Here is a 109,138-nt window from a genome sequence, read left to right as displayed (position 1 = left end):
AGGTGTTTATCCTTTATTTAACTATGCTTTCTACTCACCCCACAGCTGCAGCTATGTTGTCTTCCAAATTACCTTCTCTGACCTCATTAGCAAAAAAAGAAGAAAAAATGCAGTAGGATCCATCAGAACCAGTTCCAATTGGGTTTTTTTTTTGTTGTTGTTTTTTGTTTTTTTGTAAAATCCAAGAAATAGCTGCTGTAATATCATTTGTTCAAGGAACAGTTTAGTGTTCCTTTGGCAGTGGGGCATCAAGAAAGCTCAGTTGTCATAGCATAGGCTCTTAGGTAGCAAAGGCAATGGGGGTTTTCTTGATGTGGAAGGGTTCAGTGGGGGGGATTTTATCCATCCCCCACCCTTTGCTTGGTTTCTGTCCTGTTCCCCATCACCCAGGGATGGAGTAGTCTTTTTTGCTTCAACCATGCAGTGTTTGGCCTTTGCTGGTCTTGTCCAGTTTAATCTCATCCCCTTGCTGTGCACTAGGCTGAGCTGCTCAGGAGCCATCATTGCAAGATACTGAAGATAAGGTGGGGACTGAACACTACCTTTCTCCCATACAATCATCTTTGTCCCCTGAGTAAACATTTTCCCCCAAACAGCCAGTGATGCTATTTTGTTTATCTTACTGCAATGAATTTTCTCCCCTGTTTACAGCTGTGTCTGGTCAATGCAGTGCCTTAATCTCCTCTGGAAGCCAGCTGAAAGTAGGAAATTTTGTCCCAAAAGGCTTTCTCAGATGCCAAAAACAAGGAAGGAAGGTGAGGGGGTACTTTTGATACACTTACTCTGAGTAATCTGTTGGAAGAGGAAGAAAGAAGCAAACTCTGAGTTGGCATCCTTGCAGCAAAGCCTGCAGAGCAAACACACAGTGGTGCCCTGCTCCCTGTAGACTCCACACGTCCAAGTCAGGCATCTCGACTAACAAGGGACTTATAAGGAAGAAAAAGACACCAGCACCCCAGCACAGTTGGTGAGGAGGCATTCCCCACAGAACAGAGAATCACAGTTCCATGCCCTGATGATGAAAGACTATTTTTTCACTTCCTTAGGAAAGACTGCCAGAAAGAGGGATTAACAACAGCCTGAGACACACTTTGAGATCAGCTACCAGCTCAGCCCCCCACGCTGTCCTGTTGCTTGAGTTTCCTTTGAGCTGGACTGATCAGTGGTTTTCACCTTATCCTCATGCCATAATAGTCCTGTCTCCCTGAGAGCAGGTAGATTCAAAGAAGGCACGCAATAGATTACTTAAAGTATTTTTTAATATTAAAGTCATTGTACTTTGATTTAAAGATGACATGTAACAGAATTCCAGTGTATTTTGTTTTAAAACATACTTCGGAGAAGAGAGGCCAGGATGTTTTCAGAGCACTTTACCTTCCACTAAGCACCATCAAGGCAGTGACTGTGCTACGGGAACAGCTCACAGCTGATGCAGAAACTAAAGGGTCTGCTTGAGAAACATTCAAACTCTGTCCATTTTTTCACAATTTCCTACAGTGATGACTTTCTGAACATTAGTGAGTTCTGTCCTTTCCCCTTGGTTCCCCCATACACTGAGGTAAACTTGTTAAACTTGGACTAGAAAAGCGTGAGTTTGTTAGACCTGTCCTAGAGTTAGCTCCTCCTGCAGTTCCAAGGCCAGTTCACTAGGCTGTTCCTCCAGCCAGCATCTCTCTGGAAGAAAACATACCTGGTTTTCAGCTTTAATTGCTGATTGCAGTTTATTCAAGTTATTTTCTATCCCTCCTGCTATGAACAGTTAAAAGGCAGTCTCAGTCTCAGCTTATGTGGTTCGTTACTTGACGAGTCCTCTTCAGATGCCTTCTTCGGATTTTGATCATCCACTTAACACTCAACTTAGCAAAGTCTGCTGCCTTAAACAGGGCCAGAAAGATACCACAAAGAAGAGCAATCATGTTCCAGGGATTAGCTGTGATAATCTGAAAGAGATGACAAATAAATATTAGTCCCCTCATCTGATTCCACATAGGTAGAGAGGAGGGAGAGGTGTGGGAATAGGACTGGGCTCTAAAGGCCAAGGAGGTGCCTGGGTCCTGCTGGGACAGCAGAAGTGCAAAGGACCAACTCCTGTCCCACACAGTCTGCATTCACATTCTGGTTTTGGGCAAGAAAACACCAACACTCTAGATTATGCTGCTGCTGAACCTTGATTGTCAGGTAAATACAGTACCACATTTTATTCTAATGAATTTATTCTAATAATAGATTAAAAAATACACTAGGCTATTTTTATTATTTCAGCCTAGGTTCCCTGTCAATTAATAAAAATAGAAGTCAATAAATCAGATTATCCAGCAGACTTAAGCAAAATGTTCAGCCCTGCCCTGAAGCTGCCCTTTGCTAGAACACAGGGGGGACAGGTGCTTTTCTTAGCTATGTGGTACCTCTAGCTGCAAGCAGAATGCTGAGTGTCACCAGCCCAAGGAACAGCATCACATGGTCCTGACCATAGAATGCATTACTGGACATAAGGAAGTGACTACACTGAAATTTCAAAAGTATCCTCACTCTTCTCTGCATTTCTTCTTGGGGTGAGGTAACAGAGGCAAGTGCATGCACACACAAAGCATGAGCATGCACAGTCAGGCAGTGATTTGAGAGGGGACTGGTGGGTTACTCACGTCCTGAACAGTCTGTATGAAAGGATCTTTCCATTCAAACACCACAAAGAACAGCTGGTCACTCCTTGGATTAGTTCTCTGGTCAATGTAGTTAACCACACTGGTCTGGGGAGAGGGAAAGAAAAGTGCAGGTTACTTCAGTGGTACAACGAGTCTTTTGTGCAACAGAAAAAGGCCTGTAAGAAGGTGTAAATACCAGACTATTTAGGGACTTCCACCATAGCCTTTCTCTACCTAGAACAATGGGCTGCCAAAATACAGCAAGGGCAGTTTCCTCCCTCTGTCTCACATTCATACTGTTTTCCTATTTCTCACTCGGTATCACATTACAATACCATTCCTACATTGCCTCTTAAGAGGGGACAATTAATTTCCAAAATTAATTTACTTGCAGTAATACAACATTTGGAAAGTTCTCATGAATTAATGTTAAATTTGTTTTATTTGCCAGAGAACCACATAATAGTGGCAGGAAGATTCCTCCTTTTTGAAAAATGGGGTGTAGAATAAACTAGAACATTCCAGCAAGTGCAGAATGAACATGTAAGGAAAGAAGCTCGGGTATTAACAACCAAACCCAAACTTCCCGTACTGCCCATTAACTAGGTCACCACTTGAAACTAATGCTGCTTGAAACCAAGAGCTGTAACACAATTCCAACAGGGAACTGGGTTAGGATACCAGACTATGTTACAGCCACATGAAGCCAGAGTCTCAAGAACCACAACCAGGAAAATCTTAAGACATCAGGCCCCAGGAAAACACTTGTATTGTACCACCTGCCCCCAGCCTAGTGGGGAACTACACAGGGTTTGTACACAGGAAGTAACCAACACAGTTTGAACTGCCCCCTGCTTCTAGGACACAACACAAACTGCCCAAGAGCCACACAGGGACCTCAGGAAAGCACAGTGGTGGAAGGACTTCTCCCTTCTCCAAGCCTCGAAGGAGTGTTTACATCTTGGTGTGTGCAGAGGGGAGTACTGCTGCTCATCCTGTTTCATTCTGTACTGGAAGCAATGAATCCAGCAGCACTGTGACTTTCTATCAGGGTTGTGACAGAAAGATATGACAGATGATGGAAGAACATGCCTTTTCCATGTTCTGTGAGCCCAGTTTTCCAGGCAGAGTTGGAAGTCTCTAAGCGGACCATTCTCTTCATCTCCTTACAAGCCTTCTCATTGCATGAGGGATGACCTGCCACAAAAGCCTGCGATCTACCATGTTGCAGTCTCTTTACAAATACCTCAGGGTTCTTTCAGTCTTCTCCACAGTCCCAGCCCTGAACAGATTTTAGGCTGCAGGCAAGAAGAAGCAGGAGCTAGAACACTGTTCATGACCACTCAGAGCATATGGAGCTTCCTCAGCTCCTGGTTTCTGGTCAAACACCTTTGCTGCAGACTTATTTGTGAGGAATTTTCAATGGGTTAGAGACGGGACCTCTGAGTTGCTTTAGATGATGCAATTTATTTTTCTTATCTTCTGCATAGGCAGGAAGGGTCCGTTTGGCTCACATCTTTACCCCATGGCTCAGAAGGTCACAAGACCTCTGGTTACAAGACCTTTTAAGGATTTATTAACCAATAAAACACTGCCAACAAGGATATTTATGTTTTTCACCCAATCCTTAAATATTTCATCTCATGGACTCATACTACAGTGTAAGCTTTCTTAGCCAGTCATGTTATGACATACAAACCTACAGTACTGTACTCTAAAACGCTAAACTTTCCTCTACTTAGCTTAACATGTCTCTGCTTTAAACTATAAATCCACATTCTTGCTCTTAACACCTAAGTTTGGAAGCCTTTTCCAAGGTCTCAGATCAAATCCTGTGTTTAATTCTAAGCTTTGGCTTACAGGCCCAAAGTTCTGACAATTCCCTGCTTTACAGATTCCAACACTTGCCCCACACTTCCACAGCTGATTTCCTTATTGCAGGGTACCAGTGCCCCAACCACACTCAGCCAAGAAAACTGCACACCAGGAAACAAACAGTACACAAGGCAAAACGAAGGCAATGGGAAAGGAAGAAAATACAAATTAATGACTGCTGGGCTAGTTAGCTAGAGTGACTGTTCTGTTTGACCTAGTATTTGTATCCATCTTTTCAGTATGCCAGCTCCCAGGTTTGGATTTGAAAGGCTAATGGACTTCCTGGTGCAATTTGAGCAGATGTTGTACTGTCAAACAAAGCAAGTGCAAATTATGTCTGAGCTGTTTCAATTTCTGCTGTATTATTAATATGGATCTGATTCCTGGTTCCTAGGTTTTATTAAAAACAAACAAACAAACAAACCCACAAAGCAAAGAGAAAACCCAAACCGGCAACAGTGTTCACTTACTCAGATGATCAGTCCATAACTGCTGAACGAAATAGATGTTTATGGTCACAAAAAGCTCTTTTTTCCCTGAATTTGAGCCAGCCTTTTGTTTCCACTTTGAGACACGTTAGACTTGGGCACACAAAGGAAGACTTTCAAAAATCCTGTACTTGGTAAGCACCAAATGGCAAATGATACAGAGCTGTAGGTGATGAAGGACAGACAGACAGCTGCTGTCAGCGCTTACATGGCAGCAGCAGACTGATGCATTCTTTCCTCTCCTCCAAACCAAGATATTAACTTGGGACTTGCATGACTCTGGGATTTGCCTCCTGACCTTCTCCAGTGGAGTAGGAGTGTACCCCCCTCACAGTCACAGCTCTGGGCTTCTCTTAAGGCTGTGCCATGTAACACCTAACTGTGAGAACTAAGGATAGAACTGAATATTCTGCTTCATTTTGCTCTCTCCAGAACACTCTTTCCAAGAGTACCAAGGACCAAGAGAAAGTATAATCTCTGAAAGAGACAACCTCTAGAAAGGACAGTTCTTAAAATTTTAATTTCTCACCACTGGTGAGACAATTCATTTCCAACCAACAGTGGAAGCAAAACAAACTCAAAACAATTATTTTCCCTTTAATTAATCTGAACAGAACAAGAATGAAAGTCAGGCTCATTTTCTCTCCAGATAAGCTTGTATCTTCCACCTGCATATTTTCTAGTTTTAAATGACACAATAAGTTACTCCATGTTTCTAAGGACACTCAACAGCTAAAAATTCCAAACCCAAACAAAAAACAGACATAAGAATGCTACAACGGATACAAGGCTTACATTTACCTCTTCATCCTAACATCAGTGGCAACCTAAACAATACCTCTTTTCAACAGTAGCAGTTATTTAGACAATTCATTTGGCAATTGTTTTCCACCTTGAACTGTAGGTAGCTGTGTTAATATTTCTACGTCAGTCTCTTGGGACCCTTACCTCAGACTACAGGTGTCATAACCCATGTGAGGCCTGGATTTCTGGCCTCCTTGTTAGGAGATGTTTTCCTGAGCTCTGTCACAAGGCCATACCAACAGCTGAGCACATCAAGACATTTATACTTCTACAGAATCCCTCCTTCTTGAGAAACAGTGTGAGCAACTAGAGCCAAAACTGCCCAGTGCGAAGTGGCATCATGGATGCAATGAAACAAAACCAAATTCCCAAAACATTATCAGTACTTCTTTTTTTTTTTTTTTTTACCTCTTGTTTGAATTCAACAGTCTCACTACCATCTTCTTCTTTTGTTTTGACCAAGGACATCTTGACCCAAGTTCGGAAGCCTCCAGAAAACTTCCAGCTGGAGTATGAGCTTTCACAGTCCTTCATGAATTTTGCTTTTTCTGGACTAAAGGAAAAAAAAAAAAACCACATTACTTTATTTACCAAACCGAGCACTGTAGGCAGAAAGTCAGACCTAGGCACTTCAAACTATGTTCACAATTCCTTTTATTCTCCATCTGCTAAACTCAACATATCTAAAACATTGCGTGTAGTGATGTTTTCATTAATGGTAGCACTTCACTGGTGCATAACTGCACAGGATTTACCTGGTGCCCTACGACCCTGGAGGTGCCTGTAGGGATTGTTCTGCCTCACAGGGAGTTTAGCTCTGCTCATCTGTCACCTCTGGGACAGAAAGGAGCAGAGCCAGGACCTCAGGAAACAACTCATCACCATGTTAGGAAGCAAGAGACAGCAGGAAGAGCCTAGAGGAAGGACAGGGTGCTTCACCTCATTTCTGGTTGCCAAATAAACCAGTTGCAATGCATACATGCTTAAAATGCCTTGAAATAGACATTCAGTATAATCCTATTGTTTTGGAAGCACTGTAGCTTTGGTGTAAGGCTCTCACCTACAATAACTGTTATCCCAATATACAATCACAGCTATTTGCAGCCCCCAGAACAGTGGGGTTGCTTTGTGTGTTTTGGTTGGGGTTTTATTTTTTTAATGCTGTGACTATAAATCTTTAAGGCTTCCAACACTCCTCATGCTGCAAGTAGTAAAGGGGTAGCTTTAAGGCATATCTGGTCTCCATCTCTTCTCTACCAGCTGCACAGGACATAGTGAATTAACCATGCTATTTACTTGGAGCTCTTCAGTACTGTGATTTTAACCATTTTCATGTCATCCCTGTGAAATAAGCCCAGCCCTGCAGCTGCTTTCCCAATAAGGTTTAATTTGAGAAGAAGAGGTAAACCACTGTGAGAAGTCAGGCATCATTAAAGGCTATTTTTACTAGGATAAATTTCAGGTTGTAGAGATATGCCAGGGTATGTTGGTCCTTAAAAGAAGGGAGAAGGTTTTGATCCAGATTAAATCCATCTACCTAAGAGAAGGGAAAGTGTTCTTTGCTTTTATGGCAGAGGGTGTGCATAACCAGGTCTTTTAGGAGATGAAGGTGTTTCCATCTTTCAGGAGAAAAATGCAAAGAAGTAAGAAAAGCAGAAGTGAAGAAGCAAGCTCTTGTCCTAGAACAGGCCAATCAGGAAGATTTGTCTAGCACTGACAAGATTTGCACTTTTCCTGTCTTTTCTCTTAGTTTTTAAACTCAGGGCTTCTTTTCCTTCTACAAACCAAGGTGCCTTGTCTACAACGACCAAAAGGACTGCATTGATATAAATATCACATTGAGAGCTACTCTGTAGCACACCACTCGCTCAGGCTTAATAGACGAATACACATGTGTGCATGAGAGGGCACAACCCAGCAAAGCCATTCTCTCAAGTCAGGGCTTCAGGCAATGGACTCAAACACAGAATTCCACTGTGCACGTGCACAGAAAAGAGAAGGGTTTCTGGAAAGAAAAACTAACGTGCTTTGCTACCTATCAAGGCAGATGCTGTTCCCAGGGTGTCCTGGGAAGTTAGGAATATCTTTACTTTGACATGAGGTGCTTGTTTAGTGACTTCAACAGGATGGCACCTCTCTACCTCCCACAGGAAAGACGTGGGCAGAGCCTAAGGACAAAGCCCATGGTCTCCCTGCTCCTCACCAGAGCAAACCAGGGACACAGGAACACCTAATCCAGCAACTGCTTCCCCTCCTGGGATGTGGGCAGAGCAGCAGCTGAGGGGACAGCACAGGGGAGCACTGGAGTGCTTTGCCACTCAAGAGGAACATATATAATTAGTACTCTGCCAGCCAGTCATATGCCTAATGGTTGGCTAAATACAGCATCCCAGAAAAGCTTTCCAAGCCAACATGGAAAAATGAGGCAGGAAGTTATGACACAGAGCTGAACATTACAGCCACAGCTTCCATGGTAGGCAGACAGCAGCAGTATGCTTTCTTTGCCTTCGACAGCAATTGCAGGCTGGAAAAAGGAGGATTAATAATATCTTAGAAGAAGCTGTGGAGAAGTGATCTGAGAGGCATCTCCATAATCCAGACCACTGCCACAGAATGAGGGGAAAAAAAGGGGGGTGGACAGGAGGAGCACAGCACAGAGGCACAAGCTTTGCACAAATTATAGCAAAGGGCAAATAACACAGCTTTAAAACCACACACAACCAAGTGAACACAAGACAGGAAAGGGATTTTAAGCTGAAAAATAGTTCTCCAGACAGTTTCTTTTAATTCCCTCTTCACACCAAAGACAGACAACCCACACAGGCTACACCCATTTTTTTGGTTGCTGTTTGGGGTTTTTTTTCCTTTTTTTCTTTCTCTTTTATTTTTGATCTGTGGGAGTCACTAACCTATTTCTGGACTGGGCTGTAGTGCCGCAGTGGATCCTTTACCACCAGTGTCCATGGACCACCCCACAGGAGCCAGAGAAGTTCAGGACAGCCCACCAGCAGATTCCAATGCAACAGCAAGAGCCAAACCCACTGATGGTTCAAGTCCAATCTGTGTTTATTGCTTTTGTGTTTCCCCAGAGCAAGAAACTCTCAAACAGCCATGGCGTCTAATAAAGGCTGGTGTGGTACCAAAAGTGTCAATCCTTCTATGTTGTATTTCTCTGCATGCAGCAATCCAGATCAGAGACATGAAGATGGGGCTCTGTGTAGACCCTGAAATAATCTCTGATCTGTTCACACTGGTATCCATCATTTCACAGGACCATAAGTTATCTGACATGCTACACTAACAATAGTTTTGTAAGGAATATATTCAGAGAATTTTCTTCTAAGCCCCATGTATTATCCTCATGACAGTTCAGGAAAGGAACTTGTATTTCCAGCCACACACTTTGGGTAATTTGCAAGGGTTTCATTATTTCCCTCCCTCCAATTAATATGGTGCAGACAGCAGCTGCCACTACCTTAAAAAAAAGAAAAAGAAAAAGAAGCCAGCAGCATCTCCCTCCAGCTCAGAGACCAACAACAGCACACAGTGCAGCAGTGTTCTGTGGAGACCAGAACAAAACCAGTGAGCAGTGCCAGTTTCATGGAGTCTGATCCAATTTTAACAGCAGGGCTGCAGAGAATAAAGCCCTTGACAGAAACAACTGGACTTTGCTCGAGTCCTCAGCACTTACTACACCACAAAAAATCCCTTAAAGTTACAAGTCTTTAGATGCCATTTTTTATTGCTTGTGGCACCTCTGATAAGACTGTACATGAACTGCTAGGCACAGTGTTATTCTGGGCCCTTATAACCAGTGAGACACTTTGTCAGGAAAAGTAGTTAACAGAGGCTAGTAATTGAAGTTTTCAGAGGCTGTATGGAAGGACACACAAGAGTTTCTACAGATATCTTAAGCCAGACTTCCCATCAGCTAAATTTAGCATCTGCTGATGAACAAGAAATCATTTCTATTTTCTCTTCTGCTGGAAGCTGGACAGAATGAGTGCTCTCCACATACACCGTACAGTTTCACATGCACTTTCCATAGTCAGGAGAAATGTAAACTCCCAACCTGCCCTGAGCCCAGCCAGTTCATGCCAGGACAGCAAACACAGCACTGAGCAAGACAAGCCACACCATTTGTACTAAGTTTTGGAGGATGCTGCAGAAAAGACAACACTGGCCTCCTGCCCACAGCTGGTTCCCTTCCTGTATTCCATCTAGACATGCAGATCATCTATCACTAAGGCTTCATCCCCTTGCCAATGTTACCATTCACCTGGGTTAGTTCAAAACCAGTTTTAACTCCTACTCCTACTACCTGCCTCAAGCAAGCACAGAGGATGCATCCCCAAACAAACATCCCATTTCCCATGTGGCTTCCAAGACCTGAGGATGCACAGACTGAGCTGTCCATCCTGCCCCCAGCCAGGTGCAGCACCAGGGCTGGTCTCAGGCAGTGCTGGTGTCTGGCAGTACAGGAAGAGCTGAGCAAGTGGTCCACTGTAAGCATTTCTTACCAGAGCACAAGCCATAAAACCAGAAAAAAACAACATAAGGAACAAGTAGCACCTTCTACATCCCTACTCTTAACTGGTGCACTCTCACCCTAAAATATCAATGCCTAGAACACCCAGAACATCAGCATTTTATGAGGTGTTTCAGTGCAGTTACAGAAAACAGTTAAAGACTTAGGATGTCTTCAATGAAGCAGAAATGCTTTGTAAAAGGCAAATCCAGCTAACTAGACTTTGGCCACCCAGAGGTATCATCTCTGAACACTTCCAGTCTTTGATCCATCTGAAAAACATCAGTATGACCACGTCCAAGCCTCTGAGAAGGCCTTGCTACAATCAAATCTGTTCTCTTCCCTCCCTCACCTAATTTTGCTCTGCACAGGTTCTCTATTTCCTGTCCCTTTCTCACTGAGCATCTATTATCAAATTAAGGTTTTCTATCAGGTGTCACTATGACTAATATTTCTTGACTAACTTTTAATCTGGATCTCAGAGAGAAGAACAGAACTTGAATTTAAATTAAAGCAAAAATTAAACCGTTAAGTATGAAATTTATTCTCAAAAGGTGGAAAAAGAGTGGGTCTTTCAAGGAAGTTCAAGACAAGATTAGTTCCATTCTTGATAAAATTAGAAGGTTGATTAGATACTCCAATGATACCAATGTCAAACCAATAAAAAGCAATTTCGAAAATTAATTTACATCATTCTGCAGAATCTTAAATATAGCCAGTAATACAAAGAAACAGAGTTGATCTTTCAATGAAAACACAACAAAGCAATCTAGGGATCTGACCTTTACAGCAATTGCTTTAAAACCCCCCGAATGGTACAGAAATATTTGTGTTCTTGGTGCACTTCCTGACACACTACCCAGGACAGCACACTTCCTGAGCACCCACAGCAGCAGACAGCAGGAAGCCAGCACAAACTCCAAGCTTTTAGAAAGTGCAGCAACAAATGGTTTAAGCACAGCTGAAGAACAGTTTTTGTCACTGAAAAAGCCCTCAATACATTTTTAAAGGTCAGATTAGTAAACAAAGACATTAAAGAGCATCAACATGCTCCAAACATTTTTTAAAAATCATAAAAGCCTGCCTGGATTTTTCTGGAAAAGCCCTGATTTCACAAGTATTGTGACAGCAAGTTCAATGCAGCCACAGGCTCATCCCCACTTCACATACCTGCTGACGAACTCTTGGAAGGAAGAAAACAGCAGGTAGTCAATGGCACTAAAATCTTGGTCTGTTTCATTTAAATGGAACTGCAAAAACACCAGTTCCCTTTTCTTCACATCACGAGGGCCTTGAACAACCAAAGCATACTTCTGTAAGCAAACAGAGATGGTGAGAGGAGCAAAGGAATCCTCATTTTCTGTTCATTAATTTGCCATCTGGCACTAATACTCTGTAGAAATCTAACACACACACAGAGTTTAGGCTGCTACAGAGAGTTAGGCTGCTAGTAAGTACACATCTATTAAAATACCTAACAAGAATGCCACTTCAGTCCCTCCTTTTAGTTTAAAAAGGAGGTCTTTACATCAAGATTCAGTGTTTAAATATTAATATTTAAGTATTAGATATGGTCATTTGTGCGTTTTGGACATTTGTTTACACAGAAGCAAGCTTTCCTGCACTTCTAAGGCAGTTTAAGACAGACTATCAACTCCTCAGTGTACCCACCTTGCTGGCTCAAAGCATTCCAGTGTAATGAAACACTTGGTGCCCATTTAAGATTCTTCCAAGTGTGACAAACATGGTATGTAATTCCCAGCAGGAATTCATGTATGAATTCCCAGCAAACATAAAAAGAGAGATTAATTATCCTCCTTTAATGGATACTGATACTGCTTTCAATCAAAGCTAGGTTTACAATATCAAGGAAAATTCTTCCCAGTTCATTTAGGAGAAGAATGAAGTGAGAACTTCACTGTAAAAAATTCCTTAATTTATCCCATTAAGGATTTTGTGCTGCACACACCCACAGGAGGGCTGATCTTCCCTAACACATATATACACTGACTGGGGTCTTCTACATTTGAGAAAACAAAATGACATATGGCTTACAAAAAATCCAAACCAGAAGCAAGGATGTTTTTAGAGCACGTAGTACATACTTTTACTTTCCAACAAGATTATGAGCAGAAACCCCACACTGAATGAGCTTTGTTTTATTATATTGTTATTACCATAGTTTGATTAGTAAAAGGATCTGTGTAGTTGATCCTCTGAGTGGTGCATTCAATGTCTCCTGGCTGACCTGGATTTATCAGAGGTGGAATGTGATCGTAGTAATGATGTTTGCAGCTAAGCAGCTGAGCCTTGCCTGGGTAAAAGGCAATACCTGTATGGGGAGAAAAAACATTGGAGAGCACTGATTTCCTTCCTGAGGACATAGACTTTCATTCTGGAATTTAATCCCACTGGATACTGAGCTATCTTTAAGATGCCACAAAACAACCAAATTAAACCATGCACTTCCACATTTTTCTGGAGCAGGACAAAACCCCCATGATGCATTGAAAAAAATCAGGGTTCATATTCTGTTACAACAGTTCAAGGTTCATAGAAGCTACCAAGTTTCCCTAGTTTTCCCACAAACCAGCAGCTAATCCATCAGTCCCTCTCAACCCCAGATGAATCTGTAAAATATGTTAGGGGTCATCAAATGGGACATGTAGTGCTTTAGTTTTCAGATATTAACATTTAACACATCAAGTGATAATTGGAAAAAATGTACATACAATACACGACAGATCAAAGATCACTGGCTGAGCTAATAGAACTGAAAAGATGCTCTTCAGAATACAGCATCTTCTGTTAACTGAATGTGACATCATCATAAAAATCAAAGCCATCAAATATGCACTAACTGCTACCATCCCTTATTATTTACAGCACTGGGTAGGGCAGGCAACTACTCCACCTGGATGGAAACCCACATATGCCATAAACCTCCCGTTTCAGTCCAACAGCACATTCAAGCAACCTCAGCTACCTCAGCTTTGGAAGGCTAGCAAAATACAAGAGCCAAACATCAAAATCCTTTTACACCACCTATGCCATATTCATTATTTGAAACAAGTTTGCTGGAAGATAATCTAGTCCAACTTAAAAAAAAAAAAAAAAGAGTATGATTGATTAGATATAATTAACTCACAACTGAGATGATCTGCCCACCAAAATGTGAGATGTCAAAGCACTCAGCATATATCAAATGCTTTACTCCTTCCTTCAGAGCTCCATGCTTGCAACTTGCTATCTCATAATTTTAATAGAGCAATAAAATAAAGGACTACATTGATTTAGGTTCTCTGATATCCAGGGATTCCCAACAATACTTTTGGATTTATATGTATGCTGCTCTGCTTATTTAAAATCTGCTTATTTTCTTCCTGTTGCTGGATGAAAAGTTCACATGAGAAAAAAAAAAAAAAAAGAAAAAAAGAGGAAAAGCTTGAGTTTGCTTTCTCCTTAAGTCAGATTCATATGGTCCAAACATAAGGCACTACTTCCAAAGCTGGGCTAACTGGCCATAGAGAAAAACAACTACAGTAATATGGCAACAACTCAAACACCTTTCAGCCACAACTACTGAAGTGGGTATTTGGAAAATGTGGTAACACTTCAAACAGAAGTGTTATTGTTAAACTGGAAACTCACTGATGACTGACTGAACTGCATTTGCTACCATGGCTCTACTTATGAATGGCTACTAGACAATTAAAAAGAATAATAACAACAGAACTCACTATTCAAAAATGCTCCTGTGGAGCAATTCCTCCTGCAAACTGCAACAGTTTCTGCTGCCACGCTGCATTTTTGTGCCAACATTGCTCCCTGCAGTCACATCATATTTTCATTGCCTACTGATGTAATACCATGTTGTAAACAAGGCAGGGTGGAAGTAGAAAGTGGCATTGTGGTTATTTTGTGGTTGGTTTGAGAAATTCACCTTCTTTACTGTGAATGGCATCTCAGTGCCCAGTGCAGCACTGAGCTCCTGATACACATGCCATGTGTTACTCTGTTTGAATGATACAGTTTGGGGAATATCTCCAAAAGGAATTATCTTTCTCCCTTAAAAGAGGACTCATTTTAGAGCCTGAAAACACTTCTTATCTATGAAATGTTGCGTAATCCTCCACAGCTTCTGCCATTCATGTTATTGGCACAAGAGCTCCCAAAAATCTCCTGTAAAATGTTAACATTTCTGTGCAAAGTCAATACAACTTTTTAACCTAAAGTGAGGAAATGAAAGACCTGGGTCAAGTATTATATGCACTCTGGACTCTGAAGAATGAACACCAAAAATTTAAAACAATCCAAGAAAAACATGAACAAGAATTTAACCCATTTTACTTGTTAGTGCTCTTACCAGGTGCATCATACAAGGACACTTCCTTGTAAGTGACAGACATTACTGGGTGCTTGAGCTTCTCCCTGAAGTCACTGATGGTTTGGTAGACAAGGAACACAGCTACAGCCATGAGCAGCAGATAAATAAACAGGAGTATTACTGAAAAAACATTCTTTAGGCAGGTCTTGCTGAAACGCAAAGAAGGGGTAGTGGTACCCAGTTCACCATCTGGAACCAAACAGAATATGGATTGGGACTTTAACATACAGATACTTTTGCTGAATTTTCATTTAAAGATCAATCATGTGAGAGGAAAGTAAGCCTCAAACTCAGCTTGATTTTAAAAACCACAGCTAATTCTAGCCAGGCAGATACTTCCTTCTCAAGTATGAGGTGTAATCAACCTAAGATTGTGCCTCCTTTTCACATGCCAGAATTTGGCACTCTGCTTAAGGCCACTGCAGGCAGGAAAACAAGGTTTATTTTCAAGGACAACTGAGAAACAAAATTTAAAGTTCACAAGATAAGTCTGCTCATGGTCAATCTTTGCTTCTGGAAAAAAACAACTCCTTTTCCCCCCATTCCCAGTCTGAAGTGATTCTTAAACACACTCAGCACATACACCAGTGGAGTGACTTAATATTCTAATGCTCATGCCCAGCTCTAATGCACTGCATCTCCACCATGGTAGAAGTTACTAGATATTTGTTACCCTCTAGTTCATAATTCCTTGTGCATGTTAAAAACTGTCAGAGAAGGATTCTTCCAATTACAGCTAGAAAGAGATTGACCCAATTCTCCCAGAGTCTCCTTTCCTTCAAATCTTGTTCTCTTTAGATCGCCACAGCAGTCTCACCCACACACAAACACTGCTTTACCCATACCCCTTGCATTCGCCATTTCTTTTGGTAATATTTCTAAGGAAAAGGTTCCTGTACTCTTGAGTTGTACATCATGTTTTGTCATGAACAATATCCAGCTGATCACACAAAATTTTATGTTAAAACTCAATGCAAGAAAGGAGATAAGCAGTCATGCTTCCTGCTGGCTGTTCTTGTGGTGTCATTAAATGAGTCAGCCCCTCTCAGGCCATGCTACATACTGCTCTCCAACTCTATGGTTTGGTGTTTGTGCCTTCCTACAGCAAACAGGAGTCTTTTGGTGAACCCTGCTGCACACATAACCACTTATAAATGTCCATGGGCAAGTTACATGCCAGGAGATGGCAGCCAAGGCAATTAGGACATTGATATTCATTAAATTGCACTGCTGGAACAAATATGTCTTGGACAGTTGCGAGGCATTTAGGCCATACTCCTTTCAGTCTGGCTAACCTCAGTGCCCACACCTGAGCTGCAATAAGCCCCTTTAACACTGCTCCACGCCCTCCAAAAGCAACCTGAACCAGGATCTATTCTAACTAAGGATCTAATTAAGGACCTATTCAATATTGCATCTTTCTCATATAAATCTGGCACAGACTCTGCCTGCAACCCACTGCCACACAGGTGAGACACAACATAAAGGAAGATGACATGCTAAGCTATGACAAAGTCAGATGTGCTGAACCTGTTTTGATTGAGCACAGCTCCTGACAAAGAAATACTCTCCTTTCAGTCCTTGGATAACCTCCTTGGTTTTCCATCAGTACTGATTCACATAAAATAAGTAAGGGAAATTAGTGAAGTAAGGGAATAAGTAGTGAAATTAGCGTTTTGTTTACTTTCAGAAGTGCAATAAAATAGCAAAACCAAAATAACCAAAACCACACAGAGTAGCAGCTAACAGGCCCTAAAAATCAGCAATTTTTGGGTCAGTAGTTCTTACCTGGTAAAATAACAGAGCTGGAATCTTCATGAACTTCCATATCTCCTTCTCTCTCTTCTGTCGGATTTTCAGATACTCGCTCCACATCTTCACTCAGCTGTGTAGTTAAAACAGTGGTTCAATTTCCAAACATGCTCTCAACTTGCAATTGTTGGAATTTCTATGGTACAAATAAAAGAGGCTCCAACTAACCAAACACACAAAAACACACCCCCAGTCCAAGAGCACCCAACATCTGTTCCACTTGTTCACAAGACAAAAGCCACATTTTTGTGGACTTAGAGCCACAAATTAAGTGACTTGCATGCTACAAATTTAACCTACTTCTACCCTGCTGCTTCAACAATAACATCACCTTCCCATTCAAGTTCAAAGTAATTGTTTCCCCAGCAGCTCCAACACACTTTAACCCCACAATTAGGACAGTGATCTCTGACAAGCAGGAACTTCATTCTGTCACTGAAGAATATATTTTTAGGCATAAAGAAACCACAGCACATACTAGCAAACAGAGCATTAGCACTTCTTAATAAAGAGGTACAAAAAGCACGAGATGCATTTTGACAGGTGTTAAGGCAAGGCACTGAAATACAGTCTCAGCCACAGCTGGCTGGGTCATTATGAGACAACAGTCAAGCATCTCTGTATTTCTGCTCCTTATTTGATCTCACTGTGCAGATTATTATATATTAGTGGTTATGCAACTAATTAGACTTCCAGTGTTTCTGAAACACCAACAGACCAGATGTTTTCTTGTTTTGCTATTCAGAGCTCTGGGCTCAAACTGCCAGGCACTTCCCTCAGAGTCAGAAGCTTGTCACAGCAGCTATGCATCACACAGCATTGTGAAGCACTATAGATTTTATACATTATAAATATAAAGTATCTTTTGTAAATGTTTTCCAAGATTTCTTTCGTGGTGGGAACTGACACAGAGATTACAACAATGCAAGCCAAGATGTGAGCTTGCAGCACATCACATTAGCCTTGTTCCTGTTTCAAGGAAAACGGGGGCACAGTTAATGCTGCAGCTGCACTGAATGCTATTAAACACTACACCCCTAACTTACACAACAGAAACGTGCATGTATCCATAAGGGAGTGCTTTTATTTCACCCAACTTTAATTCAGTAATGAAACCATCATTATGCCATTACTAAATCATCACTAGCACCTATTAGGAAAGAGTCCACTCATTTTATGTCTTCAAAGTCCGACATAAAGTCTCCTTCACCTCCTGCTGTATTTCTGTATTCATTTCCATCACACAAAGCAAGATGAAAGCAGTTACCCAGCTGTTTTTAAATGCTTAGTACATAAATAAAGCATGATTTCCCATAGCATGAGGCAAGAAGTGAAGAGGTAACTTGTAGGCTAAATGTGCAAGACTCTCACTGGGGTCCAACTGAAGATACCTTTTTCAATTATCACCATAAAATAAGGGAAAATTAAAATTAAAATAAATCTCCTTGTTGCAGAAAAATGCTACCCAAAATAGCAAAATGTTGTAGAAACATGCAACCCAAAATAAGCTACTCTGACCCAAGAAAAGTGCTCACTGAACCTCTTGTACTAGTTACACTAAATCAGCTAAGACAGCAGCTCCAATCATACTCGTGCAAATTGCTGATACCAGAGCTGATCCAACAAATGTCAAGTAAGTGACAAAGTCACTGCAGTTCCTCAGCTGACTCCCACACCTCTCTGATTCCCCAGCTACAGGCACCTCACTGACTGAGGTTATTGGGAGGGTGAATTCTATTCCTGATGGCAAGGAGACCCCAACACAAGTCTAAAAAAGAACAAAATAATCAACATTTCCTGTCCTCTCGAGAGGACCTACAGCAATTTTTTTCAACAAGTGGAAGAAAAATTATCTTAGACGTAATTCCCAATCTAAATGATTCTGTGGTAAACTCAGAAAACACAACCTTTCAGCACTCCTTAGAAACAAACCAAAAAAATCCCAAACAATATGCAACTATGTTTTCTTATCTCTGTTCACAATGTTTCACAAGCTTTTCACAGACCAAGCCAGAGAAGGACAGCCAGGCAAGAGCGGGACTACTAACATTTCCTCAGATGCAGTAAGCAGGTTGAGCTGATGTGCAAGACCTGCTCCCTAAAAATAACTTTATTTTACTGCACATCCTGAACACCTGAACTGAGATCACCAAGATCCCAGCGCTGTGCATGACCCAGCCACTGCGTTCTGAGCAGCACACAGCACCCTAACTCTACAAGGCAGGGCAGCACAGACCTACAAACCCAACACCTCACACACACACCCTGCTACAGCCTCCCAGTGACTGGGAAGCCAGCACAGGACACTGCAGGACAGCTGATTCCAGTTCACACTTGCCACTCCCCTTGGATTCAGGGGTTCTGCCAACAGCGAACCTGGAGCATGCCAACCAGGTTCCTCCTCACAAGCCAGCCCTTCCCATGCGGTATTTTTGATACAGGGTGAAGCATGGTGCCAATCAGAAGCAGCACAGATTGCAGGGTCGTTGAGATTGCAGTAGGATGCAGAGACAGGACAGGATGTCAAGGGCAGGAAGGGCATGAAGCAGAACTTCACTCAGCATTCCTCTGGGTTCAGCACAAACAGCTGCAGGAGAAACAACTGCAGGAACTTGCCCATGTCCCAGCAGCTCTTTTTCAGTCCTACACACAGAAAAGCACTGGACAAAAAGAAGCTCAGAAAAGGCAATTCCAGCGATTTGAGCATTCCTGCCAGGGGCAGAAGCAACAGAATGCTGCAGGTGCTGGAGAAGGAATGGACACACAGGTTCTGCACTTACACTATCTTGATTCCTGCCACAGTTTGGCAGGAATAACCCAAACATATGGAGCACTGTCAGTGGTGGCTGATACTTAAGGTGGAAACATAACATGCATATTCCATGTCCACACTTCAGTCATCAATGCAGATTCATTAACTCTCACAAGTACCTTCCCTAGGTACAACCACACAAGTCAACCCCATCCCGATAGTCATGGGCTAAAACCTTCCTACTGGATAAAACTCCCTTAAATAAAAGGAGAACTTGTTCATACAGGCCTTTTGCTGATCCGCTGATTCATCACCTTCCAATGCCTTCTAGCCTGGCAAGAAAACCAGAAGCTGAAACTAAACAGACTGTACCACACTAAATTAGAATGTATTAAAACTGAGCCTCAAACTACCCGTCACGTGTAGAGGAAGGAAAATATCTACATTCCTTTTGCCTGCAAGATACAAACACAAGTGCTCTGCCATAACTCCCTACCGCTGCTGAACTTGGCACAAATTGCTTGTGGGTCTACCAGGAGAGATAGGAACGAGCAAGGAAGCCGGGCTGCTGAGCCTCTACATTGATATGCAAACCAGGCGCTGCCTCGGGCTTTTGGCAGTGTGATAAAGCGTCCTTCAGTTTCGGATGTGGCAGCTCTGCTACCCAAATTGCTTCTCACACCCGGCAGACCATCCCCTCGTTACCAAACAGAGTCCAGCCGTACCCACCTCACACACCTGAAACAGCCGCTGCCCACTAATCTAACCCCGTTCAAAGGTAAAACACGGAACCGTGCGCACCCGGTGCTTTCTGCAGGCTGCAGCTGCCGCCTGACGCCCCAGGTACCCAGCGCCGAGCCGAGCTCACGGCGACAGCGCCGGCTGTCCCCGCTCGCCAAGCGGCGAGCGCCGGGTCGGGCACCAGCGCCCGGCGAGCCCCCCCAGCCCTGCCCGGCCCCCGGTACCTCCTGGTAGGATGCGGACACCTCTGGCTTTGGCATAGCATCGGCGGGAGCAGCGCCGCGGGGCTGGGCAGCGCCCGCCGGCACCGCTCGGCGCGGGGCAGCCAGGGGTCGAGTCGAGCCGGGCCGGGCCGAGCCGAGCCGAGCCGCCCCGCCCGGGCCGGGCCACGCAGGCGCCGCCGGGACCCCCGAGCCGCCCGGTCCGGCCCTTCCCGTCCCCGGCCGGTGCCCGCCCCTTGCCGGGGCTGCCGGGAGGCGTAGTCCGGGCGGGGCGCTGCGGTCCGGCTGCTCGGCACACGCGTAAGGGGCTCCTGGGGAGGTTTGCAGGAGCATCTCTCCCTCCTGAGAGGTGCTGACGGGCCGATGAGACTCTTCTGCTTCACAACGCAAACTCTGCTAACACAGGCATGAGCCAGACTTGGAAAGCCGGCCTCCCCCCGAGCTGCACAAAATACTACCCTTTTAATTTTTTTTAAATTTTAATTTTTATTTTCTTTTGCTCAAGGCTGTTACCAGAACACCAGTACACCAGGCGTGCTTGACCAGCACACAGAACTCCTGCAGGACTCCTGGGGTGACCCAGCCGCGCTGTGCCCGCAGCAATGGGGCACTGCAGGAAAATAAAAGCCAAAACCACGTAAGGGCTGATTCACGAGCCACGTGGCCACAAATACCTACACAGCTATTTATTTTTTTTCCTTCCCCAGCGTGGAAGGAAAATTAATTGTTAATGTTGCATCATCAAGAAAAAGCATGTGCAACATTTTTTTGCATTGAGATGCAACACTGTAAGGGAGTCTCTGCTGAGTAGATGATTCCCGTCTGCCTAAGGCCCACGCCTAGTAAGTTAATAACCAAGATTTGAAGTCCATTGACAATAACAATCCTATTATACATTTGAATTACAGCACTGTAGTCAGGAAGAGTGGATGCTGCAGGAACAAACATCCAGGCTTTAAATCCTTCAGATTCTCACTTGTCAGCACTGCAGCGAGGGATGTGATATATGTATCTGAACTGCAAAAAAATTCTAATATTCTTAATTCTATATAGAATGATAAACACCAAACTTATTCTTCTGCTAGTCCTGAATATTCCCCCGTGCCATATTTATAGCATAGGGAAAACTGTAATCTGAAAATTTCCTGTTTATTCAGTCTGTTCCTAGGCTAAAAATGTCTGGGTTTTTTTGTCACAAAGATGAAGCCTGCACTATGTGCGCTGATTTTGTGAAAAACCATTGAAAACAGGTAGCAGAGAAACTTCAAGAAGAGAAGAAGGAGGGAATTTGAGAAATCTTATTAGGTGTCTCTTATGGTGCCAAGTCCATCTCTTTAGCACGTCCTTAGGCGCCACATCCACGTTTTTTTTAAATACCTCCAGCGATGGTGACTCCACCACTGCCTGGGGCAGCCTGTTCCAGTGCCTTTCTGTGGAGAAGTTTTCCTTAATATCCAATCTAAACCTCCCTGGCACAACCTGAGGCTATTTCCCTTCGTCCTATCGATTGTTACCCGTGAGCAGCGGCAGACCCGCACTTGCCTGCAGCCTCCTTCCAGGCAGTCGTGCAGAGCCATAAGCTCTCCCCAAGGCTCCTTTTCCCCAGCCTAAGCCCTGCCATGCCCCTCAGCGCAGTGCCAGCGTCCGCGGCTGTTCCTGCGAGCCCTCTCCACGGCGCTCCCTTCACTCCGGTCCCACCCCGCTCCCTTCCCGGGCCGCAGGCCGGGGGCGGTGCGCGCTCCGCGGCATGGCGGGCGCTGCGGCCCGGGGCCCGCTCCCGCTGCCCTGCCTGCTGCTCCTGCTGCTGCCGGCCGCCAGCGCCGAGCCCGAGCTGCGCTTCAGGCCGCCGGCCGAGGCCCCCGTGCGGCTCTTCACCGAGTCCGAGCTGGCCAGATACGACGGGCACCAGGTAGGGCCGGGCCGCCGCTCTGCGCCGAGGCCGGGCCGGGCCCGCACAGCCCCGGCGCTGCCGCCTTCCCTGGCGCTCCAGCCCTGGAGCCGCCGCGAAGCTCGGGTTTCTCGTGCTCTGCTGCTGTGCCGCCCCGCCATCCTTCTCGCCCTGTCGTTCTGGGCATCTCTTGCTTCTCGGGCAGCGGTTTGTGGGAGGTTTGCAGGCAGCCGTGTGCTCCAGCCTCTCCCCGCGGTTCGGCTGGCAGCTGCCGGGGCTGATGCTGCCATTAGATAATTGGGTGCCATGTGCCCATTCTGGTCGCTCCCTGCTTGGCAAGGTGCTCCTGCCAAAGAATTTCAGATTACCACAAGTTGGAGCCAAAGTTAATTTTCTCTCAGTAATTCATTAAACCATGTACTTAGACTTAAAAAAAAAAAAAAAAAATCCCAAACCAAACCAACAAAAACCCACCAAGATTATCAAAATAACAAGACAGTGTAAACTTAGGAGTGTTTAGCTTCCTGTGATTCAGAAGGCTCAGCAGAACTCCAGATTCAAAATTATATATAAACTCCTGAATCCATACACATCTGTTTTTCTTTCAAATCACTTGCTGTCTGGCCTTCTCAGGGTCTTCTCTAGATACTTTGAAGAGACTAACCAATGTCTGACTAAAATTACATCTTACGTGTAAAACACAAAGTAGAAGCACTGGCTTATTTAGTAAAACAGATGTCAGCAGATCAGATTTACATGTGTTTATGTATTTATCTTTGTTTCTTAATCAAATAATGCTATTGGCCACACACCCTTTTATTTTGGGCAATATCCATCTGCATTAGGAATAGAAAGATGCAGTTGACAATCTACAAGCAGACTAGTGTGCAGACAAGAGGTGACTTGCAAAAGGGATATGTCTTCTATGGTTGTGCTGTTCAAAGTAAAAAGATTCTCTCACTGCTTGTGGTTGAACACTCAATATTAGGGGCAGTTTAAAGCACAAGCAAGAAATGTTGAGGAAGAACGTGTACGGTGGCATAACAAGAGCAAACATACAACAAAGAATTTGTGACCAAAGAGCTTGTGGATTTCACAGCTGAAACAAACTGCTTTTTGTCTGAGCTTAAGTGCTGAGGATGTATTGATGGCTTTCCCTCCAGGAAGGACAGCCCATCTACCTGGCGGTGAAGGGAGTAGTGTTTGATGTCAGCTCTGGAAAAGGTTAGTGTGCTTCCCCTCTGCTGTCGACTTTGCTATCTTGTTATTATTCAGACGTTTGTTTTTAAATATTCCCAGTGTATTAGAAGCTTGCAGTTCAATTGCAACAAAAAGATATGCTTTTTCCTTTTCTAAAAAACTTGATTTTCCTCCTCTGACAGCTCCCCTACTAAGGTTTTGTCTAGAACCTACACTGGTCTGAGATCACAACATGTAGACAGACAAGCCAGCACTGTCCAGGTAGCTTGGGCACAGCTAGTGAAAACTGGAAGAACGTCCCAGATCCCTGAGTCCTTGCCAGATGTGGGGTCAGGCCACATGGAAGCTACAGCATTTTACTGCCCTGGGTGCATGAGCTGAGCAGATCAACGCTAATGTGGACATACCCACTGCACAATATCAACACTGCTGCAGCTGCATCTTTTCCTTCTGTGCTGGTGTTCACACCCCTTGCTGTTTGTGCCTTCCCTGAGAACTACAAATGTTTTAATTTGAGCTCCTGCTACTTAATCCAGATTTGCTATAAAAAGTTTGAAGGGACCATGAGGGTCTTAGACACTTGCCTTGATGTCATCATAAGTAAACTAATGGCTTGTTACTGTGTTTGTACTAACCTTGTCTGGGCATACACATTGGCTGATCTTAAAATCCTAAATTAGACAAAGCTTGCAAATTCTGGGGTCTGCAAACATCTAATGAGAATGTAAAGCACAACTCCCTAAATAATAGGTAAATTTTAAGAATGCAGTATAGGAAGTTCAAAAGCTGTATAACCCCAAAAAGTAGGAAATCCAAAGTCTTCTTCTGGAAAGAAGGCTCTTAGACTTGAATTGATGCTTTTAGTTCACTGGCATTCAGGTCACAGTCTGGTGAAGGGTAGAGGCTGAACATACCCTGTACATTGTCAGTTCATCACTGGATTTTATTTATTTATTTTTTAATCTGACAGAGTTTTATGGAAAAGGAGCCCCATACAATGCTTTGGTTGGAAAAGACTCGACAAGAGGAGTTGCAAAGATGTCTCTGGATCCAGCAGATCTTACACATGACACAGTAAGAAAATGGGCCATCAGTTTAATTCCACTTTGCAAGTTTTTATTATTATGCAAGATGATGAGTGATGATTTTAAATTGTTCGTATTTATATAAGTTGACTCACATATTTAAAATCAAAATGCATTAGTTCTCTTTAGATACATAAAACATATTTACTGGTCATGAAAGGTGTTAACAGCCTTCAAGAGGAAAGTTTTTCATATGTGGTATCAATACAACTTCTGTAAGCATATAAAAGGGAAATTAGCTGCTGTTTAAAAAGATGCTCACAAACATAGTAAATCCCTTTCTTTTGCTTTGGTGTATCCTGACATGGCAGTGAATGCTAGCTCTGGTGGTGGGTTGTTACTTGTTTGACCTGAATACCTTAAAGTTTTGTCAAGACTGACTTTGAATGGAAAGAATATAACTACAGGCTGTACTATCAATTTTGTTCATCATGCTCTGCCGTGCAAACCCAAAAGCTGACCCTAAGGTTTACATTAATCATTAAAAAAAAAAACCCAAACAAGTAAATATATCTATTTTTATTTCTTTGAGACAGGACTTTCATTTCCCTGTTTCTTTTAGACAGGACTCACAGAGGAGGAACTGAAGTCCCTGGATGACATCTTCAATAATGTATATAAAGCCAAATATCCAATTGTTGGCTATACTTCTCGGCGAATTCTGAATGAGGATGGCAGCCCCAATCTGGACTTTAAACCTGAAGATCAGCCACATTTCAGCATTAAAGATGAGTTTTGAGGAACATTTTTGTACCCAAAGAATGCCTGGGCAGAGTCACAGCAGAATATTAAATTAATTCCCTGTGTTGTGGAGTTCATTACTACAATTAGCTACCATAAGTCAGTTCTCTGCTCAGAAAATAACTGTGTGTGTACACACATGGCATAAAGGAAACAAATAGATCTGTAGTAGTGTACACCTGGGCTGTTTGCTGGGAATTACAGGAATTATTTAACCTGCACGTTCTTTCTGCCAGGATTTCTCTGTTAAGAAGTGTATAATGTAAAATTACATTCCTTAGAAGAAAGAAGAAAGCTTTTAATAACTGAAATATGACTGGTCTTTTTGTAAATCCCAAGTTGTTTCTCACTCCTTGGAAAAGTGTAAATTAATTATTTGGACAAACTAACATCAATTCTCTGTGCTTCATGTGAATGTAGGTAGCACGAGTACAGACAGGTGCAATACATTATATGCAGGCTTACATTTTCAAAAGCATTATGGAGTTTAATATTTGATGGGTTTGAGAATACTGGATATAAAGCCACTCAGTCTCCTCAAATGCAGTTACTGTGGAGTATTTCTGCAGAGCCTACAGCTGTAAACTGAGAAAAATAAATTTATTTTTCCCCCATGAGGACTACTGTGACATTTTAAATAAGACTGTTATGTTAGGTTTGGATAAATGACACTTTACTTTTTAAAAATAATTATCAAAGATGTCATCTATATTAGATTATGATGGTTTTCTTCTGTCTTCCTCCAATCTTTCTCTGGCAAAAAGAGAAAATCATAGCCCACTGTTTGCCACATACTCTTACAGCACAAGTTTATGATAGCAGCTTAGTGTCCTGTGGACATTGTTAGCATTTTTATATTAACAATTTCAGCTCTCATTTTTTATGTCTCTTAGATTTCCTTTGTTCTTACCCTTGTTCATTAAAACTTCCTGCTGTTTTAATGAAGTGTGCAGTGCCACATTCCTCTTCCTCTTAATCTGACACAAAACTGCAGATCCTGCAGTGTGAAAGCAGACCTCCTTGGTGGTGTTTCCCTGGCAGTCTTCCAGCAACAAGAGGACTGTAAAAGCCTGAGCTGTATAAATTGCTGCTAACCCCTGACTTTAACTAAGTAGAAAGCAAATTGTCCCATATGTGGATTTATCTGTCACTGTCACCATTTTGATAGATATGGGAAAAACAAAGCAGCTGCTCCCAATTCTGCATTAATAATACAGATATAATAAAAATATGATTCTGTATTGTTGTTCTATTTCTTAAGCATTTGGTAACTTTCTATGAAGGGAAGATTTTATTAGATGATTCTCCACCTTCTAGTTTGCAGGGGACAGCTGCCTGTCAGTTGAATAACTAGAAAAGCTGTTTCTATGTGTTTGCCAATTTTTTCCCAATGTTACAGATTTTATTCTAGATTTGTTTTGTGTCTCACCATTAGACCACTTCATTTGCAGGAGGGACTCCATGGGCCCTCCCACTGTTGGATGGTGCTCTGAATAGAAAAAATAAATCATCATCTAAGAAATTACTATTGCTTCTGATACTGCTGCCCTTTTGATTAGAGACCAACAGCAGCTGGGAGTTTGCTCCATGATGATAACCTGTTGTCTTTGTGGGAATGCATGTGGGTTTGGTTGGTTTTGGTGGTTGGTTGGTTGCCAACATTTCACAAATAATTTCTCAGTGCCTACTAGTTTTTTTGCCCTTCTTTTGCCCTTGCATGCTTCCTGATGGGGCAGCTTCAGTAGTAGTGCTGCTGTGGTTACTGTAGAAGTCCTTGCTTCATCTGGGATCAAGATATCCAGCTGCATTTCAAAAAAAACCCGTTTTAGCTCAATTGCAGCTCATCACCACTGAGTGGCTCAGTGTTCCTGTTCTCTCCCTGTTTTTTTCTGTTCTCCCTATGAAATCACCTTTGCTGATGTCAAAGCAGGTAACTCAGCTTCTGCTTGTACTAAATTTCAGGTTCTTTTCAATGAGGAAGTGGTCCTGTTGCAACAGGAAATTGTGATATAAAACCCCCTCTTGTATTGCAAGATCCTCACAAATTCAACCTGCTCTCACCCTTGTCTTTGAGAGAGATGCTTTAGTCCTTCCTTTCTGTTATTAAAGACAAGGTTATCACAACTGAGTGCACTTTAGAAAGAAAAACATTTCCTTTTTTGGTTTAATTTCCATTTGGAAACGGAAGGTTTCACATCTAATCACTTCCTAGGCTATTTCACTTGGGGTTTCCACTCAATAGAAGTGTTACAACAATAAGGCTTTAAGGGGACACATCCTTGATACGTTTTCACTGACTGCTTTTTAAAAATGCAGAGTACCACAGTAGTTCTTTTAGTGTTAATTCAACAACACTATTTTATGTCTAAGGTTGTTTTACTTGCCAATGGCCTGAAATTGATTTTGCTTAAAAGCGAACTGTCAGCTTTGTTCAGGCAGCTGCATTTCCCTGACCTCTGTATTATTCCAGTAAAACAGGTGCCCTCATGATCTATAAATTGCACTCAAAACAAGCAAGCTGTGAAAAGCCCTGTTGCAGCCCTCCTACTCCACACCTCTTTTGGAGAGTCTAGAATTTCTTTTCATTTTGCTTGCTGCTTCCAGATAACATTGCAAATGTCAATTTGCTTCCAACATCCATCTTGCTAACTTAGGTCTAAGGTTTTAATGAATTGCTGCACCAAGAATTGCCTTCCTTTAGTACTTAATAATAGTTTACTCTTCAGAATATTAAGAATTATCAGAATGTTAAGAATTATCACTTACCTAGGTGCATAATCAGAGTTGGTGTTTTCCAGCTGGCACTCTTTTCCATAGTCCCTCACTTTGACACTAACACATTTGTGACAGGATAAATTCTATCATCCCTGCTTCAAGAAGGACTTCTCTTATTAACGACTGAAGCATTAGGACTGCAAGTGTAAGCCACAAAAATTCAGTAAAGGGTTTATGAAATGCAAATCAAAGTACTCCCTTTACTTTTTTGCAGTTGTAGAGAGTGCAGTGAAGAGAAATCCTCCTAAAAACATGTTATTAGTTATTGTATCCTAATCTAAACAAGACCACCTGCTGGAATGCAGGGGCTCTGAATCCTGCAGATAGAGCAGCTGAGATGTTTCCAAGAATTTAGGATAAGACAAAGTCATTTCTATCCATATTATGTATATGGACACCACTTTTTTTGTAGCCCTTTGCTAAAATACGAGTCATTGACTGAAATCAGGTTTTGTATTAGTTTTCTTTTGCAGAAAAGGCCTTGTGATCCTTTGAAAACTGCAGCTTAGGCTACTAACTTTGTGGTCTGATGGTACCACTGGCTGTGAATTCATCACAACATCAGTGTAGGAATCACAGTGGGATCACAGTTCAGACAGCACTTGTCAGACCTGCCAGCCTTCCATGTTTCGGTAAAAATTAAAAGAGGATGCTTACCTGTTTAAGGATTGTGCTCTGGAATGGAGGAAGTCTCAAAAGAGTTTGTAAATCACCTCCTTTTACTGTTGCTTCAAAACCACTATCAGGCAATACATTCAACAAATGATAGTTTGGAAAGGTATTAAATTGTTGTAGTTTTCCCTTGTAAGACTCCCAAAAACCTGTAGAACAAGACAAAATGGTTTAGATTACTTTCACATATGTATTCTGTCTCTTATAGATGAATATATTTATCTGAAATGGGCTCAATGTAATTTGCATTTGCTCAAGAGAAAATGGAAGAGATGTGGAAGGATGCACTTAGTAAACCCAATGCTAATTTTTCAGCTCATCTGGTTGAACTGAAAGGAAAAAAAGTAAAAAAAAAAAAATCTGCCTGCTTCAGTGAGTGAAAAAGCTGCCATTCAGAAGCATTCAGCTGCACACCAGAAAGATGTGCTAAGCAGCTCTGATTAGTATTTGCATATTTTCAGATGAACACTGGATATCTTGAAATCCCAGAACTGACGTAAGTGATGACAATCACACACTTTGTTACCCATCATCCATTTATTCCTTTGCCTAATGTTTTCCTCTCCATAGAAGAAAAAATATACAAACCATGCAATTTATATGACAAATCTGTGTCCCATAAGTAATATTCACAAAAAAGCACATTAATGTATAACCTGAGAGCTATTTAAATGGTATACAGAATAGCAGTTTTCAAACAAACTAGTACTTGTCTGTGAATGCTTTGAAAGAAACAAAAAATCACTAAACTTTTAGATTTGTAGCACTTCATTCAGAGCTCTGTGAGTGCCACTTCAGACAATTATAATGTACAACATATCTGTCTGCTTTGGTAGAAAAGTGCTACATTTGGTAGACAGTGCTATATCGAAAGGTGATTTTTTCCCCCTCTGTAGTCAAAGACCTGCATGTATGATAGCTGGGCATCACTGCTAGAAGTACTCTGATAGGCATGATTTTGACCTTGGCATGTCCAAAATAACCCTAACCCAGAAAAGAAAATAGGTGGGAAATGAGAATTTATCTTAGTGTGCTTCTGGGACAATTGATACTGGCAAGGTAGATCTGGCAGAGCAGGTCTGATAGCAGTACTTCCTATTTTTGCTTCTGTCAAATATGGCCAATGATAACAATGCAAACTTGCACCCTTATCCATCTGTTGGGCTTTACAGAACACCTTCTAGTTTAGCTTTTTTCTTTCTGTTCAGTAGAATGTGTGAGTCCTGATTTACTTGTTTACAAAACTTACACTTAAATCTTGGCTTGGGTAATCTGTTGATGAGAAATCCAAACCAAAAGAAACAGAGATGAATGTTCTGTGAAAAATAGAGCTTGTGCACCTGGATGAACTACAGAGCCACAGGAAGTACTCTTGAATAAACAATTTCTTTTAATGTTTCCTGTAAGTTATTTGTAGCTGCTGCCATCAGAAATTTTCTACTGTTGATGAATGTTCAGCTTACCATGTTCTGCAGTACTCCTTGACATGAGTCTTTATCATTCTGACATGAGATATTATCCTTCTGAGAAGTGAAAAGTGTAGAAGAAACTGGGTGCAGGCCATCTTGGAGATAAGCCAGCCAAGAGAAATCAAAAAATGACCTAATTTTCCCCCTAGTTAAAGAAACCTCTCTGAAAAAGGAAAAGAAATCACTGTCCCAGGATCTATATTTTACCTTCAGATTTTGCTGAAAGTTTTCCCATACTGTGCAAAGGCAGCAGATAAAGTCTTGAAAAAGACTTGAATCTAAACCCTTGCATTGTGAAAATTTTAATTCACTTCTCCCGGGGCTTTAAAGATTACAACAACTCAGATAGTGGCATACAAAGTGTCAAACACATGAACTGAATCAAGCCAGGCCTAAGCTAGTAGGAGTATCTGAAGGTAGAGCAGAAGCTTAGAGCTTTCACCCTTCTTTCGTAGAGAACAAAAGCTTTGAATGGAAAAAGAAAAATCCTTAAAGGTAGCACTTGTTTCAGCCAGTTTGGGCAGACAGAACTAGATGATAACTGAAAACTTCCTCGTGCCATGTTTCTGTGCTGCTTTGCAGGGATTCTAAAATCATTTATGTTGGATACACAGAACTTAGTTACCAAGCAATTCACTGCCTGAAGGGTAACTTTTTAGATTAAACTGATAACTGGTTCAAAATAGCCATGGCAGATCAAGAGTATCCTAGGACAGTTATTTGCCTCACTGGGGGTTGTGGCTCCGTAGCCCTTATTTTACACTGCAGATAAAACTCCAGGTAAACTCAAAATTATTCATTCCATTCATCCCTTTATTAATTGTTAAGTTTGAGCAAAACTCAAAAAAACTTTACTAATAAGAAAAAATATCATTCCACAAAAATCCAAAATGTTTATTCTGAACTGTGCAGCACACCTAAGTAGACTTAAGGCAGAAGTGGTAATCAAAGGGATTACATGTTTAAATTGAGATTACATGTCTTGGAAGTGCCTCAGGCATTTCAAGGATTTTTCCTTATTTATTGTTTCACCATGCTCTGTACTTTAAAATAGATGCAAGACATTTTAAGAATAGGGCAGTAGGACTTTCAAGGCATTTCTGAAGTATTTTCATGTTACACAAAGACAAACGTACATGTTTGTCCTGATATACACAACAGACAGATCCAGCAATTTAGACAAAGGCAGCAGCAGTCTTACAGTCTTTTAAACCATGTTGTATTCCATGTATTCATTAAACTGACCAGGTCACAAATAACACCCTGACACAACAAAAATGATAGGCAGAAATGAGCTTGTAGGGATAGCTGAAAAACTATCAGTATTAATGTGTGTAAAGACCAACCTATCAATTTTAGTGAACTTGAAAGGATTTTAGGAACATGAGCTTAGCAGAGATGTTTGGTATGTGTTGAGACTCTGTGATTCTACACATTAAATATTATTATTATTGTCCCTAAATTCCTTCCCATTCCTCTGAGTGGTCTCCTTTGAGCTTAGCGTGTCTTGCAGCTGGAAGAAAATAGGCTGCTGAAAGGTTCATATGTGAAGCAGCAGTGTACCAGTGCAATATAATGATGTGAAGCAGAGCAAAGGAAGGAGAATGAAACTCTACTTACAAGAAGCAGCAGGAGATTATAAATAAATCACAGGAGAGTACTCTTTCAGAAGAGGTGAAACTTGCTGATGCTCTCAGAGATAAGGTTGAACTTGAGAACAGAAAAGTGTGACATCCTTCTTGGATACAGTTGTGGGGAAATTAGCACAATTAAACAGCTCATACTGCTGGCTCCTTGCTTGACAACCCCAGTCTCATTTTCCAAAAATATGATGCCTTTGGCCTTGATACCTTGCAGGTGCCTGGATTCATGAAAAATCACACTGCTCTGTTCAGTCCATAACTTATATTTTTTTTCCATTTTGTCCTTAAACGATGCCCACTGCAGTTTAAGAAAGGAGGCTGGAGTTTAGCCGGTGAAGAGGTGACCTGGGACACAGAAATGAGGGTGCAGTTCTCAGCTTCACTACAGCTTTGCCATCCTTAATGGCTTCCCAGCTGTTAAATAAGCTGGTGTTTTCTTTGAATTCCTTGTGACTTTTATCCCTGCTGTGACTTCCAGCCTCTTGAGGAAGGTAATGTTGGCTGGACATTTGGGCTGGTGGGACCCCAAGATGCCTATAGTATGAAGAATGCTACTTTATGGAGCTCTAACTTCACTTTCCTCACTCCAAAGAAGTATCACTTTGTGGTGCTTCATCTTTCAGTTGAAGTGAGTGAGGTTTACCCATGTTGATCCAAGTAATATGTATTTATGGGAAGCTTTAATGCAAAGGAAAATAGTTACAAACCATTATTGTACAATACTGTAGCTCTATTGCAAGGCCTGTCAGAGGCAGTGTATGTAAATTCCTCATGGTACTGTGAAAACATGAACATAAGCTAGCCTAAGTCTTTGAAATGTATCTGGTTTATGTAACCCTTTTAAAAAAACCTCCACTAGACTGTTTGCTTTAAGAACAACAGAAATAAATCAGGGGTTCTCCTGGTACTAGCTGAAAAATCATCTCACTGAATGTGTTTTCTTCACAGCTGGGAATCTGCTGGCCACTTGTATTTTTCATTGTGCACACTGCTGGTAGTCACATAATAATCATTGGAATACCTGCATTAATTATTTACATAAATACTTTTAAAAATCTACTTTAAATATATATATATATATATATAAGAATTCTGTTTTTGATGAAATTGAACTAAAAGTAGACAGCTAGACCTGAGAGGTCTCCATGAGCTACTGGAAAGCACTTCTTGATTTATAGACAGAGTTTGGAAAGCCAAATGAATTTTGTAGAATGTTTATATAAAAGCATTACTCTCCATAACTTCCTCTAACTGGACTGTCCTTTCATTTTTATCTTTTTCCATCAACTCATTTAGACTGACTCATTGCACCTAAAATAGTTTAGATTTACTTTATCTTTTTATACTCAGAATAACACCACAAAATGGATCATGCCAATGTGCAGTTATCTGAGGAAACCTACTCTGTTATTTCAGCTCATTCCTTTTGGAGTATGGAGATCACTGAACCACATATTAAGTTGGTATAAATTTAAATAACCATGAAAGTCAAGGAAGGTATGTGTAAGGATTTGATCCCCACTTAAAAATGTAACAAAGATTACTGTCTAGGCCCTGGAGAATGTCTCACCTTTAGATATCCTTTTAGAAGCATGACTGCAGTGCTTTTAATGGAATCATCCCAGATCTCTACTGGTGTTACTTCAAATAAATCCAGGCTTCTTGAATTTTAATTCTTTTGCAAATTTTTCCATGTAGCAGGAGGTACAGGTAGCTTTACACCACAGGAGCCAAAGGAGGAACTCCGTGAATAGCAAGTTCTTACCCTGTCTGGGACAAATCACAAAACAGAAACTCAAATGTAGTTCATTATTCTGTGCCCTGAATTTTGGTGGGTTTTTTTTTGAGAGAAAAAACCCAACCCAAAAGAAAAAAACCAAATCAAAACAAAAAAGGAATTAGAGGAACTTCAGAGGGAAAAATGGGGCTATACCTGCACACCAGAGCTGGTATGAACTCTAACAGTAAAGCTGGTACACATTTGTTTACACATTCTCAGACAGCACAAAACTCAAAAAATATTATAAAGCACTTAATCCAAGGGAGAACAGCATAGATATAATTTACCTGTTATTTATCTACTTCAGAAAACAGATTTTTGCCTAAATCTGTAAATCATTAAGGCCTCTAACTTTCAACCAGTGCATCACAAATTGGCTTTCCGGTTTATAAAAATCATCTTAATACTCCTCGGCACTGTTTTCTTTCAAGAGAGCCTACAGAGAGCCAGCTGTCTGAGCTGCTTGTGCTGCTATGTAAGATTTGTGCATAAGTGTCTCTCTGGGAGTTTTGTTTTGGTTCTGTCATTTAATATTCATGACAATCACCATTAACCTGCCAGCTGAGCTGCCTTAGCATCCTGCCTCCAAAGTCAAAAGTTTACTCTTAGCCCACACAGCTCCTGGCAGCCTACATTTCTACATTACTGGCTATTTTGACTTGCATTTCTTACATTTAAACTAACGGGATAAATAAAAAAACAAACCAGAAGAACTGCTAGGGAAAAGATAAAGCAAGAGCATGTTCAGTACTCCTAGTTAGCGATGACATGGTTAAGCAATTAGTCTGATCATTCCAGCCAATACACCAAGGTTTTGGGAAAGCTGACAATTCAAATGTGTCCATGACTAATAAAATGTGATGGGGTAAAAGGGGAGGGGGGAAATCCTTGCTTTTAAGCAGCATGGAATAAACTGTACCACCGTAAAATTAGTCATAGCCCACTGCATATCTGTCAAAACAATATATAAATATTGGGAGTAGTAAATCATTTCTGTGTCACTAAGAAATATATTCATGCTAAAAGCATATTCTATAATTACATTATTATTTTAATGTACATATTTTTGCATCAAGAATGTCAGAATAATCCAATGATAATTAACACTCTAGACAATTCAATTACACACAGCAGCTTGGAGAAGTCCAAGGGTTGCTAAGTTTCAGCTTCCCCAATCAGGCAGAACAAAATAAACAGTAGGACTCCATCCTGCCAGTGTGTGGCAAGCTCTTGGAGAATCAAGAAAACAAAAGAGTGACAGGAGGAGGAGGGAGAAATCAGTGATAAAAAGAGAGTAAGAGGAGAGAAGGACCCCCAGAATGAAGGGAGAGAGAGGTAATAGAAATTTTGATATTGACAGCCACAGCAGAGTAAGAAAAGTCCAGAGCCAGCAGGAATTATTTCAGACTAGTGAAGTAGGGAAAGAAGAAATATATGCTTTATAATGAGCTGGGGAATTAAGTATTATTTTATACTGTACATAGTGATTAGAAGAAATAGATATTGGATTATATTTCTCCCCTTAAGTTCCTGTGATGTTTTTTGTTCAGCTGCAGCTGGATGGACAGAAGGAGGGAAAGAGAGGCTTACTTGTTACCTGAAGGAGGAAAAATGTTTTCCCTTATTTTACTCTACACCCTGCAACAGAGAATCAGGGACAGATTTGCTGAAAAAACAGAGGTTGAGGGAATTAAGAGCTCATTCTTCAATCAAGCCTACAACATCATCTTTGCTAGGGAAGCATACATTTATCTTCTAGAGGGAGACAGTCCCCCAGGGGTGCTAATAGCAACAATGTACTTCCAGAGCTAGCTTTCAAAAATAAAGGCTTGTATAAAAGGTCCTACATAAAACTTCAGATAACAGACTTCTGAAACTTGCCACAACTTTACGAATGTTTCTGCCCCACCAACAAAGTCTTTAGAAAATGTGAGGAATATGAAATACAAATATCTATATGATGAACAGCTGTCTGGATATAAAATGAAATTACCAGAACATGGAACAGTAAAGAAGAATAGAGCAAGGCCCTCTTCATATGTATCTAATGGGTATCCCAAGTGTGGATGCAATATTGTGAATCACAATTCATCAGCCCTTCCTGGCTGGAAGCAGGTCAGCCCTCAGGGGGACAGCCCCAGCAGTTTTCATCAGCCTCCTCCCGTGCAATAACCAGCCCTGCTCAGTCTTGTTTCAGCCTCCTGCTGCCCTCTGTAAAACCAACTCTGCTGCCTTCAGGCTGCTTTAAGGCTCTACCAGCCCACCAGGACTCAAAGGCTGATGAAAACCCAACAGGGAGAGCCAATTTTCTAGTATGTCTTGTCTCACTGCACGTCCTTTCCTAAGCATGATTTTGTGAACTGTGTAATAATGATGAGGTTTTCCTGCACCTTTAAGGAGAGGAAAAAACTCTTATTCCAAATAAGACCATTGTGAGGCATATACATATTATCCTGTTTATGCAGAAAACAATGATTTTACATTTTTAGTAAAAGTTATCAATTAAGTGCCTTAACATCGAGAGGGATGGAAAAGCAGCAAAAATAAAGAAGCATCTCCTACTGCATACCAAATAGCAACTCAATACATGAAAAAAAAAATATTTCTCAGACTTCTTTCTGGAAGCCACTTTTTGAAAGATTTTCTCTTCTTCAAATCCAGCCCTAACTATGGCTTTATGACAATGTGGCATAGCTGTTTCATTTTCAAAAAGTCAGTGTGTTCCCATTAGACTGCTTCAGATCTGCCTATAGCCACAAGCTGCACTTAACATTGTATATTTTCTGTAATTTGTGAGATAGTGTTTCACCCTCAAGTACATTTCATATAAGTATTGCTCTACCCACACTGTTGATTCAAAACAGCTAAAGGAAGTAGGAAAGGACAGCACAGTAATAGGCAACAGGCCTGGAGAGAAAGTTTAGAGAAGATTGCAGTTCAGAGAAGAGCTGTTTCTGTATAAGTAGAAATCACCTACAGGCAATTTTCCTTGCTTCTAGGAGCCTATTAACTTTGGTATTTATGAAACTTTTAAGCTGCTCCTTTGGAAACAATCATAGCAAATGCTGCTCTAGGTGGTTATGAAGCATTTCTTTTTTTTTTCTTTAGAAGTAATGAAAAAAAAATTAAGAAATTTATTCTTGTAAATATACCATCAAGGCAGCTAAAAGAGCATTGACAGTTTGCTTCACATTTCAGTCCACATTTTTCAGGAACTCCTTACTAGGAAACTTTATTAAACGCAATAGTAAATTTAATTTAGAAAGAGTGCTGTTCTCACTGTATTTTTCTCCCCCAAATGTTTTCCTAGATGGATGCTTTCATAGCAGTACTTTTTCTTTGTTTGCTTGCTTTGTTTCTATGCAACTTGAAATCATAAACCAATTTTCAACTAGTGTACATCAATAGAAACACAGAGCTCCAACTGAACTATGCTGAATTTCACTATTTTGGAATCCAGTCCCCCCTCTTTTCCCTAAACCACAGTAACCTCCTATATTATCAACTTTCATGTTTTCTATGCTGCTCAAAAACCTACATATTTTACATTATTTAAAGCACCAAAAAAGTACCTCTCTGATTACGAACACAATTACATAGCCACTTTTTTTCCATAATTCTAGATTTAAATGGACATTTGCTTTTGGTTAAAAAAAAACTTTGGAACTTCAGAGCTCTGTACTTCACTGTACACCTGTGTACATTATTATCCCTTTCCTTCATTTTTCCCTTTGAAGAATATTAAGACATCCACACTACTGTGAGTTTTGACAAATATTGTTGCAAGATACAGGTGAGATAAGTACTTATGAACCTGAAGCAACTGCTAAATCTAGCTAAAAGCTATAGAAACAAACCATGTTTTGATGGTGCTTATTCTTGGTTTTGCAGGGGAAGAAAAACAAACATCCTCCCCAAAATTCAAAGTAAACATAATTTTCTAATTTCATGCTAATTTACATAATTAAATAGTTCTCCAGGGGTTTCACTGACAGTCTAAGATAACAGCCATCCATTTTGGCTCTTGCACAGAATAACCACTTCTGATTATTGTTTTTATACATAGTCAGAATTAGGCAAACATCTTTCTCAATACAACCGTGGAAAAGCTAAAATCCAGAAGGACTAAGGGCTTTTAAATATTCAGTATAGCAAAATGCAAATTTGTCTTCCACAGACTTTAGGAACATGGCAATGAGCACCTCCCCTGTTTAATGCTTCCTTTAGACAGTTAAAGAACACTTCTGACATTCCTTCCATTTCACTGTCTGAGATAAGAGAGACCCAAACTTATTTTCCTGCCTGTTTTCCTGAATGGCCTCAGAGAAACCCAGCAGAAAATGGAGTGGAATTACATCAGTTTGTAGTCCTAGAGAAGCAAATGGGTTTGAAATATAACTGAAGATGCAGACAAATAAGTATTTGCCCCGCAAGCAACAGCCACAAGACAAGCAAATAAAAAAACCACCTGAGCCATGTGGATGGAAACACAAAAGTGTGTGTATGTAATTTTAGCAAAATTGTGTGGCCCAGTCAGGAATGTTACAAATGTAGGTAAGAAAACACCCCAAACCAGTGAAGCACTTTGTAGAATGATCCTGAATTACCACAAAGAGAGAAAAAAAGGGAGCAAGGATTTTCTGAGTGCAGCCCTGATTGAAGAGAGAGGCTTGGGCTACTGCCAAAAGAGCTGTTTCCTATTGTCTTTTTTTCCTGCTACATTTAGGAAAACAGGACCTCAGTTTAATCCTACTTTGATTACAAAGAATGTACACAAAGATACATCACTTTGTATAAACATTTCTGACATAAATAAACTAGAGGAGATCAAATACTGGCCAACAACTAAAGTCAAAAGTTATGTAACTCCTTTCATATATACTGAGAAAAAAATACACAGGGAAAAAAAATCCAGCAAAATCCTGAAATATATCAGACTTTTAGCATTCAGAATTTATAAGCTGTTTTCTAACTGAAAGAATTAAAGATATAATATGAATATAAGGAAACATACTATTTTACAATACACAGATGAAACTTTCTGAAAATAGTGTGGAGACTTGAGGATAGGAAAAAATGATCTAGTCATCACATTAACCTTGAAACTCTGAGCTCTCTATTACATTCCAACCTAACCCCAAATACCCATATTAGCCTAGCTAGGTCCCTGAAACAGAAATTCCCTGCACTCACCTTCACGGGTCCTTCTGAAAGCACTGCCTGAGGCACCACTCCATTCTCCCCTGTGTTCCCCATCCCTGAGAGCTCTGTGCTGGGCAGAAGTACAGAACTCTGATTCTACACAAGTCAGACACATTGAGGTTCTCAAGCTCCACAGAGCTTCTGAAGAGTTTTGCTGCTTTTGTGTATTTTTGATGCCTCAGACAAACAAGGGCTGACAATGTGCCTGCAGAAAGATTTCCACTGCCTTTCCAATGCAGCAGCTGGGCAAGACAAAGAGCCTGGTCCTGCATCCTTGATTCACACAGGTAACCAAAATTCTATCCTAATGCCCACTTTTTCAGAGCAGGATTTCATTGGAAGTTCTGAAGGTATGTCTCTCTCAATTCTGTTTCAAAACAAAGGAAGCAGAGAGTGCAGACTCTTCCAGAAAGGGGAAATCTAATTCTTGTTTATATTAAGTTGCTCCCAGCTTAACTGATCTGTGCCAGAAATCCCTGGCATGAAAAAAGAACATTTACCTGGTGCATTTCGTCTATCCAGCCTAAGAGAATACTTGCTTACATATGGTAACTATTGAGAAAGGCATTAGAAATTGTAATTTGTTTTTTCAAATAGTCTTCAGTTATTGGTACACCAGGTTTAGTACAGTGGCACAGAGCACAACTGAGAAGAAAGGGGTGGGGGAAAAAGTGTTCTTGTAATAGAAGAAAAATGAATTTCTCATCTGTCAGTCTTGCTGATACCTCACCATCTCTTGTGCTGAGAGTTGTGTCACATCATGGCAGTCAGCTGGGCAGCAGCGAGCAGCTGGCCTCCCACACTGACCCGTTTGTCTTTCCCAGCTGTAGGCTCGTCCCCCTGGAAGGCTGGTCCTTGTCCGTGAAAGCGGAGCAGGAGAGACATCCAGCGGCTGCGCCATCTAAGCGCACTGCTAAACAGAGCTGGGGACAAAGTCCGCTACCGCCTTAACTCGGCCGTGACCCTGCGTGTATAAGAAAACATTTATGAGCCAGCTACCAGACATACAGACACAGAGAAAAAAATATTCCAGTGGCTGAAGCACTACTTTAATCTCTCCCGTCCATTTTTCATGCAACCTACAGACTTCCTCACTGCGTTCCCAAAGTCCCACCCCTGGTTCTCCCTTTTCCTGTGAAGCTTAACTTGACTTTTGTAGATCCTTTTGCCCACAAGCATTTACGAATCTTGGGTGCTTCCTTAATCTCAAGGGTGGGAGATCACAACCACACAGGTGGGGCACCACATGTGTGTTGAAATGTAAGCAACTCTTCAGTGACTCAAACCCCTGGTGCCGATTTTCGGCTTCTTTTTTCTACCTCTGTTGAGGTCGGGATTGAAGGCACTTGAGACGGAATTTCATGTTCAGGCTTAGATGTTTATTATTTCTTATCTATATTACAGGTAGTAGTTCTACAGCATTCTACTGACAAGCTACAAAATGGCTATCTCTTATTACTAAAGCTAAACTATGCAATTAAGAAATGACACCTAAATTATTTTCACTTTTAACCCAATAACTGATCTCTCGTAGTCTGCAATGCGGACTTTTCTGTCCAATTACAAAATACTACCCAAACCCATGAAGAAGAAGGTGAAGAAGATCAACCAGCCACTGCCCTAAAACCTCCATCTTGCCCCATATATATTCCTGTATTCTAAAACCTTAAACTCTAATTTTCTACCCTATGACATTACACACTTCTAATCAAACGACATACCCATAATCCCAGTGCTATTAATAAATTTTGGAAGCCCTTTCCACAGCCTCAGGTCCAATGCAGTGCTCTCCTGGGAGTCAGAGTCTGTCAGCACAGAAAGTCTAAAATTCTCAGCATCCAGAACTCCAACACCCTGGATGTCAGGGAGCTGTCACACCCCAAGCAAGCCAGCCCTGCAAGCAGCTGTTTGCTACGGGCACAGGCACAGAAGGATGTGCTTTGTCTGAGCAGTCGCAGCCATTGCATTCCTGCCGCTTCCTCCACAGCAAATCCAGCATGGATGATTTTATAGCAACACTTTGCAACACCCTGACCTCCGGCCCACTTAGCATAAATCTGCCACCCCTCAAATTAGCTTTGATCAGTGCTGAATTTGCTGCCCAGTTGATACACTCAAATGACCTAAGGTTATCCATCTGCTGAGTCCTGAACTGTGCCTCTGAAAAGAGAGACAAAACCAGAGCCACCTCTTCATCTGTCTTTACTCATGAAAATCATTACATTTTCTAGAATTGCTGTACTCTGGCGATATAAAGTCCCTCAGATTACTGCTCTGTTGCAGAAAAAAGTGACACTGGCTGAAGACAATACTCATTTCTTATGAACTTCTTTATTTCTATATGTACTTCTTCGGAGGAGTGCAGAAAAAAAGCATATTTTCTTCCATTAGAAGAGTTATTAATTATCAGGATGGTACTTGGTAGAATTCTCATCTGTACATCACTACAGGTGGATGGACACCAGACAGTAATGAAATTATTACTTTCTAGTTATTACAAAAGATTTTTTTAATGTTAAGGTTAAATCAACGATTGATTAATAATCAATTATTTAATCACTTAGGTCTAAACATATTGAAAAACATATGCTTATATGCCTACATGAAAAGTAAATATTTTTCCTTAGTTTTCTTTTGCTTTCCAGTAAGAATTTACCAAAAAAAACTTTAAAATGGTGATCTATATTTGGCATGAGGTCACCCTGATTTTGTTCAGCCCTTTAAAAAATACAACTCCTAAGACAGGATTCTCTGAAAGAATTGGGTCCTATTCTATTGGGAAATGTCCTACTGGTTTTTACACCACATAATCTTTGCACTGAGGACCTTGTTTCAATCAACCCCCAAACACTGTCATAAAGTAGCTGCTATTGTCACTCCATTCTCCATACAGAAAATGGCAGGAAAAAAGCTACATTCAAAGTTTCATCAACACTTTACAGTTGAAACAGAGCAATAACGCAGATCTCTTGACCTAATGGACTGTACTTTTCCAACAAATTTTCCTCCATTTGAGTTCAAGGAACAACAAAACGATTGCTGAGACAGCAAAATAACTCTGAAACAGAATTATTTTAGCAAAGCCCCAGTATTTGTTTATCACAACTAAACCTGAAACAGAATTATTTTAGCAAAGTCCCAGTTCAAATCAGCTTTGTTACAAAGTTCCTCTGTTAAGAACTTACCCTAGAATCATAAAGTGGTTTGGGATGGGACCTTACAGAAAATCTAGTACCAAATCCCCTGTCACAGGCCACATGCCACCCACTATCCCAGGTTGCTCGGAGCCCCATCCAGCCTGGCTTTGAACACTTCCAGGGATGGAGCACCCACAGCTTCTCTGGGCAACCTGTGCCAGTGCCTCACTAAAGAATTCTATCCTAATATCTTATCTAAGTCCCTCCTCTGTCAGTATAAAATTGTTCATCCTTGCCCTATCACTGTCTGCCCGAGTAAAAAGTTGCTCTCCCCGTTTTTCATCGGCTCCCTCTAAGCTCCGGAGGGCATAATGGGGCTTCCCTGGAGCCTTCTCTTCCCCAGGCTGAACTGCCGCATCTCTCTCAGCCTCTCTGCACGGGAACGGCGCTCCTCTGAGCATCTTTGCGGCTCTCCTCAAGACTTTCTTCCTAAATGTTTTTGTTACTTTTAGCAACATTTCCAGAGCCGGAACAGCAGCACTGCCCTTCAGGCACGGCGTTAAGGCGTGAGCAGCGCAGAGGGCAGTACCTGGAGCGCAGGAGCGCAGGCTGCAGGCAGAAGGGCGGCCGCGAGAAGGCGGCAGAACACAGCCTCGGGAAACGCTGCCCTGCCGGCCGGGACACCCCGGCGTGCAGCCCGCTTTAGGAATCCGGCAAGCTCCAGAGAAAGGCTTCCTGAAGTCGGGTGAGGAGCAGAGAAGCACGGCACATTGCTGGTTTCTGGACGGGCGCATCCACATAAAGCACAGCCCAGATAATCCTTGGCTGTGAGGGCGAGGGCCGGGCAGAACTGGTGGGCTGGATTTGCTGCTTTGTCAGCCTGGGGCTTACAGAGGAGTCCTAGAGGCTCCTGACACTGCTGCCTGGCACAGACTCTGAAATGCTCTCTCCTGGTCCTCTTCTCAGGCCAAATCGTATCAACTTAGATGGGAAAACTGCCCACCTGAGAACTGAATAAAATCTAGAGAAAGGCTTCTGACAATTGACCAGTTAACAGATCATACATAGAACTGAAGGGATCAAGGAGGTTTTATAATAAAATTGCAACAGCAGGGCATAGTTATTGTTCTTTATTCTTTAATATCATTAGCTTCTCATTGTGTTACACAACACCACCCTGATCCCACTTAGGTTTCTGAATCATAACACTGAACATTCCTCTTGATTTCTGACTCTGAGATGAGCCTGTTTCCTGAGATCCCAGGTGAAGGGAGCTCCACAGCATCACAGGGGCTGAGCAGATATCCATCTACATTGCATAGGGACAGCACTGTGTACTCGGGCAGCAACAGCACAGGAAGAACTTGGGACTGGAAAAATAAAAGTGATATGGGTGAGTGTGGTCTCAGGTATGCAATGCAAGATGCCTGCAGGCATACAGCAGGATTTGGTTGGATTCACATACCACAGAAACATGATATATAAACACAAATAAGCAAAATAAGCTGCCAAAAGGAATGGTTAAATGCAGATTACTTGAGCAGTGGCATTAATCCAGGACAGCTATTTAACTATTCCAGACCCTGATGAGAGCAGGCTGTGATTGTATTCCACTGCTACCATCACCTATATCTATTTTTCTGTTTAAGAAATGAGGAGGTGCACATGTAGTTGGGAGAACTCTTTGTAGAAAGTACTGGATAAAGTGTAAAATCTTACTATGCTATACCTGGAAAAAGGAAGGCAAGGAACCTCTGTACCAGAGGGAACTAAAGTTCAGGGAAAGTTGTGAGGTACCCAGGCAAGGAGTGCACGGACTGTGCAGTGAAGAAGACAGTCCAGGAGGGTTGATTTACAGCACAAAGAGAGGCAGATTTGAGGCCAGTGCCTGGAAGGGACACACATCTGTGCAGCACCACAGGCCACTGGCACCCTCTCCTGTGGCAGCAGTGCCCAGTGGAGGAAAGGACATGAGATGACTGCACCAAAGATCAACAGTAACATACAGAAAAATTCAGGTTCGTTAGGTTTTTTTTTTCTCTTTACCAGTGAATAAACTCACATCCATTCCATTCTAGCACAGCCTGCTCTTTCAGAATTTAAAAGGAAGGTGATTCCTGTTCAGTCTGTTACAGAAAAAGAGATCTGAATAGGGATCTGCAGGCATTCCAAGCTAAGTCTCTGCTCTGAGCAAAATAACCACATATAACCCAGAAATTCCCAGAAAAGTTGGTTACATCCTCTTTCCTGCTGCTCTGTACAAAAACAAGGTGTATTTTCACAAACCTTTCAGTAACAGTGCTGGCATTAACAACTTGGTCCCTCCAATTTACTCTCACCTTACACCACAACCTTACCTGTGCCAGGACAACTGCTGGTACAGGCACATGTTGAACTGTATTGAAGAAAATTAACTTCTCCTACCCCTTCTCCTCCACCCAGGAAAGGTTTTTAGAAAGAATTAATTAGCTTCCCAATCTAACTCACAGTGCAGTCACATCAGCTGTTGCACTGGCACAAGTGAATACGTAGGTGATGGTGGCAGCAGGCTGGAATGAGTGACATGCAGAGCACACTACTGTGAGAAAGAAGGGCTTGTGAAACCACATTCTCATGGAGGCTGAGCCTGATCATTAATCACTGAGGAAACACATTTAACTTTGGCACCAGACAAACTACTCAGCTGTTAACATTTTAACCTGAGCGCCTCACCAAAACTCAGGTGGTTTTTCCGGTTGGAAGATACTGGTATAGAATTTAACTCCAAAATAGTGCTGCTTTAATTAACTTCACAAATAATAATTTGTTTTAACTGTTAGTCCTAATAACTGGTATTAATTTTTAATTTCAAAGCCTTCCACTTCGCTCACTGGGCTTTTCAGCCCATCACTCACAGCACAGCTGCAAAGGTTGCTGGATCACCCTTTGCCACAGAGGAGGAATGGGAAGGAGTGGGACTCTATTGTAGTAGCTCTGCTGCTGAAAGCACAGAGACTTTCCTCAGTGCCAGACTGTTCTCAGGAGATGTCTGACACTGTTTCCAGGCTGTGCTTCACGTCACAGTTTCAGCATCTCAGCTGTGCCAGCTCCAGGTACTCAGCCTCCTTGAGTACTTGCACTCCAGTTGAAGGGTGAGGAACCTCACACACAGAGAAGGCAGAAACAACAACTGACTTTACTCTTTGCTTGTTTTTTTAGCCCCCTCCCAATTTATTTATCAGCTCTACTTTCAAGATAAAACTAACAAGCCCTTTTACAGGGTCAGATCTTTCCCAGCTGTGCAAGAATCAAACCGACAGCTGAATGTGCCCCCAGCGGGTGAAACAGGATGCTGCTCTGAGAGCTCTTGCTCAGCTTTTCTTTACTCTTACCCAAGATAAGCTTCCTACTCACTCTGTGGTTTTTCTGTTTAAGTTCCCAAACCCAGGTCCATCTGCATACGTGCCTCCCCTGGCAAGATGACTTAATATTGCCCGTAGTATACTTTGTTCAAGTATTCAAGTAGCTTCTGCTAATTTTTCCCGGAACTGATGACATACTTAAGCATCTTTTAAAACACAGTACCATTTCTTTAATATACAATTACAAGAAATAAAGGGCAGCAGTAAAACCTCACTAATTAATAATGGAATATTTAAGCACAGACAAACACATCTCTTTAGCCCAGCTGCTTCTTTCCCTTGCATACAGTCACACATGAAACAGCTTAAAATGGTCATAGGAAAGGAGATTTTAAACAAATAATTCTTGGGGAGAATCAGCAGTTCTAGTTTTCCCCCTTGCATGTTATACATTTTGATCTCAAAACAATATAAGCTCCATGCCTAGAGGATAAAGAGGGGATAAAACATTTATGATCCTATATTGCATAATGCCTGCACATTTGAAGGTAAATAGTTACAGATATTTTACAGAGACATTCTCTCTCTTCACAGTTTTGTCAGTTCATATTTCAAATCAGGTTTTAAAGCCTTCATTTAACTGCAGAAAACACAGTGGCTGCTAGAATGAAGCAATACTCAATACATGTTGTAAAGTAATTCCAAAGATGTGCATTGTAAAACTTAAAAAATTTTGCTCAGTACCACATAAATTAATTCTATATTACCTGAAGAGACTTTAAAATACATTTATTTAGACTTATTTCTATTAAAAAAAAATCAATCTTCAGGGTGGCATTAGACAAATGAAGTCATACTGAACTCTCATGTGCCACAGTGCTTCTGCTTACTCTGCTCAGTGTTTATTTTCATTTCTGAGTGCATCAGACTGGCATTCCACTTGTAGGTGTAGTAAGAGAAAACCAAACTCAAACTCCCTTTGTACAATGTACAACTTGCAAGCCTGGATGCCTACATAAAGCCAACTAAAGGTCAGAGCAGAGGAGCTGGAATTAAAGTTGTCATTTAGAAGAAACTCAGGCCTCACTCCAGAAATGTATCAATGAAATTGGTTAGCTTTCAATTGCTTGAGTCCTATACAGAAGGTCAGCAGTACTTTCCTAGATAGGATCCTAAATGTGGATTGGGATTCCAAGTAGTTTACAGCAGATTCACCTGCCTTTCTAGCAGGACTGTGTCTCCCTTCACTTCACTCCATGCAGCAGTACTCAGCCATGGGTTGCTTAATGCCCATTCAGCCCCTTGCCCATACCATAGCTGCACCTGCAGCTGTAATAGGCAGTTTTAAAGCTTTGTACTACATGATTTGTGAGAATTATAGTTGTTGCCTCAAGTAAAAGGTAGTACCTCTAGCAGATGGGCCTTCACATTTCCACCAGTATTAATAAGATGAACTCTCAAATTATAGGGAATTCTCCAGTTTTAAAGTTTTGCCAGGCTTGGCAAGAAGCTGTAGTAACAAAGGCCAAACACCTAAGCTGCCCTGATGTGCTTTTTCAGCCTTAAAGGTTGTTTTTCCATGTGGGAATGAGGCTGCTGTGCCATCAGGACAAGGGAAGCGTGCAGTGTCGCGGCATGCACGGGATCAGCACGCGGTGTGACCATGTGTGCGTGGTGCCTGCTCAGGGAACAGCGTGTCACTTCCCAGAACTGCCAGCACAGCACCTTCCCACAAGCATGAAATTGTCTCTCTTGGAGGGGGAATAAAGAAAGAAAGACAAGATTCCCTGATTATCATATTATGTTCCTCATCCTGTCAAGTGACCCACCAGGCTGTGGCGAAGCACGTGAGGCTGCCTCCATCCCACCACGTTATATAATTTGGTGGTTACAAAAGTAGGCACATTTGCCAAATGACTGAGCAGATGTGGCATTTAAAAATGTGTCAACTTTGCCCCTGGACAATCTTAGAGAAAAAGCCAACAAAACCCTTCCATCATCCTGATTACAATCTTCGGTGAATATTTTTCTCCAAATTTATGTCTGCAGTGTGATTTTTCCCTTTCTGTCTTTGTCCGACCTCAGCTGTGGGAATTTTCCCATCTCCAATGCCAGTGATGGGAAATCAAGAGCAAAACTGCTGTTCTGGGTCACACGATCTGTCACAGACACCCTGACCCCAACCCCAACTGGGGTTTTTTAGTGTGAATATGGGGAGGCAACACATGTTTAAGCTACAGCCCTTGCATATGATCACAAAAGTCTGAAGCGAACACATTCTCCGTCTCATGACCAAAGCATGACTGGGCATCCTACTTCTGCCTAGTAAATACCTGCTCATCTAACTTTTATCTCAAATATTCATGGGAGGATGCAGCCTAAATTTGTACCGAGTGTGTGATTTAAATGAACTATGCAATTTCCTGTTCAAGTCCATCAAGTTATATTGCAACACCATTTCTGTTTAAGTGATTTGCAGCCCTCTTCATCTCTAGTAATTTAGGTTTCCACAGAACAGATGGCAAACTAATAGAGGAATGCACAGTCACAAATACATGGAGCATTCACTGCCTGTACACAGTGACTCAGTAAATGATTCACCCACTTTCATGAAACAGTTGTGACCTTTCATCTGACTACTTCCTCAAACAAAACACAGAGGAATATTAATAACATATGGAAACCAGGAACCAACAAATTGGGGGAATAAGAATAGCTCATCTCATGATTTTCTTGCTATTATGCTAATCCTTACTCCATGCTCTGCATTTCTCAAATGTTTCTGTCATCTCTTGCTACCCTTTGACTACTTAACCAGATCCACTAAAGCAGAGGTTGCTCTTTGTTGTGAAAGAAGTGAAGGCAGAGAATACCTGAAAGCCTCGCAAAGGGATAAGTTTTTTGAAAAATATTATAAAATTAAACAATACCATACGAATAATATACCAATCTGCAAATAATCTTGTTCTATATATTAAAAGTAACAACACATATATGTACAACTTTCCTTTCTGCCCCTTACAGTGTAAAGCTAATAACAAGCAACCCTGAGTGCCAAAATCAAACTTTATCAACAAACACAACTTATACTGAGAATTAGAGAAGGCAAAGTTAATGTGCTACAGTATTGCACCACAGATGTTTTTGCCACCACATGTGAAAGATTTCAGGCATAAAATTAAACATGAGCAAAATCCTTTCAGGAAGCTACTGGCAATATCTCACTCTATTAGGTATTTTGAAATAATTCATTAAATAACAGAGAAAAAGCCCTTACCTGGTCTCTAGAAACATGAGGTGATGCACACCAAGAGGAAAATGTATTTTAAATGTTATGCAAAACTTTGGCAGAAAGATTAAAGTGGCACCATCCTCCAACCCCCAAACCAGCAGAGTTGAGATAGAGGAGAAATATCAAAGCTCCACTGGATTCTGCCTGGACATCACACATGTGAAAGAAATATGTGGTAAATCTGAGAAGCAAAGGCTAAATGTATTTTCAAGGGACACCATCCTGAAAATATTCTGCAAATGGTGGAAAAAATGTGCATTTTTCTCACAGTATGTAAGACTTTGTTACCTGCTTCACTGATTTTTTAATTTTTTTTTCTCCTAAATCAGATCAGTTATTTCTTAGTAGCTTGCTCTGGTCAGGGATCACAGTGTTCTAGGGACCACATAATTGATACCCCAGGCTCCAGAAGAGGTGGTTCCTTGCTGGTTGCTACCAGGCTCTGCTATGAGTTCCCCTCTGGGAGAGACAGTGGAACCCATGGAGTGTTAGGAAATCTCCAGGGAGGTGGAAGAAGTGTGGAAATGGCTGACTCCTTATCAGGTGAAGTCACCACAGGGATAGTTTGCAGTGGTTAATGATCCAAATTTCCAAGGAAGTAGCTAGAAGCCTGTCTTGCAAGCCTCTGAGGGTCACTTCAGAGCCACAGTGCAGCTTCTCCCTTTTCCCGTGGGAATGTGGTGGCAGTTTGCACCACACAGTGCCACAACACAGTGGGTCAAAACAAGTCAACCAGGGAACCAATAGTGGATATTGCATTTGTATTACAAAAAGTCTTCTGAACCCCATAAAGAATTGTGTCTCTTTATCCTTGGCACTGTACCAATAAGTAACAAAGAGCTCCCATCCCAAAAAACACACCACATCCACTGCTGACAAGCTGCCACAGGAGGATGAAACACAGGAACAAGATGGGGATGGATAAGCACAAAAATAGCTTGAAGAAAAGCAGAAGTCCAGAAGTTCCCCTTTTCCTAACGGTTGATTTATTTCTTCTGGCAGTGTGGCACAAATGCAGATGACTGAAAGAAACTGTGTTCACCCTTAATAAGAAATCTGCCTTTGCCTCACTTGGGACTCTATTTCCCCATTGCTTTATCAACACAAGATTAGCACAGTTCAAGCAGCTTAGATGCTCAAACCCTGATGCAAATTCTGAAAGACAAGGAATGTTTGGCAGCTATTGGAATGCTGCAACAGGCAAGTAAAAGATGCAATGTGGTGAAATACTCAGGCCTGCAGTGAAGTTTAACCACACTATCAAACACAGCTGTACCAGTCACATGCTGGGGATTTCCCAGCTGCAGACTCCCAAAGCACACGAGTTTCAAACAATTCAGTCACTATGTAATCAGCAACCATGTGACAATTTCATTTTCTCTTTCCAAAACATCCAAACAAGTCTGGATTCAGAAAGACTCTGTGGTTCAGTCTCTTTGCGCCTCAGTACTTTTTCTGCATTTATCATGTCAAACCTAACACTGCTACTACAGTAGGACTGTTCTGGTTTATCACAGAAAGTCCTTCCATGACCTTCATTCAGAAGGAAGTCAGTGTCCTTATATACTGACGAGACCCTAAAGATTTCCTCAGCAACGTGATCTGGATAGATCACATCAAGGTCACAGGTTAAACATGTGACACTCAGGACAAGTTTTTTGTCTCTATCACTGGAGAACATGAGATTAAGTATGTGTGAGATGATCACTTTAACAGAGTATAAAATAGATAATAATTAGAAAAATAAAAGCCTGCATTTAAAAGCCTTTGTACATCCTAATTCTGCTTGGTTATTGTTTCTCTCCTCCCTTAGCTAGAAACCAGACTGAAAGCCCTTGAAAAAAGAAGTACAGTTCAATTTTGCCACCTGTCTTTTCCTCTGCTCATTATCTGTGAGTATTCTGGATAGGAAAATATACTGAAAGAAGTAATTATTTACTTCTAGTTTCCTCCTAGTCTGTGCTAATTGGCAGGTTTAATCAGGAATATTTCTAAAATAATTATTACTAAGATGATGTTTAGGAGGTTTAATTGCAATGTGTGTGATTAAGGAAACAGTTTTTCCTGGGAGTACAGGAGACAGAAGAACCTACAGTGATTATTATATTTCAGGAAAGAAAGAGAAAGTCAGAGGGAGAACTGTGCTAAGGGCCCTGCCCTGGGAAAGCATTTGATTTAAAATACTAAAGTAAGGAGGCATGCCCAAGCCACATTTTTGCTTTATCACCTCTGAACAGCTATTGTTTCAGAATGCTGACTAAACGTGAATTCTCACTGTAAAACATGCAGTGTGCTCAACTCCTGGGAGCAGCCTTTAACATCACTTACAAACCAGCTGGATGCTATAGCTCCCTCAACACCCTTTATATCACCCCTTTTAATTTAGAACACACTATTCTAAAAGAAGAAGAATATTACACTGGTATGGAACAAAATACTGACACATCCTCCAGATATGTGGGACTCTGAGCCACAGAGACAAAATGCACAAGACTAAAATGAGGGTCTGCTGTACAAGACTTAAAGGAAAAGAAAAAGAATTAGTTTTGCCTTCTGCTGGTAGAATCACAGATTCTACATTCATGGTATACTACTGTGGGAGACATGCTGGCACAAATTTTGCATAGAGAACATAATGCTATGATGAAATGTATCTGAAATCTCACTTTTGCAGCATCACTTCTGGAACAGACAACATTATCCTCAGAGTAAATATGATCATATGGACAACAGACAAATAAGTGCATGTCTTGGGAAAACCTCTTTAACAGGGCTTTGATGAAAATACATTCCCTGTGGTAACTTCACCTCTTAGAAAAACTCAAAAATTGGACAGTGCAAGTGTTTACCTCTGTTTGATTGGAGATAAGTTGGAGTAGGCAGGAGGATGTTACAGCAGGAAGGATGTTACACCTGAAGAAGTTGGCAAGAAAGCAAACCCAGAACGTGCTCAGTCTCTGACAAATTGGAACTAGCATGACAGAGTGTTAAAATATGACTTTTTCAGTCCTTTACATACTGAAATTGGAAGAGGTAATGAACCAGAGATCATGAAATTACCATCAGTGCAAGAGAATGATGCCATTATTATTAGTGAACACTGCACAATGATGTAAAATGTGACTTAAATGCTAAAATGTGATTTAAGTGCTAAAAAATCCAACAAACCACACTAACAATGTATAATGAGTAGATGAGATAAGGGAGATGCTTTTGCATAAAGACATGAGTGTGATATATGTGCTGCAGTTGTCAGTAACCTGCAACTTCAGAATCCTATCACAGTAATCAAAATTATGGTTGAAATTGAATTAAAGTCAGAAGTGAGAAGTTTTTTAAAAGAGTCTTAGGATGGTCATGAATTTGTAATTCCACAGTCGAGGGAAGGATAATTTTGCCTAAAAATGCTGTTTCCTTTTACAATTCAAGTGCAAGTAGAAATTCATAATAAAAAGCGCTATAATAATTAAGATAAACAGTAATAATCCCTATGAGTTAGAAGTTAGAAAGGGAAAAGTATCAATAAGTTAGAAACATCAGCAGAAAGTCCACAGCTGACATCAACAATGTAACATGAAGAATTAAAAAACCCTCAAATTTATCAAGACTAAAATACCCTAGCAGCTATAGAAACCCTTTGCCAGATGGAAATGATAAAACTTTTAATAGTGATGCAGAAGAGACAGAAATATTTAGAAATATTTTTATTCCAAATTTGGACAGCTGTTCTTATGTCACATGATGAAACTGAACTATTTTCCAATCCCCTGGTAACCAATCAGGATGTTATACAACATGCATTAGAAATCAACATTTTAAAGTCAGCCAATTCATCTACCTCACACCTAAGAAGTAAGACAGAGAAGACTTGAGAGCTAATCATGTTTATTTTACTAAATTAAGGCATTCCAGGGAAATCCCATTTGACTGAAAAAGTGCTAATGTTGTGCCAATAACAGAGGCCAGCAGGATGACTCAGAACTAATGGACACTGAGTCTGACCTTCCTTCCAGGTAATAAAGCTGTTACAAATTTAATGAAGAATATAAGTGATGGAATATAATTAATATCATCCCAGTGAACCCAGTTTTGTGGCAAACAGATCTTGTAAAACAAGTCTTTGCATTGTTTGATGAGACGAGTATTTGGATGATGAAAGTAATTGTATATTTGCAATATATCTGTGGAGAGCACTTGACTTAATAGTGTATGACATTCTCATTATGAACACTGGCACAAAACTATCAGTAAAATATATTGAACTGAAAACTGAAAGATCTAACAAAGTAATACTGAATGGAGACTTGCAACATAAACTTTAGGGCTTTCACAAGAAGAAAATAAATACATGCGTCCATGATAACAAAGTTTGTGAGATCAATAAGACTGAGGATGAAAGATGAAGATATTAATGCAGACCAATTTGAAGCACTTCATAAACTAAGCCAGTTCTAATTAAGCATGTCTTAATACAGCAAACTGCAAGGGGAGTAGAAATAAAAGCTCCACCACTAGCCAAGTCCTCTCCCTGGAAAACACATGGTCTGAAAATACCAAGAATTAGAGGTGACAAACAGCTAAAAAATCCAAACTAAAAATCAGTCTTAAAACATTCCTTGGGTATATAGACAAAAAGCAATACCAGCTTTTTCACTGGTGAAATGTGCTGTGAATCACCACATCAAGTTGCACAATTTAGAAAGAAAGAATGCTTTCAAAATTAAATTTAAATATAAAAACAAACATTAAAAAAGCAGACAAAATTATTTGAAGAGGAAATACAGTGACATATTAGAAGAAAACACTCATGTGTTAACATTATTAACTAGCTCGACTTAATAGAACAGAAAATGCTGGTTCCTAATGGTTACTTAGTGTAAACACAAAGCTCATGTAGAAACATGGCTTATTAAACAACAAGTTATTTATAGCTGAAATTACCATGGGAAATCTCAATGGCCTCTTCAGTTCAAGGCTGGATAAGTTTTTGGGTGTTGTAGGTCAGCGTGTATTTGCCTGCTTACCACCACAGTTGAACATAAAATAATCTATACAGAGGTAACTGGGTAATAATGACCTGTGACACAGACAGCAAACTGAGCTAGTAGTTTCTTCCAGCTTTTTTTCCCCATGCAGATACTGTAAATATGTTTTTCTCTCCTTGTTTGACGAATTGAGTAGATACTAACATACCACTTCACTGATTTTGGAATAGTCTATGTTGAGATCTGCCACAATTCACTAAAGATTATCAGATCCTCAGGTTTCTTTCAGAACAAATATTTCCTGGAAAGGTAAGGGTTTTGTTAAAAGGGTGCAGGTAGAGGGAAGTGGAAATCCTAAGCCTGATCCCGTTTACATTAATATGTGATTTACCATCGATTTGCAGCGGCAAGATCTGGAGCAGAGTGTTCACAACCCTATGGAAATGGTTCTAATTTTGGGGGTTTTAATTCCACACACAATTTCTTCAGGAGCAACTGCTTGGCTCTGTGCATGGTATAATAACAGTCAGACCTTCCGCTATTCCAGAAATAACCATGTCATAGGCTGCTGCTTCCTTGTTTTATGTATTTACAGATATCAAGAAGCCTATATAAAGCCTCTCCATGATTTGTTCATATACAGTAGCCTTCCTTTTGATATATTTTTAGATCAATTGCACTTAAACAACACTTCCTCAACTTGCTGAACTTTGCTCTGAGATGACGATCAAGGGAAATGCAAACATTGTGCTGTTTAAAGGATGACAGCCAACATTTTCCACAGCACTCCTTGAAAAGTTAGGGTAGTACGAAGGACAAAGAGTTTAGCATGACTCCAAAGTGCTGCAGCACCCAATTCATGCTCACAAACTCTGCACCTTTCTTTGGGCAGCCTCCAGAATAAGACAGGTGTGAATTTATCAATGTGCAAGAAGCAGCAACTTACATGACCTTTCACATGACGTATATGCACAAGACAATACATGACCTTTCAGTTTTCTAATAGACAGTGCCACTTTGAAGAAAACAAGAGCTTCAATCCTCTTTGCAAATAATTTTATCAAAGGGAGAATTGTAATAAATAAGATGATTCATCAAGGAAAAGCTGTGTCTGTGCACTCCTTTCCTTTTTTGCTACAAGGTTTGATAAAGCTGGAAAACACCTGGAGAGGCAATTTTCCTATGGCAAAGTTGTGTGCCTTCAAGCATATCACCTTAGAATCTCAGGAATGCCAAAACTACCCTTTTCTGAATTTTCCAGTGTAGAGGATATAAACCAGTGTAGAGGCCCAAAATCTGGATATTCCAGTACAGAAACCTTTCTATCAGATTCTACCATTTCCCCCAGAGTAAGAGGTATGGTTAAGTACAGCCCTACCTGTAAGATTTTTCATGGTTTGTAAAGCCTGACTGCTAAAGCAGCAGACTGGACAAGAGTAAAAAAAAAAAAAAAAAAAAAGTGCAGGATCACTGGTTAAAGTACAAACTAAATCAGTCCAAGTTACAGTACTGAGCACTGTTGCAAGAAGATTTCCCCTCACAGGGTGTAAAGTACACCAAGAAAAATTCATTGTGGTTTTGAAAAACAATTTTCAGCTCCCTTGTGTGCAGTGAAAACTCTCCTGTTCTGATCCCATGTAGCCAATGCATGTCTTTTACTGTACAGAGCACTGGTGTAGGGAGAGAACCTGCTAGCATGTCCTAATCAATAATTCTTTATGAGCAAATGTTGTTTTAACATATCAATCACACAACAAACAATCAGAATAATGATGGGAAAAGCACTTGTGACTACTATGTAGCACCTGTTGCTACATATCAGTAAGAAAAAAATGCTACAATTTCATCAGACCCCACTAAACAAAATCTTTACAATGTTGAAAAAAACATTACAATGTTAATTTGCATGCTCTCTAAGTGGAAATTGTTGAGCTATTGCTATGGATCAAGTGAGAGCTTTAGACAATCCCTGCCTTAGGTTCAGATTTTTGGCAGCAGCTTTACAGATCCAGAATAACCATGGAGACAACAGAGAAAGCCAAATCCCACACATCAGTACAAGACATAATCAAGTTATGTCTGCTTTGTAGGAACAAGACATCCTTGTAGAACTGATTGGTTTGCAACTCTTGTCCTGCTGGCAGAAGTAAAGATACTTGCAGGTGGAACATTCTGCAGCTGGAAGTCCAAAGAAACTGAAAATGGAGAAAAGACACAAATGGACTTTGAGACAGTGAGTGGTACACCATGTGAAATGAGACAGAAAATGATGACACAGAGACAGCAGGACAGGGACCTAAACAGTATGAGAGAAGGCATGGAAGCCTGAAAATGGAAGAAGCACATGACTACATCATGTGTAACTGAAGTCAGGAAGAGCTGACTCAAACTGGCAAAAAGTGAAAGATATACATAGAGGTAAAAGCATGGTGATGCACAGGTTGTGTGTTGATGCAGATTTGACAAGAATCTGAAGCTAAGAAAGTTGAGGCTTACGGTCTGAATTTGGAAGGGGAAATGCTGGTACAGACAACTTTTTTCAGCTGTTAAACCTGTGTTAGGTGAAATTCCCTTACAATTGAAACGAATGCCTATTGTGAATACCTGAAGCCACCACAAATTGTCTTTCAGGATCCTGCAGAGCCCTGCCTTACATGTGGTCTGGATTTTAAAATAAATAATTTGAAGAGGGTTATGTCCCGTGAAAGTCTAGCAATTAACAGAGGAAAAAAACCTCTGGGAGTTTCTGCAGGAAAAATGGCCATTCCCCAGTTGTTCTCTATTCTGACTGCCCCTTCAGAACCTTTGCAAATTGATAGGGCAGTTTTTCTAGTCACTCACAAGGAAGAGGTCCCATCCATGTCAGCCTGCTGGGCACCAGTAACATGGTTTGCATGAGTTAGGATCACAGAATCAAGCCTACACAGACTAGCTGGGCTGTTCCTATCCACAAACCTAAAACCATTTGCTGGCCTCTAGACTAATATTTTATGTTCTTTCCTGACCAGGTTACCTTTCAGTCCTGGATCCCACTGAATCTCAATCCACCCCTCTGTGCTCTGGGCCACTGCTGAGCCTTCTCTCTCTCATCACAGTGCCATGCTTTAAGAAAAATGAAGAATGCAGCCTTTGTGGCAGCACTGAGTGGACACCACTTGTAAGGAAAATATCCCAAATGTCATTAAAAAGAGATAAAGCCATCTGGTTCCTAAGACAGTCAGTTTGAAAAAAACCCCACAAAACTATTCTGAAACCAATTTACGAAGAGAAAGAGATAGGAAAACAACTTTGCTGCCAACAAACGTTGTAGCCCTTGTCATCTATTACCACATGAACAAAGCACTCAATGACTGCCTCCAGTACCATTGCCAATTATTATGACAACATACAGTATAACCATATTATGTTTACAATATAATACATGTGAGTATTCAATAGAGCCTGGCAGGACTTCAGTCACTGCCTCTTTTATGCTTTAAAAATCAAATTTTTAAACTGAGTTTGCTGTATAACATGTTCCCTAATTACATAGTTTACTGTATAGAGAACAAGAAAGGAGATCGAAAGTGATTTCAGGCAAACCTCTGAACATTTAGTGAGATAAACCCTTTTTATTCATACACATTGTACCACTAACAGCCAACATAATGCCTTTATTCTATAAACATGCCCCATCTCATTCCCACTGACATCAGAGACAAATTTTCCAAAAGTTTCAGCTTCAACTGAAACTCAAGAACAAAATGTTCAGGGACTAGTTTAAAAGGGGTTCCTTCTTCACCTTTTACACTACAGTTAAGGTAAACAGGATCATTTAAAGATCTGCTTCATTTGTGAATGACATCAGAAAAACAGTTTGCCAAATGATTTGATTTATATTTCCCAAATCATGTGCCAAATAGAAGCAGGAGGTTGCCTTGGGAAATATAAACTAAAGTTGTGCTCACACTCAAATATCCACTTACTAAAAGGCCCCACTGTCAGTCCATAGCCAATAACTTGGCCAAATTTCTGGGTGGGCTACCTATTTTACATATAAGTCAGGGTGAGGGGCACAGATAAATGTGCCCCTAAAATAACAATGTGCATGCTAGCTTAAGTACATCAGGCCCAAACAACAACACAGCAAAACAATTATAATGATTCTCAGGCAAGCCTGAGTTCAGAATGAACATGGTTCACCAGCCAAGCTTTGGAGCAGGTTGTCCAAAGAGGTTGCATATGCTTCATCCTTGGCAGTACTCCTGACTAGACAAAGGTCAGAGTGCATATGGATGTCATAGCCTGAACTTCAGTTAAAAACACTGGCTTGTTCAGCCACTGAAAGGTGCTTAAAAACACATGCCAGCCCTGGCAGCTTCAAATCACAGCCCTGGTTACACAGGAGACAGACTGGAAGCAAGAAGCAACTGCAGAGATGCTTTCTTAAATGTGATGCTTGGCTTGGAAATCTTTGTGCTGGCACAATTGACTGAGTGGAGCTGTTTTGCAAACACCCGATGAACATCTAGAACTTCTCTGAGACTTCTCTGATTACTGCAGGGCAATCCATTTTTATGCTTCAGTATGGTTTATAAAATCTAAGATCTATGCATATACTTAATAGGAAAATTTGGAATATATGCACTTATATTTCTACACTGTGGTTAAAGAGAAAGCCTTTCAAACAATTCCAATATCAGACTAGAGAGAAGCTGTAAGGGTAATTCCTCAAGTAGCTGCCTTGAGACATATTTAATATTTTCCCTTGTGATCTTGGCAGAGAAACTAGCTTTGTGATAAGCTCTTAGTACAAAGAAAGACTGTATTCACACCAAGGGGGAGCAGAGAACGCTGCAATGACAGAAACAGAATAGATGAAGTGCATGGTCATTCATATAGGAGTAAGAATTCCTGTGACAAGCTGAAATTACAAGTGAGGAGAAAGAGAGGGCATATTTACTGCATCAGAGGATGACTGTGAGCAATCACTGTGATGTTGCACAAAGAACAGTGGGATATTCTGGGTGAGATGTTGCCAGGAAAGGCAGTGTCAGTATACAAAGTACTAATCAGAATGAAACAATGCAAGATCTTGCCACTCATATTCAAGAAAAATGAAGTAAAACCAATGCAATTACAGAGAATTTTGACACAGTAATAAAAATAAGATAAACACTAAGGATATAGATAAATCTACTCTAATAAGAGAAGTCAGATCTAACTATTAACAAGCCGACAAAATTCAATACTTTGAATATTTCTTTTACAATATCCTTCATGTGGAAATTATTACAATTTAAAATGAACAACATTATGTACTGCTTTGTTTCTCTAGACATCAGTTTTTGCATATTTTTCTTCTGGATATTGTTATTTTCCATCTTCTGTTCCAGAACTATGGATAGCAACAAGTTTGAAATTCATTTCAATACAAATCCTCACAAAGACAGACAAACTTATATTTTTCTCTAAGACTGACAGGAAATTTTAGAAAAAATACCAGTTACCAAGGTGAAACAGAAATTACTCTTTATTCCCTGAAGTATGTGGAACTATGAATTTGTATGGCTGGAGTCAAGAATCTTATTGTCATTCTACAGGCAAGATCACTCAAAAAACCCAAACCCAACAATTGCACCCACTAACATCACAGACTTTGTTTTCAAGACTGGCACTGGAAATGTACACTGATTGTTAAAGTCAGACAATGTTAAGCATTACACAGCACTTTGTCTGCTCAATTAATCCTCATGGCTCTCCTGGCAGGTATTTTAAAGACCTGCCTAAGGCCACAAAAGAAAATAAGCTGGGATAAAAACACAGCAGGGTCCGGCTCTCAGGTTGTTAACCATTAGACCATGCTCCTCTTGTAAGAAGGGATCCTGGCAAATTCCAGGGTTTATGGGAAAGAGGCTCTATTTAAACATTTAAAACTTCAAAGCACTTACTGGAATAGAAAAAAAGGAAATGGGAATAGAAAATATGAGAAATCCAAGTTAATCCAAGAAACATGATGGCAATTGATCATGGTGCAGTCTGGAAAGAAAATGTAATCGATACAGAGGGCAAGAAATCAAATAAAACAGATACAGCTCCAGTGACTGAGGCACAGATGCTCAGATTGCAGCTAGAGGCGACTAATTTGTGTTGTATGATGAAAACTAGAAAGCTAAACATTAAGAAATGCCATCTAATATCAAATATATATATATTTCTTACAACTGTGTAAGAGTGGCAAAATGCAAGTCTGAAATTGCTATTAGAATTGCTCTTCAGGTCTTAGGAGGTGCCTTACTCACCAAACACTGCTTAGTCACTGCAAGGGAGTGTTTCGGTGCATCTGTGCTCCTGGGAAATGATGTTAGCATGAAAATTCTATTTACATTTAATGCACTTTCCAGTACTGATATTTTGATGACAAATTGATATTTTTGGTTACAATTTCAATTTGTTCCAGGTATTAGGAATGTAACATTGATAATGATAATAATGCTAATACTTAAAAAGCTTATATTACCAAGCTAGAATGAAAAAAACACACAGGCAAGTATCCTAAGTACTAAGCAAGAACTATTTTCATCTAGGAAATAAATTACCATGATTTTTTAGAATATTGTTTTGTACCTAAGAAGTAAATGAAGCCACCTCAGTATGGTCCTGTTCATACCTAAAGGACTGCAATTCTACTTTGCTGTGAAAATCAGAATATTTCATTAGAGCATTTAAGTTTTGTTGCTTTGGGTTTTTTTTTTTTTTGCTTTTTTGGGGTTTTTTTGTTTGTTTTTGTTTGTTTTTGTTTTTGCTTAAGATGGGTAGGGAGTTCCCACTCTGCATCTTGGAAAGCTGAAGTATCATAATCAAAAGCTCAAAAGTCAAGGTCCCTTATTCATATTTTATAGTATCTTACTTCTGGGATTAATATAGCTGGTATAATCTTTAAAAAAGTACTCAGTAGGTTACATCTGTATTTATCTGGCCCTGAAGAAGAATGATATTCCTATTTCTTTCCTTTTCTCCTCAGATGGGGCAATGTGACATAGAGGGGACTTGACCTCCTGCCTTTCACAGGCAAGTGAGTCACTCTAAGGATTAAGAATACACACACAAATGTACATCTGATCTTTAAACACCAAGGTCAAATCAAACTCTCTTCTCTTTCAGATACTATTAACTTTGAGAATATGAGATATTTTTCTTTCCAACTTAGGTTTCATTGAGTTTTAATTCTAATTTATTTTTAATATAAAGGATTCCGTTCTTGAGTTCTATTTTTTAATAAAAGATTTCTTAACATTTCCCCCCAGAATTTAAACTCTCCTTTCTTCCCAAGGTTTAGATGATGTTATAAAAGGAATGCTGTTTCTTTAAAGCTGACACAGTGAGAAGGAGCAGGCCGTCTTAGATTGCAGGCCATTTCATTTCTCATAAGCATGCTATCATTAGCTACCTTTAGGAGAATGAACTGTATTGATTGGTTCAAATCAAACCTGCGACCTGGTGGCAGTATTAGATGTTTGTTACAGAGCATTATCTCATCATTAATCTTTCATTAGGCAGCATGATCCGAGAAGCAGCAGCAGTCACACCACGCTTACTCTCTCCAGTGATGCCACCACAGAGCTCTCCCTTATTGGATCACAGCAATTACTGGCCTTACAACACAGATCCTGAAAGCCTTATCAAATTTCCTCCCAGGGATGGCAAGCTTACAAATAATCACGCGCTGGTTCTTGGGTGAGGACATCACAAAATTACACCAGAATGCAGTAAAGCCAAGTCATTTGCAATTAAACATGTGACCCTCGTTTCTGAGATGATACATCTTCATTTACAGTATACAAAGTCTTTTACAGAAATCCCAAATACATCAAATTAAGGTGTCTTAAAAAGGTCCAATCAAAGAATAGGTAGGTAAGTGCCAAATGACATTTCTACCTGGGAGAAATGAAGCAGAGCCTCTGGTATCTAGATTGCTGGCATCTCAGTGCTATGATTTAAAGAGCTGGAAAGAACTCCAGGCAAACAGCAGGAGAAAGATGTGTCTGTTCCCAAGGACCTAAGCACTGCTGGAACAGAGCCCAAGAGGGAATATCAGCTCTTATTTTCAGCTCAACAGCACATCATAACAAGGTTGGGAGGGGCAGAAGTTGGAAATTGTGCACCTCTAAAAATACATGCAAATATTGAAAAGATTAAAATTTTAGTGCCTCTGAGTGAAGAGCCTTTACATACTGCAACTGGCCTCTAAGTCCACAGATCCTGTACTTCCTTAGGTTTACAAGTATAAAGGTTGTGTGTCTAAGCTATTTTCTGCAGCCATATAAAAGCAGCATTAAAATCTGAACACAAGACTCATTAACCTCAGCAACCATTAAAATAAAAATGCCTAGCAAAGGGCAAAATAACTCCCTATTTGAAGAGAACTTAAAGACCCATACTGCAGAAAGGTTCTTACTCATGCAGTTTAAAAATTATTCTGGCTAAATCACATTGATTTGATCAGGGATATGGAAAAGTGGCATGCACAGCACATCTGGACATAATGCAACCACCTCTCTATTGCCTCAGGCAAGGTGGTGAACCCCTTCTTGTCCCACAGATGTTACACGTCCGACAAACGTCACCCATTGCCACACCCCTGGCAAGCCCAAGAGCTGCCCACCATCAGTATGGCTGTGAAAGGACTGGCAGCCTACACAGCGTATCAAAATTAAGATTAACATATTTTCGCACATGAAAAAGACACGTCCAAGATAGGGAGATTCAGGTAAAATACAGGACAGGTAGGTGTGGCCAAATACTCTAAGTTGTGGGTTCATCTCCTCATGGGCACTACAAAATGCCAGTGTCTCACTTACTACACAAATTCCAGTGGTTCAGAGTTTAGAATTTGCTCCTGAAAGGTAATTTGAGCTTTAGGAAACTGAAGTGCCTCCATTTTTATTATGCTGTTGACTTGGGCACTTAGTTTTTATCTCCTCTTGTGTTCAGCAGGGAACATCTATCAGTGCTCTCTCAAGTCCCTCCAGCCAAGCACACAATTAGCAGAACCAAAATAACACTACCCTAATTCATATGACATGCTCCATAAGATTTTGCATAATAAAAATCAGTCCCTAGTCTCATACACCTGGGTTGTGATAACAGCAAACACTGGCAAAGTGAGCTGACACAGATTTTTGTAAGAGGCAGATTCACTGTACAAATCTGGACTTGGTATTTATCATCAAAAAATCAGCCTTCACTAACCTCAAAATATTTCATCGTGTTGAGGTTCTTCAGTGAGGAACATGAACCTTGGAAAGAGCTGAACTGAATGGGCTATTTTAGTTCATGCACTCCTCTTCTCTGGAGCTACCAGACACATTTTGGTAAGATACAAGTACTATGAATGAAAAAAAAAAAGGAAGCGCTGCTGAAAAACTTGTCAAATGTGAACATGCCATTCCAATGGAAAAATTAAGACTCCTATGAGAGGAGGAAAATACATGAGCACTTCCAAGAGACAATGAAAAAAGACAAGATCTGATTATATAGCTTTAGCTGCACATAACACATACAAATTTTTAAAAATACTGAAATTTGTTTTTTTCTAATAGAAAAGGATGCATCTTTCATAGCCTTCCTGTGCATTTACATTACAGAATTTAACATTTTAGCAACAATAGTTGATTATAACAAATTCTCCAAATTCTAGCAATATAACTGTCAGGCTAACATGCCTTAGGCAAAACTGCAAGCCAACAGATAAGACTTCCTGGGTGATAGTCCTGTGTCTTGACAAAATGCAGTAATCATAACATTAATAAGCCTAAAAGCCTAATTAATATTGAAATACATGTGTATGAAGAATTTTAACCAGTGCAGCTCTCTTAGAAGTTAGCCAGAGGTTACCTCAGCCCTAACATGGTGAGCATCCATGGGGCAAATGGTAACTGCTGTGTCACACAAGTGTTTTGGTTGGGGAACATATTCCAACTGGAACTGCAGAAATCCTTTAGGCAGCTATGTAAACACAATTCAGGGATACAGAGGTTAACAACCTTGAAAAGAATCTTTGCTGACCACAAATGGCTTCTTTCCAAGATACCTCTGTATCACAGCTTTCCACTGCACCTTCCCCAAAGTGTAAACCCCAAATACTGGATTTCTAGCACCAATTCCTAAAATACAGACATGGTCAGTGGATGCTTCCAATCCAAGTTTTAATTGAATGTTGTTTAGTGAATGTTGATATTTAAACCCAGAAGCTTCCTGCACAAGGAGGTCTTGAAAATAAACACATAATAGCTGCACTTTTGTAAATGAAATAACTGTCTACCTCCATACTTCCCTCAGGCTCTTGCTTGCTTGGCTGGAAAACAAAAGTAAATGGAACAGCTCATCTGCTTTGCAACAAGATGACAAGAATTCTTTTCATTCTAAGAAAACATTTTATATTTGAAATATCATGTTTTCTGACATCAAAAAATCCTACCAGAATCCTCATTTCACCAATTCTAATTTCATCAATTTCAACAACTGTTACTTCTCTTGTCTTTCATGATTCCTTACCCTCAAATCACAAATCTCTGTCTTTCTGTTTTACATGGTGGCTTCTAACTTTCTTTGCTTGACCACCCTGAAATGCTCCTAGGAGCTAAGGAAAATAAAATAAAATAAAATAAAATAAAATAAAATAAAATAAAATAAAATAAAATAAAATAAAATAAAATAAAATAAAATAAAATAAAATAAAATAAAATAAAATAAAATCTGTCATATATAAGACAATCAGTTGAAAAATTCTAAATTATACTGAAGATATTCTTTGAAGTTTTGGAATAAACAGTGTGGCTTCATTAAAATATTAAGACACTGTAGTCAGAAATGCTCCTGTGTTGAATGTTAGACCTTACTTTGCTCAGAGAGTCTCACTGATATTATTCTGTTGAATTAATAAATATAACTGAATATATTTCCTGAATTTTGTCAGAAGCCTAGCAGCAAGTTCATTGCAAAAAGGAAATCTTTTGGAAAGCCTGTGTAATGATACCCTCCCCAATATATAATCTGGGCAGAAAACAAAATGTGTGACAAAAAGCCCACTGGATTTCAGCTCAGAGAAAGACACGATCTATGCTTATATATGGATGACAGATTATCACATGAAGGAGACTGTAAGTTATTTCTCATTTGATAGAGTGAATTTAATCTCACAACTGTAACACAAAACCTCAAAAAGTAGTCCAATAACATTTTTGTATTTGATTCTGTTCAGAACTCTTTAATTACAGACTTTGTTCCTGCCTTCTTCATGTTTATCAGAGAACAACCAGTTTCCATTTCTTTCCAGAAAATTCTAAACTCTCAAAGGCTCAAACCAGAAATGAAACAAGGAGGAAAAATTAACTTGACTGAGAGAACTTCCATTAACTCACAGTTCTCATCAGATCAATACAGAAATTGGGTTCCTAGATTTATCCATCCTGGCCACTGGCTTTTTAAATCTTGTATGGGTGATGCAATACTTAAGTGTTGTAAAGGATTAAATTGTTAAGGACTGACAGAGCAGAGCATTTAAGCAAGTAAGCCTGATGAAGTAAGCAACTAAATATGAGATGTGACTTCCATGAAGAAAGTCACCCTAGGGGAAGTTTAGCAGAGGTTTCTACAGCCAACTTTCAGACCTACAGGATTAGAGGAGGAGGAATAACCCAGAGAAGACAAAAATATATTTAATGTGTTATGCAATTAGGTAAAGCAGGGTATAAAAACCTAAAAACTATTTAGTACATTAACCTATGAAAACCTGAAAACAGTTCTGTCAAGAGCAGTAGCAACTTTATATGCTATTAACAGAGCAAAGCCTGATTTTAAATTCCCACATTGTATCTTATAAGATGAAGTACTGTGCTGCAGCCAGAGTTACTGAGGGTAACAGGACCTGATCAATTCATAGACAGACCATTTTTCCACAGGCAGCCCAGAGTTGAACAGAGGAAATAATTCACCAGTACTAAAGGATGATAAAGCAGATGTTTGGACTGTAGACATCAGCATTCATTTGGAGTCTGGACTGTGTAGTTTAGAACACATGGTATATGGATGATTGGTAGTGAGAGGAAATACTGTGAACAAGTTTACATAGGTCTCTTTCCAAAAGCAGACTTCCTGCTTCGTGAAACTTCAACTTTAATGCCAAAACCCACCAAAATAATTCACAACCCTGCATCTGAATAATTACATTTATGGTAGCCTTGCCAAAAAATTATGAAAATTCATTAACTATACTATTTCAACAACAGAAATACATAGTCTGCATGTTTGTATATGTTAGTTAGCACACATTTCCCAGACATCCACATCAGCAATTACAGTGACATCCTCTTAAAAGATTTGCAAGCATGGATAAGCATTGCTCACATACAGAGTGCATAACAAAACATGAAACTAAATGTATTTTGTGGGGGTTTTGGATTTTACCAAGAGCTTCTGGCACAGCATAACTCCATTCTGTGCTGTCATGCTAGATCACAGATTTGAGAAAAACAAAACATGCTCTCATTTACATTTCAGTCTGTGGTACACCATACCTAGGATGGAATTTCTTCACTCAGGAAGAGCATTATTTACTAATCAAGTGTTTGGGAATGCATTAAGCAATTCCTATACAATCAACAGTGTACTTTCCAAGGACCGTAGAATGTATATTCTTCAGAGATTAAGAATTACCTACCACAGTGAGTCACACAAAATCCCAATACTTGTTCTCTTTTCAAACAGACTTACTAGAACACAAGACTGAAAACTAAATATTTACGGTAAATTACTGTTGTTTTTCTAATATGCTTTGCCTTTCTGTAAATCAATCATTTATAAAAAATGTTTCCTATGCATGTGACAATATGGGGCAACACCCACTACAAGGAAATAAATCCATTATCTGTACCAGGTAGTTATTAATAATTTCCCTGCATTCTTTTTCTTCATGATAGAACTTTTGATTAGAAAGTCATATAGAAAATGTTAAACTGGAAAATAAATCTAATTTACAATCAATAGGAAATATCAAATCCTTTGGAATAGCAGTAAGTTATAGTAAAAAATGATATTTTTACATGTATTCATCCATATGCATAAAATAACTTATTACTAAACTGCATGATTGGTACTCATCTAGAGCACCAGCCTGCTAAAGAACGGATATCAATATAGTGGTTGTTAAAAAACCCAAATAACTTGTCAAGCAAAATACAGTGATTTTGACAATAGTTTGTGAAAAACCTGGCAGAAGAGAAAAGGATTTAGATTAGTATAGGCACACAAGGTGCATTACTGGATGGTTACTCTCAGCAGTTCTGTATATATTTTGAGACGTATTTGACTCAGTAGTTATACTTTATAATTATGAATAATGTATAATGTAGTTATACTTTATAATTATTAATAATGTGTTAATAAAAATATTTAAATCCTGAACTGATATCATCAGTGGACAGAACTGCCTGATTTCATGTGAAAAATTAACATTGTCAGCTAAAAGAGGTGGCTATTTGAACAGTAAGTAAAAGGACAAGTGCAGAACTATAGAAGGAAGATTTATCTGGGCAGGATTAATATTTGAAGAAAATGTCTGTTCAGCTTTCAGAGCAATAAAAGAAGTGGCACTGTACATCCAGCACAGGGAACAAAAAGAATCCATGAATCTGGTTTTTCCCAGGGCATAGTTATACTCATGCCAACAGGACCTCCCAGAGCATGGAGCCAAGAGGTAAAATAAGATTCTCGAGGATGGCCATGGATATAGATACTCAGTAATGAAGGGAAGAGAGAGACCACTTTCACATGGGAAACTCTGCACTTCATTAGCTCACAGAAGAGCATTCTCATGAAGCCAAACTGCTGTGTGCATTTGACTTTTTTTGAGCCATTGATAGGTATATTTAGATTAAATGATACCTAGACTAGAAAACTTCAGGTCACTTTGTATTCTAACAAATAAGCCTCTTTTTTCTACTATAAATAGTGATGTTCAAATTTTTACCTGTTGAGAATAAGTGAATTTAAGAGTGTAACTAAATCCCTTATGAATTTAAGTCAAACACTAAAGATTAATTCAATATGGCCCATTTCTGTTTTACATCCTATCCTGCTTGGTATGTCACTTCCCTACCAAAAAACATGTACAGAGCTATCTAAAGTTGACCCACACATGACAAAATCTGAGTATGTGCAAAAAAAATTCTGTAATTAGAATGTCCAGAATTACACAAGATGTATGCATCATAAGGTCCATCTAAAAGTTACTTTACAACCTCTTGTGTACATCATTGTTTAGAATTTTAAAAGTGTAGATTGCAACTAACTTACTTTCTGGTTTCATGTAAGATGTGTTCATACTGGCATATCTTCTTTTTTCATAAGAAAAAACTTTTATACTCCTTTAGCCTGAGTGGCTTTTATCTTACACCAACAGAAACAATAAAATCAAAGAGAAACAGAAGTTTCTCCAAGAGCTGTCCTCATAAAGGAAAGAATTATGTTAACTCACAGTAATTATAAATGCAGTCATAACACTGGCTGCAATATAATTGAGACATGCCTGTTCTAGCTTTGGAATAATTTCCTGGGATACTTGCAGAGATCTAGGTGGGGCAGCACAGAGCTCAGAGATGACTGGCAAAATGGTCCGTTTCGGGCAGTCGGAAGCTCAATGGAATTGAAAGCTTTACAGCAACAGTACTTTACAACAAAAATACAATTTGAATCCTTACATAAGATTAACAAATCAAATGTACAACTACACTTCCTCTTAGTCTTCAACATGCTTGGATGATCAGTGCCCTCACTTCCCTAGGTTTTGCCTTTATGTTTACTGGAATTAATATTTTCATTCTTCAAAAGGCCCATACATGGATGAGACTGGAATTTCCAATCAACCATTACTATTTGATCTAAGATACACACTTCAGGCTCCTTTGAAATGCAGTATTAGATTTGCTTTTGTTGTAATCTTAGCTCAAGTTGCAAGTTAAATATTGACATTCATTTAACTTCTATATATGCATTAAAAAAAAACCCAACAACGTAGCTTGATATGACGCTGGAAAATTAAAGGACAAGTAAAGATCAATTTACACAACTCGTCATTTGCTCACACCACTAATTCCTAGTGTGGCTACCTGCTTACAACACTCGTATGCTATTAGAGTTTTACAGATATTCACAATTACTTGTACCTCTCCAGAATAAACAATCCTCTAATAATTCTAAGAATCCACTAAAAATAACTAAGACAGCAGCAAAATCCACTGTAATAAAAAGAATCAGGAAATGTGCACCTGAGTTCACCCTGCCACACAAAAATGAGTGGATTTCTTGTACGGACACATTATTTCACCACCACCTTGCATTGTGGTGACACTTTGGGCTAATGGGAGGACATGAGTTACACAGCAGAAAAAAGCCCCAGCACCATGCTCTGGAGTCACAGTGCTTTCTCTTACTTACTGTGTGATTTCTCTCAAAACCCACCAACTGCCCACACCAACCCAGATCCACTGCTCTTCCATGCCAGCAGTGGTAGAGCAATGTAAGGGAAGTGGCCTGTGCCTCCCTCAGAGAGGGTCAGGGTCACGTACAACCAGCAGCACAACTCAGGGCAGTCCTCCAAATTCCCCGATACTGCTCCTGATGCAGTCCTTATAAATTATTCCAGGAGAGCTGGCTGTCTGCACATAGAAGCATTCTGACTGCTCAAATGACTCCTGTGCTCAGGCCATGTACAGGGGCCAGGAATGCAGAGATGCTGTAGTGGCTATGGAGACGGAGGAACAGTGCACAGGGAGGAAGACAAAACCTTTTTGCTCTATTGCCTCATATGCAATTGCATATGAGGACAGGGGACAAAGCAGACAAAAAAAACCACTCCTAAACATAGAATCAGTAAAGGATTATGCTTCCATGTTAATAAAAACAAACAAAAAGCCTAAAGAAACAAACAAAACAAAACATTTTCCCCTCTGTTACAGTTATTACCTATTTATTTTTTTCCTCGGGTAGGAAATGAGACTGAAAATTTTCTTTCTAAAAACTTAATCTGTGAGCAGAAACATCAATACAATATTCTAATATACTTTGTTATCTAATTGCCTCTTATAAAGAATTAAAGTGACATTACTGCACAGAACAAAAATGCACTCTACAATCTACTTTCATACATTTCTTTTCCTAGGCTTAAAGACAACAGCAACATTAATCAAAGAGATAATAAGTAATTCTGCTACAGAAAAAGTAGCCCATCCTCCCTAAGAGATATAATGGTTCCTTTTACCGGCTTTTATGTGTATACCATTCTGACCTGTTTTCTATTCCATCATGCGAAATTACTGAGGGATGCACATGGTGAAATTAAGAAAAGGCAGAAGGCACCTCAGAGGGAGAAACTCTAAAAAGGAAAAAATGGTACTCTGATCATGTTCATAATTCTTCTTTATATAACTTTCAAAACATACTTCATCTGTCCTGAGAATCACAGACTATTTAGGAGGTACAAACATTACCAAACCTGCACCAACCCTCAAAGTGACAGTGCTTTGCAATGATACAAGTGGGTGACCAAGTAATTAGTTTGCTGACTATATTGTGCATGTTACTAATAAATTTTAAGGTAGTTTAGGTAACATATTAGTAAGGTAGCCTAAAAACACATGACAAGCTGACACTTTATCTCCTCAGTAAGACAATACTGTCCAGCAAATATATTAGAAGTTTTCAACTTTGTCCAATGTTATATGACATTTATATACAAGAAGTGATAGACATTTCACTCCTAAAATAAGAAGTAACACTGTAGCATGGGTACTTCCCCCAAATTTCACAACTAAGAAAGGAATAGGTTACCGCTTTGCTACAGTTCACTATTTCTAGTAGGTTTTGAAGGTGTTCTTTGAACAGGCAGTGCTGTCTTACAGCAGTGCTGTACAGCACTTCCTGATAAGCAGGAAGAAGCAGAAGTGAAATGAGCGTTACTTTCTGCAAAAACGGAGTCACAGTTACAAACCTTTACGCAATAAAGGCCCCGCCCTTTGTGCCCTCCCGCTTACAGGCTGCAGCAACTTTCAGCAGGCTGCAAGTCGAAAGTCATGTTGAGAAAACAAACAATGAAATCAGCAACTTTTGTAACAAGTCACATGAACTTGTGACCATGACTTTGAGAAAGTTCTAAATTTAGCAAACGTTGCATCTACTATTCTAATAATGTGACAAGGAGGTCTTGTTTACGGGGTTTATTTATAACACTGCGTAGGATTGGGAGGTTCAGCCTGAAAATAAAAATGAGGTATTACAGGGAACTGACTAACAGTGACAATGGCCACTAATGGTTCTCCATTATTATGTGTGGGCTCATAGTAGGAACAGCAGGGAATTAATCAACACAGGCTTGTTATGTGACCAACTAATCCAAGTCAATGGAGAGATTTGTGCTGCTTGGATCAAACAAGCCACAATGCAAAAACAACCCAACCTCAAAACAATTGATATCAAACACTTGGGTGCGTGTTAAATGAGTACAACTGAAGTTCCCAAACTGACACATCGTCTGCGAACAGCCAGATACCCAGACTTATGACCACTATAGTGCTCACTATACTAGCAATTAACAATAGAGTTAATTGCCAGTAAATCTGGCAGCTGTTTCAGCTTTATGTAGGTCAGAGTTTATAGAGCCAGGCTTTGCAAACAGTGCTAGAAACCCTTGTCACTGTTAGAGACCTGTTCGTGCATCTGCTAACACCTACGCTCTATTCACCCAACAAACTGATGATGTTTAACACACTCTTGCCTTTCTGCAAAGGGTTAACACCACGAAATAGAGGGGAAAAAATGTATGAACAAACCTAAACAAGAAGCAGCCTGAACCCTTTGCTAAATGAACACACCCTCTGTGCAGCTGAACTGCACTGACAAAGCTATACAAGCACCTAAATGCCTTTTGGTGCATTTTGAACTACTATATCTCTAGTTCAGTGTACAGGATCAAGCTATAATTACATTTTTATGATCAGTTTATATTCTTACCAAATTTAGCTAAATGGAATAGGGTGAGACTATTGTACATGTTTAGAAAGTGTTGGAGGCAAAGAACCAGCACTTGCCAGTTTCAAAAATGTTTATATTTATACAATGCAACATGACCTTTTATACTGTCTGTATATTCCAACTGTGCCTCAAGGACCCTAACTAGACACACTGTCATGACATATGGCTACCATGAACTTATTTATAACTTTGGGATCTCTCCATGTGCACAATGACATGGAATAGGCATCCACAGCGTACTTCAGAAAAGGACTGATTGGATTTCCAGTGTCAGATGTAATAAGGGCTCTTCATAAACCACAAAGTTTTTGAGAAAACTATCTAAAGATACCCAAAAAGGCTACGGGTGGCTTTCAACATGTTCTCTGAATATTGTTTCATACAATGAAAACAAAAGGAGACCTGAAGAAGGGGTAGAAAGTATTTCTCCCTCAGTGTGACTTCTTTTATTTACCTCAATTCTGAGAGAAATGCTCTTTGATGAATCTAAGTATTTAGCGAAACCAGGCAAAGACCACGCGAGTCATCCGCCCAATCCTATAAACACCAAAACTCCTGTGACTGAATGATTCAAGAGTTAATGATACAACACATTAAAGGGACAGTTTACAGGAATTAACTGTCCAAATTGTAGGTCTTACTAAGAATATCATCATAATAAAATATTAGTTACAAAATGCTAGAGAACGCAATTAACCAGAAAGTGCCAAGCCCATCTTTGAGAAACACTGATTCTGTGTGTGTGTCTGTGCCTGTGTGTGTGTCTGAAATAAAAAAGTAAAAACAACTCCAAATAACATTCCTTGCTGCTGTTATTAGAAATTATATAAATCTACACTTATGGCATTTAACACATTCCAATACCATTATGTTCCACCTTTGCCCTGGCCTTGTGTAGCACGTTCACAAGGGGAGAAGAGACTGTAAGACTGGGGACACAGGTTATCTCCACTTGGAGGGTTTGCAGGAAGAAATTAATGGGACAGTGAAAGTTTTATAACATTAAGGTACTCCTGAATCAATGCAAAAAGTGCGGAACACTTCCACAACAATAATGTGTTTTTCAGTCCTAGAATCACTGTTACATGTCACCAGCTACTTGCTGACAGCCTCTTGGGTACTCAATGACAGTGGATATGGAAATCAAGATTTAAAACGATTGCTGAAAATAATTTTAAAAGAGTCCTTATTTGTGTTAAAGATCTAAATCAAACATGATTTACTTTTATACACAGAGTCATTCTATTCTGTATCTAGATTTTCATTGAAGCACTTAATGCTGTTCAAGATCGCAGATTCTTGTCCACTTAGAAGTAATAAAATAACACTTAGAACACACATTTCCTCAATGCACAATCAAGAATACTGATTAAAAAAATGTGTCACCTCGTTTTATGGTTCAAATGTACTATAAAAATGTTCCCAAGAAACATCTGGTTTGTATTCACACCAGTTTGGTTTAAATACATATGTCAACAGATAATCCTCATATTCCAAGTCAAGTAAAAACAGACCTTTTCAGCAAATTCAGCTTCACCCAAATTCATTCTTAAATAAGTTATAATTTCTACTTTATTTGGTGCAGAAAATTATCCACTAGTGCTAAAACTCTCAATGAACTTCAAAATCTTACCTTGAATAATCAATTCTTACTTCATCCTGTTATCACTGATCTCAACGACACAGGAATATATGCTAAGAGATCATTAAGTAAACAAGCCTGCGCCTTTTTAGATTTGAAAGTGTATTTTTCAGAGAACTGACAACAAGTATAAAAATTAATCATAATAACCCTTATTACAGATGCACTCTTACTTTCAACAGTTGAAAACTGTTTCTTCTCAGTGCAAAATAACTTAGCATTTAAACAGAACAGCAATCATGAAACAACAAAACTCTGCTGCAGTTCTCAAGAAGCAAAAGAATAAAACCTGGCTTTCTTCATCTGCATTTTCAAGCCCTTACAAAGATTGCAGTAAAGACAGCCTAACTACCCAGGAGGTAGGAAGAGTACTACACTGTAACCACAGCTATTTAAAAGCAATCTGAATCAGACAAGTTAAAGCAAAATCAGGGTTAGTTTTAAGTATTCTGTTTAGTGTACTAGAAAGGTTAAAAAAATCAGTTTTTTCCAGATTACAAAGGGCTTTTAGGATATAAGCTACCACAACAAATTATTGTAATTAATCTTTCTAAAATGCTAATAAAACTATAGATTATATGAAAATTAAATCAAAGGAAGTTTTTTGTAGAGTTTTGAGCAACATTCAAGCAGTATGCAACTCAATCCTTAAAAATAATTTCGTTTTTTTAACACAAATCAAATTCAAAAGCCTAAAAAAATCAACTTATAATTAGGCATGTGGCAGTATTGAAATGCTTTTTCAAAAGTAATTTAGTGATGTTACTGGGATGAGGGAATAACCAAGCTTTTGTAGGAAATCTCTCAGCTCCAGAAAGCATGCCAAATTAGACAGAAGCTAATTAGAAAGCCTTAGAACACCCTGTTTTTAGAACAACACAGACATAACAATCAATCTGTGTGAAGAAATGAAACCAAGAAGGAACAAACTCTGCCACCCAAAAAACTCCACACCCAGTCGTGCATCACTTCAGTTAGCAAGAAATGTCACTGAGCTCCACAGGGACAGGGTCATGCCCAGCTTGCAAAACAACTTTACCTTACCTTCATTGCTTCTAAATGTAGGGCAGAAAGATGATACCATCTCAGAATCATTCAATTTAAAAAATATTTTAAGATCTAAACATGCAGAAAAGTCAACAAAATTGAAGATTAAATTTTCATAGGGCAACTTCTGATAACATTAAAGTTTATTGCCACGACACGTTTGGTTTTGTCTCTGCTGTGCTTTCAACTGAATGAGCAACAGATTTAGGAATTCTACTAAGCACTGTGTTCACTAGAGAAATGTTCCACAGTGCCCCGTTGTTTATGGAAGTTTCAAAATGGTAGTCATGATCTACTGAGTTCATCTTCAACATCTCATGTTTAGTTAGGCATTCCAAGGCAAAAGACAAATTCCAAAGAATTTACTAGCCTAAACAGTTACAAAAACAGGAACCTTTGGGGAAAACAATGAGGTTTTTGATTGTTTTAAACATCTTTACACAACTGTGCCTGCTTTGCAAAATGCATTTCTTATTGTGATTTACAGTATACCACAGATGTTTCTTTGTGAACTTAATAAAGTTATCCACATTTTTTAAATAACAGCTGAACACCAGAGTTCCAGTCCACTGACAGTCCTAGAAAAAGGCAAGTAACACCGCAGAGCAAAAGGAAAAAAAAAAAAAAAAAGACCCAGTGGATACAGAGGAAGCAACAAGAAGTTTTGGAAGAAACAAACAGAAGAGAACAAAAGTTTCAAAGAGATTGAGCTGCGTCAAGGAGATTTACGTGAAACATTTTGACTTTACCCTCTTGGAAACTTTGATCTAAGGGTGGAGAGTAAGGTGGGTGAGGACAGGAAGGATTAGAAGGGAGAACAGAGAAAGAGGGCTATTTCTGAATTTTGAAAGCCATATTTAATGTAAGTTTTCAAGTTGCACTGTTGGTACGCAGCAGTGGCAACAACAAAAAGTTCATAAATTCTGTAATTTGTCCTGTCATTACAAACACTACCAGATAACAATCCTGCACTGACCTTGAGCATGGGCTAGATCAAGTGACAAAAAGTCAATTAGAAATTAACAGACTTTTGAAATCATTTCATATTACATAAAAAGCTACTATGGCCTTATTATATGAATTAAACTTTGATTAACTTGAACTTGAATTATACCAAGAATTGAGAAAGAAATAAAAAAGGCACCTTTTTTTGCTAAGTTATACAAATTTTCAATCATGTAACAAATGCCACAAACAGAATAAATACATTTGTGAGGCTATTAGACCACAGAAGAATCTGTGAAAAGCTACGTTGTTTCCGTTCATAAAGATGCTGCAGTGGCTGCTCTGCAGAAAGTAGGCAATGGTCAAAATAAGCAGGTAACACCTTTAATGTGCAATTTCTAATTCTCTCAGGTACTTACATGATTAACAGCCTTGACATTACGCTCACCACATTGCCCTCGTGGGCATGATACACTTCCTTGTCTTTGTCAGAAAGCATTGAACAACTTACCCAAAACATCCCATGGTAGACTGCACATATCCTAAATTTCTTGCTTATATCTTTACTCCTCTTTTCTACCTGAAAAGAGAAGTCATCATCATCACTGACAATTCTTCTTTCCTCACAGAAAGGAAGTTATCATCCAAGGAATGAGATAATTTCCTTTATTTCTCAAAAAGCCATGAATTCTTTACTTCAGTGCTGCTAGAAACACAGGAGGCTGCCATGAAGAAAGTGACAGGATACTGACTTAGTGCCCATGCCTGATCAAGGGCTGTTCATAAGTAACAGCAGAACTGCACACACTTTTTAAAATCTTTTTTTAAACATCAATGTTCTCATATACCTTCACCATCCAGATTATCCCCACGTCTACAAAAACTTCTGTCATGTCCCTTCTTGACTCCCATCTTCCCTCATTAGCTCCAGAGGCACGAGTGTAATAAATAGCTCTAAGGGTAACTGCCATTCCCCACCTTGCATAACGTAACCATCTAATGAGAAAATGGGATCTCAAACACATTTCAAATGCATCGCGTTTTCTCCAGAAGGAAAAAGCCAGACTGCAAGAACTGACTTGACGTTCAACCCTGGATCATACCACAAGGAAATCCTTAGGACTGTGAAGGAGAGTAGCATGTTCAAGTCACAGAAGAAACTCCCAATTAACTTTCTGGAGAACTCCCACAAATCAGGAGTGCAACACTGCCAAATCTCCTCTACAGCCACAGGAAAGGTACAATTATCATTTAGCAACAAAACAGCAACTCCTCCAGGCAGAACTAAATCACAAACATCATACTGAAAAACAGAAATCACTCCTCCTTTCCCTCTGCCCTCAGGCTTATAATTAAAGGAAACTCAAAAGAGATCCTCTTTATTTCTATTCCTTGAAAACAAAGAGCCCTGTTGAGTCAGGGAATCCAGCTTCCACCAGAAACTTCTTCTAGTCTGCCCTGAAAAATGGTTTCCAGACATAGAAAGCAACAGAAAATATATGGTACCTTTTTTTTAAAATAAGATCAACAGATCTGTTAAATGTATGTGGACCTTCATAAGTCTCATAAGAATTAGAATGCCTTGATTATGCTGAAAAGCTAGATGTTTTCAGATAAAAGGGTAACTGATACTTAGAAGTGAAGAGGGGCCATCATGGAACTTGAACAGCTGTTAATTATTACCTGTAAGAAAGCAAAGGGCTGACAGGAGGACAAAATTAGGTGCCAAATTTATGTTTCTGCTGAAACCACAGTTTTTAAGTGTCCACCTGGTTTAAAAAAGTTAAGCTCTGAGCTTATGTTTTAAAAGTACTCTATTGGTCCACTTGGACTGCTTTGTGAAAATATTCTCCAGCTGCTAACAGGCCATTTCTCTCCTTCAATCTGTGGGAGCCATCCCATGCCTGGTTGCTGTTTGGGTTCATCCCAATAACTTCCACGAGGACACTCAGTACATTGAGCAAATAGCTCACATTCTGGGATGAGAATGAGTAGAATCCACAGCTCTGCAGTCGAGGGCATTTATTATGCAAGACTCACACGCAGACTGATACTGCTCAGTGCTCACAGACTTCCTGGAAGGTTGCTTCTGATAGGAGGCACCACCTCAAAGCCATGAAGGGCACGTGGAAAATTCCAGGAAAGCTTCACTTCAAATCACAGGACTTTTTTTTTTTTTCTATGTTAAGAAGATTATTTAACTATTTTTCAGGGAGGTTCTAGCATAGGCTAGTGCGCTACTGTAGAGATGTACACTCAGTACAGGGTTTCTCTTCAGGTTACAGTAAGCTTTGCAATGATATTCTGGTGCCTCACCCAGAAGCCTGTTTTATTGTCAGCACACAGTCATCCAGGTGACTAAATAGTGAAGTAAGCATTGCAAATTCCCTCTTCAGAGGAGATGCAGTGTAATCTCCAGACAACATAACCCAGGGCTGCTTTGCTGCACTTTAAGCAGTCATCTGTGCAACTACACATTTATGGGTCCAAACACAGGTCTGTTTGACAGGTGTGTCCCTAGCAGCATGTAACCAGGAACACCTTAGTGGAAAACTAGCAGCTATTACATTTCTAGAAGCTAATGAGTAATCCAGATTTTTGATGGAGAGCACTATTTTAAGAACAGTACAAATTTACTGATACGGTTTTCCAGAATTTCTTTTTTAAGGCAGCTGAAGGAGAAAGGTTTGTGCTCCTGAAAGCTTGCCCACTTCTCTCCTCTCTTCCTCTGTATGACTCAATCTAATAAAAGACACAGCCACTCTCTAATAACCACACCATCCTCCCTTGGAATGCTCTGGGACAGCACAATTCGGCTCAGGTTTGCAATGCACCACGACATCACTACACTGCACAACAAAGCCCTCCAAATGCCACATTCAACCTTCACAGATGCCACTGTATCACAAAGAAAGGCTGAAAAAGGAGGACTACTACCATTGAACAGTGCACTGACACACAAAAAGAGCTGAACCTCTACTTCCTTCAATTTTCCAGTCAAGACTTTGGCTAAGCCTACTCAAAACCACTTGGGAACAATCCCAAATTAACTATTTGGTTAAGCTCTGGAATGAAAACATCCTTGGTTTAGATTTAGTTCAGATTAGTTTAGTCTATATTTAGTTCAACACTTATCTTTCAAATTAAAAAAAACCTCAAACTTAAGGGTGAGAGCACACTGATGCAGACACATCAGCCCTATGGGGACAGAACTTGGAGCACTCAGTTTTGTCTTCTGGAAATTTCAACTGACTTTACAGCTCCTCTACAAGGACCTTTTATTTGGCTTATTGTGTAACTCTTAGTGAACTTTTTCTAGATCTTTCACAGCTCACAGTGACTAGTGTACCAGAAGTCACTTGTTGATGATATAGTTCTTTGTTTCCCGTGGTCCACCATATTTTCTTTGAACATAAAGTCTGGGAAGATGCCATCTCAAATTAAAGATCTATTTGCTGTCTAGTCTGCCTAGAGAAAGCAACAGCTTTGGGAGACAGACAGACAGTCACTGACTTTTATGAACAATTTCACAAAAAAACCCCAAACAAACCAACCAACCAACCAACCACAAACCACTACCCCTCCACCCCTATTCAGAAGGGATCAAAGAGGACCCAGCAGCTTTTCAATACCCAGTAGTGAAATACAAAGAGTTACAGTAAGGAATGTGTAAGCCTTGTCTACCAAATACTACTATTAAAAGCTTACACGTGTGGCCCAGTACCCTTTCACATTATCTGATTCTCAGAAAAATGACAAGGTCAGCTCCAGCAGAGGACTGTAAACAATCCCAGGCTCCAGCCTTTCACAGAGTGCGTGACCACAAAGGCTATGGAACATCCTCGGGCTGCTCTTGAGAGGCGGACTTGGCAAGTGGAACAGAAATTAACCTGCATCCTTTTAAGATTCTACATAGAAGTTACTGCTGTCATTGCCGTAGTTGAGAGAGCCACCGTAATATCAATGGCATCCTTGACACGGCACTTATGTAATAATTAATTGTGGGGAATGTCGTGTTCCAGCGGGCGTAGAAACCCTCCCCCGGGGTAACGCATTGCTTTTCTGTACAGGGAGAGAGCACAGCACGGACAAGAGCAGCACGCGTCGCCGTTTGCCCTCGCTCGCAGCCCGACACAGAGTTATCCTTTCACTCAGCACCCCGCAAAGGGAGCTCCGGCAGCGGCTCCCCGGCTCGTGCCAAGCGAGGCAGAGAACGCGCCCGCTGTTCCAAGAGCCATCAGTGGCCGGGCGCACCGGCAGGGATCGGGGTCCCGCTCCTCGTCCCCGCCATCCTGAGGGGGACGCGAGCCTCGCACGCGACGTGACGTCACCGCGCCCGGCTCCCACCAGCGGCGCCTATAAATAACTGCGCGGGGCCGCGCAGGCGCGCGTCCGCGCCGTGACGTCACCGCCGACGCGGGCGCGGCCCCGCCCGGCGGGCACGGCGCTCCCCGCGCTCGCTCACCTTCTATTTTTATCCCGCCTTTGTTCCCCGGGCCCGCCCCGCCGCCGCGGGACGGACAGCGGCACCGAGCGAGCGAGCGAGCGAGGGAGGGAGGGAGGGATGGCGGGGTGACGCCACCCGCTTCCCGGAACGGTGACGCGGCCGCTGGAATGCGCGCGGGGCTGCGCTGCCTTAAAGGGGCAGCGCTCGGCGGCCCCCTCGGGGGCGGCGCTGACGGACGGGCGCAGCTGCGGCGCCGGGGGGGCGCGGGGCGGCCGCGCTGTGCCCCGCACCGCGCCCCGCACCGCCCGGGGCTGCCGGGGAAAGGGACCCCCGGGCCGGTGCCCAGCGTCCCGGCGTGCGGCCCGAGCGCGGTCCGGGCTGTGCCCGCCGCGGTGGCCCCGGGTGATGCTCCCCGCGTGTGCTCCAGAGCGGTTCCCTCCATCACCGCTCCCGGCTCTGTCGCTGCGCTTCCCCCGGAGCGCGGGAGCGTGGCGAGCACAGGGAGGAGGGAAACGCCGGGTCCTGCCCCGGGGCAGCAGCAGCAGCGCACGGACAGCGTCTGGCCGCCTCCTTGGGGCAAACCACAAACGGGCATGGCTAATAAAACGATGCTAATTTACAAACAAATAACGCCTTAGTGTATTTCTTGTACGTTCCCACGCGAAACACGAGAGAACTAAATACTACGAGTAAAGGCTTTCTGCTGATGTGTTAGGCGTGAATTGTTTTACATAATAAAATACAATTTTAACTCGGCCAGGAGCTTAGGGCTTCAAACTGCAGGTGTTGTCCATAGTAGGCTATCTCTGGGTCGGGGATGTGCTCTGAAATAAAGCCCCTCACTCATTATAAGGTCGAGATGATGCTGTACCTTCATATTTAGATCATGGCTCGTAGGGAAATCTGGGGGCTACTTAGTCACCTATGGCATGACCTTGTATTCCCACTCAATTTAGTAACAACAGTTGGTTTCTTATAGGACATGTGAGATTTAATTTATTAACAGTTTCTGGGATAAGTGGAGGGAACTCAGAAAAGGCATGAGATGAGAAGTCAGCAGATGAAGGGGAAATGCTCAGAGGGATGGAGCTCCCAGAGAAATGTAAGTCTTGTCTCCCTCTCAAATAGAACATAAATGGAAATGCAGTCACTTATCAATAAGAGATATTTATTCCATTGCCCTAGGTGATATTTTTTTCTGACTAAAATTATATGGTTATGATTTTCAATTCAGCTTTTGCCTTATGCTTACTTTTGAGCCTTTTTATTGAATAGCACAGTGAAATCTGTCATAATGCTTAAACTCTTGTGTTCTGAGAATGATGCTTCAGCCATCTGGGGAAAAAAAGTTTCCCTTTACATTCAAATGGTACTTCCTATTCATCAGGATGGCAAGTGTGAATATTGATATATGTTTGAGCCTGTAAAATCCTGGTAGGCAAATACCAGAGGATGTATGTTTGTATGTTCCAGAAAAAAATAAGTGCTGCAGCTTAGCCCTGAGATAGCCAGTGTGTCACAGATGTTTGTTCCCTTTGTCTTTAAACTCTGGAACAAATTCTGCTCTCGTTGGCCATTTGTCTGCTTTAAGCTGGGACAAGATATGTTACAAGAAATTTTAGCTTGTTGAAGGACTTCTGGCTTTTTGCATTATGATCCAAACGTGAGCTGAAAGGGTGCTTTTGTTGTTGTTGTTGTTTTTTTTTTCCTAGCTGATCACTAGCATTAAATAAACCAAGAAAGAGGTAAAAATAATAAAATATCAGAGGAGGTCGGCTCTGAAATGCAATCTAATTGAGATGCCAATTTAAATAAATCACTTACTGCTATTGAAACTAAATAATGAATGTGAAAAGCTGTTTATGTATGAAAGAGATCTGAAGTTTTCTTGAAAAAGTAATTGTTTAAAAATTCAGAATTTTTTATTCTTGCTCTTATAAATAATCAGGCAGGCTATTCTCTTACCAATTTTATGTTTCAGTGAATCTAAGTTTGATTGTCTCTTAAGCTTCCTTGTGAGTAATTATTATCATCGTTTCATGTCACTCATTAAATGCAAGTTGTTTTTTCCCCTAAATCCCCTAACCTACTTCTGTCATGCCAACAGGAGCATTCAGAAACTGGCACTGAGGTGCAGCTCTGATAAAAGTTTTCTGTTTCCCTGTGACTCATTTGACATTAACATAATTATGCTACAGGAGTCAAAGTGATTTTCCAACTATGAGTAATGCACAGCACTAGACCGAATGTTTACAGGACACCGAGGCATATCAGCCAGCTGAAGTAACCAGCTGCTGATAACAGCTGAAGTAAGTTGGGGAATTAAAAAGTCTTATAACACAATTACCCTTCTTTGGCACTCGGTGTCACACACGGCTGGGAGGTGTCGTGTGCCCTGCGGGGAAGGATCCAGAAGCAGGGCTGTAACGAGGAGGAGAGCAAGCCTGTGGGCAGTTCACACAACAAGTTCTTCATAGTTTTCTTCCCGCTTGCATATTTATGGCAGAGTCGTGCTCAAAGGGGAGCAGTGATCTTTTCAAGAAGCGGCTGTATTTACCAGAGTTCATTTCAAAACACAAGTGACACACATCCTGCCAGCCAGGAAAACAAGATCAAAATGAAACAACAACAAAAAAATGAGATCATCTCACAAGTGCTTTGAACCATGTGTATGGGAATAGCACAAAAGAAGAAAACCAGTAAGGATAAGGCAAAACTGATGGCTGTTACCACAATGAGATATCTTTTCTCTGTAATTAAAGTATCTGTGCAGGTTAGTGATAAAAAGTACAGAGAAGAATTATAATGAATACGTTCTGGATAAATAGCAGAAAAAGTAACTACAGAATGTATTAGCTATATGAAAAAAACTAAAAATAAAATCTTAGTGGTCAGGACTTGTTTCAAGTGTTTCCTGAAACTTTTAAACATTACTGACTTCTCAGGGTTTTTAAAAGTAATTTGAGAAATAGGTTATTTTTTTTCTGACTTGGTTTGTTTGTTTGTGTACAAGTAGATTCTTGACTGAAACTGGGTCACTTTGTATTTATATGTTTGTCAACTTTGGCTGCATATCATTCTGATGATGCCTAATTCAGTAATGTGGTGAGCACCCAGAACATCACTGGTTAAATACATCCCACAAGGATTAGTTGTGAAGGTAGAAAGCTAATTTTGAAATACCAACTCAAACCCACTACGATTTGCTAGAGTACTAGAGTGGAAAATAACCCATTAACAAATTCCTTATAAAATACCTCAGCAATACAAGCAGGGGAGAGGGTCAAATGCAGAAAACAGGGCTGATAGCAGAACTGTTAGTAGAAAGAATGTGTTCCAGGAGACATATCTGAAGAATTCAGAAGAAAATTGCACGTCACACTGCGTTCTTTATTTCACAAGAAAATCTGCTGAGGTCAGATGCTTGGCATGCTCTGATTATTGTCACTGACTCTCAGAGCTGGATGAGGACCAGAAATGGGAAAACTTTTTTCATGGCTGAGGAAGGCTGGAGGAGGAAAGGTTTGCCACAGTACCTTGTACTTGCAACATTCCCCATTTGCCAGGAGAGTCAGGACTTGGAGGTTCTCTGTTTTCTCTGCTATGGTTTTCATGCTGCATGACAATGGGCAAACTTTAAATCTGTTTCATTCAGTTTGACCACCTCTTACTTACTAAGGGATGGCTTGGTGGAGATGGCTTTGCATTCCAGCTGCTACTACAGTGACCAGCATGAATGTATTTAACAGTATTGATAAAATCAGCCAGCAGAACCCAAACAAAACAAACTGAACAATCCATGCCCTATCAACAGAAATAAATCCTCACAGCAAAATTTAGCAGTCTTAAATTTAAGCTGATTTGCTATAAGCTCATCCAGGACTGCAGTTTTATAACTACAAGCATCCACCTCCGTAGCATGCAGTGCCACTGGATTTTCATCTGGTTTTGCTGATTTTAATTACCAATATCCCTAACTACCAAAGCTCAGCCCTTAGCTCAGGTTGCTAAAATTATTCCAGTATTACCAGAGCAGGTTCCTGTACTTCAGGTGTTATTCCTTAGAGTGACACAACAGGAGATGTTTGTAACACAGTTCTGCTCAGCTCCATACCTACCTGGAGTCCCCTAATATAGGAACACCTCTACAATACTCTGCATTTCTACCTCTTCTTTTCCCACTTGGCTCTAGAAGAGTTGAATTCTTTTAGCGATGTTCAGAGAAGCTGTACCCATGATCCACCTTTTTTCTTCTTGGGGGAACTACCATGTATTTATAATATTTATTTCACATTCTGCGGTGAACATACAGCCTGTGCAAATTCCAAGTATTTAACCTTTGTTCCTTGTCAAAGCTTTGCAAATTAACTTAAAATAGCAGAGTGAACTAGGCACCAAGGGGCATTTTCTGGAAGTAACTGATAACATCTTGCAAGTACTGCTTGCCCTTGCTTGTTGGTTGGGTTTAGTTGTTGTTAGCTTGTTGTTCAAGCTGAGCTCCCAAAACAAAACGTTCACAGACAATTATTCAGTACAGAAAGTCGTTATGGCTGTAGAGAGCATGTAAAAATAAACAGGTCTATCAAGACTTGGCTTATTTTCTAAAATATAGGAAAATTAGCTGATAGTCATTTTTTGTGAGTTTTCAGAGTGTATATATATAATTGTAACAAGGCCCAATGTTTCTGTAATGAAAATAGCTATTTGGTGATAACTGATAATATGCTACTCTGAAGCAGCAGCAGAAAACAGTTGGAAGTACATACCCATGCTAGCAATGAAAATCCCATTCTTACCTGCCTTTCAATAACCCTCTCCCCAAGGGTTTATTCTGTGATGCCACATGTCAGGTCCCTCTTGTGACTCAGTACTTTTCAGAAATATTACATATTGTAATAGTTATGTTTAACATTATAATAATATCTTTAACATTAGAAATGTTAAACATATTAATATATGTCTCCGTTTAAATTTATGTTATATACAGATTTATTTTTATAATGTTTTTCACAGAACAACTTCTCTTAGAAAAATTAATTTATCGAGGCATAACTTTTAACACTGAAAAACCACACATTAGATTTTGTGCTATATTAAAGCCCCGTCCTGCTGGCACCTATGCACACGCTTAAATTTAAGCATATGAGTAGTACCAAACTCACTGTGATTACATGCACAATTAAAATTAAGCATGTGTGAAACCCTTTCAGGTCAGGATTTCCAAATTCTTTCACTAGTTTAGAGTAAACCAGTAACCACTCATTCATGTAATAAAATTGCAGTGGTATTTATGTCAAGGGACTTACTGTCATTTGATAGGCAAAGTAGCTTGCAAAACAAATTTTTACTCAACAAAATGAAACTCTCCAGCACTGTGATTACCTGCCTGAGTGGCTGTCTTTTCTAGTAGGAAAGGGAAATTGATTCTTTAACACTTTGAGTATCAGCTGAGATTAATACGGTTATTTTAGATTAAGGTGGCATGTTTCTAAGAAGAGATGAACTTTTTTTTTTTAATGTGTACATTTCATTCTTCTGTCAACACGAGTTTAATGTTTTCAGAAAAACTCTGAACGGTATTTTACTTTGGTATTGAAATACACATTTTGTTTACAAGTGGTACCGAGCTTTGCTAAATTACTCATTAAAATGTTCACATGATAGCTCTGTCACATTACAAGTTCAAAATAGATGGTTGTGACAGTACTGAGACTTTCTGCTCTCTAAACATTTCCCCACCTCTTTATAAAAGAGAATTGTCCCTGGTCATGGTGCACTTGAATCACCACAGTAGAAAACAAATTGGTTTCTCACACCTTGTTAATAATTGCTGTTCTTAACTGTATAGTGGAATCTAACTGGAGAGGCTCAGGAGCCAATAGAATTCCCATAAATCCTCAACCACCCAAGATCCAGTCACAGCAATACCTGACTCTACATCCCCTGTCTTACATGACTTGTTTCTCAGCTGGAAGGCTTCAGCCCCTTGAAGTGGCTCCCAAATCAGCCAGCAAGGTGTGCAGGGAGCAGCTCAGCCTCCCCAGCAGGAGGTGGGGACCACTTTTTCCCTCGTATTGTAGGGAGGCATCTCTTTCCTCTTGAGAGACACAAACCTGAGATCCCTGCTTGTGCCTTGGCCACTTCTTTTTAGTTTAGCAAGGCATCACTCCTCTCTTGTAAGTGCTTGCAAGAAGGAAGGATTGAGGTGGTGCTGCTTCCTTTAAGCATTCAGTAGGGATATGTAAAAGCCAGATACAATTCCAGTGGCTGCCTGACAAGGTTTAATCTCTTACTTCCATTGATCTGGGAGGTTACCTGAGCTATCAGGCTCTAAATGGGGACAGGAGCACCCTCCATGTTCCTTGTTGAGGCCATACATAAAATAGAGAGAGGGCAGTTGGTTCAGGGGGAGGAGACTAATTCTCAATCCCAGGGCTGCTCCAAGATTTTACACAAGCATTTTTTAGGAGCAGAAACATAGCCCTGTTAAAGCAAGTGCCTGAGAAGGCACTTGGTCTTTGAAAGGCATGACTACACCGTGCTGTTTCTTACTCCCCCTGGATAGGATAAGCACCACCTGAAAACACACACTTTGGAGGACCTAGGGAAAGATTTAATATCAGGAAGGAACCCACTGGACATTGTCCTGAGGAAGGCTGCTAACTGGGTAGCAGATTTGAGCACCCATGCAGAAATGAAACTCTGAGTGCATAGGAACATGAAGGCTGCTCATTGCAGCACATATGGGTGCCAGGCTGTTTGATAGCCCTGGGAAAGTGTTTGTGTAAAGGAACTTGGGATTTGCTTGCCATAGGTTACTACAGCTAGTCCATTCTAAAGCTCCCATTCTAATCCATCACAGGAGAGTTTGAGAAGGAGGAGGAGGAGCCTCTTAGGAGGAGCTCACAGAAGGAATATTTCCAGTGTAAAACAAACAAACTATAAATATTCCTGTATAAGGAAAGGATGTGTAGTGGGTGAACTTTGAGATGTGCTCCAAAAATATGCTGCTGACCTCCCACTTGACATGATCTGTTTCCCTATTAAACTGTAATATAATTAGGGCTTGCTGTAACCCTGCCACTGATTTCATGCTTACATCGATGGAAATGTGGCCTCACAGATCATAGAGAGAATAAGGTATACATGTAAAGTCTGAAATAATCCAGGCCATAGTAGAAGGAAGGATAGCCTCAAGAAAATGCTTATCTCTCCTACCTTGCAGGATATTTAGATGTCTTATCACATAAGTATATATGGATGTTAGGCCAAAGGTCTTTGAGATCTTGGACTCAAAGCTCAACTCTTTTCATGATTGCAGGTGAACTGCAGCTGAGCTGGAGTCCGGGAATTCACATAAGGAAGTGAAAAGGGAATTGGGAACAAAATGAATTGGAATTGAGAGTTGAGGGCAAAGACTAATATTGACCAAAGAGGGGATTTGAAAAATAGGTGATGACTCTGCTGGTAGGCAGTCATGGTGCTGACAGTCACCATGAAGATAAAAGTTGGTGATGATTATCTCATTTAATCTCATCTCCTCCATCTGCTGAATTTCACCCAACAAGCCCCTGTGGAGCTCTGGGAGATATGCAGCAGACACTGGGAGAGACACAGATGGCTCTTGGCTAGTGTTGATCCTAGAAGGGTGATCACAACCCCCTGGGTTTTGTAAGAGTCCCTCTAGGGCAGGCACGTGCACAGCTAAGACTCAATGAATAGATTTTGTCAGGAAAGCAAAGGATACTGAAGTCTCTCTGTTACACAAGAATGAGTTCAGAGAGAAGGTCCATTAGAGGTCTGTCCTACCAATACCCTGTGGTAGGAACACCCGTGAAGGGGGAAAAGCTGCATCCATGTTCTGAGATATCCTGAGGAGCAGGGCTGTGGCCAGGAATGCTGCTTTTACAGCACCTTATTTATTTGTAAAAATATGCACAACAGAGGCATTTTAGAACAAGAAAAGGGCTGCTGTTTGAACATATATTCAAGTTGGTGATGAAACCTACAAAACCTACAAATGCTTAGACATCTGCGTGAATATTTTAAGTGTATGGTACATTTATGGAAAAATGAATTGATATATTACATTACATTATACATAACATAATTATATTATATATGATATTATATGATATGATATGATAAGATATTAGTGACCTTTAATAATTGTAAACCAACCCCCAGCAACTTGAGTCCAAGTTTAATGCCCCTGCTCTGCAAAGAAAGCAGTGTGCACCTTGCACTTGCAGTGAGAGCCTTTTTTCCCTGCAAGCACTCGCTGCATAACACATGGCTGATTTACAGCCTGAGTTCAAGAGATTGCACAGACCACTAAGGAAATTTGGAGAAGATTTGGAGCCTAAACATCCACTTTTGCACAAAGCACAAATCACCTGTAAAAAAACCACCTGGTGAATTGAAGTGTTGCCTGCTAGATCGTATGTTCTTTCCACGTCATACAGATTCTTTAATCACAAACCAAATCATCAACAAAAAATATCAAGCTAGACCATCCCAAGTAAAATCTTTGGGTGATGAAATTAAATAAGTTGTGCCACTTTATATCTGTGAGGAATTTGTGGCTTGTTTTGGGTACTCTGTCATATCTGTACTTTCTGTTCCAGCCACAAAGCTGATGATTTATCTGACATTTTTTCTGATACAATGTAACTTGGCTTATGCAAGGGCAAGAAATATTTCTTCACTAACAAGGAAACTACCCTCTCCTTCAGAACATCTCTTCAAAATGGGATGGCAGAGCATTTTCCTTTGATCAGCTTTGCATTTATGAGGAAGAAACCCCCAATAAATTTAAATAGTATTGAACTACTGTGGCGAGCACATTTCTCTCTCTCCCAGGATTTTTCATAAAGGTGCACAGAGAGAAATGAAAGAGAAAACAATTTCTATTTCTGCTCCTTGTTTTTCTCTTGTGGAATGTGTTTGGAGAATTGTTTACCTGGAGTGAGCTCTTGGTTGGATCATGGTGGATTGTTTGGCCCTGATGGCCAATCAGATCCACCTGTGTCTGGACTCTGGTGAACAGGGTCACCAGTTGTGAGTAGTTAGATATGATAGTTACAGAAAGTAGCATGTAGTTTTTAGTATCCTCCTTTATATAGTATATTAATGTATTATAGCATAATTATAATAAAGAAATCATTCAGCCTTCTGAACTGGAGTCAGACATCATCATTCTTCCCATTGGGTTTGCCAGCATCTACAATAAACCACACTTTCCCTTTGTGGGAAAAAATTCAAGATCTACCAAAATTCTAAACATTTGGGTTTTTTAGAAAAATAATAGTAATTATTCTTCTTCAAAGATCTGCAATTAATTAATTAATCATCCCATACATTTTACAAAAATGTCCCTCTAACAAGAGACCACAATATTAGACCTTGCCAGGTGCTCTCATCCCAAATGTGTTCAAATAAATATAATTCCACAGAAATAAGAAATAATATTTATAGAGGCTATTTATATGAGATCTTTGTTAATAGCAAGTCTTGAGTTAGTCTAGGCTTTTGAACAGAGAATATTTAGCCATGTATTTAATTGCTGTGCTTAATCTGGACTTCTGTTTGGCAGTTGAAATATTGTCATAATTTTTAGAGCTCAGTATAAAACTCCTGTATATATAATAAAACTCTTGTATATATAATAAAAAGACACCAAGAATCTTTACTGGGGCTGCTAAATACTACTGCCACGCACACATTCAGTAGTAAGAATAGATAATAATGCATCAAGAAAGCAAAAAAAAGGCCCATAAGGGTGTAATTAAAATTAGATATGAAAATAAAACACAGCAGCCTTATCCATTATATCCATTTGGGAATCTTGGTTACTTTGCCCTAAAACATAAAATATTATCCATTTCAGCAGACTGGGAAAGAGAACAAAAGGAAGATCATCAGGTTATCTTCACAAAGATGGTGAATAAGGAGCCCTCTCATTTCCCAGCTATCCTCATGTTATTTCCAGTGTAGGACTAAAGCCCATCTCCACAGAAGGAGGCTGTGCATGGTGAAAATAAATTCCCATCTCTTCCACTTAACCATCTAACCTGCAACATGGAGTCGAGCACTGCTGTGAATTAGGACATTCATAGCCCCAAATTTCCCTTCCAAACTTGGGCTTGGCCTTCTAATAAAACCCCATTAGCAAGAGCACTGGGTCTGGAGAGAAAGACCTGAGTTAAGTTGTCACATCTGGCTGTGGGGGGTGAAACACGTGCCTCCTCTTTCTGAGGAGAAATGATCTAACCACACACTGATCATCCGTGCTGTTTGGGGACTCTTACTCTGCATGTCTCTCGCTCAGGCTGTCCTGTCCTGAAGTTTCGAGCCGATTAGACAGGAAACCAGATGGTGCCTGACTTTTCAGCCCTGTGATGAGGACATGCCCTGGACAAGGGGCATCCTGCAGTCTGCTTTTCTCTCTCTGTAACCATTCTGCTTCTAAGAGTCACTGCAGAGAAGGTGGACCCTACCCCACCATGGATAGCATTCTCTGCCAGACTGGCATCTCTTGGGAAGCCCAGGTGTAGTGGGTGTAGTGGCACCCCACATCTACCCCTGGTGCTGGGGTTGCCCCAGCAGCAGCCTCACGTGCCCACAGAGCAATCAGAGTTTGGGTTCAGGGGGTGCTTTTGTTGTTATAATCGGGGCAGTCTCATTTTAAAGCTGTGTGCAGCTCTATTGGTTTAATTTTATTTACACTTTGTTCTCATTATCTGGGCAAGTTACAGTCAAAGCCAAAAAAATAAACGAAGGAAGATAAGAGGCTGAATAAACGTTATGATCATTCATGTGCTCCTTTCATGGCAAGGCACATGTGAAGTAGGTGAGAGGACAAATGATAAGCACAGTGAAAGCTGCAGTGGCAGCCTTGTTTCAATCTTCTGTAGGTTGCAATCTGTGCCATACAGTGTTTTTATTTGAAATGGTATTTATGTAGGAATCAATGTTTAACAATTAAAAATGTTCATTTGTAATTATTATGACAAACTGTCATTTACATATTTACTAGACTGATGAGAAGGGCTGTTTAAAGTGTCATAAGTTATATTAAATTCCAGAGTATTCTTTATATATGTGCACAGTTCCAAGGACAATCAATAGGAAGAGCTGGATTTTATAGTGTGTGTGTGTGTGTGTGTGTGTGTGTGTGTGTTTATTTGTGTGCAGCAGCATGATTAATTCCATAATGTGTCCAAAATGCTTGTAACTTAGCACAGTAAAAATAGATATATTCTCTGTCTTGCTTCCTCTCATCCTTGGTGTTCACCTGGAAGACAACAAGGACATAAACCATAATTACATTAGCCCACCCAAGGGAAGCATACACCTTCAGCAAATAATTCCTAGCCTTTCTTCCAAGTTACTTCAGGAGGAGAGTTTTGTATGCTGATAACCAGTGTAACTAAATGCTGATTTTTCATAGTCCCTGGGGACTAAATTATCTCTCATTAAAGTCAATGGGAATCTTTCCACTGACATAATTAACAGTTGGATCAGGTCTTAGAACTTTCATCAGTGATCATATTTTTACATGTGAAGACATTGATGAAGATCTGAATGAGCCTGTAACTGATCTTAAACAAAATCTGGGATGCTTTTACAAGGTGGAAAGGATGGGGAAAGGGAGATGAAGGGCAGGATCTGTGAACAAGTCATTTTCTTGCCATGAAATGGAAGGGTCTATAAAGGCATTTTGAGGAGATACAATTTGCACTTGCCTGAGGGCAGTTAATATACCTGACCTATCCTTTTGCTTGTTCAGTGAAGCCAGTGAGTTTGCTATGTGCAGTGTGGTTAAAGATGTGATTCTTCCATATGTGGGATCTATTTTTCTTGTTGTTTATTGCCTGGACGTAGCCAAAGAGAACAAATTTTAATTGCAGGTTATTGTGCTTGGTCAGCTTCTAGGCTGGTGCACAAAGTCCATCTAATAAAAAAAAAAAGCCTTGAAAATCTTCAGCAAAAGGGAAATAAAGATATACTTGGCTGGGCCAGTGTCAGGGCTGTCTCTCAGCTAGAGAGAAGGGATGTTTGTATAACTTGCACCTCTACCCCACACTTCTGAAACACTGCCTATAACAATGACTGACAACCTTCTGGAACTTTGATTTAGTAAAGTTGCACTAAAATTCATGGTCATGTTGTGCCCCAGAATCTGGTCCTGAAATGTACATGTTGCACCCAGCAGTAATTTTTTTATCAGTGCCTTCATCTCATTAATGGAGAAGCAAAAATGAAAATGACAGAAAGCAAAAGAGAAATTAAAAATTACTTATTTAAATTTAGGAAGCTTCCAAGCAGAACCAGAAGGATCAATGGGAGAAAAATTTCTAGGAAAAAAGGAACAGAAAAAAGGGGAATGATGAAATCCAGGGATACAGCGAGGGAAAAGAGAGAAGTGAGAAGAGTAGAAACAGGGAAGTGGCAAAAGAAAAGGAGAAGCTGCTGTTTTAAAGAAATGGGAAATGTAACTTAGGGAAACAAAGCAAAAGAGAGCAGGGAATAGGATTTTTAAAGGAGAGAATAAATTAAGAATGGATTTAGAGGGATTGTGATGGAGAAGGCAGTAAGGAAAGAAAGATAAGATGTGGAGAGAAAAACAAAGAGCAAAATAATTTTATCCTCAGTGTTAAAGAATAAAAGCTGTTAAAACAGAGCACCTATTTCCCTCCACAATACATTTATTTATCTGCTCATCTGCTTGAGAAGTATTAAATGTAAGAGAGTGGCAGGGTTTGCCGTACAGTCTCATTGAGAGTCAGTTCTCCAACCCTGTGGTTTTTAACTCCCATTTTTGGACCTTTTCAATCCATAGAGATCCAACTCTTCCAGAGTGAATTTTGTCCTTGCTACTGTAGGCTTGGAGGTTTTTTATTCACTTTTTGGAGAAACCCATGGAAGTAGCCCACAGGTGCTCAAAGAGTCCCCAGACAGCTGCTGAAAAACTCTGGGCTGGGTGGAGTTGGCTGATGCTACTTCTGCTCCCATAGTTCCAGCAGTAACAACCCACATGCTGGAAAAACTAGTCCCGAGTTTCACCCCCGGTGTTAGTCCAGTGAGATGGGAAAATTATCTCAAAATTACTGCATGTTTTGGTGAACAGGGGAGTCCTGCCACATAGATTCAGACCTGAATGTACCACATAGCAAAAATTATGATGAAGGTTAGTTCCCATCACAGAAGTAGAGAGTAATATTTCAGGCAGAGTCAGAAAACCTGATTCTGTGCAGATTTTACCACATGATAACTCTGAATTATGGAAACCTATTTCTCTTATATGTGCTGTGCATGGAAAGATTTGTCTTGTCATGGTTACAGTAATTTCAAAACTTTAAACAATTCAAACCACAAAATACACAGAAAGGCAGGTTTTACTCATGTTATCACTACACATTTGATTTATTTAAATCTCATTATATTTTCATCAGACTGAATAGGTTTAATGGAACTGTGTGACCAGAAACTAACACATGATCTGGATGGGACATGGAGATTTTATTTGTGTTGCTCTGACTGATGTCCTGCAGTAGCATAAATGTTAGGGCAACAGAAAGTTTCTGCTGTGAGACTGGGGGTCTGTTCCTCTGTATGTCTGTAGCTCTTTTTAATAATGAGACAGCCATATTTTAATCCAATATCCACAGTGTGTGAAGTAGTGCCAAGTGATGTGGAGGCAGGACTTAGTCAGAAAGAGGTAAAGGAAAGAATTATTTTCTCCACACTGGAGACTACTGGAGGGCTGCAAGGACCACGCTGTGGGGTGGTATTCAGCCTGATTTCTCTGCAGAGGAAAAAGAACTCAGTACACATCAGTCTGAGTGATGAGCTGCTGTACCTGGCTTAGGGGAAACAGCAGTTAAGAACACGGATGTTACCTCTGTCAAAAAAAAAGCTGTTTCAGGGGATCTGTCCCCTGCAGTTTGTGATGAAAGAGAGACATGGATTGCAAAAGGACCGATAAATGTTCAGGGGGAGGCAAATGAAAGATATTTTATGAGATGGAAAATTAAACTGGCAAGAACATCAGAGCATCTGGTGGCTCTACTGGGTGTTACTTTAACTTCCTGATAGTCTTAATTTTTTTTTTTTTTTTTTTTTAACTGGGGTGTGATCCAACTGAGATTAACTTAACTTTGATTTCAAAAGGGATCTGGATAAAACCTATACAATGCAGTGGAGCTGGATTTATTTTTCACTGTGGTTTCATTTTCTTTTTTCACTGAAGAGTTTCAAGCCAGGACTTGTTTCAGTGGCCTAATCTCAAATGCGCACAGGAACAGTTTCTCTGTTTGCTTTGCAGGGAGGAGCTGGCTCACTTCAGGACAAGTTCAAGAATGAACACAACTGGTTTGCTGTCAGATTTTAGTGCTGGCTGCAGCTCATGGGAAGTAATGGGACCAGCATTGTGTAGCAAACAAGTAGATGCCAGTGGCCATCCACAACTGGATAACAATACTTGGATTTCCAAGGTACTTCTACCCACATGGAAGGAGAGAGCTGCTTTTTTTTCCATTATTCTGCAACACTGCTCTGTTTAGCTGAAAATACTCTAAATACATTCCCACTTCTGATACAGCTACCTAAATAAATAAGGACAGACAGTTGCTAAATTTCTGTCATAATTGCAGCAAGCACCTGTTCTTGGCCACTAAAACCAATGTTGCTAACACATTTCCACTGTGCTTAAAATTTTCCAACCAACTATCTTTTGGGAAGAAATTTTCCACATTTGGCTTCTGCTTGAGAAGAATTTTTTTTTTTTCTTCTAGGCTTGAGAAAAACAGTGCCAGCTGTCCTTGAGCACAGCATGAATTATAAAATCATGCCTCTGAAGTAAAAAGAACTTATTAGGCTGTAACAAGATGAAATAAAAAGCTTCCTCTAGACCCTTCTGAAGAGCAAAGTTTTTGCCTGGCATTATACTTGACATTGATTTAGCTAGGTTAATAAAAATGCAGCAATAACTATGTTTTGATAGAGCTAAGAATGATTTCTCTATAGGTGAGTGGAAAAGAAAAAAAGCTTGCAGCTCACAGAAGCTGTAAATGGAGAGTTGCCAGGTAGGTCAGAGGAGTTCGCTGCTGCCCTCACAAAATGCACTTCTTTGTTTGCAGAGAGCAGGGTGCGACTGCACCTTCCACAGGAGGGAAGCCCACGTCACTACCCCAGACTCCTTCCTTTCCCACCAGATCAGGATTTTTCTTTCAAGAGCAGACAACTAAATGCGAAATAGGAGTGTTAATTTTGCAAAGTTACTGGCACTTGGACATTAAAAAAAACCTAAGTTTACTACCCCAGACTGTGTGGCCAATATTATATCTGTATCTATCTATCTATATATATACACACATATATATATATCCAGACCACCACATGCACACAGAAGGGAGATACAGAGGGATTTTCAAACTACTCTTCTCTATTCTACCGTAAACTACTATTCTACTACTAATCTGTGTTCTTGACAAAATGCTCCAAGTAATTAAAATATCCCAGAATATACCACTCAAGACTTATTACCTATTATCAAAACTGACATATTGAACATTATAAAATTAATCAACCATTTGGAGCAATTGATTGGGATATACATTTTCTATATTAGGGTATACATTTCATGTTGGTTTAGTTACAATATACTCAAGCATGAAATGTCCTGGTCTTTCCAAATCAAGTGCAGAGACTTGAAGACTGGCTTAAGAACAAGTTATTATATATGAATTATTATTGTACTGGATAATCCCATGCATCCCATGCATCTTTATAAGCTTTTTGTGTCTCCTGCAGCTAAATGTTTTCTTTGATGTTTTGGTTTTGGTTTTGTTTTGTTTTTTTTTGTTTTGTTTTTTTTTTTTTAACATCATATTTTCTAGCACTTTGAAGGCTGTTAAAAGATAATTTCTGTCTGTTAGCAAACCAGAGGGAAAAAAAAGAACTAAACAAAAACCCCTTTACCACAACCACAACTGTATTTCCCTCTCTGCTGTAGGAATTCCCTGGTTTTTCATGAGATCATAAGGAAATCGCATGCTGCTGTGTTTTAAGAAAAGTTTTAAAAAATACCCTAACAAAACAAACAAAAACCCCAAACAGTGTTATTTTTAGCTTTCTATAATTTCATTAAATGGGTCTTTCCTCCTCAGAGTAAAAACGAAGCTTTCTCTTTTATGTGAAAGGAACTTTTAGCTGTCATCTAAAGTAGCGAGGGGAGGAGGGGGGAGAATGGTAGAAACGGGGAGTGGGGGGGCATGAACAATTTTTTTTCCTCTAGAGAAAGATCACGTTTTTCAGTCCTTTCGAAAAATACACAATTGCCACTTTTTTTCTTCTCTCTCTTTTTTTTTTTTTTTTTTTTTTTTTTTTTTTTTTTTTTTTTTTTTTTTTGTCGCTAGAGGGACTGATTTATTGTCAGAAGCAAAATGGCCCGGAGAAAGAAACTCTCGGAGTCTTAATATAAATAAATAAATAACGGGGAGAATGGTGAAGACGGAAGGAGAAGGTGTCTGTCGGGGTGCCGAGGGATGCTGCTCGGCCCGGCTCGGCGCGGTGGTGTCGGTCCGTTCTGTTCCGTGCCGTGCCGTGCCGTGCCGTGCCGGCGGGGAAGCCTTGCATCACCGCCACGGCCCGTTTCCCTCCTCCCTCTCTTTCGGAGAGGCTATTAATAGCATGACATCAGCCAGGGACTCGCCGCCAGAGTAAATACCAGCGCTGCCCGCTCGGCTATAAAAGGGGGGTGATGCAACCCGGGCGAGCGGCAGAGGAGCGGGGAGCCGAGGGAGCTGCTCTCCCGCGAGAGGTGGCGGAGCAGCGCGGACCGCAGCGCGGCGGGGCTGCGGAGCCCCTTCCCTCCTGCCCGGAGAGCGGCGGCGGCGGCAGGAAGGTAAGTGGAAGCAGGAGAGGAGCGGCCGGGACTGCCCGTGCCGGCGGGACGAGGGGCTGAGCTCCGGGGAGGCTGTCCCGCCGCGGAGGGGTGGATGCCCGCCGGGGACCCGCGCCGCGCCGCGCCGCCGGCAAAAGTTTCGCCGCCCCGGGCGAAGTCGGGCGCGGCGATGCCGCCGCCGGCCGTGAGCTTCGGGAGAGCCCCCGGCCCCGCCGAGCTCCGCCGGAGCCCCTCGGCCTCCCGGCGGCGTCGACCCCGTGCCAGCGCTCACATCTGGGGGAACCCCCTGCCCGGGCTACCGCCAGATGTGAGCGCCGGGGGAGCCCGCCCAGCCCCGGCTGTCCCCGGGCCGGCAGCGCCGCTCGGCACCGCGCGGTGGCGGCCGCGGCGGGGGCACGGTCCCGGCAGCTCGGGAGCCGCGGGATGCCCGAGCGGAGCGGCCGCGCCCGGCGCTGCGGGCAGCCGGCGGCGGCACCGCGGGCACAGGGACGGCGGAGCTGTGGCGGGACAGCCCAGGCGATGACAAACCCGCACTGCCGCGCCTAGAGTTATCGCTGATGTTCCCATTAACCAACCGGGAAATTCTCGTGACAGCCGGGGATATCAACTCTCCTTGCTGTCCCGGTGTCTTGACGTGAAGTAGATCAGTTGCTAAACTGTTGCCTAAGCAAATCAGGCGTAACACAACGGACAGCTTCTTTCAGAGAACGAGTTTCCCGTTGGAAATCGATTTTCCTCCTGGTAACAGCATTTGAGAAGCTGGAAGGCAGCAGAAAATGGTTCGGGAGCGATGTGGGATGTCAGAAAGCTTAAGGTCAACTAGCGTGCACAGAGGTTGTGAACTGTAATTGCTCTTAATGCTGTTTAAGATTAACCTCAATGGTTATCAAGGTTTATTGCATCAGCACCAGAGGAAAAGGAATTTGTATGAAGAAATAAAACCAAGAAGCACAGTCAGCCATCTGCTGTTAAGCAAGAAAAAACTGAAAGTAGTCACTTTCAATATTAAAATGAAGCAAGCATATCCTTAAATAATAGAAGTGCACAGCTAGGAAGCCTGTTTGGATTTTAAAATCTTGCCAGATGAGATGTAAAAACTCATTGTAGATGAAAAGAATCATCTTTAAAACAACAAACAAAAAGCAGGGGGAGAACGAATGAATAGAGTTGTTTGAACCTACCTGAATTGGGAGGGTGCCATGAATAGCAAAGCTGTTGAGAATTCCAAAAGTAACGCTAAAGCAATGAAGCATTAATTCAGCCCGGGAACAAGTTGTGCCGGTAGCACTGCAGGGCTGAGAAGTGATCAGCACCTCCAGTGGCAGTAACTGCAGAACATATGCGTGGTCTAACACAGTAAACAGAGATTGTAGCAGAAAGGCCACGATGGAATCACGCTCTAAGGCTTGATACTCTTATTCCTACTGTTTCCCCAGCCTTCACAAACCCAGAGGAAATGAGATAGTGCTCTGCATGGCTTTTGGACAGAGGGACAATTTGTACAAAAACTGGGACAAGGAAGGGCAACTTGTTGCATTTTTTTTTAAATAGTAAAATAGAATTTTCCTATTTGTAAAACATTTCTGAAAACAGATTTGTTCCTCAGAAACTGCAAAGCATCTACCTAGCTGGAGCAATCAGAGGTGCATTTCAGGATGATTGGGAGGGCAGTGAGCTCTCTGGGCAGGAGAGCAGCAAATTCCTATGGTCAAGGACACTTTCTCCTGCTCTGGGCACCCGACCGCTCCTTTTTTTCACACTAGTGACAGGTGGGTGAGAGGACCTGAAGCCATTATAGTAGGGTTTTGGTGGTGTTTGTGGTACACTTAGCACTAACTACTAGAAATCCACAATTAACACAATTTCTCAGGCACATTCTTGGTTTCCTTTGGTGCTGCTGCTGACCTTAATTTAAAGTTCACCTAAACCAAAAAATAATTGAATAAACCAGCAGAGCTTGAAAATTATTAGCTCAACTAATTATTTTGGAGGTTGGAAAAACAGTTTTACTGTTACTTTAAGACTCCTGGTTGGATTGAATTATACAGAATTAACTTTGTTGAATGAAGCCATCACCAGCATTCAAGGATACTGAGTCAGTGAAAATAACTGAAATTTCTGCTGGCAGTGAGGGGTTCAATGTCATCTGGAATTAGCCTGTTTAAATTAGTTGAATGGTTGAATGTTGGTAAATGGTAAATAATACTGGGAGGACTTCAACTGGAAATTAATAGGGCCATTTCTGACTTGCTGGAAAAGAGTAACTGCTGGCTTTCTGAGATTATAGGATTAAACTGTATCAGTACTTTAAATGTGACTCATGAGCAGGGGCTTTCTGAAGAGAATTACATAAATTTCCCAAGGTCTTTCTGAATAACAAATTGTTCCAAATAATTTCCCCATCTTGAATAACTACGGTTGAAATCCTGGCCCCATTGAGGTCAACAGAAGAAGTCCTTTTGATTTCACTGGGGTCAGGATTTCACCCTGAGACTCTGAGAAATGTTCAGCTCTTCTGTGGTGACTGGGTGAGGAAGAAGTGAGGAAGACTGCTTGGATTGGACCAAGAATTGGACCTGATATTTTCCAGCAACAGGCAATTCATTCACTCTGCTCTGATTTTTGTGTTTGACTCAGCGATGAACCAGGTTCTATTCTCATTTGCACCAGTGTGGATTTACAGTGTATTTTTAGATATCTCTGAGCAAATTCTATCTTCTTCTCAAGGCACCCCAACATTTCTTGCTGGGTTCCAGAAGTAACATACAGGGACCTGTGCAGTTCTACGTTGACCATGTGGAAATTTAGCTTACCCACATTGCTATCCCAAGGCAGTTGTTTGCTTACCTGCGCTAAGTTAATTACAATTGACTTTCCTGTAATTATTGTGGTTCTAATCCAGAGTAGGTAACACATACTGTAATTATCCATGCAGCTATTAAAAAAAAAAAAAAAAAAAAACCAAAACAACAACAACAATGAAAATCTACACACCAAAGATAGCTGAAAAACCAACATAGTAAAATGCAGTTTAACACAAGTCACTTTATGAACCTGGGAAGTATTACAATCTGTTTTCCTGTGGATTTGCATATTTGTCCCTTGGACCACACACAGAAGGTGCTCAGTTTTCTTCCAGACCTCTTATCTCACCTCTGCTGGGTGAGAGATGGGCTGTGACTTGCAGGGATGTGTGCATCAGCAAACCCACTGTGTTTGGATGACTGACCGCTGAGTTTTGCCTCTTTCTCCCTCAGTGGGGCCACCAGTTTTCACAAAGCACATAGGGCCTCTCTCGTTTCAAAACTGGCTAAAAATAAGTAATGAGAATGACTAAAAAGAGAAAAGTAGAGAGCACTGTTGGATAGGTTTGTTTTCTTCAGAAATCTACTAGAAATGAGGTTTCTCCATGGGTTTACATTTGCTTAATTCCACTAAAGACTCTTCAATCACATTGTTTTATGTCAGCAGAAGATCAAGCCATAAATATTTAAGAATTTCAAGCCTCTCGTAGAGTGCACATAAGGACAGTTTCAAATTTTACAAGACCAAAGGAATGAAAAAAATGGCTTCACATTTTTCATGAGTCAATCCCTCCAACTCAGCCTGTGCTGTGGAGCCACAGAGCATGTAGAGACTTCTGTCTGTGTGCCAGCTCTTATCATTAACTATTTTTCAGGAGTTTATAGCCAAATCTACAGCTGTGTGTAAAATTGAGTGTGGTAACTTTGTGACAGATCCTGTTGTGGTTAGCAAGTTTCACTTTCTAGTAGAACTCATTGAGCTGAGAGTAGCTGAGAACAAGGTATGCTCTGTCCATTTGAAGCTGGAATTTGTGGTGCTATAGCTCTGAAGATGAAAATACTCCCCTTCTATGCTTTAAATAATGATATTAACTTATTGACTTTCTGATTTTTGTTCTTATTTTCTTTCTCTCCCTATTCACTCGATTCCCATTTGCCACACACTACCAGTTTAAATCTTAACAGTATACATACTTGAACACAATTTTTAAATATGAAGTTTCAGAAAGACCTAGAAATTGTGTCATGTGCTGATACTATTCTTATTTTTAAATACTAACCTTGACTTAACATAAAGTTGAAGGTTTTTTGAGTGTCCAAATTCTTAACAGCTTGTCTCTGTTGAGAGATTGGGGTAGACTAGGAATGGGGACTGAAGTAATGTAACTGCAGTATTATTCACAATATGAAATATACCTCTAAGAGATATTATTTGACTTTCTAAAGCTGTTGAAAGACTATCAATATTATTTCTTTTTATCTTTCAGCAAAATGATGGTCCAACACTCAGGCCAGGTATCTGCATTAGAAGTCAGCGCCTCCGCAATTGTTCCCACTTTGTCCCCTGCAGGGTCACTGGGGTTTGATGATTTCACAAATTTAACCCCCCTGGTGAAGGAGGAACTGAGGTTTGCCATTCAGAACAAGCGTCAGTTCCACAGGATGTCTTCCACTTTGGACACGGTGACTGTTTCTGAAAGGCCAGTTGAAACATCGGTGCTGAAAACAGAGGTAGGGCTCTTTAAACCGAGTTTTGGTGTGAATGATTAATTCTCTAACAAAGTTTTGCCACAAGACCAGTAATTGTATTAACTATAGAAAACCCTCTGTACCATACTTGTTTCCTCTTAAGCCAGCTGCTTGGCTCTCTGTTGAGTGCTTTGGGCAAACCCTCTGGTATTTCTCATAATTGGATATTTGATTTTCAATTATGGACTACAGACAATATTTTACAGTGATTAGAGCAAGTGCTAATCTGGTTTCCCTGCCCAGTGGTGGCTGAACTTGGAATAAGTCACTGCTAAAGTTCTATTTCCCTGAGGACAGTCTGGCAGAACCCGTGGGGGTTAAGATATGGATCTGCTATGTCCACACTATGTTTTTGCTTAAAGATGACACTATCCATGAAAAGCACTGCTCTTTGAAAGTGGAGAAATAGCTTTGGTTAAGGAAAGAGTTACACCTCGGTCTGAGCTTCTGCAGGAAACAAAAGGAAGTGTGACAGTATTCCCTTTTTGGTGCTGCCTTTAATTCACTTCTCGCTGCCTCACTCATGACACATCCTCCATTCTGCTCCCTGTGCCCCTCCTCCTTTTCCTCCCTGGGAAATGGATGAGAGATGGATGTGTAGGAGCCTGGGGAGACATTCAGTAAGTTTTTTGAGTACCACTGATTTTAAATGAGCCATCAGATAGATTACATACAGCCCTGCTCCAATCAGGTTTTTATTGACAATTCTAATGAAGTTCCTACTCTTCTACTGTATGGCAAATAAGGTCAGAATCACATTTTTTTGTAACTCAGGATGTGAGAACTGACAGCACTCTCCATGTTGATTTTAAAAATCCAGAAGTTATCAAAATACAGTTCTTCTGTTTACAACATCTTATGGATTTTGTGTATCTGTTTTTGTGGGACAGTTTTCTCCTGAAGAGGATGAAAGAAAAAAGAGAAGAAGGGAAAGGAATAAAATTGCTGCAGCAAAGTGCCGAAACAAAAAGAAGGAAAAAACAGAATGTTTGCAAAAAGTAAGTGACTGGCTAGAATTGATCTTAATCTGTCATCCTGCCAGGATCCAAACAGATCGTATAGGGTACTGTCATAGTAGGAAATCAGAAAGACGACCCCCAAAATTCTGTAAACCCTTAAAAACATTAGTTATGAAAAATAAATGTGCCATATATTAAATCCAAACCTGGTTGAAACTGGCATAAAGTGAAAGCATGGTAGGAGTGAAAAGAGATTACTGCTTTGGTGACCAATCTTGTCTGTGGGGATAATGTTCATTTGAATGTGTACACTGAACACAAAAAGAAGTAAAATCACATTTCATAAAATATTCACTGTGGAGAGCCTGCAGGCACCTACAAGTAATTTCTGACTTCTTCATGAACAGAGTGGTGTGGTAGCTTGATCTATCCTAGAAGCCCAGTCACATTTTCACCTCCAGTGCTGTGATAGAAAACTGTATTTCAGTAGCACCAGGCCTGTATCTAGGTATACAGACCTGTACATTCCTATACGTAGGGGCAGGGAAAAAAGCTATGTTTGTACTTTGCTAGCTTAACATGGGTTTATAGGTATGGGACCTGATGTTCCAGGGAGTTAAGAAGCTGCGTAGATAATTTTGGGGCAATTTTTGACCCAAAAAGCTCAGAATAATTTTGCAGAAGATAGCAATAATGCTTTGGGTATCTGTCACCATAAGTAAATACAAGTTTCAATTTTGCTCTTCAGCTTCCATTAGGTTCTCTAGAGGCCAAAGGAGGTAACTCTCAATCTGGTTTTCAGGCCATTACTGGTTAGGGAATGTACAGTTTCATCATTACAGCACACTGAGTACATGTGATTCCTTTCCCTGCCAGCCATACGCTTTCCCACCCACAAAAGACAACAACTATAAGAAAAAAACCAGTGACTTACTATTTGAAGTTCTCACTGTAAAATTGTGTCTGTCCTTTGTGCTAGGAATCGGAGAAGCTGGAAACCATCAACGCGGAGTTGAAAGCCCAGATCGAGGAGCTGAAGAATGAGAAGCAGCATTTGATATACATGCTAAATCTGCACAGGCCCACGTGTATAGTCCGCGCACAGAACGGAAGGACACCTGAAGATGAAAGAAATCTTTTTATTCAACAGATCAAAGAAGGCACATTACAAGGTTAAGTGATACAGCAAACGTGGAAATATTTAAAATATTTTTGACAGCTACCAGAGTCCATGGGGGAGTCTGACATAATGTGTAGGATTCTATTAGTCAAGAGCCTTTAGGAAGGGCAGATTGCTTTCATAAGTGGAAAGAATCATTTTGGCTTGCCAGCGATTCTTGCCCTTGGAAGATCTGGTCTCAATCAAATTGAAGAGCCTTCTGCCTCCAATGTAGGGCTTGCACCTGTCATACTTGCTGTTCCTAGGAGCTACAGACAACAGCTTCGGAAGTTTTAGCTCTCTGCTAGTGTACAGTAACTGCACTCACGAGGTTTGTGCTAGAACACTAGGACTCCCAGCGATGCACGTGGTACAGACAGCTGTGCTGGATGGACACTACTCTTCCTTGTTGCTGGTAGGGAAAGAAGACTGAGCATTTTTGAATTTCCAGGAGGATGGTTTCTGGCAGAAAGTACTGATGTGTAATGTTGCATTCTAACCTAACACACACACACACAAAAAAAAACCCCCTGTAGTTCCAACCAAGCTTTGTCATTTTTTTCACAACACTCATGGGTTTTTTCTGTGACTCATCTCAGTAGTGACTGAATTTGAAGGGTCTAGTAAGTGTGACAAAGAAATGTTTCTTGCAAAACATCTATGTAGCCTAGCTTGTATTTTATGAGCTATCGCCCCAGATACTAGCCCTTGGGGACTAAACTTTTTCCTTGAATTGCTGAAGAGCAGCTTGTACCATCATTTACTGACTTGGTGACTTGAACCCACTGAAATGGAAAGAGGAAACTAAGTGTGCAGGAGTATTGAGAGGTTTTGCTCAAGTAAAGAACTGCAGGAGTGAATCGCAGACTCCTGAACCTTGAAACAAAGAAATATTTTTTTAAATTCATCTAAGATCTAATATTTCAAGCCTTAATTCATGCTATTACTCCTCAGTCACAGAAGAGGTTCCATGGATTTCAGTGGGTCTGCTCATACAGATAGCTCTTACAGGCATAAGAGCTTGGCAAAGATTTTTCCATCCTGGTCAGGATTACTTCCTTTTGCGAGGTGACTCAGAGGGAAAAATTACGATAGTAGCTACTTTTGTTTTACATTTGAGTGGCAACTACAGTCGATCAAAAGTGTTACTTAGAATCTAAAGGAGGCAAGAGTTTTGATGTAGTGAATAATTGTTTAATTTTTTATTAAATACTAACCTTGGATGTTTTTGAACTGGTAGAAGAGCTGCTGGACAAAACAGTTGGAGCTATGAGTGTTGAAATTCTGATGTTTCTGTGAAATTCTCAGATTGTTTATTTCTATAAAATATACCCTTACAATTTTTTTTTGTAAAAGAAAATATTATTCTTATTTATCACTAATACCATAATGAGCAGAGCTAATAAATACTGCGAGCAAGATAAAACTGAAAACACAAGTGTTGCGCTGTCTTTTTACTTTTATCTCTTGCTGTTTAATATTATATATTCCTAAGCTTCACCAGTTGTATTTGAGACACCACTATTAAAAACACTTATCCTTCATCTTTTTTGAAGATGAGGCACTGAGTGTCTTGAATGATTGGGTGCAGATATTGTACCTTCCAAGATTCTGTATCTCCATCAGTGGTGTCTGACTGTTCAATGTCACAATTTAAACAAAGCAGAATACAAGTGGAGCTTACAGTGCATAATATTTTACACCAGTTCTGCAGTGTTGAAATTGTGTGTTTGCTCTAAAGGATAAACTTGAAGATACCTCAGCCATGAGCTTCTTACCCTGCAAGTCTCGCATGAGTCCATCACGTATTGTACCTGGTCCTCATATGATTGTTATATTCTGCAACAGAACTACTTAATACCATTTCCTAAGATCTGGATATATTGTAATGTCCTATTTCACATGTTAAAGGTATGTACTTCATGTATCTGAAAAGTGAATGTATTACAAAGATGACATTCTAGGTCCAATTCTGTCTTAAGAATCTGTGATCTTTCTGTATATTGGAAGGAGGTTCCATTGACTTCAGTGAGAGTTTTTTTCATGTCCTGTAAGCAGAGTTTGGAGCCTCTGTGGCAACTTCTCTGGTTTAAAGGGCAAGTTGTACATGTAATTGGGCCAGCTGTTTACCAGACAACAGATCTACATGGAGCGTGTACAATAAACTTGTCAAACAATGTTCATTATTTGACTTCTGTAATGTGGAAATACAAAACCAAGGCGTCGCCCCGGTATCATACACCTTGGCTTTGCTTTTTGCCTCTCAAATAACAGCAGACAGGGCTGTTTTTCTCATAATTGGTTATAAAGTGTTACCACAGAGACTGTAATGACAGAACTCATGTGTCTCCTTTAGGGAATTTGTATGGTTGCTTTTAACCATATCACCGGTGACGCAGGCGTCATGTTTTTGTTGCTTGATCTTATTTACTCAGCATGCCAAATGTCAATATGGTACCACTACTATTGTCAGAAGATAATCTATTTTTATTTCTTTACATGTGCAGTCACAGCTGCTCTGTATTGCTTTTGTACGCGTGTGTGTGTGCGTGCTCCTGCACGCTGCTCTGGAAATGATGGTACTCAGGGTCACTTGACTGTGCCCAGGAAAAGAGTGTTTAAACAGCTACACAGTATGTTGCATGAGTTTTCTCAAAGTATACTTTATTCAGGACAACCCTTAAAATGCATTAAAAAGCAGTTTGTTTTCTATTTTGAAGTTTGTTTTGATACTTTAATAAAAAAGACTTAATATATATTTATTCACGTGTCATTTAATTCATTCTACATGTCAAGGTCCAAGAGCACCTTCATTCTCCTGAAACAATACTGAGATATTAAAACACAAACACTCTACAGGTTTGCAACAATGACCATCTTATAAAGTGAGACTGGTACTATTCACTGCTTGTCAAGGTATAAACAAAATTCTGTTATTGCAAGGTTGATTGTGAATTCCAGGCTAACTTCTTATTTGTGGCCTAAAGCTGGAAAGTAGAACTCCTGAACCTTTCCTAACCTTGCAACCAACCAGCTGGTAGTTATTTCAACTTTTTGATTCCCTAATGAGTTTAATGCTTTTGCTACTCTGAAGCCTTAATACTTCTAGATTGCTTTCTATAGTTACATGGAAGATACTAAGTATGGCATGATTAGGGCTTTGGTTTTTTCTCTGTGTCTGTGTATTGGTGTGTCTGGGGAGAAACATGAGGAAAGATGAACAAAATGTTCCCTCCTGCTTTTCCAAAACTGAGTATCTACACACCCAGACAGAAGTCCCTGTGTTTTGACAGCCGGTGATGTGGACAAAAACTTTTGGCTTCAATCCATTGCAAGCAATCATAACTTGTAACACAGAGGCCAGATAGAAGGCCAGGAGCTCCAGGGATCAGGAAATCCATTGCTCTATTGCAAAATCCAGTTAAAAATATAATCTGGGAGGAAGATCTAGGCTACTCTGAGCTTGGCAATGTTGAATGTTTACTTTCCTTATTGGTCCATCCATTTACAGTTGTGCAGTCCCCATAAGTATATTCACCCTTTCATGCTGCTACCAAACTCTGCTTTTGAATACCCAGTTCAACACTAAATTGCCTAACTTAAAAATCATCTGCCTGGCCTGGTTTAGAAAACCTTACCAACAAAATTAGGGCTATGATTTCATGAACTCGTATTTTACAATTTTTTTTTTTATGGTATGAGTTGAAAGCATGAAACCACCATTGGTCTCTGACATATTCCTAATAACATAGTTGGTATTCCTTGAGCAATTATATGCCACACCTTCTCCTCAGGTCTTGTTCTAGATGCTAAATCTCTCTTTCCAGGCCCATGTAGATCTCAAAGCATGCTGAGCTTTACACTGTACTTTGACAAGGAACATTTTCTATTTCTTTTCTAGCTCTTTCACTGATATAAATGAATAAATAACAATATTAAAGGTGGGTAGAGACAATGGTTTATACAAGGCTGGAAATGTTTAATGAAACTGAATGGCAACAAACTTACATTTACAACAACTTTTCTACCTGGGTCCATTAGAATCTGAAGTTCATGATTAAAGGGATAGCTTTGCTAAAGAATCTGGATGGTTTATGAGTAATGAAAATAAAAGTGTACAACTGTTTGTCACTAGCAAAAGAGTTTTGAAAATAAAATATATGTCATCTTAGGAAATTCTCAAATCCAGGATGATGACTGTATCTCACATCCATTTTCCTTGGTGGTTTTGGTTTCCCTGCCTCCTCCCCTCCAGCACAGTTCTGGTCTAGGTGCCAGTCCCACTCAGGCTGGCCATTGCCAGGTTTCCATGTTTGCCCAGTGCCCCCAGCTGGAGACCTTGAGAATCATCCTGCCACTAAATGTGCAATAATATTAATTAACATAATTACTTTCTAACGATCTTCATTAGTTTGTAATTACAGCAATAGAATATTTTCATTTCTATAATAGATGCCATTCCTTTTTAAGTGTATTTAAGATAATGAGTGACAATAATTTTTAAGAATCCTGTTGTTTAAAATTCATTTCCTTAATGGACACTCTGAGTCAGAACTGCTGACTCTAGGGATAAAAATAGTTATTTGCTAATTTTCAGTGCTGTTAGATCTTCAAAGCCATCACAGTTAAAAAGAGAATACACTGGAATCTATTCTTAATACAGCATCAGTTCTGGCTGCAAATATTTACTATTGGTGACAGTGATCCATTAACCAAAAAAACCCCCAACCTAATGATTTTCAGACCCCAATGTAAATGTACTAGAGCTGACACTCAGAAAAAATTATTAGATCTATGAAATGAATAAATAGAAAATGGAAACAAAGTGAGAGAGTTAAAGCTGGAACACTTCTCCTCCTTTGAGAATTTAGCATCTTTATATTTGTATACTCTGCCAAAATAATTGGTGCACAACCATGCCCGCTTGGTGGGAATGCCCACGCAGCAAATAGCAGTGAGGAATAGCAATCTTTTCTATCAGCTAGCTTGGAGCTGGGAACATCCCAGCGATGACAGCAAGAATCCCAGCTCAGGCTGATTGATGCCAGCGGAGGATGAGCTCTCCGTGCAGCCGGAGCTCGGGCTGCTGCCGGCATCTGAGGTGGCTCATCCAGAGCCAGCTGGGCTCTCGTTCTGTTGCCCAGGTTAGCACGGCACGTAGCTGCCTGCATTCCAGCTGAGCAGCCCCACCAGCTCGCTCCAAGGGCCCACCCAGCCCAGTTCTCTTCCTACAGCTCTGATCCAAAGCAGCTGTCCAAGGAAGAATAAGAACAGGGCGAGTATGCTTCCCCTGGGTGCTTTCCCACACCAAGTATTTTCAGCTGGTGAGTCACACAAGCTTTCCATGAATTCCTTAGGTAGTACCCTTCCACAGATCTTTCTGTCAAATATTTTGACCAGTTTCTCATCCACAGTACCAGCATCTGCAGTAACTTCTGGCAGCAAGTTCCATAGGGCTATTACCACTTAAAAGAAGAAAACTTCTTGTTTGACCCTGTTCCCAGTTACCCTGCTTGTCCTAGCCTAAGCAGTCTGGGGGTTTTTTTTTGGGTGGTTTTTTTTTTTGTTTGTTTGTTTTTTTTTTTTTGTTTTGGTTTGGTTTTTTTTGTCTGTTTGTTTGTTTGTTTTTTGCAGCCATTTCACATCCTTGATTATTCATCTTACCTATTTTTTTTTTTCTGGGAAAATAGTGGCTTTTCCTAAGACAAACGAAACCCTTTCCCTAACCATTTCCTCACCCTTTAACATAAAAGAACTGCAACTACATGTAGTATTCAAGTTGTAGTCAAGCCATGGATTGATACAGAAGGATCTTGATGTTCACTGTCCCTTTCCTAAGAACTCCAGAAATTAGGTTTGCAGTTTTGATGACTGCCCAGCATCAAGTCCCACACAATGCAACAATCTATCATAATCCCAAGATCTCCTTCCTGAGTAGCAATGATAAACTC

General features: G+C 40.4%; 3 protein-coding genes and 1 long non-coding RNA gene across 5 annotated transcripts; 2 read left to right on the top strand and 2 right to left on the bottom strand.

Moving 5' to 3' along the window:
• Window positions 1–1,241: 1,241 nt before the first annotated feature.
• PACC1 (proton activated chloride channel 1) lies at window positions 1,242–20,344 on the bottom strand. Of its 2 annotated transcripts, none has more exons than XM_053938216.1 (8): window positions 20,254–20,344; window positions 16,513–16,672; window positions 14,704–14,913; window positions 12,515–12,669; window positions 11,508–11,650; window positions 6,218–6,362; window positions 2,643–2,747; window positions 1,242–1,940 (listed from the first exon to the last, which is right to left on the bottom strand). In XM_053938216.1, the coding sequence occupies exons 2-8, from the start codon at window positions 16,550–16,552 to the stop codon at window positions 1,779–1,781; spliced, it is 960 nt and encodes a 319-aa protein (XP_053794191.1). In that variant the 5' UTR covers window positions 16,553–16,672; window positions 20,254–20,344; the 3' UTR covers window positions 1,242–1,778. The 2 variants fall into 2 exon arrangements, with proteins under 2 accessions (XP_053794191.1, XP_053794192.1); XM_053938217.1 differs by lacking the exon at window positions 20,254–20,344 and adding an exon at window positions 19,573–19,588.
• A 1,552-nt stretch (window positions 20,345–21,896) lies between these two features.
• Window positions 21,897–26,105, top strand: NENF (neudesin neurotrophic factor). The gene is made up of 4 exons (XM_053938711.1): window positions 21,897–22,159; window positions 23,302–23,362; window positions 24,309–24,412; window positions 24,986–26,105. Exons 1-4 carry the CDS (start codon window positions 21,998–22,000, stop codon window positions 25,160–25,162), a joined length of 504 nt encoding a protein of 167 aa, XP_053794686.1. The 5' UTR covers window positions 21,897–21,997; the 3' UTR covers window positions 25,163–26,105.
• Window positions 26,106–43,003: 16,898 nt separating this feature from the next.
• LOC128785849 (uncharacterized) lies at window positions 43,004–79,836 on the bottom strand. The gene is made up of 3 exons (XR_008430057.1): window positions 79,626–79,836; window positions 75,672–75,740; window positions 43,004–43,212 (listed from the first exon to the last, which is right to left on the bottom strand). It is a non-coding gene; the product is annotated as an uncharacterized LOC128785849 (long non-coding RNA).
• A 16,570-nt stretch (window positions 79,837–96,406) lies between these two features.
• ATF3 (activating transcription factor 3) lies at window positions 96,407–105,949 on the top strand. Its single transcript, XM_053939655.1, has 4 exons — window positions 96,407–96,516; window positions 100,808–101,051; window positions 101,960–102,067; window positions 103,008–105,949. Exons 2-4 carry the CDS (start codon window positions 100,812–100,814, stop codon window positions 103,203–103,205), a joined length of 546 nt encoding a protein of 181 aa, XP_053795630.1. The 5' UTR covers window positions 96,407–96,516; window positions 100,808–100,811; the 3' UTR covers window positions 103,206–105,949.
• The last annotated feature ends 3,189 nt before the right edge of the window (window positions 105,950–109,138 follow it).

Source organism: Vidua chalybeata, chromosome 3, assembly GCF_026979565.1.
Source record: "Vidua chalybeata isolate OUT-0048 chromosome 3, bVidCha1 merged haplotype, whole genome shotgun sequence".
Lineage (NCBI taxonomy): Eukaryota > Metazoa > Chordata > Aves > Passeriformes > Viduidae > Vidua > Vidua chalybeata.
Note: the sequence above shows the minus strand (reverse complement) of the source record. Positions and strands in the feature narration are given on the sequence as shown.

Bases quoted from the DNA above. Each gene is read 5' to 3' on its own strand.
- PACC1 (XM_053938216.1), bottom strand. From the start codon at position 16,552: ATGGAAGTTCATGAAGATTCCAGCTCTGTTATTTTACCAG. The intron at 12,670-14,703 runs GTAAGAGCACTA...CTCCCCATACAG, and splicing joins GTCCTTGTATGATGCACCTG to GTATTGCCTTTTACCCAGGC. The intron at 1,941-2,642 runs GTGAGTAACCCA...CATCTCTTTCAG, and splicing joins TCATACAGACTGTTCAGGAC to ATTATCACAGCTAATCCCTG.
- NENF (XM_053938711.1), top strand. From the start codon at position 21,998: ATGGCGGGCGCTGCGGCCCGGGGCCCGCTCCCGCTGCCCTGCCTGCTG. The intron at 22,160-23,301 runs GTAGGGCCGGGC...CTTTCCCTCCAG, and splicing joins CCAGATACGACGGGCACCAG to GAAGGACAGCCCATCTACCT. The intron at 24,413-24,985 runs GTAAGAAAATGG...TGTTTCTTTTAG, and splicing joins CAGATCTTACACATGACACA to ACAGGACTCACAGAGGAGGA.
- ATF3 (XM_053939655.1), top strand. From the start codon at position 100,812: ATGATGGTCCAACACTCAGGCCAGGTATCTGCATTAGAAGTCAGCGCC. The intron at 101,052-101,959 runs GTAGGGCTCTTT...TTTGTGGGACAG, and splicing joins CATCGGTGCTGAAAACAGAG to TTTTCTCCTGAAGAGGATGA. The intron at 102,068-103,007 runs GTAAGTGACTGG...CCTTTGTGCTAG, and splicing joins AAACAGAATGTTTGCAAAAA to GAATCGGAGAAGCTGGAAAC.